At 50.0% G+C, this 109,897-nt stretch overlaps 5 protein-coding genes across 8 annotated transcripts; 3 read left to right on the forward strand and 2 right to left on the reverse strand.

The window, feature by feature from the left end:
• Positions 1 to 23,470: 23,470 nt before the first annotated feature.
• Mfsd11 (major facilitator superfamily domain containing 11) lies at positions 23,471 to 44,881 on the reverse strand. The gene is made up of 13 exons (XM_047545599.1): positions 44,503 to 44,881; positions 43,978 to 44,033; positions 41,635 to 41,742; positions 41,022 to 41,101; positions 40,802 to 40,898; positions 39,410 to 39,468; positions 38,766 to 38,910; positions 35,272 to 35,312; positions 31,454 to 31,519; positions 30,099 to 30,224; positions 27,299 to 27,473; positions 26,298 to 26,433; positions 23,471 to 25,874 (listed from the first exon to the last, which is right to left on the reverse strand). Exons 1-13 carry the CDS (start codon positions 44,596 to 44,598, stop codon positions 25,710 to 25,712), a joined length of 1,350 nt encoding a protein of 449 aa, XP_047401555.1. The 5' UTR covers positions 44,599 to 44,881; the 3' UTR covers positions 23,471 to 25,709.
• A 196-nt stretch (positions 44,882 to 45,077) lies between these two features.
• On the forward strand, positions 45,078 to 49,091 carry Srsf2 (serine and arginine rich splicing factor 2). Its single transcript, XM_047545605.1, has 3 exons — positions 45,078 to 46,042; positions 46,183 to 46,493; positions 47,402 to 49,091. The coding sequence occupies exons 1-2, from the start codon at positions 45,681 to 45,683 to the stop codon at positions 46,484 to 46,486; spliced, it is 666 nt and encodes a 221-aa protein (XP_047401561.1). The 5' UTR covers positions 45,078 to 45,680; the 3' UTR covers positions 46,487 to 46,493; positions 47,402 to 49,091.
• On the reverse strand, positions 48,677 to 52,587 carry Mettl23 (methyltransferase like 23). 3 transcript variants are annotated; one of them, XM_047545601.1, is made up of 6 exons: positions 52,225 to 52,586; positions 50,027 to 50,131; positions 49,800 to 49,873; positions 49,355 to 49,592; positions 49,200 to 49,284; positions 48,677 to 49,061 (listed from the first exon to the last, which is right to left on the reverse strand). In XM_047545601.1, exons 3-6 carry the CDS (start codon positions 49,845 to 49,847, stop codon positions 48,896 to 48,898), a joined length of 537 nt encoding a protein of 178 aa, XP_047401557.1. In that variant the 5' UTR covers positions 49,848 to 49,873; positions 50,027 to 50,131; positions 52,225 to 52,586; the 3' UTR covers positions 48,677 to 48,895. The 3 variants fall into 3 exon arrangements, with proteins under 3 accessions (XP_047401557.1, XP_047401560.1, XP_047401559.1); XM_047545604.1 differs by lacking the exon at positions 52,225 to 52,586 and having other exon boundaries at positions 49,798 to 49,873; positions 50,027 to 50,080; XM_047545603.1 differs by lacking the exon at positions 49,800 to 49,873 and having other exon boundaries at positions 48,678 to 49,061; positions 52,225 to 52,587.
• Positions 52,588 to 52,701: 114 nt separating this feature from the next.
• Positions 52,702 to 62,259, forward strand: Jmjd6 (jumonji domain containing 6, arginine demethylase and lysine hydroxylase). 2 transcript variants are annotated; one of them, XR_007107761.1, is made up of 7 exons: positions 52,702 to 53,076; positions 53,375 to 53,763; positions 54,222 to 54,508; positions 55,529 to 55,664; positions 56,146 to 56,239; positions 56,941 to 57,079; positions 57,789 to 57,916. XR_007107761.1 is itself a non-coding variant. In XM_047545600.1 (7 exons), exons 1-7 carry the CDS (start codon positions 52,948 to 52,950, stop codon positions 59,349 to 59,351), a joined length of 1,245 nt encoding a protein of 414 aa, XP_047401556.1. In that variant the 5' UTR covers positions 52,708 to 52,947; the 3' UTR covers positions 59,352 to 62,259. The 2 variants fall into 2 exon arrangements, 1 of the variants encoding a protein (XP_047401556.1); XM_047545600.1 differs by lacking the exon at positions 56,146 to 56,239 and adding an exon at positions 59,315 to 62,259 and having other exon boundaries at positions 52,708 to 53,076.
• A 1,618-nt stretch (positions 62,260 to 63,877) lies between these two features.
• Positions 63,878 to 90,970, forward strand: Mxra7 (matrix remodeling associated 7). Its single transcript, XM_047546854.1, has 4 exons — positions 63,878 to 64,193; positions 79,283 to 79,346; positions 83,054 to 83,147; positions 89,601 to 90,970. Exons 1-4 carry the CDS (start codon positions 63,924 to 63,926, stop codon positions 89,713 to 89,715), a joined length of 543 nt encoding a protein of 180 aa, XP_047402810.1. The 5' UTR covers positions 63,878 to 63,923; the 3' UTR covers positions 89,716 to 90,970.
• Positions 90,971 to 109,897: the final 18,927 nt, after the last annotated feature.

Here is a 109,897-nt window from a genome sequence, read left to right on the forward strand (position 1 = left end):
ACTCTAGCCAGAGCAATTAGGCAGACTATAGACATTAAAGGGATACGAATAGGAAAAGAGGAACTTAAGTTGTCACTATTTGCAGATGACATGATTCTATATTTAGAGGATCCAAAAACCTCCTCCAGAAAACTTCTAGACCTCATCAATGAATTCAGCAAAATAGCAGGCTATAAAATAAACACGCATATATCTAAAGCATTTTTATACGTAAGCGATGAAACAGCTGAAAGGGAAATGAGGAAAACAACCCAATTTGCAATAGCCTCAAAAAAAATAAAATACTTGGGAATCAATCTAACCAAAGAGGTAAAAGATCTCTACAATGAAAACTACAAAACATTGAAGAAAGAAATTAAGGAAGACCTTAGAAGATGGAAAGATCTCCCATATTCTTGGATAGGCAGAATTAATATTGTCAAAATGGCCATACTACCAAAAGTGCTATACAGATTCAATGCAATTCCAATTAAAATCCCAATGACGTACCTTACAGAAATAGAGCAAGCAATCATGAAATTCATCTGGAAGAATAAGAAACCCAGAATAGCTAAAGCAATCCTTAGCAGGAAGAATGAAACAGGGGGTATCGCAATACCAGAACTTCAACTATACTACAAAGCAATAGTAACAAAAACGGCATGGTGTTGGCACCAAAATAGAAAGGTAGATCAATGGTACAGAATAGAGGACATGGACACAAACCCAAATAAATACAATTTTCTCATACTAGACAAAGGTGCCAAAAATATGCAATGGAAAAAAGATAGCCTCTTCAACAAATGGTGCTGGGAAAACTGGAAATCCATATGCAACAGAATGAAAATAAACCCCTGTCTCTCACCCTGCACAAAAATCAACTCACCATGGATCAAGGACCTTGAAATCGGACCAGAGACCCTGCATCTTATAGAAGAAAAAGTAGGCCCCAATCTTCACCTTGTTGGCTTAGGATCAGACTTCCTTAACAGGACTCCCATCGCACAAGAAATAAAAACAAGAATCAATAACTGGGATAGATTCAAACTAAATAGCTTTCTCTCAGCAAAGGAAACTATCAGCAATGCGAAGAGAGAGCCTACAGAGTGGGAGAATATCTTTGCCACTCATACTTCAGATAGAGCACTAATTTCCAGAATATATAAAGAACTCAAAAAACTCTACACCAAGAATACAAATAACCCAATCAACAAATGGGCTAAGGATATGAACAGACACTTCACAGAAGAAAATCTACAAGCAATCAACAAACATATGAAAAAATGTTCAACATCTCTGTAATAAGAGAAATGCAAATCAAAACTACACTAAGATTCCATCTCACCCCCAGTAGAATGGCGATTATCAAGAATACAAGCAACAATAGGTGTTGGAGAGGATGTGGGGGAAAAGGTACACTCATACATTTCTGGTGGGGCTGCAAATTAGTGCAGCCATTCTGGAAAGCAGTGTGGAGATTCCTCAGAAAACTTGGAATGGACCTACCATTTGACCCAGCTATCCCACTCCTTGGCCTATACCCAAAGGACTTAAAATCTGCATACTACAGAGATACATCCGCATCAATGTTCATAGCTGCTCAATTCACCATAGCCGGTCTGTGGAACCAACCTAGATGCCCTTCAATTGATGAATGGATAAAGAAACTGTGGTATATATATACAATGGAATATTACTCAGCTATAAAGAATAATAAAATTATGGCATTTGCAGGCAAATGGATGAAATTGGAGAATATCATGTTAAGTGAGATAAGCCAATCTCAAAAATCCAAAAGACAAATGATCTCCCTGATAAGCAGATGATGACACATAATGGGGGTGGGAGGAGGGCAAGAATGGAGGAAGGAGGGACTGAATAGAGGGAAAAGAGGGGTGGGAGGGGTGGGAGGGGTGGGGGGGAAGGAAAAAGTAATGGAATGAATCAAACATCATTAAATGTATGATTTATATGTAATATATGTAAATGTATGATTATGCAAATGGTATGCTGTTACTCCATGTACAAACAGAAACAACATGTATCCCATTTGTTTACAATAAAAATAAATTTAAAAAAAACAAAAAACAAAACAAAACAAAAAAAACACCCCCAGAAACCGAGGGGCCCCATGATAGCCCCAGAACTGCCATGGCCTGGCACAGACATGCCACACCTAAAGCAGAGCCAGCTGGAGAGCGAATCTCCCAGGACGTACCTCCCAAGGAACACGGGCCTCTTCTCTGAGAAGAAAAAAAAAAAAATGAGGCTCTGGCTTCTCTGTGGGAGGAACTTAGTAAAGCCTCCTCCTGCTGACCTCCCCATGAAGGACTTCCGGAAGGCAGCAATTCAAAGTCCTGAACCCGACTGGTTTCCCTCCCCCACTCCCACCCATGGAGGGTGCCCCCGGGGGGCCCCTCCAAAGAGAGGCCCCAGCACATCTGTAACCAGATGCTTCCAAGATTATTTGGAATCCTGGAAGCTGGTAAATAATTCAGGAGAAATGCTTCCCCCATTTTAATTAATCCACATAGAGTTTCAGCAGCAGAAATGCAGACCGGTTGCAGCTGGGCCGCAGCAGGGACAGGCGCCTCATTAGCCCTAACCCCGTGGCCAACGGAGATTTCACAGGAAGAAACTGCACCACCCTGGAAGGAGGAGGCCAGGCGAGCAGTCCCGGGGCTGAGAAGGTGTTCAAACCCCGTTCCGGCCTCAGCTTACCCTCAAAGCAGGGCGTGAAGATAAGGAAAGTCCTGCTCCACTTGGCGGTGGAGGCCAGCCCAGCTGGGCACTTGGGACAGGCCCACTTGCTCACGGGCACCGACCCTGGACAGGGAGAACAGAAACGGCCACCTCCACTCCAGGGTTCCTCTGCTGCTGCTGCTGCTCGGTCCTGTTCCACCTTCCCACCATCCCGTGATGCCCCCTGTGAGGCAGCGAGGCACACCAAGACCCAGAGAAGCAGGGCCTGGCTGGGAGTCCCCCCACGGCCCAGGCAGAATGGAGACCCCCACCCAGGGCTGTTCCATGTACTCTAAATGGGGAGCTGTCCTGAGGCAGAAGATGAGGAGAGGCGGCCCCTTTGCACAAAGTACGGTGGAAAAACAGGACATTGAGACCAGAGAGCACACGGGTGGTCAGGGGTGCCCTCAGCAAGGCAGGTGCAGGTGCAGGTGGCGCAGAGGGGAGGCGGAGCCCAGGGGTGGGAGCTGAGGAGCAGGGGTTGCTTTTCTGAGCAGTCTGGGCACTAAGGAAGATGGACAGATGGAGCTCAAGGGGCAGACACCTTGGAGGGAAATAGTCTTTGGTTTGTTTTAGGGGCTTATAAGGTGAGAGAGGTGCTGGAGGAGGAGACTGCAGAGGCAGGGGAGAGATGCCAAGGGCGGTCAGTCAGCCCACCTTCTAGAGAGCCCGGGGAGGGAGGGCCGCTGGGAAACAGGTGGGCTGCACCTGACCCCGCACGCGGCTCCCGAACGGGTCTGTCCACACTGCAGAACCTACGAACGAGATCTTATTTGGAAAACAGTTGTTTGCACATGTAATTAAATTAAGGGTCTTGAGATAAAATCAGTCAAGATTACCCAGTTTGGGTGAAATCCAATGAAAAGTGTCCTTCGAGAAAGGCAGCGGCAGATCTGGGAGGGAGGAGAGGGTCACGTGAAGAGAGGCGGAGATTGGTGTGATGTGGCCAGGGACAAGGAGCCACCGGCAGCTGGAAGAAACAAGGGGAGACCCTCCTCTAGAGCGCCTGGAAGGAAAGTGGCTCTCCGGTCTTTTTTGAAAAACATATTTTTAGTTGTAGATGGACACAATACATTTATTTTATTTATGTTTGTGTGGTGCTGAGGATCAAGCCGGTGCCTCACGCGCGAGGGCAAGCGCTCCACCCCTGAGCTGCTCCCCAGCCGTTCTCCTCCAGCCTCTTGATTTTGGATGCCTGCCTTTCAGAGCAGGGAGAGAATAAATGTCTGCCGGTGTAGGGCCACCAGTTCATGGTCAGTTACAGCAGCCCAGAAAACGAAAAGGCCTCCTAAATTCAGGCTCCTGAGAGGCCAGGACTCTGTCAACAGATGGACCATCAAATAGCCAGGAAGAAGGGACCCGGGCCAGCCCGACCAGGGGCAGAGAGGAAGGGCCAGCAGGGCCACTGCCAGCCGGAGCAGGGAAGCTAAGAGGCGGGCGCAGGCAGGGCGAGGCAGCTCTGCAGCAGGACACTCAGGGAATGTGTGAAACCAAGGGGCAGCGGGGTGGACACATGGGTGGACACACAGCAGGGCACAGCCAGGGCGAGCTAATCCACTGTTTCAAGACTTGCCTGGGCTGGGCTTGCGACCCGGTGGCAGTTAACACATTCACAGCTTGTGTGACTGTTTGACTTTCTAGAGGAATTTCTGAAAATCAGGGGGGTTTTCTCACATATGGTAACAAGTGCCAGCAGTAACCATAGGATGTATTGGAGTCCTTGATCCTGGAACCGACTCAGACCAGCGTCCCTCAACCCTCCTCAAAGGAGCTCCATCCCCTGCCCTGCCTAAGCGTCACCTCTAGACCTGAACTGTTCCCTCTCCTTGCCCTGGTTGCCGCTGGGAGAAAACGGGGGCCAGAGTGGCAGAGGTAAAACAGGACACCCTCCTGGTGTGTCCCGAGGGTGGCAACTCCAGTTTTCTAAAGACCCACTTCCTCCTCCTTTCACCCCAGCCTGATACCCAGGCTCGCACCCAGGGGTACAAGATGCAGGGGTCCAGCCTCTCCTGGAGTCTGCCTCCCTTGGAGAAGAGGCCCCGATGGGCAGCCCTGGCAGGAGCTCTGACCAGCCCCTGCCCCCACCACACCTGCATTTGCAGCTACAGAAGAAAGGTCAAAGGTCCCGCACACCCCAGCATCACCTTGCCTGACTGGAGGGTGGAGGTGCTGAAGACTGCTGTAAAGTCATGCTGAGTGAGGCCAGCGGGGGGGCCCCCAGGACGAGAAAATGACCACACAGCAGCGGGGGCAGAGCTCCTCCTGCAGTCTGCCTGCCAGGAGTCCAGCTGTGGGCAGACACCGCAGCCCAGGCTGTTCCCCACAGTGCTCCAGTCCTGACCCCACGATGGGACCCCAGGCCAAACCTACTGCTGAAGAGAAAGATCGGGAGCACGTCCCCCTAGGTGGTCGCGGGTCAGCATGCTTCCCCTCCCAGGAGGGGAGAGGAAGAGACGTCTCTGCTCAGTGAGATTATGAAGGCTCTCTTCTATACACAGGGGTCCCCCATCTCATTTGCACCCTATTGAAGGACTATTCAAGCACCTCCTAAATGAGGGACACGAAAACACTGTCACATAGTCATTTCTCCTGTGTCACAGATGAAACTGAGACCCAGAATAAACTGCTCATCCCCAAATGACATTTAAGAAGTGGTGGCTTGTAACTTGAACCTGGATTTGTCTGTCCTCCTCCACCACCACAGTGGCCCAGAGAGATCATCATGTCCGCCAGACTGAGCCCTGACCGTGCTCCCGGACAAGAGGCCCTTCCCTGCGGGCCCTCAGCCAGGACACCTGCTCCCAATGGCAGCAGGTGCCCCAGGAGTGGCGTGTTTGGGCAGGGTTCAGAGTGGAAGGGTTTCTGCTCAAGAGGCAGCTGCAGAGTAAGTGTAAGATGATCCTGAGGGTAAGAGGCCCGGCATCCTCAGCCTCTCCCCTGTGCACAGCCCTCCTCTTGGGCTCCAGTGACCCTGCACCTCAAGAACCTGCCCTTTCTGCCTGCATGAAACCAAAGGCCAAGACCACACAGCTAGATTTAGAGAGAGAGAACATACCCAAGGGGAGAGTTCATCTTAGAGTTTGGATGAGAACTGAGGTCAATTCCCCTCATGTATCCCACCTCTTGCCAACCAAAGGGTCGATATCTGGTTTTGTTAAGGGAGTGAGTGGCTCAGGTGACCACCTCTCAATGTGGCCAAGAAGAAGGACGCTTCCTGGCACCTGTGTCTTCCCACTGTGGGAAACCAGATGGCCAGCAAGGCCACGTGCTCACCCGCTGGGCACCCCAGAGGCTTCCCGCTCCTCAGCAATGCAGCCCCACCTGCTGAGGCTGACCAAGTAATTCTTTCTTGCTGGCCTCTAGTTTTCTGCTCAAAAGAGGCAGCTGGGAACAGAAGGGACCTGGGCCACTCAGAGCTCAGCTCAGGTCTCAGAGGGCCAGAGAATATCAGGGTCCTCTGGGACAGTCCCCACTCTTTTTCCTCTCCAGCCAGGGCCCTGGCCTGTCCATCTATCTGCCAGTCTGGAACTGAGCAGTTATGGCCAGCTGAGAAGTTACTACCAGGTAAGTGCTGTCCTCAGGACACCACAGCAAAGTGAGGCCAGGTTGGAGGAAATTCCACCCGCCCGCAGGGTCTCCTCTCAGCTCTGACTGCAGCAAGAGCAGCCCTACCCCAGGACGGTGAGAAGAGGCGGAGGCGGAGCCTGCTGGGAGGGGAGTCAGGGAGGGGTGAATCCTGGACAGGAAGTCCACACCACCCAAGGGAAAACCAAAGTCCCAGGACATAAATCATTCAGAAGTCTACAATTGTTCAACAAAGGAAAAACTACGAGACTGCTACCTATACCTTTGCCAAAACTATAAGGCTGTGGAGAGAGTTTTCATTTTGTAGAGCTGCCAGGATGAACTACCATGGAGTATGTTGCTGAGAACGACAGATTTATTGTCTGCAGGTTCTGGAGGCCACACATCCAAACTCGAGGTGCCAGAAGAGTCGGTTCCTTCCGAGGCTCTGAGGGAGGCTCCACCTGTTCCGTGCCTCCCTCCCGGGCGCTGGTGGCATCTGCCATTCTGGGCACTCCTCCCTCCGTGTGTGGCTCCTCACTCACGTGCATCTCACTCGTCTCCACCTCACCTTTCCTCCGTGTGTCTCAGATCTCTTTCCGCCCATAAAGACACAGGTCCTTTGGATTCAGCCCCTACCCTAATCCCAGAGGATCTCATCTTGAGATCTTCAGCTCAATGACATCTGCAAGAACTCTTTCCAAGGGAGGGCTCCTTGCAGGTACCCAGGGTTAGGACTTAGGTACTCCTTTCTAGAGGACACAAGTCAACCCACTGCAGAAGGCAACCAAGGCACCCTGGGAAGGGAACACAGAAACATGGAAGTCCCAGCAGGGGCAGCTTAAGTTGGACAGCAGCTGCATCTTCAAGTGACTGGTGAGCCCAATGGGCAGATCTACCCCCAGATGCAGGTGGGGATGTGGTGAACCTCCACATGCAGGGCAGAAGTCATGGAGGGGGAAACACCACGAGGTCTGCTAGAATCCAGCTCTGATAGCACAGGCCCCAGGGCCAGGGAATAAAACCCCTCCTCACGCTCAAAAGCTCTCCAGCCTCTTATGCAGCCGCATTCAGTGGCTCTCAGGCGAAGTCTGTGTCTACGTACACCTCTCCGACTTACCACCTAGGAATTCTAGTCCTGTTAGAGCTGGGGCCTTCTAGGGGAACTGAGGCAGCAAGAAGACCCTCCCTTCAAGTCCTGATTCTTGCTTCAAGTCAGAAAAATTTCACAATGTCACTCAGAGTAACAGGCATGAGTTTACTGAAGGGATAGGAAGGGCAAGGGGACACTCTCAGGGAGAGAGTGGGTCCTCTCAGAGAGGAGGGGGACAGCATGCCTCTCCTGCACTCTGGTTTTATTGAGGATCCCAGAGAAGTTTCCAGAGAGTCCCACCTGGGTCCACCTCTTGACTTTTGACTGACAGCAGAATGACATCAGACTTTCAAGTCCCCACTGCATGACAACTCCAGGTCACCTTGACCCATGCCAACCGGTTCTAATTGGATTCTTGGTCACAAATTCCTACAGATTTTATGGTCAGGAGGAATTATCCTCATCTCCCAGGATTTCAGGGTCTGGTCTGTGAAAAGGGTCACAACGTCGCCCCCTTCAGGGTAACTTGGGTTCCTCTTACCGACATCAATTCGGGTCTGCATTTCTGCTGCAGGTAACAGGTAGTTTGCTAAGGAAGGTGACGCATACTGTCTTAGGCCAGGCGGGGCTGCAGGCAAATTTCTTCTTGGAAAAGAAAGCATTTGGGTTCCGCACGGTGGGCCCCTTTAACAATCATCCCCTTAACCTCATGTTCCCACCACTCACATCTGTCTCTCTGCCCTATCAGTCTAGAGGGGAAAGATCTTGCTTCCAAATGAATTTATATTTGTTTTGACCATTATTTTCCAGGCTTCCTGTTTTGCATTTTCTGCTTGGGTCAAGGGCAACAAGAGACAGATGAATCAGCTTGCTAGAGCTTACATGTGTTATGCCCTTAGGCAAAACTATTTAACAAGAGCAATATCTGGACAGGTTCTCCGTTTCCCACTCATCGAGTTCTCAGCACCTCGCAAAAAGAAAGTGGAGCATAAGGACAGTCCGGAAGTTCAGAGAGTTATATGGGGGCATCAGAATTCAGGCCACTGAACAAGCCACAGCACCCCAACGCCACCCGGGAGGATCGAGAATGGGGACCACTGGAAAGGGCCAAGCAGAAGCCTCCCCTGAGTGGAGGCTGAGATGAACTTTAACTCACATTTTAATTTACTGTGCTGATTCCATTCCTCTTCCACACAAGGCCTGGTGGGGGGTTAGCCACGCAAAAAGGAGACTCCAGGCAACAACCTCCAAACCTGCAAAAACCGATCACAGGAGCAGGTTGCCCTCTGCAGGGCATGGCGGGACGTGCGCCCGGGTCTCCGCCGCCCCTGGGTTATTTTGCATTTTTGTTTTTGTTTTTATGCCAAGCTCCAAAATCAGCAAGGCCATTTCTACACACTCCATGGCTATGAGAGACCCTTCCACCTGAGACTTGTTCATTTCATGAGCAAAGCTGGAGTCAAGAACTAGAAGGACACGGCTGAATTTTTTACCCAGGCATCTGGAATTAATCTGAGCCACCTGCTAAGGGTTGATGGCGTCTGGTTGACCAGGAACATGGAAACAAACTGTAGTGGACTGGAGATGGGAAGATTCCTCACCTGCATTGGAGAGATTTTATTGACTAGAAATAATAGAAGCCACCATGTCCAAACCCTCACTTTCCTGAGATTATATTTTAGAGAGTATGACATACCTAGGGCGCAGGGCTGGGACCAGAATCCGAGTTTCTCAGTCGCAGGGCTTCCCCCTCCACACTTGAGGGCAGGCAACAACATCAGGAAGAAAACCCTGGGGAGAGAAAGGCTGCCGCGGAACTGTGCCTGGCCCTGAATGTCACAAGACGTGGCTCAGACCCTCAAGCCCAGCTCTGTGCTCTCCTACTAGGAAAGTTGAGAGGGGCTGGGATGTGGCTCATCGCTGCTTAGCATGCTTAAGGCCCTGGGTTCAATCCCCAGCACCAAAAAAAAAAAGTTAAAAACCTGAGTTTTAATAGTCTAATAGTGAGTGCATGTCATCTGTCAAAATGCATACAATGTGGGGCTGGGGACATAGCTCAGTCAGTAGAGTGCTTGCCTTGCAAGCACAAGGCCCTGGGTTCAATCCTCAGCACCACAAAAAAAAAAAAAAAAAAAAAAAAAAAAAAAGCATACAATGTACAACACTAAGTGCAAACTCCCAGGTAAACTGTGGACTTTGGTTGGTGATGCACGAAGGTAGGTTCAGTTATAACCTATGTATTGCCCATTGCCCTGGCGGGGATGTTGATAATGGGGCAGAGGGGGTACGGTAACTTTCTATTTCCCGCTCAAACTTGGAGTGAACCTAAAACATCTAAAACTGACGTCTACTAAAAATTTAATGAATTTATCAAAATGAGATTTTGGATATCTCAACTCTCATGGTAAATGGGGGAACCCCAAGCTATGCTGTATGACCGGTCCCAAAAGCCAGCTCCCAAGAGGAAAAGTTCAGGTTAGGCTTTGAGAGAGACCCTGGCTCAGGCGCTTGTGACAAGGTGCCACAGAGGAAGGCCCAAGTGCAGTTGGGGCCCGCGGCACACCCTGCAGATTGCTGTCACCTGATCAGAGCTGCTGACCCATTAGAGGCTCCCTCAGGAATTCAGGCCCGTCAGCTTTAGGGGGCCACCGTGCTGCAGGGTGCAAAGGACAGGCTGCTCATCAGTCAGGGTAGCTCTGCCTGACATAGGCAGGGTCTTTCAAAAACTGAGATGTCCAGCTAGCTAAGGAAAAACCGTGGAGAGCCACTGTAGGAGTCTTGCAGCTGCTGTAACACATTACCACAAACCACTGGTTTAAAACAAAGCACACTTACTCTCTTACAGCTTTGGAGTTCCCGGGTCCAGAATGAGAGTTGGGTGCAGTTCCATGGTGGAGTGCTCACTGAGCATGCATGAGGTTCTGGGTTCCAAAGTCCAACATGGGTCTTGCTACAGGCCACGTTCCTCTGCAGGCTCTGGGAAGGCCTGTTTCCTGATGCCTTCTCCAGCTCCTAGAGGCTGCCTGCATTTCTTGGCTTGTGGTGACTTCCTGCATCTTTGAAGTCAACACCCTGTCTCTGTCTCTCTCTCTCTCTCTCACCTCTGCTTCTGACTTCCCATCTCCTTCTCTGACTCTAACGCTCCCTCCTCCCTCTTAAAGACCTGGATCACATTGCCCCCTCCACCGTAACCCAGGATAATCTCCCCACCTCAGGATCCTAAACTTAAGCACCACAACAGAATCACTTCGGCTACATACGGGAACTTTCACAGGCACTGAGAAGCAGTACATGGACCTCTTTGGGTGCCCATTATTCCACTGCATCTGTGTAAATACTAAATTATTTGGGGACACTTTTACTCAAAGAGATACATTTGATCTTTTGAAGGACTGCAGTCCCTCACCAATGCCAAAGTCCCTCTGAAGTCTTCAGACTCAGCGAATCCTTACCACCTCCCAGGATGGTGGTTCTCAAGGGGATGGGGGTGGTTTTGCTCCCCAGGAGACAGGACAATCTCGGGAGGCATTCCGGTTGTGTTCACTTGGGAGGGTGCTCCTGGCATCTCGTGGGCAGAGGTCAGGGATACTGCTCAGTGTCCTGCGGTATCTCATGTATGTCATGTACTCATGACAGACTCCTCTACCCCTCACCCAACCACAGAGAATGACCTGGCTCCAAATGGACGTTTCGCAAGGCCCAACTGAGAATCACTGCTCTGGAATCCTAGAGAGGGACTTGTGAAAGAGTCATGATCTAGGCCACAGAAGAGGAAAACAGCAAGTCCCATTCGGAGGACTAAAGAGAATGACCTAGATCCCTCAGTAGCCTGCACACCACAGATGTCCAGCGACACATGGAATCTCTGCAACGCCCACTTCCGCTCCTTAGGCAGCTACAGATCCCTGGGCGGTGCCCTGCTCCAGCCCCTTGCTTTCTCCCCAACCACTCCCTGCTGGTTTATTTGCCTGGTGCAAACACTTGGAGGTTCTTTATTGCCTGGCAGTATTTTTAATCTCATTTTTCTTTGCACCCTGCAGCTCTCCTGAGGCCATTTTTCTTCTCTTCACTCCGGGCGACGCAGGTAGAGGGCACAGAGACCTTTCCGAGGGCAGAGGTGTTAATACTGGCAGGCCCGACTGGGTTTAAATTGGCTTTACCGTGCAGTTTCCAAGATCACAGGCAGATGGTTGTGAGAAATCTGCACAGAAAAGCGTGAGCTGGGAGATGGGCAGGTGAGGTTGTGCTAACCAATGCAGGACGGGCAGGCTCCGCAGCTACTTAGCATCTCAGCTGTTGCAAGAATTTCAGGTGCACCTGAGGAGTTTAAAAACGGATCCTTCCTCAGCACTTCCAAGGTCATCCTGACCTACTCTCCTCCCTAGATAATATTCACCCTAAGCTCTACGGGACCAGGACACCGTGCCCCAACATGGGACATATACCCACAGACTGCTAAGCCAAGCTCCTCCCTGGGTGTCAGTAACTAGATCCTCTTGAACCGAATCCAAGGGAGGAAAAATACCATATTCTAAATTCAACCTCTAAAATCCTAGTTTTTTTTTTTTTTTTAAACGGAAGTTTGAATAAAAAACAAAAGTAGACTAGACTAGAATTCTACCTAGTCAATCCAAGGACGTAGTGAGCTCGACAAAGTCTCCTGTCTGGAGCTGGTCCCCTCCTCCTTGAGCTCCCATCCTGAGCCATAATGTGAAGGCGCTCATCTGTCTCCCAACATCTGTGCTACCTTGTTGGGAGGCCTGAGGAAGAAGGTGCTGGAAAGGACTCTGAAAAGTCAGGTTAGGTAAAGTCAAGTCTTACTCTACAGGATAAGGTGGCAGAAGTATCTTCACTCAAAAGCACAGGCACAGAAATGGCCTCAGGGTTTGGGTAGCCCTGGGGTACCTATGTCCTCACTGGGGTTTTGCTGATTGACTCTTTTTTTTTTTAGATCTACCTGAGCGTAGAGTGTATTTTGATATTTACATACATGGAGTATAACTTATTCTAATTAGGGTCCCAGTCCTGTGGTTGTTCATGATGTGGAGCTTCACTGGTGGTGTGTTCACACACGAACATAGGAAAGTGGAAAGTAGTGTCCATTCCTTCTGCGGTCTTCCCCTTTCCCCTCCGGCTCCCTTCCCTTCCTGCCCCTTTGACCAACCCAATGAACTTCTCTTCTCCATCCCCACCCCAACCCCATGTGTTAGCACCCACATGTCAGAGAGAACATTTGGCCTTTGGCTCTTTGAGATTGACTCATTTCACTTAGCACGTGTTCTACCGCAGGATACATCCAGGTCCGGGTCTTTTTTATTTGTAATTCTCCTGAGTGTGGAGCAGTATCTCCTTGTGGTTTTAATTTACACTAACCTACTGACTAGGGAGGGATCTTGAACATCTTTTTATGTGTCTCTTAGCCATTCACATATCATCTTTGGTGAAAGCAAGATTTTTACCGATTTTAAAATTGGGTTATCTTATTATCAGTTAGTTAGAAGAGTTCTCTATATATTCTGGATATAAAAGTTTCCCTTTTCATCAGGCATATAATCTGCAATATTTTCTCCCAATCTGTGGCTTGCCTTTACATGTTTGAATATTGGCTCTTGAAAGACAAAAGTGTTTAATTTTGATGAGATCCAATTCATCCATTTTAAAAAAAGCATCATGCCTTTTGTGTCATACTTAGAATTCTACCCAGTCAGGGTGATGAAGATTTTCTTCCACTTCCTCACATAGTAGTTTTATGGTTTCAACTTTTACTGTGATGTCTATGATCTACTTTGCTTTAGTGTTTACGTATGGTGTGAGGTAAGGGTCTAGCTTTATTCTTTTGCAGGCAAATATTCAATTTCTTGTAAAGATATCTTCTCCTCATTGAATTATCTTGGAATGTTTGTCAGAAATCAACTGACCAGGGGTTGGAGATGTTTGCTTGCCTAGCATGTGTACTTACATGTATTATTATTTTGTTTTGATTTGTTGTGGATGTAATATTAATTTCATTTTCAAATTGCTCTATGGTTGATATCTGTATATTGTTTTTGTATCCTTCCACCTTGCTAAACTTTTTAGCTCTAGGAGTTATTGGGTGGATTCCTGGGAGTAGTATCATGAGATTGTGTCGTCTGTGAGGATCATCCTATTTCTTCTACAATCTAGGTGCTGCTAGAAGTGAGCATAACCTTGCCTTTATCCTAATCTTCAGGAAAGAGTGCTTTGTCTTTTTCTTCCAGGTGTGAGGGTAGCTGTGGGCTTTTCCGTGGTGCACCAAGTAAGTGGAAGAAGTTCTCTAGTCCCACTCTGTTGAGAGCTATTCATTTCCTGTTAACTTTTTTCATGCATGTGTTTTGGATTTTGTCAAGGGCTTTTTTTGTATCGGATGAGACAGTCATGGAGTTCATTATTCATTTTATTGATATGGTATATCATTGTAGCATAATAAAGATACACATACATATTTGGTCAAATATATATTTATATATAAACTTATATATTTATATATTTGTCCAATATAAAGATTATATATATGTATATATACACACACTCATATATATAAGTATATATGTATATATATGTATGTATGTATGTATATAGTATATATGTGTATATAGTATATAGTGTGTGTATATATATATATATGTATATATATACACACATACATATAGTCTTTGTCCCAAGTTCTTGGCACAAAGTTCCTAAAACCCCAGGCATTTCCTGAATAATAGGAGTGTCTTGTGTTATTCATAGTGACCACAGCTGAGTTCAATTGGCCTGAATTAGGATGCTCAACTTACAATTTTCTGTTTTTGCAATGGTACGAAAGCCATATGCACCCAATATAAAACATACTTTCAATTTTGAATTTTGCTCTTTTCCAGGCCAATGACACAAGGTGCAATCTTATCTTGGGATGCTGGGCAGAAGCAGCAAGGCGTGACCTGGCTCAGCCACATGGCCTCAGGGTAAACAACCAATCACTACAGTGTTCTGCGTCCCGGGAGGTTTGGTAAGTTCCATGTTTTAAGTGCTTTTCAGCGTACAATATTTTCAACTTAAAACAGGCTTATCAGGATGTACCCCCCACTGTAAGTCCAGGAGCATCTCTACATACTAATGAGGTGACTTGGGTTGCTTCCAGAGGGGGGTTGGTTGCCTGGGAAACCAACTACACAGGATCCTATGTTGGAGCTTCACCGAATTTTCCTCTGGTTGGGATGCAGGCTGGGACTGAGTTCTGTTACCAGTGGCCAATGATTCCACCAGCCACACCGAGAGGGGGTGTCCGGATGTTGAACGCCTCTGTGTACTAGCAGGGCCTGTACCCAGACAGGGCACAGAAGCTGACGTCCCAACCCCAGCCCCATCTTGTCCCAGGCTTGGTTCCCCTCTGGCTGTTCCTGAGTCGTATCCTTTATTAACACAAAACCACGTTAGCGAATGTAGCACTTTGCTGAGTTCTGTGAGTTGTTCTAGCAAATTATCAAACATGACTTTCTTGTGGCTGTATCTGAAGTGGGGTGTCTTACGGGACTGAGCCTTTAACTTGTGGGGTCTGTGCTAGGGCTGCACAGTTTGCATCAGAATTGAATTGGATTGTAGGACATTCCTGGGGCAAATCCCAACTTAGTCATAGTGTATAATCCTTTTTATGTATTCGTTTTATCTGAATTAGGTTTAGTGATATTTTGTCCTCTATGTTTATGAAGGATACTCATCTGTGGTTTTCTTGTCCCGTCTGGCTTTGGAATCAGGGTCACACTAGTCTCATGGTAGTGTTGGAAAGTGCACTGCTCCCCCGCCATTTTCTGAAAATATGTGTGAAGGGTATTAGTCCCTCTCTAAGTACATGATAAAATTCACCATGGAGCCATCTGGGCCTAGAGTTTTCTCTGTGGGTATATATTTAGTGACTATTAAGTTTCTTCACTGATCGTAAGCTACTCAGAGTTCCTATTTCCTCTTGAGTCACTTTCAGTATCTTTCTAAGATTTCCTCCATTTCACCTGAATGATCTAACTCTCCTCCTTTGGAGGTGAATTTTCATTAATATTGATGCATTTAACCTATTAGGTCCCATTGTCCCAGATGCGGGACACACACAGAAACTTAAAATGAGCAACAAATACACCGTTTATAACTTTTGGAATGAATATTATGTTTAGGGTTCTATTCTTTTGAGAAAAGTAATATGACTAGAGCATTTGAAAGAACTATAATTATATTTCCATATACATATGAACAATCTATAAAGGCTATATGAGCTCTAGATTATTTCCAGCCTATTTTAAGGTACCTGTGTTAATTTTGTCCAAGTATTCTGAGAACTGAAACCATGGGACTTACTGGGTTAATTTTGGAAGTTGCAGCATTTACGGTCAACCTAAAATAACGGAGATAGGCTCTTCAGAGAGAAGAAGTTATTTGGGAATACAGGACAGGAGACGGCCATCCTGGAACACGCTCGCCGTGATGAACTGCAGGGGCCGTGGGCGTACCCAGAGGTAAAGCAAGTCAAGTGATCTTGAAAGTGAAAGGAGGAAGGTCACATAAATGGTCGTGAATCAATAATTCCTGGCTACAAGGGTCAGTGACAGGAGAGGCAGCTGTCCAGGATGAAGCAGGCCGCTGCTGGGCAGGCCTCCTCCCAGGAGCGCTCTTGGTGGGGGCTCCATCGTAGGCCTGTGTGCGAGCCCCCCACGCCCCGGTCTCAGCTACCCGCCACCATCTGGTGAGGGTCTGGCATGACTGACTCCACTTGGATTCTGACAGCGTTCACATTACTTATTCTGACTTGTCCCTAAATTTAAACCCACAACTCTCCCTGGTCCCTTGGCCCATCGTGCGTTTGAGATGTTCAGAAGGATGTGGTTTTGTTTATTCGTTTGTATCTGGGGAATTTTTTTTGGTGGTGGGGCTCGAACCCAGGGTTTCGTGCCTGCTAAGGACACACTCTGCCCTGGGCTTCATGCCCGGGTAAGTACTGGGGTTAGGAGGATGAACACAGGGAATCCTGAGTATACCTTCTGCACGGAAACACAGAAACCCGTGGGGTCATTCACAGCGGCCCATCAGTTCCGGAGCAGCAGGAGACCATCAAGGCAGCCACACACAGCCGTCATTGTTCTGCAGCCAGAAAAACAATCGCACACCACCAAGGGACTTTGCCAAACGGATTAGTATGTATGTCATTTTCTTTCTTTAAAAAAGAAACAACAGTCCATGCGAGCTGGCTGTGCCCCACAGATGAGTGACCCGGTCCCCACAGAGAGCAGGGCCCAGAGAGGGGGAGGGGGTCCCACAGGTGACCATCGGGGCAGTTCTTCCTTCTCTGTCCACACTAAGTGTTTTCTTATGGCACATGGAAACCATCTCTTGGACTTTCTGTGTCCATTCAGGATAGCTCTTCAGTACTTTAGCTCCAAGAAAACCCCTATAGCCAAATATTTAGTGAAATAAGAAAACACAAAACTTGAGGCTTCAAAAGTGGAAGGGCCGGAAGAAGCCATGGGTACAAGATGGCGCATCCGATTGGATGAGGAAACACACTGCAATTCTCTTTCCCAGCAGAAGATTCTGGTGACCTTAGGGCTTTGGGCAGGGTCAGGGGTGGGGTTAAGGTGGAACCCCAGGTGCAGTTCTTCACACAGAGGGGTGGCTCTGTGTTATGGAGACTTTGGTTCCTTCCGCATCCACACCTTGACTCTAGGACTGCTGGATCTTACACAGGGAGATCTGATGAGCTTCCAGTTTGGTGCCTACATGGAGGTGCTGGGAAGGTGGTGTGCCTGGAGAGGGCATAGAAGCCCCGCAAACCTACCCGGTACCTGGCCTTACTCGTCTCTTCCATTTTACTGTCCCTGAGTTGTATCCTGAGAGACTGGTAATAGTATGTAAATTGCATTCCTGAGTTCTGTGAATTTTCTAGCATATGATCAAAAATGAGCCAGGGGCCTGGGAAGTCCTCTCACTTTATAGCTGGAGGGTCAGAAGTATGGATGGCCCCAACTGATGATGGGTTATCTCATGGGAGTGAATCCTTGCTTACCCTGTGGGGCTGTGCTAACTCTGGGCAGTTAATGTTGAACTGAATTGAATTATTGGATTCCCTGCTGGTGCTAAAGAATTGGTTGACACAAGGAGGTAAAAACAGCAACGTTTATTTGGTGTTGGGAATGTTTGGGATAAAAATGTCTTTGTATGCGTCAATGTAGAGAGCATGCATAAACTGGTGAGTTGATCTAGTTGTGAGGACAATTAAAAATGGCGGGTGAAAAAGGAGCAGCAGGGCAGGACAACAGGCCTTACTGCCCCTGTAGCGACTTCCTTCAAGTCGGGGGCTTCTCTGGTCAGAGAAGGCCTCAGGGAGGTGAGGCTGAACGGTGAGGAGGAGCGGGGTAGAAGGAAGGAGAAAGGCAGGCCATTCCGGGGAAGTTAGGTGAGAAAAGGCAGAGACACTGGGTAAGCAGGACGGAGTCACAGAGCAAAACCAGGGACTCCATAGAGAGGAGTGTGTTCTGGAGACTAGCCTGGCTTTGCACCCCAAGGGCTGGGTTTCAAATGAAGCAGACATGGTTCTGCAGTATTAAGGTCCTATCCAATCAGGTCTTAGAAGCTGTCGAATGTCAGAGTAAGTGTGATGGGCTGACAGATCTGGCTCCAGGAGAATGTTATAGGCCAGACTCTAAGGGAAATGACTAAACAGACTCCATTTTGCTCTGAGACTCCATGTTATATAGGAAATGAGCTTCTCTCATGGGAACACCTTGCCTCTGTACCCATCATCAGATACTTAGTGTGACATGTTTAACAATACAGTATAACAATTCCTATGTAAAGAAAAATTGCTCTCTTTTGATTCCTATTGCTCCTAAACAATGTACCATGTGAACAGTGATTGTGTGGATGTTAGTAAACATTCTTTAGTTTGTACCTAGGTGAGGGTCATTTTGACCCACTTCCCCCTCTGTTGATGATCTCATAATGTTAGTTTGCAATTTTGAATCATAGCAACAGACACTTATGATTGATGTGATTTTTGGTATAAGAACCCCTACAACCCTATGGTCAGGGCTGTTCTCCCAACAGCCATTTTTTGGGGCATGTGTGAGACAGTCAGCCGGCTGGCTTAATAAAGACACTCAAATTTGGACTTCTCAGTGGTGATCGCTCTGTTCTTAAGTTGTACCCTGTAACATAAGTAGGAAGTTTGGGCTTGATCTGGTGGGAACAACCAACAATTCTGAACAGAGAAATTTAAGGAAAATGACAACATCTCTCATCTTCCATCTACAGTCAACCAACATGAAAGAGCATGGGTTCATCAGAGAGGAGTTTTAAAAATCCCTCCCTCCCTGTATTAGTTTACTTTTGCTACTATAACAATTTGCCAAATTAATGTTTTAAAATAACACAAATTTATTATCTTATGCTTCTGGGGGTCAAGTTCGAAATGAGACTTACTGGGCTGAAACCCAGGTGTCAGCAGGGTTGGTTCCTGCTGGAGGCTCCAGGGAGACCGTTCCCTTTCCTGTCCCCGCTTTAGAGGCCGCCATCTTCCTTGGCCTGTGGTCCCTTCTTCCATCTTCAAAGCCCGCCACAGCGGCTCAGTCCCACGCACATGGTGCTTCTCTGACCCTGGCCCTCCCACCTCCCTCTTTAACATACTTCAGAGCACTTGGATTACACTGGGCCCAGTCAGATAACCCATGATAAATCTCCCATGGGCTGATAAGCAAGCTTGATTCCATCTGCACCTTGATCCCCTTCCGACTCTCACCACATAACTAACATATTTCCAGGCTCTGCTGATTAGGATATGACTCATCTGGGGAGGTTCTTATTCTGCCTGCCTTGGCGGTGACAGTCCTGGCATCCCACAGTGACAGCCACCTGTGGCACATGGCAGGAGCACAGCTAATTGTGTAGGCCCTGGAACAGACCATCTGGGTTTAATTCAGTCCCCTGACTTACCAGCTTTGCCACCTTCGGTATGAGAGTTGGTCTCTTGGCTTCTTGGTTTCATCATTATAAAATGAGTGTGATAATGGTACCTAGCTTATACTATTTGCAAAGTACTGGCACATAACTAAACACTCAAAGTCCTTAGCAAAGTCTGTAGGCAAAGAAAATTATCCTTGCCAAGTAGGCCTCGGAGGGCACGGTCGCGCTGTGAATGTGCGCCAGCTCGTCTGGCCTATTTAAATATTTAACATGAACATACAGATACATGTCCCGCATTGGGCCATTCACGTCCCCTAGCATCAGGGGTATGCTGACCCAGAAAGGCACGAAAAGATGCTTGTTTAGGAAAGGAAATGAACGGTAAACCAGCACGCGGCACCTCAGTCTGCAAAATAATGGGATGGGCCAGAATGTTTCCGAAGTCAAAGGGTTGGCTGGTGCCAAGGTGATGGCTGTCCGTTATGCCAGCTCTGGCTGCACACCGCGCCCTGCAGAATCCAGCAGGCATGGCGCGTCTAACCGGCGGGAGCAAAGCCAGCCCTGGCACCCCAGGGCTCCCTCCCCAGCACCACCGTCTGCAGACTACTTGCCCACGTGCCAACTGGAAACGTTGGCTGTGCTCCTCTTTCGTGGAATCGTTCATCTGGTGGCCAGCAGCCCCGCCCCAGGAGAGGCGGTTCTCCTCCGTCTACATGAGTCAAGACTCACTCTCCAGTTCTCCTGAGGATCATCCCAGAGGCTCCCTTTCGAAACATGACATTGAAGAACCAAACCGGTAAACAAGGAAGTTCAACAGGCTCAGGATGCAATCAGAAAGGAGGGGAGGATCGGGGCCACCTGACCACGATTTAAGGAGGGAAAAAGAGAAGGTCTGTGACCTGGAGTGAAAAAGAAACACGCCAGGAGCCTCCTCGGCGGCGACCTCCCTCCGCGGCGGCCTCCCTCCGTGGCAGCCAGCGCTTCCTCTAAGTCATCCCTTGGCTCTCTCAGAATTAGGGCAGAACTACTTGTGACCAGACCAGGAGACCTTCCTGACTTGACAGTGGCTCGGAAAACCAGCCATCCCGACCAGGCGCGCAGCAGAGGTGCTCCAAGCACATTCCTGCTGCTGTCCAGAGCCACTGGAACCTTCTAGTCTGTTGGCCTCAGAAGACACTAGTCAACTTCCTAGAACTAAGATGGGGATGGAGCTCAGGGTAGAGAACCTACCCTGGGTTCCCAGCACCTGAAAAATAAACAAACATAAATAGATGCACGCGTGTGTGTGTGTGTGTGTGTGTGTGTGTGTGTGAGAGAGAGAGAGAGAGAGAGAGAGAGAGGAGAGAGAGATGATTAATAAAAATTTCTATGGAAGTTTCCATATTTCTTAAGAGAGATGAGAGTTTTAGTGTTGTCTATTTTACAAGCTGGAAACCAAACCAGAAGAATACAAACAAGTCACAGTGGTTATGTGACATTTTAATGAGACGTTAACTTTTGAAGTTTAATTTTCTCATTAGTATCCACCCTCATTTCACTTTTGGATAAGCAGCAAAGGCCCACAGTAGGACTTTTAATCCCACCATGTGGGCAGAATGATCTGATTTGCCCACGGCTTCCGTTTCCTTGGAGGACCAAAACTAACACAACTGAACACTTAGTCTTATTACAAATAATTTTTCTCAGTTACACAGTAATTATCTCAATTTGAGAAAATAAAGGATACACATGTTCTATTGAAAATCACTCAAATCCTTGACATTTGTTCCAAGGAGTCCCTAGAAAGTTTCAGATTTTGCAGTCCCCCAAAATGGAGTCTTATCTAGTTAAGTCAATGTGCAGATCCTAAGGACTGTAGCCCCGAAAATGAGCAGGGCTAGTGCACTTCCGCCCTGCCCCCGAGGAAGTCCTGCAGGGCAGTCAGGAAGGCACACACCAGCCCTGTGTGGAAGCCTCCTACCCGTGCCATGCCCACTTCATCACTGTGCAAAGGACTGCTCCCCTTCCCAGACTGGCCCTTGGATGGTCTCTGACCATGCCCGGTCACAGTGTGGCTTCCGCCATAGAGACCTGCTTTCCTTCTGGGAGTCTGGAATTTTGGCAGAAGCCAGACAGACTTGCTATGTGATCAGACCCCAGTGAAAACTCAGAGCTGGTAGGAAAACTATGCACACTGCTGTTTTCATGGCTGGAGGACCAGGGGGCCGGCGTGCCCCCAGAATGGACAGCACAAGGAAGCCTGCACGAGGTCCTGTTCCTCATGACCTGGCCGTGTATCCTGCCACGTCACTGTAATAAACCTCCGTCATGATTACAACTACATGCCAAGGGCTTTTCAGGGATGTCCTTGGTCCCTTGAGACAGCACTCATGTAGCTTTCCAAAATATTTAAATGGATATAAAATTTACCATTGCAACCACTTTTAGGTGCACAGTTCGGTGGCATGACGTATATTCACCTTGTGCCACCACCACAGACGTCTACCCATCTCCGCACAAAACTGAAACACTGCTCGTTCAGCCCGGCCTCCCGACTCCTCCGCTCCCCGCCCCACGGTTCTGCTTTGTGAATTTGGCTAGCAGGTGCCTCACCTAAGCGGAGTGCTCCTTTTGAGGCTTGTTTCACTTCATAATACCCCCGCGGCCTGTCCTGGGGCACGTGGCAGAAGTGGTGTGGATCTAGAACGTCTCCCAAAAGCTGATGTATTGAAGCCTTGATTCACCAGGGCGGCAATGTCCAGGGTGGGCTTTGGGGGACATGATGGGATCAAGAAGACAGTCACCTCATCAGTGGATTAACCCACTGGACAGTTTAATGACTTGAATGGACTACCGGGAAGTGGGGAAGACAGGCAGGTGGAGCAGGGCTGAGGAAGTCGTCGCTGAGGGGTGCCTTTGGGGACTGCATCTTGTCCCCGGCCCCTTCCTCAGTTTCCCAGCTGCCAAGAGCCGAGTCACTTTCCTCTGCTGAGCCCTCCGCCAGGAGGATTCTGCCATGGAGCCAGTCAACCACGGATTGGAATCACCAAAACCACAAGCCAAAAGACACCTTTCCTCCTCTAGGTGGCTTGTGTCAGGCATTTTGGTCACAGTAACAGCTGACCAGCACAGGAGTATCATCTGACTGCACGCACACACCGTGCTGAGCCCGCCCCTCCTCAGCAGGTGGGCTCTGCCGCTGTTTCCATGTTCCAGCTTCTGTGAACCATGCAGCCGTCAACAGCCGTGTGCAATGAGTGCTTCCAATTCTTTTGGGTACCAAACTAACTCCAGAAGTGGAGTTGCTGGATATAATCTCATTTTTTGATTATTTTAAATTATATTTTAATTTTTTATTTTTTGATAATGACTTTTTGAGGCTGTGGATAAATCACAGCGTTTCTCCATTCATTTGCTGATGGACAGACCGTTTCTACTTTTGGGCTCTTGTGAATAATGCTATGAACATGGGTATAAAAACATCTCTTCAAATCTATTTCTTCTGAGTAAATACCAGAAGTGGAACTGCTGGATGGTATGGTTAATTCCATTTTCAGGTTTGCTTTATTTTTCTGAGGAACTGCCATGCCGTTTCCCATAGCACCACACCATCATACATTTCTACCAACAGTGCAAAAGGCTCCACTGTTAATTTTCCAGGTTTTTGTTTGTTTCTTTACCATTAGCTACTCCAATGGCTGTGGGGAGTGTTGATTGGAACTTGTTTTTGAGAACTTATAAACTCCCTACAGATTTAGTATGGGTAGGTCAACAAATAGGTCAGCAAAGAAAACCTACGCATGAAAAGCCAGAGTCCATTTTTAAAGGTTTTCAAGTTTCTGGGTGTGGAAACCCAGGAGGGCGGCAGGGGATGAGGGGGCATCTTCAAACTCAGAGAGAAAAACATCTGTGGTTCCACAGCGGTTGCGGAGCTGGGGCATAACTCGGTGGTGAGCGCGAGCCTAGCATGCAGGAGGCTCTGGGCCCCTCTCCAACAGCAAAATGTAAATAATTAAGTAAGTAAGTAAAAGTCGCTCCATGTCTAAGCTGAATTTCAACGTGTAGGAGAGGTAGCCGCAGAAATAGCAGCACACCCACCCATGACAGCACAGTCCACCATGCAAGGCCAAGCTAAGGTAAGGCGTGAAGAGCATTATAAGACAAACACTAAAAAAAATCAATTCTTTATTTCATTATCACATTTCATTTTTAAGTAACTTAATTAATGCTGAGAACAAGCCCCCAAAACAAACAAACAACAAAATCTGAACACAGAACTCGAAGTGAGCAGGGCAGCACACGGCAGGGAGCTGCTGGGAGTGGGCGCCCATCTCGCCACCTGGGCAGCCGCCTCAGGGACCTGAGGAACAGTGAGCCCGACTCCCCTGGGTTACGATGTACCACCGACAGGCTGCTCGACCTCCTTCTGCCAGCAGTTTTAAGATCCACTATGAGCCAAGAGGGCAAGAACCTGGGAGAAGAGGGGCTTGGGAATGCCTCAGTGTGACCAACAGCCTGGCCCACCGAGTCTCTCCCCGGGCACGGGCTTGGGCTGGCCACGCCAGAGGAATGCAGAAGCCACGGGCAGTTGTCTTCCAGACTGAGCTACAGAGAGCGTGACTTCCGTCTCCCACTCTGGCTCCTCTTGTCCTCTCTAGTAAAGGTGACTACCACGCTGGGAACTACCTTACAGACAGCTCCACATAAGGGACAGAGAGGGCCTCAGCTGACAGCCACAGGAAACCAGGAGACCCGAGTCCAGCAGGCAGTGAGGAACCAGCTCCTGCTGGCATGCCCAGGTGAGCCGAGGGGTCCTCCCCACGGGGCCAGGAAACATCCAGACCTCCAAGGCCAGGGCACCCGAGGACCCCAGGAGCTCAGCCCCACAGACTCATGAACTATGAGATAACAGGTGTGTGTCACTGTACGCACCTAAGTGTTGGGGTCATTTATTATACTGCATCAGCAAAACTGAAATAAATAATAATGAGCTTAGAAAGAAAACAGATCATTTGTGTTACGTGTAAAGAGCATTCACAAACCGTTTTTACATGGGGTCAACTAAGCCAATCGAGGTTAGCTCCACTGCAAGAAAACCAGGACCTCACAGCCTGGAACCAGAGAGCTTAGCTCGCCACACAGGGGATTTCGCTCTGGAGTTACCTAAATGCAGGGTTTTCTGACTCCCTGCTGTTGTCACCAAACACCCGAAATTTCTTCAGATTTTCAGGCCAACGATAAAATTTCTTAATTTCTGGCAGGTTTAAAAAAAAATAATGGAAAACAAGGTATTGTATGTCCTCTGGGCTGACTTACATCTCTTCATTTGTACAGGTGTCACATTTAAAGTGAGCTCTCCCACCTGCATGAAGTGTCCAGAGTGCAGACAGAAGCACATTGGTGGCTCCCACACAGAGAAGGGGAGAGCCTGCTGACAGGTGGGGAGCTCCTCTTGGGGGTGAGGAAAGTATCCTCCATAATGGTAATGGTTATCAAATATACTTTTTTAAAAAGCACATTAAATTTCACATTTTAAAATGATGAATTTTATGGTTTCTGAATTACATCTCAATTATAAAAATTTTAAATGAGTTCTTATGGAGGAAAGTTAACATTTCCACTTAACCGTTTCCCCAGTCACATTCCACTCCCAGACGTGTGACTGAATGGCATCTGCTGGAAGATTACACTTAAGTGACGACACCCTGCCCACAGCTCAGACCGCGCTAGTTTTTTTTTTTCCTTGCATTGTATCTTTCAGGAAAATTACTATCAAAAGTCCTCGCCTAGTGAATGTGTTTACTTTTCTAAACACATTTTTGTTTGCTGTGATGTTACATTCTTGTTTTAAGACTCAAGATAATTTTTCTTCATTTTATAATACTTAATTGGCCACAGCTTGGTACGAACTGAGGTAAGAAAACCTACCTAATAAAACATTCAAGGAGGAAAAAACCTTTTCAAAGTTAGACTAAATGTCAGCACGTCGCTATCTGCATGTCATTCCAGATGCACGTGTGGAGAGGCGTATGCTTCTGTTACTATGTAGTAAGACACCCCCGACACCCAGCAAGAACCCTGCTATGACACACGGCCTGGAACTCTCAATCAAGGCAGAAGCTGTCAATGAGAGTAGGAAGAAAAAAACATCCACACTCTGTAACGTGACTGTAAGGAACTTGAGATAAATTGAAAACAGTACCTTTGAACAGTTATAATTGATAGATTTCCCTTATTCCACTGGTTTTAAATAACTAATATCTGTAAACTTTAACACCAGCTCTGGCTGGTTAAGTCTTAACTCTGTGATTCTCCATACTCGACGACATCCACCGGACTGTGAAGACAACAGACTTCTTCACTGTGCTCCGGGGCAGCAGCTGTGCGGGCCCTCACTGGTACCTTGTTAGATACTTCGGTAGTCGGAGCCCCGGGCCACAATGGCAGCAGCATCCCATTCCACAGTGAAGAATGAAATAGTTCCAAAAAACCCAAATACCACCATGACCAGGAGCTGCCAGTGAAGGAGAAGGTAGTTGCTGTAGAAAAATGCCACAGCTGCGCAGATGGACTACAAAAAACAAAGACAAATCTCAAAAGGCACGCAGCGCACAGAAGAGCCTCCCAATCAGCACCACCACTTCAGACCCAAGGGCATGTGACAGGCAGGTTTTGCTCTTCTTTCTGCAGTTACTAACTGACCCTCGTGCCCCCGAGAGTGGGCATTATCAAGGAAGCCAGTGCTGTGCAGAGTGAGAAGGACCCTGTCTGAGAGAGGGGTTTGGACTCCAGGGACCAGAACCTCCAACCAGGGCAGTAAATGGGAACATGAGCTCTGAGTCGGTGGAGGAATGGCGCTGCTCACTGCTTCCCACTTCCACTGGGACCCTTTCAAAAGACGTCCCAGTTTTGGCTTAAAAACCCCAACCTAGTAACCACAGAAAACCAGGGGAAGCATGAAAGCAAAGGGCCACGGGCACTCTGAAGAGGTTACCTGAACAAACTTAAAGACGGCAAAGGCCGGCGCACTGTCTTCAGAATAGAGAAAGCCTAAGATGCTAAGCAGCTGGGTGTTGAAGCAGCTGTCCCCAAGACCCAACAGAAAACTGCAGAGAATGGCGACTTCTTTGCTGGGAAAATAATAATAATAATAATAATAATTTTGTATAAGTAGTACCAATATTGCTAAATGACTTAAAATCTAGAAGCAACCCACCCACAAAAGCATTTACTCTTCAAGTTTTACCACAGATACAAGAATAAAAGTACTAGAATTTATAAGGTCTTTTTCTCTCTCTCTTATTTTTTTTGCAGTACTAGGGATGGAACCCAGGGCTTCGCACACACTAGGCAAGCCTCTACGGTGAGCCACACACCAGTTCATGTATTAGGATTTTAATGTAAGAAGTCATGCTCAAACTTGCATTCCGTCACATTCTAGTAAACTTGGACCTACTATTGATTTGGAAAGCAAATACTTTTTTAGGCTAGGCTCCCTTTGGATTTCGGGATCTAGACATAAACATCTGCATTTATAATGAATTTAAGAGTTGAATGCAGGGACTGGACATTAGTTCAGTGGTACGGCACTTGCCTAGCACACACCAGGCCCTACAAGGAGAGGAAAGAAGAGTTGAATGCAGTCCACCTCGAAACCTTCATGAACCACCCTGAAGGACTCAGCAGCCCACCCAGCTCACAGACTTCCTAACTTTGGAATATTTCACTGCTCAAGATGCAGAAAAATAAAATTCAAATCAGATATTTCTATGCTCCTTCACAGATCAAGGAGATTTAGTGGGGGTAAAGGTTAAAAGCAACCATTGCAAAAATAACTTGCGATTCTGTATGGATTCCTGTTCAATCTCATTCTGGCCATGACAGATGACCTCACAAGGTAACAGGCTCTGAAGAGGGTGAAGCGTCTGATTCAAATGTCTGTCCCTCCCTTCCCTCCCGCTGCCCTCGAATCACTGAGCAGTGTTGGCCACGTACCTGGACCTGATGTAAGCACTGCTGTTTGTTCCCTCCACAGGGGCGATGGGAGCATCTCCAGGCATGTTAAGAAATATTAAATAAAAAGCCACAAAGTGCACCAGGGTGCCCAGCAGCACAACTGGGTTTCTACCAAAACGATTATTCTTGCTCAGCAGGCCAAAGAGGCTTCCACCTATAAAATACAGTGCTGAAATGTTACTGACGTTACCAACACAACACCTAACTAGCTAAGTTTTAATCCAGGAGCCACGGAATACGCATCCTCAAGCGTCCAGTGTCCTCCCCCAAACCCAACCCCTCAGCACTTAGCAGACAATGAGGACAATGGGCCACCAGCTGTTATAACAAGAGGAGTGGCAAAGTCACTCGTATTTCCACCCAGCGCTTCTTTTCTATGAACTGCTATGCCCGAAAAACCACCCCCGCTGAACAACAGCTCACAACACAGACAAAGAAAAAGGGCCCAAGTTGTGAACTTCCACCATGTTGTTTCAGCACAGCTGAAGAGCCACCATGGCACCGAGAGGCAGTCCTGTGAAGCTCCAGGACCACAAGTGGGCTCCAGAGGGGCGAGGGAGGAGGAGAAAGGTCCAGCATCGGGCAGCATGGGTGTCTCCATGGTGAGAAGGAAGAAGACAAGGGCACGCTGCCTGAGCATCCTTACATGACTTCTACCCTAGAAATCTACACCCTTTGTGAATCCAAAGGGAAGATGAAGGGTGGGGTCCGCGACTCTGGGAGAGCACACGTCTGCATGGGAGGCCCTGGGCTCCATCGCCAGTTCCAGGAGGAAAACAGGTGCAGGTTACCAGTTAAATACTTCCAATGTTTTACAGCACCGCAGACAACTAGCTCTATATTTCAAAACAGCTGGCAGAGAGGATTCTGAATGTTCCTAATACAAAGAATCGGTAAGTATTGGAGGTGGTATGTGTCAGCTGCCCTGACCTGAACACTACACGTTGTAAACATGAACCGAAATGTTCAATACCCAGTACCAAACAAACAAACAAACACCCAGCACTGATGCCTCAGAATTATCAGTGGACTAGACTGGAAAGTCCAGAAACAGCATCAATCACACACAAAACTCCCGCCTGTCACAAAGTGCATGTCAGATCACTGGACTAGCCAGGGCTCTTAGTACACGGCACTGCAGCCATCTGGAAAAAAAACAGGCACCCAAGAACAAACCCCAAATAAACTGGAGACCTAAATATAAAAACTAAAGGGACGGCCGGACCTGGTGTGTCCCTAGAAGGGCCGCCGTGAGACAAGCCCAGCACAGAATGCAGAGCCTGTGACCATGAGGAAGCATCCAATGCACACAGAATGAAGACCACGGCATTCTCAAAAAGGGGAATGCCTTCAACATATCCACACTGCGAGACCAACTGGAGTGTTCCAGATGAGCAGGAGAGACACAGAGCCAAGCGCAGCACCTGACCCTGGGCTGAGACTCACAGGTGGAAGGGAAATGCTCTTGACAAGGGCCCAAGGCAGACCATGTTGTCTCCTCAGGCTCCACTGGCCTTCCTGGCTTTCTTCCCTGAACCACTCTCTTCTGCACTTCCCTTGGATTTCAGGAACAGGCCTGGTTGATGAGCATCTTCATGAGGAGACGAAAGCAGCTGACAGCCTCTCAGAACGGATCACCCCACAATGAGGTTGCCCCCCAAGTGGGAGCAATGACCTCACAAGCAAGTCAAAGCTGCCCGCTAGCAGGCATGATCTTCTTAGGATGTGAACCCAACCAACCCCTCAAGCGCTGGCTGATGACATTCCCAGAGCCTCACAGACCCAGGCCTGAGATAACCATCAACCAGACCACGCCTGACTCCAGGACCTACTTTGCCAGCTATGCACCGACCAGCCCTTGCCTTGTCCCTCTGCTCTGTAAAACCACAAAGTTCCTCTAAGTCCCGTGAGGACAGATCTTGGGTCACTGTACCCATGTATCCACTCCTCCTGGTGTGGCCATGCCTACTAAAAGCTCTCTTCCTGCCCCTCACCACAGCTCTCTCTTTGACTGGGATCATGGGACACGTGGCAAGGCCCTCACCCAAGGACTCCGGTAACATTCTCAAGGATATTAGTCTAGATTATCCTATCAAAGAGAAATTCTGCCAAGACAGCTGCACTGTGGGGATGTGAGGAACACCCTCTATTCAGGAAACACACCGAGTACTGGGGCAAATTGCTGTGGTGCCTAACACCCTCAGGGGGCTCAGAAATAAAATCGCACATAAGAAAGGTGAGAGAGGGCTGGGCTGTGACTCAGTGGTGGAGCACTTGCCTAGCACACACGAGGCACTTGACTTGTTAATTTTGTCCTTCAATAAGAATTTGATGCTCATTCTGGGTATTTACCATAAGAACAGGATCGAATTGCTGGACACAACTGGTGTTACAGAAAACTAGAAGGTCAGGGATTCTGAGACACTCTTGAGTATTTCAAGAGGAAAAATTGGGAGAGACCATGTTTGCTTATTTATGATTTCCATCTGTGAATTATTTGACAAATGTTTTGTAATTTACTTACCTTAGAATAGTGTTAATAGAAAAACAATACATACCTGTTTGGATAAAAGTAAAGAGAAATTTAAGGACAGAGAGGTGGAGTACGTTTCTATTTTTAATGACACTTGTTTTTGTTTTTGTTTTTTTTTTTTTGAGGTGCTGGGGATCGAACCCAGGGCCTTGTGCTTACAAGGCAAGTACTCTACCGACTGACCTATCTCCCCAGCCCTACACTTGGTATTTTTAATGCAAAGACTTTAAAAAAAAAAACACCAACCTAAAATTTCCCCAATACCGATGAAAATTCCAGAAAGTCCAATGAGGCTTTTCTCTTCTGTTCCAAACCTATTTACAGCACCAATGCAGGTCCCATAAACCCCGGAGAAGAAAGTCAATTCCAGACCTTTAGGGAAAGAAATCAAGATTTAATTTTACATTCACATTCTCCTTTTCTAGTTTTTATGTCTAATACTACTGTAAATTCATTGAGACTGCAATGTTACTCCCCAAGGGAGCACACCACCATGCTATTTAACTGATGAAAGAATATCAGCCACATGCTGTGGATGGAAAGCCCCAAGCATGAGGAGACAGGCCTTTGGGAGGTGGCTGGGGCAGGAGGGCAGAACCCACATAATGGGTGAGTGCCCTTATGTGGAGACAACAGTGACTGCTTCCTGTCCACTTTCTGTCAGCCACATGAGCACCCAGGAAGAAGACAGCCCTGCAGAAACCAGGAAAAGCCCCACCACCAGAATGTGACCATGCGGGCACCCTCGTCTGACTTCCCAGCTTCCAGAACTGTGAGAAGTAAACCACCTAGTCTGTGAGTAACCTCAGGAAGATCTTGAGTAAAATCAGTAAGATCTTGAGTAAGATCAGTAAGATCTTGGCTCAAATAAAATAAAACCTGAAGAAGGGTTGGGGAAGTAGCTCAGTGATGAAGTACCTGCCTAGCGCATGTGAGTCTCTAGGTTCTGTCCCCAGTGGGGAATGAAGCATTAACTAGCACTCCACACTTTCTAGAAGGAGACATTTCCTCACTGTCCTGAAGACCTACAAGTGATCCACCGGGACCACACCACATCACCACCTGCTTCTACTTCATTACAAGAGATCCTGATGCACATAAACCAGAGGTGTCCTCTTGGCTGCTTCCTGCCGTGCTCCCCACTGCCTTAGAGTAGCTGATGCTGATGAGCCCTGAGTCCTGGCTTCCCTGCCCTTGGGCAGCATTCTCCTGCACAGAATTTGGGCTGGCCTTGTGATTCGCTGTCAGCAAAAGAATGTACTGGAGGTGATGCTGGGGACCTATAGGAAGGTTTGCTGGTTTTCCCTGTTGTACTTTTGGGACTTTTGGCCACTGATAAGTCTGGCTCTCTTGCTTTATCACAGGTCATGCAGAGGGACAGGCCCTGAGACCATGTGGAGAGAGGCCAACACAGTCTCCCACTGACCCTGGCAAGGCACCAGACATGCAAATGAAACGGGTCTTGGAAGTTCTAGCCCCAGCTGTCCTCTGAAAGCAGCCACAGGAGACCCCAGACCACTGATGAGAGAGCGAGCAGCAGCAGCAAGGATCGTTTTCAGTCCTACGGGCATCAGGCAAACAAAGCACCTCGAGGCGGTTACCTGTGTAAGCAGTGGTGATGCTGAGGAGGATCATCTCCTTGGTGACACACAACCTGAGAGACTTCTCTGAAAAGAAAAACATTTCGGGGTACTTAATAGTTTTCCATCAATAAACAAGAGCTGTACCACATCCCTCATCAATAACTGCAGCAAATAAGTACTCTAGGACACAAGTTAAATTGCTTAAGTATGAACTAAATGGGCTCCAAAAATAAAATGTTTATTCCGAACAATTTATATAAATTCTGGAGTCACATTTTCCTCGACAGATTTCCAGCTCTTGTAACAGAAACAACAAAGAACCTCAACAGACAAGATTGAGGGCAGAAAGGGCAGCTGTTTAAGGAAGTCAGCAACTGGTCCAGCATGGACCTTCCTCGGGCGGGGACTGTGTGTATGGAGGGGTGCGTGCTGACTGGCCACTTCCCAGGGCCCCCGGGCTACGGCTCCCGTTCGAGTGCTCCCCTCACTCAGGGCTCGCCCTTTCTGGCTGGCCCAGCTGAGCTCTGCGCCTGGGTCCACCGCGAGAGCAGTATATGAGATCAGGGGTCCTAAGGCAGGAAAAGCCCAGTTTAAGAAACGCAGCCTCCAAAACCCCAGGCTTTACTGTTTTGAACCTGCTCAACTTGAGAACCACTAATCTAGGATACTAAACTCAGAGTGGACCCAGATTTAGCTCTTTTTCAAGTGCTAACCACCCAACTTACAAAAATCGCACTGTGCTGATCCCTGTGTGCAAGAGTAAGAGAAAACGCAATCAGCCATACTGTATGCACTGAGTATATGTGAAGAGATCCTAAATACACAATGAAAGGATGCTGAAGGAATTTAAGAAGTTTCAATCAAGAATTTTCAAGTATTCCAAGAGAAAATACATAACCACTACAAGGTTTGAAACATTTTTGGGGGGAGGGATGTGTCACTGGGGATGGAACCCAGGGCCTCATGCATGCTAAGCAATTAAGTCTACTTACTGAGTTACATCCCCAGGCCTTTTTTTTTTTTTTTTTTTTTTTTTTTTTTTTTGCGGTACTGGGGATCAAACTCAGGGCCTTGTGCTTGTGAGGCAGGCACTCTACCAGCTGAGCTATCTCCCCAGCCCCCAACCAGGCCATTTTTTAAAATTTTAGTTTGAGAAAGGGTCTCACTAAGTTGCTGAGGCTGACCTGGAACTTGCCATCTCCTACCTTAGCTTGCTGAGTAGCTGAGATGCCAGGCCCGCACCACCGTGCCCAGCATTAAAACAACATTTTTGATTAAAAAAACAAACAAAACACTAGCAACTCATATTCACTTTAGTATAACCAGAAGATTTAGCTAACAAGAAATTCCAAAATATTATGTAGTGTGATACTGTAATAGTGGGTCATACATCACTGCATATTTGTCCAGACCCATAGAACATACACCAAAATTAGCCCTAATGTAAGCCACAGTCTTTGAGTGATAATATGCCAGTGTCGATTTATTGATTATTACAAATGTACCACTCTGGTGGGAGCCAATAATAATGGGGGAAGCTACGCATGTGTGTGGGGCAGGGCTTGAAAACTAGACTTTTTATTCAGTTTTGCTATGAAACTAAACCTACCCCCCAAAACACACATACAAATAATCTATTTGCAAAAATCGATGAACTGATCCTAAATTTTATATGGAAAGTCAAGGGAAACACAAAAGCCAAATCAATCTTGAAAAAGAACCAACCTGCAGGACTCCCACTCTCCACATGCACAGCAAACAACACAGCAGGGCGCTGGCACAGGGACAGAGGCACGCATCCAGAACAAGTCCTTATGTCCACACTCCACTCTCATCAGAGGCAGCAGTGGATTCAATGGGGAAAGAACAACCAGAAGCCCACAAAGGAATGACACTGGACTCCACCTCACCCGGTTCACAAAGAACTCAAAATGGAGGACAGACTGAAATGTAAAAAACTACAAAACTCTTAGAAGAAAACTTAGGAGTAAACTTTCACCATAATCAAAATCTGGCAAAACTTCTTAGGACACCAAAAGCACATACAACAAAAGAAAAAAGATAAGACTTTACAGATTAAATTTTTAAAAACATTTTTTTTAGTTGTAGATGGCCATAATACCTTAATTTCATTCATTTATTTTTATGTGGTGCTGAGGATCAAACCCAGTCCTCACACGTGCTAGGCAAGTGCTCTATCCGTTAGCCACAACTCCAGCCCCTAAATTTTCACATCACTTTACACCTGTTACCATGGCTATTATCAAAATATAGTAAGTACTGAAAGGGTGTAGAGAAAAGGAAACCCTTGCATACTGTTGGTGGGAAGGTAAATTAGTACAGTCGTTATGGAAAATAGCATGGAGGTTCCTTGAGAAGTTAAAAACAGAGCCACAATAGGATCCAGCAATCTCACTTCTTGGTTTAGACCCAAAGCAGACGAAATCAGCATCTTGAAGAAACATCTGCATCCACATTCACTGCAGCATCACTCACAACAGCAGCACACAGAAACAACCAAGTAGAAAATGTGACATGCACACACCAGAACACAGGCAGTCTTAAAAAAGAAGGACAACCTGCCACATGGGACGACCCAGTCAAACTGCCAAATATTACACTAAGGGAAATGAGACAGATGCAGAAAGACAAACACCACATGATCCCACTTATAGGTGGGATCTTAAAAAGTTGAACTCATAAAAGCAGAGAAAAGAGTGGAGGTTGTCCACGGCTAACTGGTGAGAAAAACAAAGAGCTGCTGATTAAGAGTCTGAAGGTTGGATGCAGTGGCCATGCCTGTAAACCCAGGAGCCAGGGAGGCTGAGCCAGGAGTTCAAAGCCAACCTCAGCAACTTAGCAAGACACTGAGCAACTCAGTGAGACCCTGTCTCTAAATAAAACACAAAAAAGGGCTGGGGATGTGGCTCAGTGGTTGAGTGTCCCCGGGTTCAATCCCTGATTAAAAAAAAAAAACCAGCTCTACTGATACACTCCACATGCAAGGCTGACTCCCCTGCCCACAGGCCCTTTCCAAATACAGGCTACACTTGGTCAAATGTGCTTTGTGTCATCTGAGCCGAGCCACAGCTGATTAGATCAAGAATCTGCAATATAACCCTAGGCAACCAACGAACAAATCGTAAATACTTAAGGGCCACAGGGCCTATGTCACGAGACCCCACCGGCTGCTCCCTGTGGAGAGGAACTGGTGCTCTGAGATTCTCCCCCTGGGGAGACAAAGCAGCTGAGAGAGTCAGGGGCAGAACTGGAGTCAGACGCCACGCTTGCCTGCTTCTGAAGGAACCACAGGCATCACTATGAGAATCACTGGCTCTGCCTGGCAGGCAGTGCGGCCCAAATCCCAGTTCAGCACTGGTTGATCTTGAGCAAATTATTAATTTCTCTAAGTCTCAGTTTTCTTTTCTCTAAAATGTAGAAAACGATTTGCTGCATGTTACAGAACACTTGAAATTACAGAAAGCAAACCATGTGGAGTTCCTCAGTCTGCAGCCCGGATGAGCCCCCAGGGAGGGGAGGAGCGTGGCTGTTCCGTCTCCCCTCCCTGGGAGCTGCCAGAGGACTCCCCACAGCTGGGAGAACCCAAGGGCTCCGCTGCCTCCACACACACCTGCTCCGGTGGGCAGTCCTATCACCACCCGCACACCTGCCACCTTAGACCTTTATGAAAAGACTGATGTATGTTGAAGCTGCATACCTGGAAAAATGAAAACACTGGGGGATCATCAATCCAAAGTTACCAGGGAAAAGGGGAAAGGCAAACGCTGAAGGTGCTCCTGAACAGTTCCTGAATTTCAGACACAGAAAATACTTACTAAATGCATCTACTGCCTTTGTCATATTGTTCTGGGCAGACCTGAGAAAATAAAATAAAGTAAGGTTTTTACTTTAAAAATTAAAAAGAGAACAAAAATATTATCCAGATACTAAATTCAGGTGCTAAGTGGGAATCCCACTTTCATCTCAGTTTATAAAAGCTCTGTCCTTTACATGGCCTGGCAAATATGTCCAGTATTCCTTGATGTGCTGAGCCTCAGGGACCCCTTCAAGTCCCAGGTCCCGGATGCGTACACTGTGTTAAAGTGCCACCCAGCACCTGTGTTTTGAACAATGGAAGACAGCTCTTCCATAATACATTCATTACACACATCCATGCACCTCCCTTTCAGAAATGGTACTTTGGGCAGGGCAGAAATACACCCCATCTTGCTATTTTCAGAACATAAAAATAATCTATGAATACTCAATTTCCCACTACCCCTATTATGAAAAAACTAAGTCTTTCAGTGTCAAAATTCCTCAAAACCAATAATGTCCTCCATGTGAAATGGCTGGGATACAGAATAAATCTTTTGGTATCAGAGTACTAGCTTTGCTTTTAATAGTCCTGTGATGTTAGAAAAGTGACTTCATTTCTCTAAGTTTTACTTCCTCATTAGCAAAATAAGGTCTCTGCCACTTGTGGGAGTTAAATGAGATAATGTAATTGAGGTAAAACTAAGAATAAGATTAGGGTGACAATGTTTTCACAAAGATTACCCTACCAGTCGAGTCTACTTCTCCTAAATCTTTAAATATAGTATGTTCTAACCAAGAGGAGAACTCTTTTTCTCACTAGCAAATTCACATCTTTCCTGGAAGCAATTCTATTTAGATTCCGTTAACTGGCAGTGCCCTCAGACCAAAATCTTGCACTTCAGCCCTCAAAATAAGTTAAGAACTGACTTATAGGCTACAGATTATTAAAATACAATCAATTCAACTGCAAATCACTTAGGATTCAATGAGATAGTAAATAAAATCATTTTTACTTTAATTTTTTAAAAGCTTTTATTTCATACTGGGAAATGAACCCAGAGGTGCTTTACCACTGAGCTACATCCACAACCCTTCTGCAACTCTTGATCCCAACCCATAACGCTACACCCCTCCTCTGATTTACATTTCTCCTACTTAAGATACCAGATGGCTAAGGTATGGGGCTCCTTTTTGGAGTCATAAAAATGTTCTAGCTGGGCATGGTGGCGCACACCTGTAATCCCAGCAACTTGGGAGGCTGAGGCAGGAGGATCACAAGTCAGCAACTTAGCAAGGCCCTGTCTCAGAATAAAAAATAAAAATGGGCTGGGGATGTAACTCAGTGGTTAAGTGCCCCTGGGTTCAATCCCTGGTACAAAAAAAAAACAACAACAGCTGTTCTAAAACTGGCTGTGCTGAAGGCTACACAATGGTAGGAATGTACTAAGGAGTGAACTGTACACTCCAAATAGGTGAGTTATATGGCCTGTGCTATGTCTCATTAAAGCTATTAAGTTAAAGTTTATTTCTGTGTCTCCCACCTCACCGGAAAGTAAGCTCCAAGAACGCACAAACTTCTATTTTGTTCAACGCAGTACCTTTAAACAATGCCTGGATGGCGGAGGCACTCAAATACAGGGGGAAGGAAGGAAGGGAAGGAGGCGGAGTGGAGGACAGAGGCAGGCCCCAATGAAGAGATTCCTAGAGATCACCCACCTAACAAGTCCTCTGAGAGGCAAATGAAGCATGTGAAATAAAGGATGGACTGAGCAGTTCTTTGGCATCTCCACATCATTTCTGAAAGGCCTGTAAATGGGATCCTTCGATATCAGTGCCTACTTACACCCTCCATGGCTGCTAACCCCACGACTGACAGGCAAACTCCTTACCTAGCCTGACGTATTCTACCTGTGCAGGCTGTTTCCACACCCTCCTTCCAGCATCTGGAGCCTACCTGCCCCGTCCACAGCCTGGTACTCACTCCTCACTAGGGGAGGCTCAGGAAGTCCCCCAGCCCTCCAGCTCCCCCCCCCCACTGTCTTCCTAACACTCACAGTGACATTTTCTTGCGTGGGTACTCTCCATCGCCCCTTTAAAGTTAAGTCCCATAAGAACAGAACTGGAGTCTTGTCCACTGCTGTCTCCCCAGGTTTCCAAGGAAGCTGGCACACAGGCAGTGCTACTGGGACAAAGAAGCGCCAATTGACAATTGACAGAAGCGCCAATTTGGGAGACAATTTAAAAAGAGAGAAAGCTAAGTAGGCTGAGCAGTGCTCCTAAGAACTGGACCTTATCACAGGTACATAATCCCCTTCTCCAGTACCTATTATTGGTTTATTGCTCAGTGAGAGGACAGTGTGCTGAGAAAGTGTTTGCTTCACAGTGCAAACATCGGTGTGCTCTCGGAACCAGGCCAACCAACTCATTAGGTCACATCAACCTGGGGGACCCCACTGCACACGCAGCCGGCCACCACCGACTGAAACGCTGTGAGGAGGTACATGACTGTGCGCGTGTGCATGCACACAATACACGCATATACATATGCTCTTGCGTAGCCAAATCAAAGCATCACCTCTCCTTTGCTTTAAATAAACTTACTACAAATTTTGAACATTAATGATGTGGAGAATTTGGGGCCTTTTTGGATTAAAAAGACAACATAGAATGCTCAATGTGTCTCCCACCCCACCAGAAAGTAACCTCCAAGAACGCACTAACTTCTGTTTTGTTCAATGCAGTATCCTTTAAACGATGCCTGGATAGCTGTAAGACAACTTTCCCACTTTATCACTTCACAAAGCAAAATAAGGGTAGCAGAGATTAATTTCTCATTTCCCCTTCTCAAACCTAGATGCTACCACAGACAAATTGCCTGTGGTGTTTTAAATAGCATCACCATTAAAAGGTGTTCAGGGAATGTAGAGAACCACTGCAACGTGCTTACTTCCCATCTGGGCTACTGTTGGGAAAGTGCCTACAGTCAGTATGAGAGTCAGGTATTGTAGGCCAAGAGCCGGGGGTGACAATCCAGTGGTGGTGACCCTCCTCTCACCCATGTCTCAGGAATCAGAAAGCTCCGGAGTTGGACCACATAAACAGGAACTGAGGGCAAAGACTGTGTTTGCTATTTCACTTTCTAAGCTCTCATCCTGGCACACGAAAACACATGGGAGGGCTGCATACTAGAGCAAGGAACAGGCCTAGACATGGAAGGGTTACTGCTACTGTGCAGGGTAACTCAGGGTCAGTGGCACAGCTGGGGGCAGACGTAAATCCCCTGTACAACCTTTCACTGCCTCCCTTCCCTGGATGACCGGTGCCTTCGCCATCCCTCACATCCCTTTATCTTCTTCCTTTCTTTCCTTGAAAACGCTCCTCTCCTGTTGGCCTGTGGTAAACTTTAGGAGCATCAGATAAAGGTCATAAGAAAGCAGGATGGTAGTCTCTAAGCTAGACAGAGTTATTTAAAATTTACTTGAACAAAAAACGAATGTTTCCAACATCTTACTCATTGATTTCCATGTCTTGGTCATCAGAAGATTCATCTTCTCCAAGGACATTTTCAGAATCTGGTTTCCGAATGAGAAAGAATAGAACTGTCCCCACAAGGCTGATCACTGTCAGAGCAATAAACACTGTTCTTCGGTCACTCTCTAGAGAGTAAAAAGGAGAAAGGGGAATAGCATTAACCAGACAATTCTAGAATTTACTATTATGTCTAGGGTTGTTTCTAACCAGTAAAATGTTTTCTCATTAAATTCTGACTTTAATGCATCATTAGAAACTTAGGATGAAATGATAAATAGGCTACTTCCACCATAGAATTACTAACAAGCCCAAAGAAAACAGCACAAGAATTTGTGTTCTTTAAATCAAGGAAGTGTACAGAAGAAACAACTGAGCTCTCAAATCCCCCGAAAACTGACCTGTGCACCTGTCCACAGTAATAACCTCCTTGGAGCATAGTCATAAAGTATGATCTTCACTAATGACAGAATTGTAGGAAAAAGCTTACTTAAAACAAGCATCTGAGGACCTGAGATATCAAAATTCATTACAACATGTCTGAAAAAAGCAGTGACAGGTAATTTCTGAGGAACTGCTATTACGCTTTTGACTATATCTGAATAAAATGATGTGAATAAGACAAACCTGATATTTGAGTTTTCCCTTGCCAGGCAAAATATATGTAGAGATTTCCAAAGAACAAGCTGGTGGAAGAAAAGGGAGGAAAGGATGCTGGGGAATTATTATAATACTTATGGGTTTTAAAAACAACTATTCCCATTATTTGCTGAGAGAGAGAGAGAGAGAGAGAGACATAATTTTTAAATTTATCTACCTGTCCTAGGTCATTTAACAGTATCAACTCTGACTTTCTGAAAAATTGAACTGACCCAGACGGAATTGACTCCATTCACATGACAGTAACCTGATTCAGAGTTGCCCTCCGCAGGTCTTGACTCACTTTGAAACACGTGACTTATGGAAATGATTTCTTGGAAACAAGCTTATGCTACTTTTAAAATCCTCGAGAATCTACGAAAACAAACCTATGATCTAGTTATCTGCTCTAATCAGATTCCTTATTGAGAACACCTTTCTAAGGAAGGAATCTTTCTCATTTACGTGCCTGTTTCTTTTTATTTATTTTTTGGTATCGGGGATTGAACCCGAGGCACTTACCCACTGAGCCACATCCCCAACCCTTCTTTTCATTTTTTAAATTTTGAGACAGGGTCTTGCTAAGTTGCTGAGTCTGGATTTGAACTTGCAATTCTCCTGCCTCAATCTCCCAAATTGCTGGGGTCACAGGCATGTGCCACCAGACCCAGCAGAAATGCCTGTTTCTTAATCTATCGCTCCTTTTTTTGGGTGAGGCCAGGGATTTGAACCCAGGGCCTTGTGCTTACGAGGCAAGCACTCTATCAACTGAGCTATATCCCAACCACTCTATCGCTCCTTAAAACTAAACATTTCATTAGTTAAGCCTTGTCAAGGCTATAATTCTGGGCGAGATCCATGGATGTGAAATTCTCAAGGCAGATTCCTGAGATCCACTGGTCATGACAGAATGACTGTTTTGCTTTTTTTCCTTAGAAAATATGTACTATGTATTGGTGTAATTAGCCTCACTTCTGAATTTTAGTGTATTTGTTTATATGTATCAGGCTGTGTAGCTCAGTGGGAAGGGTATGGCTGCTGGAGTCCAGATAACAATGATTTAAATTGGATGAATTACTATTAGTCTGTTTTCTCACCTGTAGAATAGAGCTAATACCTTCTCACGGGTTACGTGAGATCAAGCAAAATAAGCAAAGAATCCAATAGTTTCTAAGAGATACTAAATACACAGAAGTTAACATTACCTTCTATTTACAAATCTTAAGTTCCAATGAGGTAATCCATGCATTTAAAATAATTCTATGAGATTCTGAATCTGTATCATATTCAGCCAGAAACTTAAGTCACACAACATGAAAGATTTGAATTTTGGTCTGAAAAGAAAGCAAAGGAATGACTGAATTCCAAAAGCATTATTACCTAAATTGTAGGAGTGCCCAGAAAATTCCACTGTTTCTCCCGATAGTGTGCTCATCTGAATTTATTGTCAGGCAGTTTCCTTGTGCTGTCCAAAGTACTAAAATTAAACAATAAGTTTATCAAGGAAATGAAATCATCTGTCTTTACCTATTAAAAGTATGATGCCCATAGACAGGCCCCAGAAAAGAAAACAAAGCGAGATAAAAATCAAAATGCTCACCAGCAGCTGCAATTCCAATGAAAACAGATGCAGTGTAGAAGGACCAGGGGAAAGGCTGGATAAAAACGGCAATGTACATGCTAAAATGTAACAGGTCAACGCATTACGGTCACACCACACCTGAAACAGTGCCCAGCATGCCTTCTAGGAACCAGTTCTGAGGTGCTCTTCTTTTAAAATCCAACCCATACAGGACAACGTGGTCTTTAAATGTGATCTACTCAAAATTTTAAAATCAGGCATTTTACAAGCTTGCAACGGCTCCTGCACATGACAAACTGCAACTCTAGAGCCCAGGAGCAAGTCATTACTTCATCTGAATTTTTGTTAGTCAATCTGATAGAAAGTTAGGCTATTTCACAGAAAGTTCTTTTCAACCCTTACAGAGATTTTTGGATACTATATAATAATAGTAAAACAAAATCTGATACTATATCTCCCATCAATTAGAATATGGTATCCTGAGCAAGAAGTAGAGAGCCAAATCCCTAAAATACCAAATACATCCTATTCAGTCCAAGTCTGTAAGTGCATCTTAAAAAGTTTACTATGTGTTGGAAAGGTGCTGGAAGCATTCTAAGCAAACAAGTGAAAAAAAGACTGCACTACTCACCTGTAAAATAAACCACTGGCAAACATAGAGAGCTGAGGTCCTACAATGGCAACCACTGATGGCGTAATCAGATTTGAAGCAGAGAACACTCCATAAATAATTGCCATGCTGTATATAACACACAAAAGGGAATTAAAGACGAAATTCCTAGACACCGTCTCAAGTTCTTTTTTTAAATAGTATCAGACTTTGAATCCAGGGCCCCACTCATGCTAGGTAAGCATTCTACCAACGAGCTATATCTCCAGCCTCCACACCACTTTTTTTTTTTTTTTTTTTTAAACAGTACTGGGATTGAATTCAGAACACTCTACCTCTGAGCTACATCTTTAGCACCCCACCACACACAATTTTGGAATAGAGTCTCACTAAATTGCCCAGGCTAGGCCTTGAATTTGTGATCCTCCTGCCTCAGCCTCCTCAGCCACTGGGATTACTGCATGTATCATCATGTCTAGTTTCAAAAATTCACTTTAAAATTTCTATTTAGAGTTTGTAGATTTTGTAAAAAAATATTCATATTTGCTAGTCAGGATTTATGATAACCGCATTTTTTTTTTCTTCTTTGCGGTGCTGGGGATTGAACCCAGGGCCTTGTGCTTGCAAGACAGGCACTCTACCAACTGAGCTATCTCCCCAGCCCTGATAACTGCATTATTAAACTGAATGCTATATTAAAGTTTTCACTTTTACACAACACTGAAGTCCCATCAGATGCTTTCAATCAATTTTCAACACACTAAGTTACAGGAACTGCTAACATACAGCAGGTACTGTGTCAAGTACTTTACAGTTATTTATTTTGCTTTTAATCCTAACCGCTCTTACAAAAAAAGTATTGTTCTCGTTTTACAGAAAAGAAAACTGAAATACAGTGGAGTGAAATAAGTTGCTAGTTCAGCAGGGTGGCTGGTGAATGAAGAGCCAGGCTCCCAACCCTGACAATCTGATTCTAGGGCTAGGTCAACCAGTCTACTCCTCAAGGTTAGCCTACAACTCTTGGCAACTGCACATTTCTTTGCTATAAATTCCAAGCACAGAGTTATAACTTGCTTAATTTGGAATGTATTTAACGCAAAATAATGATCTCACTTGCACCTTTTTTCAGATTCTATGGACCCAGGCCTACTACAATATCTATATCTTGTAAAAAGTGCGATTAAGACCATTTCCAGGGTCCTGACTTTGTTTACTAGCCAGTATTTGTAAAATTATACTGCTTTTTGACTTTTAAGAATCAATACCAAATGTGTTCTTTCATTTGTTTTTTAGAACACACATGAAGACACAGAATTACAAGAAAAGTTGTGATATTACTATGAGTCATACAGAAAAATGGATGCCAACATTCGTTATTCTCACATATGGTTTAGCATAGATAACAACCAAATAAGAAGAGTTTGGGAACAGGGAGGTGCCACAATCCCATACCTAACCATAGAAAAATTGTGAAACTTATTTTAGCCACTCTATAATGTATATATACTTAAAAACAATATGTTGTACCAATACACATATACATTTTTTGTCAATTGAAAATGTTTTGCCAGGAGCAATGGCACACATTTAGAATCCCAACTATTCAGGAGGCTGAGGCAGGTCAGTCTCAACAGCTTACCAAGACCTTATCTCAAAAAATAAAAAGGGGGCTGGGGATATAGCTCAGTTGGTAGAGTGCACAATGCCCTGGGTTCAACTGCCAGCACCACAAAAAATAAATAAATAAATAGGGCTGAAAATGGCTCCAAGGTAAAGTATCCATGGGTTCAATCTCTATTACTCCAAAAAAGGGAAACCTTTGTATATATGCACATATGTACTAAACTCCCCAGCTTTGACCATAAGATATGAGTGATCTGTGAAGGTCTTTACATTTTCTCCATCTGTAAAATCAGAACTGAACACCTTAAGCTAAAATCTGAAAGTGCCTAATGAAACACAGTGGCTATGAAACTGCAAAAACGGGAAGATCCAATGATTCAAAAATCACATGAAACATCTGTTTAGGATTGGTAAAAAGTAATGGACAGTACTTTATTAAATGTCACATGCTACATCAAGTGACTGACATCTACCACCTAAGCGAAGAAATAGCTCCCAGAAATAACTCTCCTAAGATAACTAAATAAGCAATCAAGCTGTGAAGCAGGATTTCAAAACAGGTGTATCTAATTCCACAGGAACCCTAACTAGTTCCCTCTAATTGCATTATGTTCATCCCAATAAACTTGATGTCCAGAAGAGCAATCATCACTGATCCAATCACAGTATTTTATTCCTGGTGATTCTGATGGAATTTACACAATTACCATTACATACAGAGCCAAGCATACAGTTCGATACCTGGTATATCCACTGCCGTGAAAATCCGTGCTATTTAAGCTCCTGATGACAGTTTGCTGCGTAGAAGATAAAACTAATCAGGGAAAATGTTTTGCAATCCCTCTCCCCCTTGGAAAGCACTCAGAAGAAAAACCGTCAAAAATCACAACGAAAGCCCACAATGAAAGGAGAAAAAGAACAGCAGAACTGGAGACAGCAAACTACCTAAAGGAACCGGAGGCGACCAGCTGCGCCCATGCTTTGGATTCCACTACCTCAACCATCTCAGGATTAAGGGAGAGTTCAATGCAGGCAAGAAATAAAATAACGAGGGTCGACACCCAAACCGTAAGTCAAACTGGAGAAACAAACGGGAACGTCTAACGCCCCATGAAGGAGAAATGAAACCAAACCTAACCACAGAAAACCCGGGAGGTCAGGTCGGAAAAGCCACGGGACCCCGAGCGCGCGGCTGGACGCGCGCGGCGCTTGCCCCTCGGGACGCGGGGACCGGCCCTCCAAGCAGGGCGGCAGGCTCCGACTCACCGCCACGTTGCCGCATGTTTGAAAGGCGGTGAAAATAAACATAAAAGCGACTCCTAGGATGACGATGTTGAAGAGCTTTTTCGACTCCGGGGACATCTTGGCTCCGCCCTGCCAGAGCTCGGCAGCGGCCCAGGGCAGTCAGCGCTCCCGGGGCGCAGCGGCGACGACCCTGGGGATGAGAGGCGGCGGTGCAGCGCCGGCAGCGCCAGGAGCCGGGCGGCCGAGCTGGCGGCTTGCAGTCGAGGGTCGGGACCCGGCACAGGCTGACGCTCTGCCCCGCGGCGCGGCCGCGCATTCCCGAGACGCGGCCGGAGCAGGGAGAGCGCGACCCCAGGAGCCCACTGCCAAGGCCGCTGCAGGAGCGGACGAGCAAGGGCGAGTGGCAGCCCCGGCCCCGCCCCCCCGCCGCCTGACTCCCTGCGGGTCACGAGGCCCGTCAGCTGACCGCGCCGCGGCGCCCGCTGGGAAGGAGAGTCCCGGAGGCCGGGCCGCGCACGCGTACCGTGAGGGTCCCGGCCCGGGGACAGCGACCCAGGAAAGGGTCCTCCGAGGGGGTCTGAGGCGGCGGGGGACACAGCGGTGCGGGCAGGACTACCGCTTTTACACAGGCGGTGCTGAGGGCGCGCCAGAGAGCTACGTGGAGCTCCAATACTGGCATGAGAATCAGGCGGGGCCCAGACAGGGACCGCCTCCCCTTTCTCCGGCCCGAGCGTTCAGGGCCTCTCTCGCCGGCGGAGAACATTTCGCGGGCTTTCCAACCGCCCCCAAGTTCCACTCCCCCTCCCGCCCGCGGTGACTGCGCGCTTTTCGGCCCGCCCGCCAAGCTCTGCGCAGGCGCGCCGGGCAGGGGTGGGGCGCGCGACGGCGACGTTACGGGGCGGGGCGAGGCGAACCAATCAGAGGATTCATTTCCGGGTGGCGCGGGCGCCATTTTGTGAGGAGGGATATAAACGGGCGCTGGGGCCGGCTGCCTGCCCAGTTGCTGCTTAGGTGCGCCTAACTGCGGACCTGGCACGGTGGTCTGTCCCGCTTCCCGGCCTCTCCACGCGGAAAGCAGCTGCTAGGGCGCGGCGTCGTCCCCGGACTTGAGAAGACCGCCGCCTGCTCCCAGCGCGCGGGCCCGCCCAGGCCGTTAAGTCTCGGCGCCAGTTCGCGGGGCCCCGGGCCGCCTCGGAGCCATGAGCTACGGCCGCCCGCCTCCCGATGTGGAGGGCATGACCTCCCTCAAGGTGGATAACCTGACCTACCGCACCTCGCCGGACACGCTGAGGCGCGTCTTCGAGAAGTACGGGCGCGTGGGCGACGTGTACATCCCGCGGGATCGCTACACCAAGGAGTCCCGCGGCTTCGCCTTCGTGCGCTTCCACGACAAGCGCGACGCCGAGGACGCCATGGACGCCATGGACGGCGCCGTGCTGGACGGGCGTGAGCTGCGAGTGCAGATGGCGCGCTACGGCCGCCCGCCCGACTCGCATCACAGCCGCCGCGGCCCGCCGCCCCGCAGGTACGGGGGCGGCGGCTACGGCCGGCGGAGCCGCAGGTGAGCGCGGCGGGCGGGGCGGGCGGGCGGGAAATGGCGGCGGCGGCGTAATGGCGGCGGGGCGGGGCGCGGGCGGCCGGCCGGCCGACCGGGGCGCGGGGCTCGGAGGCCGCTCACCGCCGCCCTCACTCCGCCCGCAGCCCTCGCCGCCGCCGCCGATCACGCTCCCGGAGTCGCAGCCGTTCCCGCTCCCGCAGCCGCTCGCGCTACAGCCGCTCCAAGTCGCGCTCCCGCACGCGCTCCCGCTCGCGCTCCACCTCCAAGTCCCGCTCGGCGCGGAGGTCCAAGTCCAAGTCGTCGTCGGTGTCCCGCTCCCGCTCCCGCTCGCGATCGCGCTCCCGCTCCCGGAGCCCGCCGCCCGTGTCCAAGAGGGAGTCCAAGTCCCGCTCGCGGTCCAAGAGCCCGCCCAAGTCTCCGGAGGAGGAGGGCGCCGTGTCCTCGTGAGCGCATGGTAATGTCGGCGCCGCCGCCCGCCCGGCTGCGGAGGGCTGCGCGGGGCGTGTCGAGGGGTCGCAGAGCATGAGTGTGGCGCTTACTGAGTGGCTGTTCGTAAGCTGTGTGAGACCTATTGATGACAATGACTATTTCTTGCTGTTTTTATCCAACGTCTGCATTTTCCCCCTTTAAAGCTGCGGTCTCCTGTTTGATAAAAGAATATTGGCCAGTATTGCAGATTTTAACTGATTTGGCTGATCCTCCAGGGACCAGTTTCTGTGGGCGTGTATTGGAGCAGGTTTGTCTTTAAACGTTAAAGATGCACTATCCTCTTAGAGACAAACGATCAGTTCAACTATTGTTGTACTGACTGGGACTTCGTATTCTAATGGATGTGGCAAACGAATTGCAATTAAGAAGCAATGAACTTTTTGGAACCCCAAAAGAAAGTTTATGCAGGTATTGCACTGGGTGGGGAAAGGATAGTGTGTCTTTAACTCTCAAATTGTTTGGTCCTGTTTTTTAAAAGGAAAGGGCCCTGAGTAGCTCGAAAGACGTTATTCTCAACTGCCAAATGTTTTATTTGAAAACAAATTTCCTTAAAATATACAATAATTTCCCAATTTCAAGTTTTTGTTTGGATACAGCCCTTTTTTTTATTTTTCCTTTTTCCCCCCCTTACCTTTTTCCACCTTGGTTATTTGGCCAAAAATTCATAAATTCAAACTCATAAATGCTGGTGGTAGCCTTTGAAAAAATCCTAATTGGGCCTTAAAATCTGATAGTGGCTGGGTGGAACCTTACTGTAACCTCCTTGTTTCACCAGAGCCTTTAGTAAGTACATGCCTGAAACTGAAACCATGTGGACTTTTATATCTTCGTGGTATTGGAAGGTAAACTGAATCTTTTTCTTTTCAAACCTAGATGTATCCGCAAGCAGCATAACAGAGGACTTGGGGGAAAAGGACTACATACTCGGTCCATCGGTCCATCGAAGAGTCCTTGGAACAAGCAACTGGCTGTTGAAAAGGTTATTTTGTAACATTTGTCTAACTTTTTACTTGTTTTAAACTTTGCCTCAGGTGGCAAACTTCATTTTATGTGCCATTTTGTTGCTGTTATTCAAATTTCTTGTAATTTAGTGAGGTGAACGACTTCAGATTTCATTATTGGATTGGATATTTGAGGTAAAATTTCATTTTGTTTATATAGTGCTGACTTTTTTTGTTTGAAATTAAACAGATTGGTAACCTAATTTGTGGCCTCCTGACTTTTAAGGAAACGTGTGCAGCCATTACACACAGCCTAAAGCTGTCAAGAGATTGACTCAACATTGCCTTCATTCCTTAAAATTAAAAACCTACAAAAGTTGGTGTAAATTTGTTTATATGTTATTTACCTTCAGACCTAAATGGTAATCTGAACCCAAATTTGTATAAAGACTTCAGGTGAAAAGACTTGATTTTTTTTTTTTTTTAAAGGATTGTTTACCAAACACAATTCTAATCTCTTCTCTTATGTATTTTTGTGCACTAGGCGCAGTTGTGTAGCAGTTGAGTAATGCTGGTTAGCTGTTAAGGTGGCGTGTTGCAGTGCAGAGTGCTTGGCTGTTTCCTGTTTTCTCCTGATTGCTCCTGTGTAAAGATGCCTTGTCGTGCAGAAACAAATGGCTGTCCAGTTTATTAAAATGCCTGACAACTGCACTTCCAGTCACCCGGGCCTTGCATATAAATAACGGAGCATACAGTGAGCACATCTAGCTGATGATAAATACACCTTTATTCCCCTGCCCCTCTCCCCAAAATGGTAAATCTGATCATCCTCATGTATGAACTTAAAATATGGAAAATGTTAAGGAAGCAAATGGTTTGTAACTTTGTAAGTACTTAAAACATGGTGTATCTTTTTGCTTATGAATATTCTGTACTATAACCATTGTTTCTGTAGTTTAATTAAAATGTTTTCTTGGTGTTAGCTTTTCTCAGAATATGTCTTGGTCTTTTTTCACCCATTTATCTGAAAGACCTATGCAATTATGTCATTGGCTGTATAGTATTAAAGTGGAATGTTTAGCACCTGCCTTTCCCACACACAAAGATGTTGGAAATGTCAGTTGAACACCTAAAACCAGTGTTTAAGGTAGCTCTTTGAGATTGAGTACCCCATTCCCTTCCTAATTTATGCCATGTTAATGAATAAGAACCAGACCTTCATCTTGCATAGGTGTTTTTTAATTCTTTTCATGATTATGTTGCCTGTAAGTTGTCTAGGTGACACATCACAATCTTAAAGGCCAACAGATTTGACCATCTTCAAGCCCACTGCATTTTTCTCAAGACGCTGAATGAAGTAGCCTGATGCTAGTTGCCAGGTTGCTAATCAAATTGACATGGTCCCAGAACAACTTGTAGGCTTAACTCAGAGACTGTCCTTTGCAAAGGAGATGACCAGCATTTCAACAGTATGTCTTCCTGGAAGTGCAGATTCTGCTATACCATCTTTGTCTGCATCAAAAGACTCCAGAGGAATATGGACACATTTCATATCCCACTTGTAGAGCAAAGCTTCAAGTGACCAGTCAGCACTAGAAGAAATAAATTGTTTTTAAAGTTTATGCCTTTTGTTTTGCTTGAGATAGTTAAATTTCATCCATAAACGGGGTATATTAAATAGGTAACGACTTTTCATTAACTGAAATAGCAAACTAGGGTAATTCACTCACCTCCTAACCTGGTATGTGGACCACATTTGAACCTTGGGGTTCCTCTGCATCAGAAAGTATACCGTACTTAAGATATCTTCAAAGTCTGGAAAGGAAGCATTTTAAGTGGACTCTAATACAATGCAGTTTCTGACCAAATTTACTACTATGTTTACCTTCTGGTTCAAAGAATACATCAGATGCAAGGATGATATCTTGCGGTGGGAGGGCCAGAAGATCCTGAGAGATGTGACCCCATGTCAGTCCTATAACATGCACCCATGGCAGATTATTCATTTGGCAGCTCTGGTGACAGATTTCTAGACAATGAGGTAGCTCTGAGCTGTCTGACAGTATTACTTCAGCACCACATTTTGCAGCCAAAATTCCTGGAAGGCTCACTCCAGCTCCAATCTAAAAAAATTACAGATGGCAAAGAATTTGGGTTTCTACCCTGCATTCTTTAAAGATGGACATGCCTGTTAACATGTCTAGGAAGCTTAGGCCATAGATTTGTTATGGCAAAAGTTAATTCCCTTGTGATGCCTCTACTGTGTCGAGTAAAAAGTTATACTCCCACTTCAATATTAAGGGAAATTACTTCTGAATAATATCTTACACAGTTTCATTGGAATGTACAGGGAAGTAGTTTAGGGATGCTTCCAACATGGTTTTTAGTCCTTTATTGGTACAATCTACAAAATAGGAAGACAACAGGTGACTTAGATACATAACTCTGGCTGGCACTACCTTAATAAGTACCATCCAATTTTATGTTTAACAAGGGTTAATAAGTATGTAGACTTTAAATCAACCCTGCATTTTAAAAACTTCAGGGGACCTTGTACCTCTAAGACAGCCTTGCCCGGCAGACGTCTTCTGTGAAACCACAGGTACTGGGCCAGAACTACAGCACAGGGCCAAACGTACATTCCATATTGGAGATGGAGGACCTGAAAAGAATATTTTGGTATGCCAATAAAAACACCCACTGGAAGCTGGAATATGTAAATAGTAATTACTGTCGCACTGGCGTCCATTACAAAAATGACGGTTCAATAGTGCCCAACTCTGAGCGGGGGGGTATTATGAAATTTTACCATAGGATAAACACTTCAGACACTCTTGATTCCTTCCACAAGCATTTCAGCAGTGCCCTTAGACTGAGCATACAGCTCTTGTTGAATGTATACATCCTACTGGTGGGAGACAGCCAAGTAAGCAAATTAGATATTTTTGTTAGTGCTAAATGCTACAAACAGCAAAACAGTAATGTGAGAGCAATAGCGGGGTGAAGGCAGGTGAGACCACAAAGTGGCTACTGTAGATAGGGAGACAGGATGACTCAGGCAAAGGCCCTGAAGCAGGCAAGGCTTCTGCCTGGACAGCCCTGGCAGGACAGGCAGGGGAACTGGAGGCATTGTGCAGTGCAAGTTAGAGATAAGACAGAGACCTGACTGGTGGTCTTGGCCTCAAGTTGAGAATTTATTCAAAATGCAGCAAGATACTGGAATTTTTGGCACAACATAAACATCTAGCAATCAAGTAATATGGCCCTAGAAAGACATCCTAGAAAAGGTTAAAAATGAGGCTGAATCCAGGATTGAAAGGGAACATACAAACCCTTTGGAAAGGACCAGAATCGTGACAGCATGGTATTTAAGCAAGGTAACAACTCATGCCTCAAGAATGAGTCTCCCTCAGTTCAGAAACTAGATTTGTAACTTACCAAGTGTGTGACACAAGTTATTTAACCTATCAGGGCTTCAGTTTTCTCAACTGCAAAATATCATCTCAATTGGCTGATTAGAAGATTCAAAGAAAGGCACAAAGCACCCAATGTTGCAATAAAACTGCAAAATTCCTACTATCCAAAGAGTAAAGGGTGCCCCCTGGTGGGGTGGTAGAAAAAGGCTAAAGACCTAAAATCACGGAGACAAAACCTTCATCACTTGATCCACTCAAAACGTTAGTGGCTAAAATATGCTAGGCACTAAATGTCGGGGTCCAGCATGAATACGGGCCTGACCTGTGAATTTTACCCAGGAGGACAATAAAGACTCAGTGAAGGACTTCTGAGCAGAAGATTGAGTTGTGCGAGTTTGGGTTCAAAATTTAGGAAGTTTTAAAAAGTGAATCCGTTTGGATACAATCAGAAACTTGTTCAACTCCAGTCTTCTCAAGCTGTTTTTTTTTTTTTTTTTAATATTTATTTATTTTGGTTTTTTAAAATTTATTTTTATTGTACACAAATGGGATACATACTGTTTGTCCATGAAGTAAAGGCATACCATTTGTGTAGGCATACTTTTACATAGGATAATAGTGATTCATTGTTATTTTTTCCTTCCCCCCCGAACTGTTCCTTCTTCTGACATAGGATTAATGACACCTACCTCATAGGCTGCCATTAACATCAAATGAAACTATAAACGTGAAAATGCTTTTAAAAAATTATTCAGTGTTGTGGCGACCATGAGCTCAAAGGTCAGTCAACCCAAAAACTTTATTTGGACAATGAGGGCTGGAATCCCTGTTCCCAGAATTTAAGAGTGAAAAATCTACGATAGGGGTGCAGCTCAGTGGCAGAGCGCTTGTCTAGCATGTTTGAGGCCCTGGGTTCCATTGTCAGCACTAAGAATGTCTTAAAAAGTTGAGACGCCTTTTAGCCAGGGTGGTGGCACACGCCTATAATCCCAGCAGAGGCTGATGCTGCAGGATCAAGTTTGAGGTCAGTCTCAGCAACTCAGTGTCTTAAAATAAAACGGGTTGGGGACGTAGCTCCGAGGCAGAGCGCTCCTGGGTTCAATCCTAAGCACCGCAACAGAAGAAACAAAAGGAAAAAACAAAGAAAAGGGAAACCTTCCAGCAAGATTAAGATTAACATTAGGAGTCGAGAGCCACTCTCCGGGCAGGAAACCTTGGTGTGGAGAAGCCCCCTTGCTCTCACGGTCCCCACAGGCCTGACTGCCGCCTGTTAACCTGCTCCTGCTCGGGAGCCAACCCAGGGCCGCGGAGCCCCGCCGCGGCGCCTCGCTGCACGCACCTGCGGGACGCGGACCTCCAGGACGGTCCCCTGGGTTCCCGGGCCCGGCTCCTCCGAGAAGCGGAAGCGCTGGGCCCGGGCCACATGCCCTGGGAGACCACGCGCGCCCCGAGGGGAGTCGGCCGGCCGCGGGCGCGCGGGGCACGACGGGGGGCGCGGGGCCGCCAGACCGTCGGGGGCCGCTGCCCCGGCGCCAGGTGCCACGCGGTCCTCCGTCACCCCTCCCGGACGCTTCCACCCGGAGGCAAGAAGGGGAAGGCCGGTCTCGGGCGGCCACGCAGCATCCGGACGCACACAGAAGACCAGGAACCCACAGGGTAAAACACACAAGAGAGGAACTTGGGCGGGGTCCCGCCCGGAAGCCGGTGGTGGGGAGGCCACGCACGGCCGGAAGTGGCGCGCTCGCCGGAAGCGGGGCGGTGCTGCGGCCGATGAGACCTTCCCAACATGGCGCTCGCCCGGCGCGTGTGAGGGCGTACCCGGGAGGCGCCGAGGCCAATGGCGAACCGCGACGGGCGGCGGGGCGGGGAGGACGGCGGCCGCACGCCCAACCCGCGGCTCGGGAGGTGGCTGGGGAGTGAATTTTCTGGAAGGCGACTTTAAAGGCGCCGGGCCGGAGTGACGGGTGTCTGGGTGCCGCCGCCCGGACCGGGGAGGGGCGCATTAGTGGCAGGAAGCGAGGTGCGCCGAGGTCGTCGCGGAACCAGCTGGTGACCCCGCAGGATGAACCACAAGAGCAAGAAGCGCATCCGCGAGGCCAAGCGCAGTGCGCGGCCGGAGCTCAAGGACTCGCTGGACTGGACGCGGCACAACTACTACGAGAGCTTCTCGCTGAGCCCGGCGGCCGTGGCGGTGAGCGGGGCCGGGGTCACGGGCCGGGCGTGGGCCTGCGGGAGCGGGGCGGGCCCTCCTGCGGCTGCGGCGCCCGGCAGAGCCGGCTGTCCGAGCGCACTGGTGCGAGCCGCGAAGCCCCCGCCTGACGCGGTGGCTCAGGGTCCGAGGTGCGCACACGCACGTGGCCTCCGCCCCCGGGCGGAGCCTGAGTGTCGTAGGTTGCTGGTGTCTGTCATTGCTCATGGGTCCTGGGGGACATCCTGTTCTGCCGCCAGACTCGTTTTCTAACTGGACAGGCCTTTTCTGATTCCCTCAGGATAACGTGGAAAGGGCAGACGCTTTACAGCTGTCGGTGGAAGAATTTGTTGAGCGATACGAAAGACCTTACAAGCCGGTGGTTCTGCTGAATGCCCAGGAGGGCTGGTCTGCGCAGGAGAAATGGACTCTGGAGCGCCTGAAAAGGAAATACCGGAACCAAAAGTTCAAGTGTGGCGAGGATAATGATGGCTACTCCGTGAAGATGAAGATGAAGTACTACATTGAGTACATGGAGAGCACCCGGGATGACAGCCCTCTTTACATCTTTGACAGCAGCTATGGTGAACACCCCAAAAGAAGAAAACTTTTGGAAGACTATAAGGTGCCCAAGTTTTTCACTGATGACCTTTTCCAGTACGCAGGGGAGAAGCGCAGGCCGCCTTACAGGTAAAGTACTCCTCCGCTAAGTGGTTCAAATCTCATCTACAACAGCATTTGGTAGCAGAGTTCAGTGTGCTGACCTTCTCAAAAAGTGAGTGGTTCTCCCTTGGCTGAACATTAAGTCATTTAGGGCCCTAGTAGGAGGAGATTGAGTTAACTAGTCTGGGGTCTACTGGATTGTCATTCCTGAAACCCCCCAGGAGATTTAAATGTGCAATTAAAATTGAGCCACTGATGTCTCAGAGAAGTTTTAATAATTAAGGTCCAGCAATAAACTACATCAGTAATTTTTTCTTTTTTCTGTTAAATATCAGTTCTCACACAGTTCACTTAATATTTCTGTGTACCACAATGTGTACAGTCTGAAATGAAGGAAGTGTCATATATATAATGTAATAAAAACTTTTTTGTCTTGTATGCATAATTAAATCATCCTTCCTATCTTGGATGTTTCTATCCTGTAGGTGGTTTGTGATGGGGCCACCACGTTCTGGAACTGGGATTCACATTGACCCTCTGGGAACTAGTGCCTGGAATGCCTTGGTTCAGGGCCACAAGCGCTGGTGTCTGTTCCCAACGAGTACTCCCCGAGAACTCATCAAGGTGACCCGAGAAGAAGGAGGGAACCAGCAAGATGAAGCAATTACTTGGTTTAATGTTATTTATCCCCGAACACAGCTTTCAACCTGGCCCCCTGAATTCAAACCTCTGGAAATCTTACAAAAACCAGGAGAGACTGTCTTTGTACCAGGTATAGATGAGCTGGAAGAAAATATATTCTTTGGTTTGGATGGGGTAGGGCAGGGGTTTGCAATGCCAGGTCTCAAACCTAAAGCAAGCTCTATCCCTGAACTCCATCCCCAGCCCTTTTTATTTATTTATTTATTTTTTTTATTTTGAGACAGGGTCTCCCTAAGTTGCCCAGGCTAGCCTGGAACTTGCAGTCTCCTGCCTTGGCCTCCCGAATCACTGGGATTACACTTGTGCATTACCATACTGGCCCAAGTGCATTTTTTGATTGCAGTAATTTTGTCTACTCATTTTGGAGTAGAACTATATATAGAATGAGTCCATAACGTTCTTTTGCACCTGCCAGATTCAAGAACTGATCTACTGTGATGATAGTATGTAACTGAATCTCAAGTACAGGGGGAGTTCTTATCCGTTTCTCATGTAACTGTATCCCTAGTGGTTACCCAGTATCTTTGTGTAGGGTAGCAGTTTGTGCTTGTATCTGTAAACTGGGTTTAGTTTTGTAGTTGTTGTTTTATATTAGTGCCAGGGATCTAACCCAGGGCTAGTAAATAGGGTTTTTGATACCGTGTAGCACTGTCTGGGTTGAGTTAGGAAATCCTACACCAAACAACCACACTTTTATAGTTGAAGCTTACAGAAGTAAGAGTATTTAAGGTGGGTGTCCTCCTCCTAGAAATTGAAGAACTTTCTGCCTTTATAGTTCAGGCTACAGCTTTGAATTTCCAGGGGTCAATGAACTCTTCCCATAAATGGCCAGAGAGGGAATATCTTAGACCCTGGAAGCCACACAGTCTGTCTCAGTTGCTCAACTCTGCCCTTGATAGGAAGCAACTATAGGTAGTTCATAACAGACAGGCATGGCTGTGCTCCAGTAAAACTTTATTTACACAAGCAGGCCACTTACCCTGGGTCAGGTGCCCTCATGGATGGGAAGGCCCGATTTCTGGAGTAGGTGTCACAGGATAATTGTGTATAAGACCAACCCCTGTTGAACTGTTTATTTGTTGGATTTCAGGAGGCTGGTGGCATGTTGTCCTCAATCTTGACACCACCATTGCTATCACTCAGAATTTTGCCAGCAGCACCAACTTCCCTGTTGTGTGGCACAAGACGGTAAGAGGGAGGCCAAAGTTATCAAGGAAATGGTATAGGTGAGAGACTTTTTGATTCTTACTTTGCTTCGTTTCAATTCGTACCCCAGAGGTAAAATGAAAAGAGTTCACTGCTGCAGTACTATGTGCTGATTTTAGAGAGACCTGGGAAAAGCTGGGGCTGCTGATCTGACAGGTAGTAGAGAGAGGGTCCAAGGTCAGGGCTGGTGCTCAGGACGTTTGCCAGCCTCCAGGTGGCAGGGAGAGGCTCTGCATGTTCCACCAAAGCCACTCAGTCAAAACGTGGTCACGATTGAGATTGTTTCTTGTTTTGCTTTGTTTTCTTTTTGTGTTTTGTTTGTTTGTTTTTCAAGGCTAGCACTAGCAAAAGAAGCCCTTTTGTTTAGGTTTTATTTTGGTTATTTCTTTTTCTTATCCAGAAGCATTATTTCCATTTGATATTCCCATTTGAACTTACTACCTTCAGTTCTTATGAGTGAGGTGACTGCCCTGGAGACTTAGCTCCTCTGTTTATCCACAGAACAGATACAGCACGGGCAGCGGCAGTGCAAGCCACCCCCAGCCACCCCGTGCCACTGTGTCCCAACCCTGACCTGGAGGGACCAGCTCTCGGGGTAAGAGAGGGATTCTGGCTCGTTCAGTGCTCCTCCCTGCTGAGAGGGCCAGCAAGGGTGGTGGCTTCTGTCCCCCGGATGCTCGGCACCTGAGGCCCACTTCCTCTGCCTGCAGGCTGCAGAGTGCTGTGGCATTGTCACTCAAGGGCCTTATGTACAGCAGGTCTTTTGTGGCGGGCTGCTGCTCTGGATGCCCGTTCGGCTCATCTTTCAAGTGCGGGGGGCGGTCTCGTTTGACACCTTATTTCTTACAGACCTAATTGTTTCTGCTCTGACAAGTAGTGTCTAACAAACCCAACTCAGTAGTGCTGTGCTGTGGAAAGGAAAGGTTTAAAAAAAAAATAGCTTAGAAAGTTGCAGGGGAAAAATAAAACTAGGGAAAGGAGCTCTTTCTCCCAAGGGAGAACCAAGGCAAGCCCAGGGAGTGCTACCCCCACCATGGTGGTCCAGCTGCCTCATCATGCAGGTGGTGATGGATTGTGAGGTGCTAGAGTGTCATTCTCTTTTAGAAAAATGTGGGTAGTCTATGAGGGTTTGTAGCCAGCCTGGGGCTGTGCTTCCTTGCAATTGTACAGGAACCATTCTGTCAATCCTTGGGCATTTCTAGGTATTTCTAAGTGATGCAGGACTCCACTTTGAGTTATTGTGTGTGGGTGTCATCGCCTGTGACAGTACTGAGAACAGTGTCTCTTGCCTCTCAGGATCTTGAAGCAGGAGCACCCTGAGCTGGCAGTCCTGGCAGATGCGGTTGACCTCCAGGAGTCCACAGGCATCGCCTCTGACAGCTCCAGCGACTCTTCTAGCTCCTCTAGCTCCAGCTCCTCTGACTCGGACTCAGAGGTGAGGCCCAGCATGCCTGCACTGGGCCCTTGGGCTCGGGGCACCCTACGGACTGTGAGGAGAGGCTGTGGACAGTTTTCTCCTTCTTCCGTGCACCAGCAGGGCCACCGTTCCTGCCTAGCGTAGGACTCTGCCCATGCTACAGCTTTACATGTGCACGAACAATTTGGTGTCTGGGGAATTTGTGAATAGAGAGCCCAGAATCACCCACCAGGCCAACAGTGCCAGAATTCAAACTCACATCATTCAGACCTCAAAGCCACGTGATGGTAGATTGTAAGCCTGGAAACTCAGTAGATCCAAAGGCCTGCTTTAAGCTAAGATTGATACTGGGTTAGGGGGTATCGCCTTAACAGATGAAATTTGTCTCTTAATGTCATTTTACCTGTGTATGTTCACACATCAAGCTCTTTGTTAGAGGAGTGAAATTCTATAATGCAACTTCAGAACGCCAGCTTGATTTCAAACCCCTAAACCTTTTGTGAGAGGCCAGTGGGGCGGGGGACCCTTGGCACCTTAGTGAATCTGTGATTCATAGGAGCCAGATGCATCCACAGAGGTTGATGCTAGACTGTGGCAGAGCCACCTTCGATGGTGGCTTTGCTTCTTGGAGAAAGGGGACAGGATCTGTGCTTTCTTGAGGTTCAAGGTTTGTTGGCAAAGTAGGATGCACCCAGCTGAATCTTTGCTCTTCTTTTCCTGTGTGCAGTGTGAGTCTGGGTCTGAAGGCGATGGGACCATGCACCGCAGGAAGAAGAGGAGGACGTGCAGCATGGTGGGAAATGGGGACACCACCTCGCAGGACGACTGCGTGAGCAAAGAGCGCAGCTCTTCCAGGTGACCACACGGCCGTTGTGTGCAGGGACGTGCTCACAGCGAGGGGCAGGGCCCAGGGAGGGCAGCCTGTTGGGATCCTGCAGACCAGGAGAGGGCTGACGCATGCCAGAGGATGAGGACGCTCTTGGAACAGGAATCCGCTCACTCAGCGTTTGCGGCAGTAGCTTTTTCTCTGCTACCTATGCAAATTAAGGAAGCTTGTTTTATCATATGAAAGGCAAGAGTGTGAATGGTTTCAAGGAGACCTTTACACTATTAATAAAGATGAGTCCATTTTATATCTGACATTCTTCCTTTGGGCCCCTGTGGCTCCTCTCTTTGTAGTTAGTCTGGGTGGAAGTCGGTTACTCGCTGGGGTGTGTCCTGACGGGGAGTTAGCAGCTAGAGCGGTGAACGGGGAGATGCTTCTGAAGACCCTGAAGCAGAGCCTCTTGCCTTTTCTCCCAGTTTGCCATTGCTGCTTTGAGTGCTCAAGCCAAGTGGATAGCAGCAAATTGCTCAGGTTTTTTACATCTTAATCACATTTCCAAGTTTCTATTTTCTTTTAAACAAGATTGGATCTAGAACTTCAGAATCAGAAAGAATATATTTGCCAACACCTGCCCTTATGCCCTTTGCCCACAGCAAAGGGTGTTCACTTTGCACGTGTCTAAGGTCTTTAAACCTGAATTCCTGTTTCAACACGCTGCTCAGGGTGTTAAGCGGTGAGGTTGTGGAAAGGTGATAAAATGCTGACATTGTAGGATTCTAGGTCCCATGTCCTTAACTGCTGCAGGTGACAGTCATGTTACCTTTTATCTCTGATTGGCTGAGCATTTTCTTTGATGCTTTATGAATTTAGGACCCACGTTCCTTTCTGTTGTCCTTTTTGTGTTTTCTGATCTGACTGTAATTCCCTAGGGAAGTCAGTGTCATACTGGAGTTGAGTTGATCAGGCCTGAATTGTGCATTCCTTAGCCCTGCTTTCCTTTTTATGGCCATACTTAAGATTTCTTCTTTTGCCTTTTAAAGCTGTTTCTATTATTACATACTTACATCTGTGCTTGATAGGTGCCTTTGTAATTTGTTGGAAAGGTGTTTAGAGGCTGGGTACCGTCCTGCACGCCTGTAATGCCAGCAACTCGGGAGGCTGAGGCAGGAAGATCACAAATTTAAGTCCAGCTTGGGCAACTTTGCAAGACCCTGTCTCAAAATAAAAAATAAAAATGACAGAGGATGTAGCTCAGTGGTAGAGCACCAGTCACCAGAACCACGAGAGCAGAAAAAGACTTTTGGAGAAAGCCCTGCCATTGCTTCAGCACGAGTCCCTGGGGGTTCTGTTGTCAACATTGCCATCAGTTTTGTGCCCAGCTGTGCTCTCTGCATGCTCATTACAGGCAGTTGTGCTTCCCTTGGCAGGATTAGGGACACTTGTGGAGGCCGGGCTCATCCCTGAGCAGATAAAGAGACGCTCCTTGAGGTGGCTCCCGTGTGTGCTGCTGGCTGCCACCCAGCTCAGTTCTCACATCTGCTCCTACCTTCTCCTTTGTCTTCTTTGAATTTGGACCTTCCTTCTCTGGTCTGAGCTCCTATCTTCAGCCGAATGCTGGTTTTACTGCTTCCCAAGACTAGATTGTCAAGAAGTTTGAAAGCTCTGCCAGCTCAGTGAGACACTGGCGCTGCTGTGCTGTTGGCAAGAAGTCCTGAGTTGTCTTGATCAGAACCACACGGTCACCACAAGGCCAGAGGGGTGTGACTCACTCTGTCTTACTGTGTCTGTCACCTCACTGCTGTTGGTAAGGAACAGCCAACTGCACAAGCAGACACTGAGCGCGGCGAGTGGACATTGATCTGTGTGTGCATCTGTTGAGTGAGCTTGCGCTGCCTTCCTGGATGTCACCACTGGTCCAGAGGCCTCCAGGGGCAGCCACCAGCCGCCTGCCCAGCACTACCGCTGCCCACTGCTCAGTCGTGCCGTGGGATTCCTCACTTTTCTCCACAGAGAGGCTGTGACATTTCAGGGGTTTTTGTATGGTGTATTTGGGGGGAGGGGGAACACATTGGTGTCTTTTGTTTGTACAGAGTGGGAAAAGTGTTAATTGTGCTTTTGCCTCAGAACTTGAATTATAAACAGGCCGGGTTCTAACGGATGGGTTCCATTCTTCCCCCAGTGTGATCCGTGAGCTAGGAGCTCACTCTGTAAGGGACTTCACGTCCCTTACATCCCCTTCATTTGACCGGCAGACATCAAGCGGGCAACTTGTGTTACATTCAGGAAAGAAATTTGGAAATGGTGCTTCTAGTCTTTGGGATCTGTGGATACTTCTGAATAGCTCTGGTGGAGTATTTGGGATCGACCAGCAGGTTCCCTCTCTTACCCTCTAGATTCACCTGCTTGCCTTAATCTGTCCCTGAAGTCAAGTGAATTTAAATCAGAATAGCAGGGGTTTTCAAGGCCTTACCCGGCTACAGTCGGGGGCAGCACACTGCCTTGCTGGAGTATGGCTAGAGGCGCCCACGACAGATATGTGGGAACGGTGTGGTGCTGCCTCTCAGGATCCCCCAAACAGGAATGACCAGAGGACCCAGACAGTATGTTCTTAGCAGGTGGACTGTCATTCCTGCCTCTGTGTCCTGTGGCTTTACCCTAGGAGGCTGGTCCTCTGCTTTCTCCTAGTACCAGGATTCTGCATCTTGAAATGCCAACCCAAGTTCATCCTGGGTTGGTGGGACAACCTCTCCCTTCGCCGGAGGTAACGCCGTGACTGCAGGTGCCTCCTTGCTTCCCCTCCAGCTGCCGTTCCCACTGCTCCCGCGTGGGCAGGGTTGGCCCTGCATGGGTGATCCCTCTGCAGTAATATCTGAATGGTGTCCTCCTCCCTTTTTTTAAAGTCTTTTCTTGTCATCTTTTTTTTTTTTTTTTTCTTGTCATTTTTCAAAAGCTTTTTCTTTTCCCCAGCGTTGCTACTGGGCTTTCTGCTCACCCTGTACCAAATACTCCCCTCTAAACTTCAGTTTAAAACAAAAAACACCCAGAGGGGGCCCTTTGCCACTGGGGGCATGGAGGGACATGTTGTCAGTGGCCTGGGAGATGACGCAGGAATTGGAAAGGGAAAGATTATCTACCCACTTAGTTGCCTGGATACTAAAGGCGACTCCTGGTTGCTAAACATCACCGGGAATGAAGGACCTAGTCACAGTCACCTCTGTGTTGCTGTTCGATTCCTGCCAGCCCATAAATAGCTGCAGAGTATGTTTGATTTGTCTGTCCAGGGACTCAACATCCTCTTCCCCCCACTTAGTGTCCATGGGGGCCAGCCAGGCACTCCTTTAAGGAAGCACAGCTGGTGGGAGAACCATGTGGAGTGGTGACCAGGACTAGTGACCACTGATGGGGAGGAGCCGGGTGGGAGTAGCTTGAGTGGGGGCCCAGGACACCCTGAGGGCCCTGGGTCTTCAGAGTGGGAGAATCCAGTACTGCACAGGTCCCCGGAGTGGTCCTGAAGGGAGAGCCGCGAAGCAGGAGCGCTGCCCACTTCTTCAGTAATTCAAGTGCTCAGCCAAAGACCTAGTGCTGGGACAAGCCCAGGCCCCTGACCTTAGTGGGCAGTGACTGTGGGTTCACAGGGTGGCTGGTCAGGGCAGGGAGACCGAGCGGGGGTCTCATTCACACAACCAGAAAAGCAAGCATCGGCCTTCACGAGGGTCCTGGATTAGTGCGATGCCAGAACTGAAGTCGGCCAGCAGCTTCTCCGTGGAGCAGCGAAAGGTTCTTAAACAAAGGGTCAGTGGGAGAAGGTGCGGTCCAAGTGCTTTACAAACAGACCCAGCCTTGAACCAAGGACTTTGGACCAGAGTGTGGGATGGAACAGGACCTTGCACTGTGGGGAAAAGCAATGTGTAGGAAGTGACTCGTGTGGTGTGGCTGTGGGTTCTTCAGGCCGTGTGCAGCATTCCCAGAGGTGGTGTTGATGTGTGACGTCTGACCCCTCCCACCCGCCCCTCCCTGTCTTCAGTCAAGATGTTACGTTGATGTTATATTATTTTCAACAAAACTAGATGGAATGGGCCCCTAGGTGGTGGCTCTCAACTTTGTCTCCTTGTTAGTTCAAATCCTTGAATCCTAATCCCTACAAATCTCCCTGGTGGAGAACCAGCCCTGGCCTGCTGGTGACAGGACACCACAGAAGAACTGGGCTGCTTCCTGAGCCCTGGGTTTCAGAACACTGAGCTACCCTGGTTCTGCATCCCTCTCACTGTGGGGCCGCCATGAAATGCCTGTGGGTCTGCCATTAGATTGGTATTTTTAACTTTCACTTGGATGAAATTTGTTCCTCATTTTAAATAAAGCAACTGAATTTGGAGTTGTGTTTTTTGCATTGTTTTATCCTTGTTTCCTTTCACTCTTATTCCTAAGTGAGTAGAATGTAGTCTGTCAACAGAACAAGATCTCTTAAAAATACACTTTAAAACAATGGTAAAAGGTGACTAAAGTAAGGCCCGGACACTTTTACTACAAGGCCCACCCTAGGGACAAACCGACTCTGCATTGTAGTTCCTATCCCATTAACCAGAACAAACAGGAAATGCATGTCCCCAAAATATATGGACCATAGGAGTAAGCTCTCCCAGTTGCTGGGGATCCTGTAATATCTGGAGTACATGAGGAAGCCTAGACTGTCCCTGTGTCTTCTGTATTTAAAAAAAAAAAAAAACAAAACAAAAAAAACACCCTAAGCCCAACAAGGGGACCACACCTTCCAGTGACTTGGAAGGCTAAGGCAGGAGGATTGCAATCTTGAGGCCAGCCTGGGCAAAAATGAAAAAGGGCCAGAGTGCCCCTGGGTTCAATGCCCGGGTACTGCCAAAAACAGCACTCTTCCTCAGAGCTGGAGGTATAGTCTGGCACAGCTCTTGCCTGGCATGTGTGAGGCCCTGGGTTTGATCACCATAAATAAATAAATAATAAAAAGCATTCTAGCATATTGGTTGATATCCAAGTATTAAATGCATCCTAAGCAAGGATCTTATTATGTTGCCCAGGTTGGTCTTGAACTCCTGACTCCTGGGTTGCTGGAACTGCAGACAGGTGCCAGGGTGCCTACCTGGAACCCTGCTTTTTGACCTGAGACCATTATTGGTATGGTACCTGACAAACTGCCTGGCCTGTGATTATCTGAAATAACTAAAGCATGGCGTAGGGAGTGGAGGGAAATATGTTTTTGGTTACAACTTATTTCTAGCCTATCTTGAAAGGATTTGGAGGGGGAATAAAAGAAAACAGTAGCCTTCCTTCCGGTCATTCCACCCTCCGCCTGCATACCATCAGGAAATACACAAAGAAGGAAACCAGGGGGTAATAGTGTTGACCCAGGAGCTGAATTCCAGTCTTTGGGGGTAGCCATCTCACTGGGAGGCATGTGTCAGCTGCAGACTTCCGCCTGGAAGGAGGCATTCACTGGCCTAGATCTGAGATGTCCTCTGTGAAAACGCATTAAGTCAATGCCCAGGAATAAAAGCCGCTGTTGACACGCCTGTAAACGTGGCCAGGGCTGAGGAGCCCAGCTTCCCGCTTGGTTTTCCTTGTTTTAGGAGGCAGTCGGGAACGTCATTTCCATAAGCCTCCTAGGCTTCCTTGTCTCCCAGCTTTCCCCAGCTAGCACCAAGGTTCCCAGATTGCTCTCGATGAACTTTTGTACAGGACCGAAATGATGCCATGATGCTGGAGATGACAATCAAAGGGCACCTGAGAAAGGAGCGTCTCACACCGGTTTGCAAACAGCGGAGCCGGGATAATTAAATTGCGCCCCAAAGCGTCGGGCCTGCCCAGGTCCTGGGTGGAGGGGTGTCTGCCTTCCTGCGCCTCCCAAGGGTGCGGGCTCCAGCCCCCGGTATCCCAGTCGCCCCCTAGGGGCCCTGGGTGGGGGCGGGGCGCGGGCGGGGGCTCCGCCCCGGGGCGGGGCGGGCGGCGGGGCGCGGCGGGCTCGCTCGGGGTCCCAGCGGGCCGGCACTCGGCGGCGGGGGCGCGATGGAGGCGCCGGCCGAGCTGCTGGCCGCGCTGCCCGCGCTGGCCACCGCGCTGGCGCTGCTGCTCGCCTGGCTGCTGGTGCGGCGCGGGGCGGCCGCGAGCCCGGGTCCCGCCGGCGCGGCTCCGGTGCCGGCAAGTCCCTGCGCCCCTGAGCCGGCGACCGCTCCCGGGGGACCAGGACAGCCCGAGGGCCCGGGGGAGCCCGCGGGGCTCGGGGAGCCCGTAGCAGCGCCGGCCGAGGCGGAGGAGCAGGCGGCGGAGGCGAGGCAGGTACGCACCGGGCGCGCCCGCGGGCGCCCTCCCCACCCCGGGGACCCAGGACCCTCGGTGGCTTGGGTCGGCCCTGTCGACCCTCAGAGCCAGGGAAGCGGGGCCGCGAGGCGCCAGGCCGGTCGCCCCCAGGAAGGGCAGAGCGGGCGGCCGGCAGGAAACCAGGGTCCTGGCGTGCCAAGTCCGCGGCTCTCCATCCTCCCCTGGAAGTAACGCGGGTGACGGGCCGACTGGAGTTTGTTTGCTCGTTTCTTCCCGTCCTCCGCCCCTGCTGCCGGGAACCGCCCCAGCCCCGGTCGAGGCTCCGCGCCGCGGCGCTCCCAGGCCTCCCACCGTGCTTGGAATTTCGCTGCACGGGTCCTCTCCCCGCTGCGCCCACCGGTGCCCACATCCACTTGCACGTGGCTTATTTCAAGGCCCGCAGTAGAAGTTGTCTTGATGTTGACAATTTAGTACTTTCGGAGGGTGAGGAGAAGAGCTACCTCTTTTTAGGCCCACTTGAAATCCAGATTCCAGAATCACTGTGGCGTTTTGTGAGGCCCATGGGACTGGACTCATCGTTGCAATCGTTTTTATTGTCATTTTCAGACTGCACGTTGACTCTGGCACGTCCCCTACCCCACCCCACAGGGTGCAGACAAGTCAGGCCTGTGTGGAGTGAAAGCTGCCAGAGGACCCTCCTGGGGGTCCCCAAACCGGCCCAGCATCTGGGCCACAGGCCCTGGCTAGTGTTGGCCACCAGCTCTCCCTGACCACCCTGTCTTGCCCCAGGATAACTTTCATCTTCCTACCCAGCAAGCCCTTGCTCTCTCAGATGCACCTCTTCAGGTTAGAAACCTACTTGCCCTGTCACCAGGATTTCACTGGGTGGCTGGCACAGGCCCCCACCACTGGTGTCCTGTGTGTGTGTGTGTATGTGTGTGTGTGTGTGTGTTTCCCGGTACTGGGCATTGAACCCGGAGGTGCTCTATCACTGAGCTGTGTAGCCCAGGTCTTTTTATTTTTTATTTTGAGACAGGGTCTCACTATATGGTCATGGTTGCTCAAACTTGGAATTCTCAGCCTCAGATGGGCTTGGGCCACCGGGCGAGCACCCCCAAGTCTAACTGTAACACTTTCCTCTTATTCCTGAGCTCCTTGCTTTGGAGGAGAGGAGACAGCCAGGGCGAAGGCTGCTCTAGTGCGTTGTCAGCAGGTCTGCGATGCCCACTCACTCTGTCCTTTGCTGGATACAGGGGTTTACACTGGAGAGAAGCAAAGGAGAGAGGAGGAGGCAGAGACAAGGCATTTCCCTCTAGTGCTGCAGACCCCCTCTGAGCAGGCGCTTTGCTTGACAAGTGGATGACTAATTGTGTCATTAGAATGGCTTCTCACCAGCCCTGGGGAAGGTGGAGTATGTCTAAGCTAAGCAGAGGCCATGCTGTTCTTGCAGGGGGAGCTTGCATACCTTACCCGGTTAATGGCAGGTGGGGCTTAGACATGCCTACGTGTTATATTTGTTCCCATGTTTGGGACTCCTGCCTTACTCCTGGTCTCATGGGACTATTCTCAGGACATCATTGGCTCTCCATCAGCCCTATTTGTGAATTGATCCTTTATCACCCAGCAGTAGGTTCCAGACTGAATGCCAAAATGTCCTTGGATGGTGCTCAGTCATTTCTGGATCCTCTGGGGTATGGTACTTCTTAACTTTCCACAGAGCGTTTGAGCTGTCAGCACATATGACATGTGTGGGTTCAATGATGTTGAAGTCGGGGTCCTCAGCTGGATGTGGTTGTGCAGGCCTGTGATCCCAGGCTGAGGCAGGAGGATCACAAGTTCAAGGGAAGCCTCAGCAACTTAGTGAGACCTTGTCTCAAATAAATAAAAAGAGGAGGGGTTGTAGCTTTGTGGTAGAAGGCCCTTGGCTTAGGCTCCAGTGCCATTAAAAAAAAAAAAGAAAGAAAGAAAGAGGGCTGGCGATATAGCTCAGAGGGTAGAGTGCTTGCCTCACAAGCTCACTGCCCTGGGTTCAATACCCAGCACCCCCCCCAAAAAAAAAGAGAGAGAGAGAGGGAAGGAAAGAAAGATAATTTGCCCCTTTCTGGGTGATGCACGCTCTCTGAGGTCCACAGACCCTCCTCAGCATATAGTATGAGGAGTTCATGTCCCCACAGACCCGATCCCAGTTGTCTTGAGGAAACCCACTCCGTGGGAGAACTCCCTAAGTCATTTTCCTCATTGGGAGGTCTGGCCCTCCCCTCTGGACTCAGGGCCCCAGCCCTTTCTGAGCTGGTCAGCTCCCCTCACCTCCAGCGCGAGGTCCTGGATCAGGGCTGGCACACACCTTTGTGTCCTCCCCACCCTTCCCAGGAGTGGGAAGAACTCAAGCGGCTACTTAGAAAGTGTCTCAAAATTGACTTGGGCACTTCCAAAGGTTTCCCATTCTGATGATCAGGAGCTTAGCAGATAGTTGGGAAGAAGGTCTCTGGGGGAAGTTACACGGGGGCAGGGGACGCGGGCAGCCTCCCTCAGGCTCCCTAAGTGAACCCAGAGAGAAGGGCTGGAGGAGCAGGGCACCCTACCTACTGCTGGCTCAGAAGCCACTGCCCAGGAAGGGAGAGGCAAGCTAAGCCCCGGCTCTCCCTCCTCCTTTCCCTCCCTCCCTCCCTCTTCATCTTCCATTAACCGCTTCCCTTCTAATCCAATCCTCTTCTTTCCCAGGAGGCCTGGGCAGCCTGGGGCAGCTGCTGCCTCTGACTCACAAAGCTGATTACTGAGAAGGCTCTGGAGCTCTGTGAAGCAGCCATCAGCTGCTGCAGCAGATCACTCAGGCAGCATCCCACGTGGCCGGGTACCCTCCATGGCCAAGGACCAAGTGGCGGGAAGGGGCCATTTATGGGCTGAGGCCCTGAGAGTGAGCTGAAGAAATGGAGATGAGATCAGCGCAGCCCAGGCCAGCAGCAGGGAGGTCCTCTCCTGTCCCCTCCCTTCCCTTCCCTTGCCCTCTGCAGAGCAGCCAGGGCAAGGAGTCCCAGGAGAGGGTGGAATCACATTATTAGAACCTCTTTGAATTTCTCTTACGGAGATAGTGTGTAGTGGGCAGTGCAGGACAATGACAAGAACATGACCCTATCAAGGACAAGAGCTGGTCTCTCCTAAGGCCAGAGAGTAGCAGGGTTTTGATGCTTCCATGTAGGTTGGGGTTTTAGAATTACCAGGAGGGCCTCCTACCTAAAGGAAGTAGGGATTCCAGCAGGGCTGTCTCTGTGTCCTAGGGTTCCCCAGCAGCGTCATGCACAGAGGGTCAAGCACCGATCCAGGGGCAGTAGCACTAAATGCTTTGTCTGTGCGAGAGCTCAGACATCTTGGCACTTGGGTTCTAGCTGTCCTCAAAAACAGAGTAGAAGCCAGGCATGGCATGTGTCTCTACTCCCAGCCACCTGGGAGGCTAAGGCAGGAGAGCCACTTGAGCCCAGGAGGTTGAGGCCAGCCTGGGCAAAACAGGGAGACTTTATCTCAAAAATAAATAAATAAAAAAAAAATAGGGGGCTTTTTCTTTCTTTCTTCTTTTTTTTTTTTTTTTTTTTTTTTTTTTTTTTTTTTTTTTGCGGTCCTGGGGATCAAAGCCTGGGCAGTGCATGTTAAGCAAACGCTGCACACTCAAGCCCCAGAGCAGGAACTTTGTATAAAGCAGCTTGCTTCTGTGCGGAAAGGGCAGGGAAAACTACAGGAGACTAAGAGCCGTGTGACCAGCGAGCTGGACAACGTGGTCCTGGAATGGATGCTGAACTGGGTGGGGGTGGGGAGCTAGGAAGGACACGTGGGAGGTGATGGAGACTTCTCTGCGTGCATGCTGCTGAGGAGGGAACCCAGGGCTTTGCTCTACCCCTGAGCTACACCCCCAGCCCCAAGACTTTTTGTTTTAAATGAACAATGTGTTAGATCATTTCATTGTGTCAATGCTGAATTTCTTGATTGTGATACCAGCATACAGTCTTGTAGAAAAATGTTCTTGTCCTTAGGACAAGAACCTGGGAGGCTAAGGCAGGAATCCTGAAATATTGAGGGACAACGGTCATGATTCAAATAGTTACATAAAGCCTGGGTTATATGGAGAAAGAGAGAGGAAAGATGGCGGAATTGGTGCATCAAGGTGAAGGGTATATGGGTGTTCATTACTGTATAGTTCTTTCAACTTTTCCGAAGGTTTGGAATTTTTCAAAATACAAATATGATATTGGAAAAACAAAACCCAATGGGGGGTTCCCAGGAAGGGCTCTGCTTTTCAGACACTGCAGTAGTGGTGGCCTGGTGGCTGCAGGGCCTCCAGCTGTCTGTCCTGGTCCTGTGGCTCTGCCTGATTTCCTCCTCTAAAGTTAGGTCCAGTGTCTCTTTTCCTAGCGGGGCTTTGACCACAAGGGTACCCTCCTGAAGCTGCATAGATTCTGTCCCTCCCAGAGTGGGCAGGGCAGGCCTCTTCCCCACCATCCACCCTGGCCTCCATGAGGCCAGTGTGATCTCACCTTGTTCTTTCCAACACACGGAATAGGGGCCAAGTAGCTATTTGGTAATTTGTTCCTGTCACTTTGGGGTCTTGTCTTCAGTCAACCTGGGCTGACGTAACACAGTACCATAGTCTGTCGCCGCACACAACAGCCATCTCTTTTTCACATCTCTGAAGGCTGGAAAATCCAAGATCCAGGTGTCAGCAGATTGGATCTTTGTCAAGGCATCTTACCTTGCAGGTATCACCCTCTTACTGTATCCTCACTGGCAGAGAGAAGGGGAAGACCTGGTGCCTCTCCCTGTTCCGAGGGGGGCCCCAATCCCCACCCCAGGGGCCCACTCATGACCTGTCTAATCTAATCACTTCCCAAAGTCCTCCCCCACACGCAAGAGGGGGTATGGCTTCAATGTACAAATTGGGAGGGGGGGCAGGTGCACAAACACGTATTCCTTAATAGGTCTAGTAATTGACTGAGGGAACGGGACTGGAAATAATCCAGCATTCATTAGTTAGGACATTCGATTCATTAGAAAAGTAATGTTTAATAAGTAAAGAAAATAAGATGTAACTGTGCCCGTGTACGTCAACTGAACAGACGGACAGGGGGCTGGAAACAGGGCTGCACATTTGGTAGCTAAAAAGGGTGTTTTTGTAAAGTTGTTTAAACTCATCATTTAATTGTTTTCCATATAAGAAAGAAGCCTGGGTGCTTTCCTGATAGCTCAACTTAGTTCTTTCAGAGAGAAGAATCTTGATGGCACACAGAAACCTCAGCTGGCAGAACTTTCTAGGGCTGGGGCTGGGGCTCAGTGGTGGAGCGCTCGTCTCACCTGTGTGAGGCACTGGGTTCCATCCTCAGCACCACCTATAAATGAATGAATAAAATAAAGTTCACCAACAACCAAAAACAACTATTTTTTAAAAATAAAAAAGAATTTTCTACCTCGTGAGAAATAGTAAAATTTTAAAGACTGTGTCTCAGGAAGGAAGCTGCCTTGCCGTGGAGGGTTAGAAATCCATCGCTGCTCAAGCCACGCTCAGAGACTTCTGAGACCCCAGCGGGGAGGATGAGACCACTGGGCCCTCAATGGGTGGGTTTCTGGGAAACTCCGGATCCCAGTGGTCAGAGCTTTATGAACCACCTGAGTCTGGGCGCACTGGGCTTGACACTCTCAAGGTCACACAGTGGACCATGAGGTGTAGACAAGGCTCAGGAGCCTCCTGGTATAGGCTGCTGGCTCTGAGCTATTTGCCAGCCTTCTCTCTCTCTCTCTCTCTCTCTCTCTCTCTCTCTCTCTCTCTCTCTCTCTCTCTCTCTGTGTGGCAGGGGAAGGGATCCTGGGGAGCGAACCTAGGGGTGCTCCACCACTGAGCCACACCCCCAGCTTTTTTTATTTCTTATTTTGAGACAGGGGCTCTCTCAGTTTCTGAGGCTGGCCTGGACTTACCATCCTCCTGCCTCAGCCTCCCATGTTGCTGGTATGGCAGGTGTGTGCCAGGGCACCTGGCTCCTCCTGGGCAGATTCTTAGTTGCCAAGGACCCAGAATTCGAGCTAAATCTCAAGACAAGAAAATACCCCAACCCAATGGTATCTATGGACAACCCCCAGCTCACCCCACTCTAGGTCAGACCACCCTTCTGAAGATTGAGACTCGGTGTCCTCTGGTTGCAGGCTCCACAAGCTATTTTAGCAACTGGCCACGAGTATCAGCATGTTCAAGGTTGGACACGGCCAAAACTGTTCAACCTGATTTTCCCCAACAAAATCCTCTCCTTCCCCAACCCCCTCGGGTCTGCCTCTGTGGATCCTTTAGTTCTTTCCCAGCCTCCACCTTCCCTCCACCCAAATGTGAAGACTGGCGCTCAACCTGGTAATCTCTGATAGGGCGGCTGGAGTGCAGACTGCTGCCCAAGGGCGCTTTTCTTGCTTCTTTTGTTGGGTAGGAAGCTTTCGATGTCCTCTAAATCCTCTTTGTAGGAGCGCTGCCAAAAACTGCAGATATGATGGGATTGAGTCTGGCAGGCCCTGATCATCCGAGCGGAGTTTGCTTGGGGCTGGTGGGTGTGCCTGTACTGGGAATCCAGGATGGATTCTGGTCTGGACTTCTGAATCCCCGGGGGTGAGAGGAACAGCCCATCCACGGCTCTTCGTCTTCTCTCCCTCCATTTCTGGCTCCCCACCCTCCCTGCTCCGTGAGTGGGTGCCTGGCACAGCGCTTCCCTTGCTCCTTGCCCCAGCTGGAAAAGCTCATGCGGGGACTGTCATCTGAAGGTCTGGCCCAGGAGCTGGCCGTTCATGGTGCCTTCCAGAACACACCGGTCACACCGCCTTCCTGATCCATAGGTGATTTCACCCCAAAGTCTCCAGCCCAGTCTCCTGGGGAGGGCCTCCTCCCCTGCCTTTCCACGTGTCTAATGAGCAGCTTCCTCTTTTCCATCTTGTGCCTCCCTTCCCACCCAGATCCCTCCTCTCATCCTGGCTTCCACTGTGGCTCTGTCCACTGCTCAGGTTAGGAGCCCTGGGTGTCCTGTCTTTTACCTCCCACCTGAGCACAGCTGTCCTCGCTGGATGCTGCTCTGGACCGAGGCTCCCCTGGGCTGTCTGATGCCCTCCTCCGAAGCTCCCTGCTGCCTGGCCACCTCTGCCCCACCCCAGAAACAACATCCCAGCTCCCTGCTTAAGGCCCTGCTTAGCTTCCCCTGCACACAGATTCTCACTCCCCTCTGCTGCCCCTCTCGCCTCTGCTGCCCAGGCATCTGCAGCCCGCCTCCTAGCGCTGAGCTTCCCAGGTCAGTGCCCACGTCCAGACCCTCGGGTGTCTACTGGCTCTGGCCCGGGTCTTCACACGAGTCCTCCTCACCTGGCACATCTCCATGTCCTTGGTGACGCAGGCAGACGGATGGTCACCCGCCTCCTCTTCCCTCGCTCTCCAGTGCAGTATCCTACTTGGCTTTCTTGGTAGCACTTAATCCAGGGTGAGGTCATCTTTATTTTGGTGCATATTGTCGGCTGCTGGGCAATGTCCGCTCCTGAGCACGAGCCTCACCCGCCAGTCACCACTGCATCCCAGGTACCCAGCACACAGAGGCACCTAGGAAGTTCTTGTTGAAGGAATAAGCATCACAAACCACAAAAAGAAACACAAGAAGCCATGGCTCCTTGTCTCCGCCCTGGGTGGCAGGAAGGAACCCTTCCTGCCCTCAGTCTAGCTGGACTCAGAGCCTGCCTGTGGTGCCTGCCCCAAAGAGGTGGCCTGAGTGTGTCAGGAACTCAGTGCTGCTGGAGTTCAGAGACTGGATGGTTCATCAAGGTATCAGCCACGTGAGATCAGTGGTTTTCTAACATTTTCTAAAGTGTCAAATGCCCTTTTCCTTCCTTAATCTTATAGAGAAGCTCCTTACGGAGAGCTAAAGGCCCTCCAGGTCATATCCTGTGACCTTGCTCCCCACCCCTAGGACCCTCAGGGCCCTCAGGTGTACTGCAAAGGACCCATCATGGCCCCAAGCCAAGGTCCAAAAAAGCAGCCTAAGCCTCGGCCCACTGGCCAGTCCCATGGCGCCCCCCATGGTGGAAGATGAGAATGCATCTCGGTAAGCCCCTGAAGGCCGACCTCCAAAAACCTGGTAGCAGAAGAAACTGGACACAGAATGTCGAAAGCCAGGGATCATGGAATTGAACACAGCAGTCAGTACAGGCAGGTGGCATGAGGCCGAAGAGCAGAAATTAAAAGGGAGACCCAGAACCTGCCGGGCAAGGGGGAGACTTGAGAAGTCAGCATGGAAAAGGGGAGTCAGGCTGGAATCAGCCTCCCCAACCACCGGGCAGTGCCAGAGATGCAGAGCCAGGCAGGGTTGAGAGGGGGCCAGTCTGGAGCACTTGTTAGTTCTGAAGGGAAGCTCTCTGTCCCCGGGAGGTGCCCATCCACCACAGAGAAGGGTTTGGAGAGTGAAGGCTGCCTGTCCTCCCCCTGGAGCTGTCATTTGGGGTGGGGTGGCTTTCCTGGAGCGTTTGGGGAGAGAATGGCAAGGACTCTGCCCCAGCTGCCCCTGCTCTTCACTGCAGAGCTGGCGCCAGCTCAGCTTCACGGTCCTGCAGAGGGTGCTCCCCCGATGAAGAGGACCAGCACCTGAAGGCGTAATGGGTTCCTTCTGGAAGGAGGGGAGTCGGGCCACCCTGGAGGCCACCATCCCATTGCCCCCCTTCCCATCCGCCTTGCCCATTCTCGGGGAGGGAAAGACACCCCTTCTAGAGTGGGGGCAGCCTCCCACTGCCGGGCCCACTGGGGCTTCGGTCCTTGGATCCTTCGGATCAGCCAGTCCCTTTGGTGCAGTCACAGGAGGCTGCTCTGGGGCTGCCCCAACAGATCCCATCTGCGGGACCCCAGCGCCATCTCCCCTGGCAGCACACAGACACACACCGTCTCAGTCTCATCTCTCTGTCTCTCCCACCCCATGTCCCTCCCTCCCTCTCTGCACTTCCGGGCTTCATGAGATCAGCCCAGGCAGCCATAAATGGCTACACGCTGCTGCACAGGAGTCTGGCGAGAAGCCTCCCAACGGGGCCCCAGAAGCCTGCCTGTCCCCTGTGCTGCCGTCTCGGCCCTTGGCCCCTGGGGAGTTTGTCTGGGGCTCCTGGCCACAGAGAGGCCATGGGAAGAACTTCTCTTTGCTTTGCCTCTCCTGCCTTCACTAGAGGAAAAAGCTGAATTGGAAAATTATTCCAGAACATAACAAGTTAAAACTTGCTCTCTGTTCACTAATACAATGCTGAGACTCTGGTCAATGCTGTGATTGGTGTCAGGTCAGCCAGGTCAGCTCTGGGGACCAGCCAGGTTGGTGTCAGCTGTCTGTCTTAATGGGGGCCACCAAGTCACAATTTTAGTGAAATTGATTTACTTTCACTAGAAGCATGGTGTGTTCATTTGCCAGGGCTCCTGCAGCAAAATACTCCAGACAGGTACTTGACAGGAGTGTCATTTCTCATAGCTCTGCAGCGTGGAAGTCCAAGTTCGAGGTGGGCCGCTGATTCCTCCTGAGGCCTCTGCTTGGCTTCCAGATGGCTCCTTCCTCTCCTGTTCACCCCCTCTCTCTCCCCCGTTTTCTCACATGGTCTTTTGTCTGCACATTCCTTGTATCTCTGCGTCCAGATTCCCTCCTATAAAGACAGCATCCTGGACCAGGGACCCCTAGGGGCCTTATTCCATCACCTTGTTACAGGTCTTGTTTCTGAATGCATCCTTCAGTGTCTCAGGGGGTTGTCAGGGCCTGGCACATACTAAAATCGGCAGATACTCAAGTCCCTTATCTCAAATGGCATAGTGTGGTGGTTTCTGCCACGTTCTGCATGGATGACAAAGGGTTAACTTCCAGAGGACAACGTTGGCTATAAATCAATCGATTACCCATAAACTTACCTAATCACAAAACAGCCAATATGCTTTTCAAATGGGAGGGGGTGTGATGGGTCTGGCCATACCAGATCTGGCCTCTAACAAGAAGGAGTAGTCCAACTCTATTTTATAGTCACACAGGTAAAGGGGCCAGATGGGAGGGGCTTCCTCTGTGATGGACAGGAGGGGGTGGAGTCAGGGCAGCCATTTGCTCACGGAAGCTATCATAGAACCAGACAGGGAACGGCTCCCACACAGTGCCACATACTCCCCCGGCGATCTGGGACAGTCCTCCATGGCTGCCAGTTCCTAGGAGTCAGGCCTCAGTGTCCCATGGCTCAGCCCGTCTGATTCTGCTAGGTAAGGAAGGCTCCCCACAGACCAGTGTCCACATGTGTCCTGCACACCTCCTCCCTCTGCTTTAAGTCGTCTGTAGATTACTCGTTTATTTTCTTGGTACCAGAGATTGAACCCAGAGGTGCTTGACCACTGAGCCACAACCCCAGCCCTTTTATTTTTTATTTTGAGACAGGGTCTTGCCAAGTTGCTTGGGGCCATGTTAATTTGCTGAAGCTGGCTTTGAACTTGGCCATCCTCCTGCCTCAGTCTTCCAGATTGCTGCGATTACATGCATGTGCCATCACACCCAGCGCAGAGATTGCTTTTTTAAAAGTTGTTTTTATTTTAGCAATTAACAAATTCATTTTCTTGCAGTACTGGGGATTGAATCCAGGGTTGTTCCACCACTGAGCTACATCCCCGCTGTTTAAAAAAATTTTTTTATTGTGAAACAGGGTCTAACTAAGTTGCCAAGGCTGGCCTTGAACTTGTGATCCTCCTGCCTCAGCCTCTGGAGTGGCTGGGATTACAGGCATGAGCCTCTGTACCTGGCTCTGGATGATTTATAATCCCTAATGCAATGTAAATGTTGTATAAATAGTTGTTACACTTATTATTTAGTGAATAACAACAAGGAGGAAAAGTCCGTATGTGTCCAATACAAGCACAATTTTTCCCCAAATATTTTTGATCCACAGTTGGGCAAATTGGTGGATGGGGCCCTGCAGCTGTCGAGGCCTGCTGTGCTGTGGGGCTGCGGTGCTTGGGATGAGGCTTCGACGTTCGCATGGGGGTGAGGTGGGACACGGTTCAACCCGCGAGACACGGGCACCATGCAGCAGCCTTAGGGCGCTGAGGAGAAATCAACTGTTGGGAGCTGGCAGACAGGCCCACCTGTGACCCCAGGTACTCAGAAGTGGGAGTCCAGGGGTTTAAAGCCAGTCTGGGCAACATAGCAAGACCCCATCTCAAAAATAAAAAATAAGAATAAAAACCAGTGGCCTCCTGAGAGATTCCCAGTTAGCACCTGAACAGCTGCTCCCTCCTGTTTCCTCGAAGGCCCCAGAGTGAACTGCTCTGCTGGGATCCTGCTGCCTCCAGGAGACTCCTGTGCCTCAGGCCGGGAGGCCGGGACTGTTCCTGCTGCAGCGTCCCGCCCTGATCATCAGGCATGGAGCTGAAGGCTGGGCAGCCTCAGGTCTCAGCCCCAGCTTGGGAGCCTCTTCCGAGTTCTTCCGGCCCTCCTCTTGCCCTACCCGTGCACGGCACCCAATGCCGCTCTCCTCTGCTTCTCCAGTTGTAAAGCTCTCGAGGGCTCCTGGCTTCCTGAAGAGAGAAACCGGAACCCTTTCCTGTGCCACCTTAGATCTCCAGTACTGTCCCCCATTTCTGACCATTTCATGCCACACACCTTCCCTGCAGTCCTGCCAGGCTCATGGAGTAGCTGGGACAGGCCTGGTGCGCTGGGCATGATGCCTGTGCCTGGGCCAGAATGTCCTTCCCACGGCAGCTGCCAGCAGCCCTGTCTCGGGCCCTGCGCAGAGTGCCGCCCTCGGAGACCATACTTGACCCATCAAGCCCCTTTCTTCAGGCCCCAGTGTTGCCCGATGCCTCTCAGAGCTCTGAAAACAGTCTGTGAGGCTGAACGTGCCCTGGGGCTTCTGTAAGGAAGGAGAGTTGCCCTCCTCAGGAAGTGCTCTTTGGGCGTTCCTCAGATGGTACCGTCCAGCCCTCTGTCCCCTTCACGTCACACACAGCTCACAGCTCCGAACAGCACTGGCCCCAGGCTACCGTGCCCTCTTCCTGAGGGGTCTCCATGCTGTCCCAACTGCACTGCTTCTGAACCTCCACTTCTTTTCTGCAGCTGTCAGTCTTCTATTTTTCTGTGTGGACCTATTTTTTTTATGAAGTAAGGGCCAAATGCAATAAAGAGGGGTGTTTTGCTTTGTAAAAAGAATAACGGGGGACTGGGGATGTAGCCCAGTGGTAGCGCACATGCTTAGCATGCCTGGGGCCCGGGATTCCATCCCCAGCACCGCACACACACACACACACACACACACACACACACGCAGGAATCTATTATCGCCTCTGTGTTCTCTAAAAGCCCACAGGCTACCCAGGTAAATGCCAGGCGCCCTCCTGTGGGGCTCCAGGGTGCACCATTTGCTGACCATTCGTCGCTGCAGGGCCCTTGATTGTGGTGGAGCTGATTACCCTGCAGGCAGCAGCCCGGGCCCTCCGGGGTCACCAGTCCCTCAGCCCTGGGCCTGCTCGCCCTGGGCTGCAGCCATGTTTTCACATGCCTTTCCCACGGGACCAGAGCGCCCTAAGGACAGGGCTGTGCTCATCCTTTACTGTTTTTCTGTTCATCTCTGTGTCCCTGGCACATAATGGGAGAATTGGCCTCCTCTTTACTCCCCATCTGGGGCTTAATTCTGGGGCCCTCTCCCGACTAGGGTGATGTCCGCCTGTCATTAAAGAAGGCGTCCAGGGAAAAGAGGGCGGCTGCCTTTCTCTTGCTCACCCAGCACTTCACAGCGCTCGGCCTGTGACCAGCCGCTTCTCCAACTGTCCTGGTGCCCAGCGGGCGTCCTGCAGTGAAACTCTTGACACTACCTACGCGGAGTTAGGGCAGACCCTGCAGGGGGGGACTCAGACTGTGAGACCGCCCCGCTTCAAGATGCCAGTCGCAAGGTTACAAGTAGTGGGGTCCCCGGGTGACCCACACTTCCTCCAACTTGGCTATAAATTGGGGCATCCCAAGACCCTCCTTGGATTGGGTCATTTGCTAAGACAGCGCACAGCCTCTGGGAAACACCTGGTGTTTATGGGTTTATTTTAAAGGGTACAGTAACAAATAGCCAGGAGGCACTGAGGGCGAGGTCCCCAAGGGGGCTGAGCACAGCAGCTCTGTCCCTGTGGAGTGAGGGTGTGCCTTCCTCCCACTGTGGACATGCCCGAGCCCAGAGCTCTCTGGAGGTTGGGGACTATGCCCTCCTCACTGGCCCAGCCCATGGCTAGCTCGCCTCGTCTAAGGATGGGCGCCGGCCGAGGGCTCCGCGTGCTTCTCGGTGGCTCGGTCTTCCTGGAGACCAGCCCCATCCAGGGGCCACCAGGAGCTGACTTGGGAGGGCAGAAGGTTCTCCTCTGTCCACGGGGCTCCAGGGGGTGTAGGCTTTGCATCGGGAGCTGAGGTCAAAGACCAAACATCAGGACAAGGCTCCTTCTGTCTCCGAGAAGATGGGTACGAGTTTTGGAGTGCTGTGGCAGGAACGGGGCAGAGACCAAATCTTATTACGTTACCGTCATACTCCTGCCCCGCTCTGATGGAAAAGATACATACATTTTAAAAAACAGCCCCAGTCTCGCTGTTCAAAGACCCCATTAGCCTTGTTAAAATACATGGAGTAACTCATGCATGTGATTAGAAAATTCAAATCATTCTGAAATGTAAAGGTTGGAAGGGAAGCTGCCCTCCCCAGCTCCGCTCCCTGCGGTGGCTGCTGTTTCCAGCGGCTTCCCCTCTGCACTTAGGAGCAGGAGCACCCTGACACACGCCCAGAGGGCTGCTGGCCCCGGTCCCTGGCGCCCTATTCTTGTGGCATGCCGTTAACGCAGGGCCTGCGTGCTCTGTAAGACATGGAACCGTTGTGTTTGGGGACCAGGTTCACCAAACTCATCCATTCAGCTAGAAGGCGTTGAACTCAATGGGTGGACTCTTGCGGTCTCCAGCTGTGGCTTGTTCTGCCTGGCACAGCGTCACTGGATAGAAGTGCAGTCGGGGGGACTGACTCTTAGAAGTGAGGTGCTGCATGGGGAGGGGGTTCCTATTCCTGGCCCCTGGAGAGGCCTGTCTGCCCATCCCCAGTTGCAAAGACACTCACTTTGCAAACTTCGGGAGGCGTTTGGACAGCCTGGACACGACCGTCCTTAACTGTGCCCTGGGCGCGTCCTGGCTCCACTTAGGTCACCCTGGGGCCCTGTGCACGCTGCTGAGTGGGAGGAGCCAGCACCCCCAGGCGGGCGCTCTCTCGCCAGGCCTGGCCTGACCTTCACGCTGGGCAGCTCGCTTCTGTCTCTCCTCTCAGACCAGCACTGTTTCCACACTCACCTGCAGGGCTCCCAGGTCCCTCCCGCCCCCCAGCCCCTGGCATGTCCCTCTCATCCTCCAGCATTCCTGCAGGTTGAAGTCACCCTTCCTTCCACAGAGGCCATCCGGGTACATGCCTCCTGCCTTCTGTGTGTGGGAGAGACCTGAGCTGAGGAGGTGGAGCTCCAGTTGGGAAAGTGGACATGGAGATGGTCAGGGATGGAAAATGGCCTAGAGGGAGGGCCTGAGATTCCCCTGCATCCATGCTGAGGCCCTGGCCCTGACAGCCTGGCCAGCTTTGCTCCTGTGCCTCTGGTTTGCTCACTACAGTGAGGGATGGAAGTCCCAGATCCCCTCAGCAAAATGGCCTCCAAATGACCAGACAAGCACTGCCTGGGGAAGGTCAAGGTCAAGGTCAAGGGCACGAGATGCACAGGTTAAAGGAGCACTGTTCCTGGGCTCAGAGTCCCTCTTCACCTTGACCCACCAAGTGTTTGCTCTGTCACAGTCTCCACCTGCCAGAGGACCCTGGCTGCAGGACAGGTGCTACTGCTAGACCTGGTCACACTGGACCTTAGAGCCCCTCCCCCATCTTCTGTCCACTCACTGCCCGCCTATTTCCCACGGTGGTCCTCTGACCCCGTCCACCCATTCACACATCTCTTGATGTGGGCCAGGGCTCAGCTTGCTCCTGTAGAGTATTTACATGAAAGTCCCCAAGAGCTGACCACTGCCCGCTCTCTGCCCGTGGCGCTGACCCCTGCCTTTGTCTTGCAGGAAGAGGAGCAAGACTCGGACAGTGAGAAGGACCCGCCCCCAGCAGGGCCTGAGGACGAGGACGGTGAGTGGGACTCCCTCTGCTGCAGTCTCTGCCCCCCTGGAGGGAGCAGTTAGGTCCGAGCCTTGCTGGGGGTACCAGAGCCAGAGGTGTGAGGGGAGGGGTTGCCTGGAATGGTGGCCTGGCCAAGCCCTGCTCACCCGCCACCTCCCTGGCCTTTTCCGTCTATAAAAGGAACCTTTCTAGTTACAGGAGGCCCTGTTGCAAGGACTCTGGATTCACTGGCTTCTCTGTCCTGCCCTGCCTCCTGCTAGGTTTTTGTTATAGCCCTGGGGATTGAACCCAGGGGGCTGTACCACTGAGCCACTCCCCAGCCCTTTTTATTATTTGAGACAATTTGATAAATTGCTTAGAGCATTGCTAAGTTGCTGAGGCTGGCCCCTAACTTTCAATCCTCCTACCTCAGCCTCCAGAACCCCTGGGATTACAGGTGTGCGCCACCGTACCCGGCTAACTCTGGGTTGCTTTTTTGTTTTGTTGTTTTGTTTTGTTTTTGTGGTCCTGGGGATGGAACCCAGGACCTCACATGGCCCGCCAAGCCTCTACCACTGAGCCGCACCCCTCCCCTCTTGAGAGCAGGCTCAGCCTTTCCCCTTTCTCTCCAAATGTCTCTGACCCATTTTATCAAGACAGAAGCCACTCGCAGGCCACTTTTCTCTAGAAGGCAGGCACAGGAGGGGACACCTGGCCCCTGGCTGGAGCTCACTGACCCCACAGCCATGCCATTCCAGGAGGCTCAGAAAGGGAAGAGGAAGTGACTGAGAACAGAGGAAACTGACCCTGAGGTTCCAACGTGCCATGGACAGACAGGCAGAACCGAGCCTGAGGCCCCTGCTGATCCGTCCCATGGCATTTTTCTAAAAGAGGCTGGCACACAGAAGGAAGGCCAGCCCTGTAACGCCTGCACAGAGGCAGCAGCAGCACCAGAGGCTTGTGACTCTGTAACTTTTCTGTGTTTGGAATATTTTATGATTTCTAAACCGCAAAACTAGCTGTGCCTTTACGCTGGCTACTGGTGAGAGCCTTGGAAAGAGGGGGTTCAGGAATGCCATAGCTGAGGTGCGGGGCGTAGTGAGCAACTGGCAGTGGGGGGACCTCTGCCCGGGCCAGGGAGGGCCTCTGTCGGGGTCACTGGTTCTCCTGCATCATCTCCAATTAAGGACTCACTGCAACCGTGGCTCTCCACGTGGTGCCAGGCTCCTCTTAGTGACTTGGGGACATAGGCCCCTGAGTGCGGACAGCTGGAGGCCTGGCAGACCACCCACTCTTCCCGAGGTGGCTCTCGTTCCTCACACAAACCCCACCATGGGTCTGTCCCCGAGCCCTCTCTCCTTATCTGAGCTGCTGTCCCTGGACAGCCCCTGCCCCCAGGGCTTCCTGCCATCTCTAATGAAGCAGAGGGAGGGAAGGTGGACGGACCCAGCTGTCAGAAGGAAGCACGAGTGGACCCCCAGCCTCTCTGCAGCCAGCAGCTCAGCCTCTCAGGCTAATTGATTAGTGTCGGCAAAGTGACTTTCCTAAGCAACCCAGGAATTCAGGTAGCCTGGAAGAGGAAGCCACCCCCTCCCCGGGCCTTTCACGTTGAACCCACTGGTCTTGCGGAATCAGGTGCATCTGTGTATGGCTTGGTCCCTTCTTGTGATCAAGTTAGTGCCTTTCAAGCCAGTGGTTCTGCCTGGCTAAGAAAATGGAGCTCATCAGACCTGCCCCACAGCTCCCCAGAGGAGCGCCGGCTGGTGGCTGCCTCGTGTTTCATTTTTCTAAAACAGCGACACAGGACCCTATGTGAGAGTCGCCCTGTTTGCTTCAGCTGCCTCTTCTGGGCTCACACTGAGGGTCGGTGGCAAGTTGCACCTGTGGCTGCAGCTGCTGTCACAAGGGCTGCAGGACATTCGGGCTTTGGGGGATAACCAGGGACTCAGGCCCCTTCTCCTTCAGGATGATCACAGCTGCTCTAAGCAGTGGCTCAGGGTGGCTCCCAGGTCCCTGGCTCATCTGTCCAAACTCTGGACTCAAGAAGCTCCTGATTCCAGGGACCAGGGCAGGATAGGGCTTGGACGCCCTGCACGTTCCATGGGCAAGCAAAGCCCGAGAGAGCCAGCTGATGGGCCAAGGAAGGCCTGCCCTCTCTGCTCGGTCCGCAGGGCTCCCCTGACAGCTGGCCCCAGCCCACACCACCTCCCTGCCTCTCCCACCACGTCCTCCCACCCCCTCGCTCCTGCCTTCAGATCCTCCAGGCAGACTCAGCCTGCTGGGGCCGTCCCACCACACACCCCAGCTCCTCTCCCAGCCTCCTATTTTTAGCCCTCCCCATGGTCGATTTCCAGTTCAAGCAGCCCTCCCCACCTCCGCTGTCCTCTGCAGAGCATTTGGGACCAACTGCAAATTGTGTCTTTTTTTTTTTTCTCGCTAAGTTGCTGAGGCTGGCTTTGAACTCGCAACCCTCCTGCCTCAGCCTCCCAAGCGCTGTATCCCTGGCACCTACAGTTGTGCTCCCTGAGTATTCGTGGACTGAGTGAAGAGCAGAGTAATCCTGTACACATGTAGCGGCTGCTCCCCAAGGAAAGCTCCAGCCCGGCAGCTGGCTGGGGAGGGTCCCACAGGAGCCCCCTGCTCTCTCCTCCTGTGCCAGCGTTTGATGCATAGGCCCTGGACCTGCCTGCATCCAGAACGTTCTTCCTCTCTCCTCAGAAGGAGCCCTAATCCAAGAGCCTTCTCCCCATGAGCCCACATCAACCTATCTGATGACATTGACTGCCACCACTCAAAGAGACAACGGTGACCTGGCTTGTCTTGCTGGGACAGATGAGGAGCCTCCTGATGTTGGAGGGACACACTTCTAGAATAGCAGCTGGGAAAGGAAGGGTCTGCGGCTGTCCCCACCCAGCCGTCCATGTGTTAATGGAGCTAGGCCTGAGGCCTGGGGGGACACATAGCTTCTCTCCACTCGCTTGCACTCGCTCACCCTCGAAGTCTCTGACCCCTGTTCACTCCAGGTCACATGTCCTTAATCCAGCCCCCTGGGCTCTCCTCAGGCCTGGATGGCTGCCCATCTTTTTAGGCAGCTGTGGTGGCTGCTCTCAGGAACGGGCATACCCACTGTGCCCTTCCAGACATGCCTGCTTCCAGCCGCTGTGACCGACCCTGCGTCACCACCACTGTGACCAGTTGTGTTTCCAGATTTCTAATAACTGTGGGGGAGGGATGGGAGAATGTGCTCGGCTGACCTGATGCTCCCAAGCCCAGCGCGGCAGGTCCCTGGGGCCGAGGGGGGCTGCCTGGCAGCAGTGGCTGGGCTGGGAGGTGAGGTGGGGGAAGAGCCTTGCCGATGGTGGCTTGCGGGAACTGTTGGCCAGAGAGGGGCAGACACAGCTGGGAGGAGATGCCACCCAGGGGCTGGAGCCACAGGTGAGGAGGGCAGTTTGTCTTTGACTCTTCTGTCTTCATGTGTCCCCACTTCCAGGGCAAGATGTCAGGATTCCATGGAGGCCTGAGATGGGCTTAGGTGTGGGTGCTGGGGCCAGAGGACAGTGTTGCAGAGTGTCCACCCTGAGACTGGGCTGGATGGGGCTTGTGGTCTGTCCCTCTGCAACAGGGCTTCTCTGACCGAGGTGTTGCTTTTCACACTAATAAAGGAAAAGAAACACTGGGTTTTGGGGCTCCCCTCACCCTTTGCCACGGCTCTCACCCACTCCCCCTCATCCCCACAGGAGAGACGTTCTCCTTTAAGTACAGCCCTGGGCAGCTGAGAGGAAACCAATATAAGAAGATGATGACCAAAGAAGAGCTGGAGGAGGAGCAGAGGTAGGCATGGGCCCCGCATGCACGTGGACTTGCCCTGGGGTGGCTCCCGTGGGAGCTGAGGGGCGTGGCCTCCTCCAGCCACGCCCTCCCTGGCCACGCCCCCGAGGAGCCCCTCCCCGCTCCGTCTGGGGTTCTTTCCTGGCCTGGTAGTTTTCAGCCTGGGTGGGAAGGTGGGGACTGGAGCCAGTTGGCTGCTTGCATTGTCCCCCACACATTAAAGAACAAATGAGACGCCAGGGAAGCGTCCAGAGCAGGCCCGGCTGCTCCCTCACCTAGAGTCCAGGACAAAACCAGTTCATCACCGGGACGCGATTTGGGCGGCAGCCGCGCCTCCCTGCTCTGCCCCGCTGAGGCGAGGCAGCGGGGCCGCGTTTCTGGATTGGGCTGCCTGCACCCCCACCAGCCGGACACCCTGCCACGCGCTGTGCTTCCCTCAACATTCCCCTGCACTGCATCCTGCCAGGGTGGCGGAGGAGCGCGGGAAGCACCGGGACAGGGCGTTGGCCGCGGGAGGGAGCGGGCTTCACAGCTGGCCGGCCTCCACTGGCACACCACGCGCACGCCGCAGCCTGGGGGCTGGACAGGCTCAGGCCCTCTTGCATCCGCACTCTGGCTGCTCCTGGGCCCCGGCATCCCCCAGCCTCAGATCTGCCCTCCCACGAGTCCGTCCTCCCTCCAGGGCTGGCTTCAGCGGGAAGGCCCCCCCGCTGGGAGCAGAGGGCCTGGCAGGGTAGGCCCAGGTGGGAGGGAGAGCCGCCGCGGAGCCCCCCACTCCTCCTTGGGCACTGAGGACGCTGCCTCTTGACCCGGTTGCTGCCTTTATATTTCAGGATTGAGCTGACCTCTGACCTCACTTCCCTGTAGCAAGTTCCCTAGGTCCTGAGCCACAAACATTCTTGCAAATCCTTTTGGTAAGGAGAATGACTTCCTAGACTAGGTGCCTCCCTATACTACTGATGTGTCCCCAACAACACTGACTGGTCTGAGCCCCCTCCCCGCTGCCTCGTAACTGAAATGCCTTCCTGTCCCCCGAGTTCTCCTCTTGTCCTGCCGAGCAACTGCAGGCACAGAAGGCCTCTTTCCCAGGGCTAATTAAGTCCCTGGAGGACCAGGGGCCAGCTGGTTGGGGGTCCCAGTGCCCCACCCCAGGCTGAGATCTTGGTGGCTGTGGGATGCGGTGTCATGCTTCTGGCTGACCCTGTGGCTGGTTGGACATGCACAGGTTTGTCTGTGCTCCTCAAGGCCGGGGCTGCAGACCACAGCCAGGGCCACAGGGGGCCACTGCCAGTTGACATAAGCCCAGTGGACTCAGCTGTGTCCACACCTTTTCTGTGGCCTGCGGCTGTTTTGGAACTCTCCTCCACAGAGGTGAGAAATCAGTGGCCTACGACCCCTGAAGGAGCGTGTGGCCCAGGAGGAGAGGGCTCTGTGGATGCAATAGAGACAAAGCCACAGCTGTATCCTGTCTGCTGAGGTCGATGCACGATGGGGACATTGACCAGTGAGTGGGCACAGGCCTCAGGCAGGGCCAGGCTGCCACGGCCACCGTGTTCAGAGCTGGGGCCTCATCTCTGGGAGACTCATCTCTGAATTATTTTCAAAGAGAGCAGACTCCCCATTTCCCAACAGGGCCTTCCCGCTGGGTCTGTGGGGACAGACCTCCAGACCCACATTCCGGTCTCAACTGTTCTGTGGGTTGGACACTGTGCCAACGAGCGACTCTTGGGCTGCGGGAGGGTTCCTGGCTCCTCCTCTGCACACTGCAGCCGTCATGTCACTTAGGGCTAGGGCTGAGAAGGGCTGGCAGAGGAGTTCAGGTCCATTCCCTTACCGCCCCGCCCAGCATGCTCCCTGCAGCTGAGTGCCTGAGACATCTGCTTGTTCCCTCCTGCCCCTGCATGTGGTTCCAGTGTGGAGCTGCCCGGGCCCCCTCGGGGCCTCACGGCTTCAGCTCCTCACGTGGTGATGCTTGGGGTTGCAGAGGCTGGTCAGCTTGGCTCAGTCTTCTCATCTTCAGCACGATACCTTCCAAGGGGGTGAGGGGGTCTGGTGGCCACTAGGCAGTCCTGGGGCCAGCTGAGTCCAGGGAACTGCCCTGGAATTGTCCTAGGAAATAGAACACTCATGCTGTCGTCACACTGCTGAAACCAAAGCTGGCGAGCAGGATGCTCTTCTCGCCTGCCAAATTCTTCCTACCAGACTCTCTGCCTTCTTCTGATTATGTTCCGGGCACTCAGGGTGCCCAGTAGAGGGGCCAGCTGGTTAACAGGTGAATGCTGCAGGTCCCTGAGTTCAGTTGCACCAGCTCGGCTGCCATGTCTCACCTGGAGCCCAAATCTGTAGTGGGTCCTGGCGTTCCCCAGAAGGCCTGCTCCCAGGATTGCAGGACCTGGCAAAGAGGAAGGGGAGGGGAGCAGGCCGCCCCAGGAGAGTTCCCCCCAGCTTGCTTGGGCATCCGCGCCCTTGAAACTGCTCACAGATAGACTCCCTTCACCCAAGGGCCAGCGAGTGGAGAGGTTTATAAATCCAGAGTGGCTGTTGCTTAACACCCTGCTGTCCTTTCTGGGCTGCTCGTCTTCAGTCCCCTCTGGGTGGGAGGTACACATGCTCTCCTGGCTTTGGCTCTGCCTCTGGGGGTGTTCCTTGGTTCCCGCTGCAGCTTCCCTGGGAGGTGCCACCTTCAGCTCAGAGTGCGACTGGGAAGGCTGGCTTGCAGGCTGGTGACAGCTCCCCAGGGCAAGAGCCCCCCCCTGCCTCCCCCCCCCCCCCCCCCCCGCCCCCAGAGCTAGTAAAGCGCAAGTCTTGGCTGGCTTCATGACTTGGCAGGAAAGAGACAATACACCGTTGGTGCCTCCCCGGTTTTTCCCATCTGCTGGTCCCAGAGGAGAGGTGGAACCCAGCTCGGAGCCAGGGTGGACAGATAGGCCCAAGACCCCATGCGCCTGCATTTGAAAGTCTGCAGGACTGTCCTGACTCTTCTGGAAATGGACGTGACTCTAGAGGAGGGGTTTTGTGTGACATAATGGGAATGGGGGGAGGTGGTGGAGCAACCACACCTGGGACTGTGGTTCTTGTGCCTGGCGCATCTGGGAGACCAGAGGACAGACCTGAATTCAAGAGCCAATTTCAAGCTCTCACTTGTGCATCTCGCTGGAGCTGCACAGACTCTGGTCACCAGGAGAGGGCACCAAAGACACAAAATCAGATCCCTCGTGGGTGCTCTGCAAACTCATTTCCAAGTGGCCCCGCTGGGGAAGCACTCCGCACGGCAAAACGCAGCCAGTGGACATCACAAGTGACCTAGGTGATAGGAACATGCTCAGCTTAACCATAGAAAGGTCAGCAAGCTACTTTCCAGGCCTTGCAGAGGCTGAATGTGGCCCTGCCAGCTCTGGCCACCTTGCAGAGACTATCTTGCTGCAACTGATGAGACACAAACTGCCAGGCGTTTGAGCAACCAGCGTCTAACATGCCCTCTGCAATTCCAAACATTCTCCTTCCTCGTCCGCCTGTTCCCCTTTCCTGTCCCCTGGTACTTGTAAGATGGAAAGAGTAAAATGCATTATCTTTTCTCCCTATTTCTCTTTACAGAACTGAAGAATAATGAAGTTGTCCTTAGCCTCCTCCTGAAGGCTTTTCTTTTGGCATCTTAAAACCTTGAGAGATAAAAATGAAAACCCCCACAAAGAAGCCCATGTAGGCTCCTAGGGTCACTTGCCTACAATTCTACTGAGATATTTAGACCCCCCCAACCAGGAACCCCTTTGGCAAATAGCAGGATCCTTTGGAATTCCTTGGGTTCTGCCCTGTTTGGAGAAGTTCATCTCGATGGTGGTCACTTTGCTGAGCTAAAGGGTTTAAGATATTGAGCTCATGCCTTAGATTTGGTTTCTTTCTTGCCGCCCAAGTTTACTCTCTATATACCCTTTACACTTGAGATACCACCAATTTCAACAGCTCCAACATTTCTAAAGCAGAGTACAATTTATCCCAGCCCTCCTCCTTTTGCCCGTGTTGAAGCCAAACCCCAAAAGACTTTGAATAATGACAGAGAGATGTGGCCCAGCTCACCTGTGTTCCCTGGCCCACCGTGCCCTTTCCCTCGGGGCCCACGTCCCTCCTGCTCTCAGACTGACTTAGTTGCTGGGGGAAAGAGACGCCATGTGGCTCACCGGGCCGCAGAGAGCCAGGCACTGGCTTCCCACTGCCCTGCTCTTTCAGCTGGAGGAGGCCTGGGTCCAGCCCTCTGGTCACTAAGAGGCCTTTTCACTGATGTTGGTACCAGCTCAGCAGAATCTCCACTAGTGCTTTGGCAGAAGCAATAATAACCGTGTTAGTGTAAAATAGATTTCTGGACTATGCCTTTTCTTAGAAGTTTTCAGATAGAACTTCTCCAGAAAATCAGATCAGTCCCAAGTTAGTTTCTTAGAATTTTATATTTGACAATATTTATACTATGCCAAGTGAATTTGCAGTCCTTGGATTTGTTGGCTAAGACATTTTACGGAAACACTTTCCATGTGATGGGAGGCCAGGAACGTCCAGCCCCTGCTCCGGGTATGCACTGCTGGTGGCCCCCCCTGGCCTGCTACCTTAGGTGCAGGACAGTGACAGAGCTACAGCCCCAGTCGGTGCCTTCGGCACAGAGCCACTGACTGAGCAAGATGCCTCACATGTTGCTAACGGGCAGCAGCAGTGTCCCTGTCCAAGCCAGGGCCTTACTGATACACAGTAGCGACACCTCCACGCAGGTGTTCCTAGGTAGCACCCGAAGTCCACCCGACAGCCTGGTTCTCTGTACTCAGCCCTCGACCAGCCCAATAAACTTTGAGGATATGATCTTGGTTACTGTGTGTTTTTTCAGTTTGCTTTGTTTAAAAATCATAATCTACATAATTTCTTTGGAACTGGTTAAACTCTTATTTTGAAGACTTTTACCCTGTTAAAAACGCAACAGTCACAGCCACCAAAGCCACGTGAGGTTGACGCGTGTCAGTTGGGGGGAGATGTCCACACATACATCTGACTGATGTGTCCAGGCTGCTCTGCGCCTCCCTCCCTGTCAGTCCCTGGCACCTCCTTCTTTGTGCAGAGGGTGCTGGACTCCATATCATAGGCCCCTTCTTCCCAGAACTGACTATAGACGTAACTTTTCCAGACAAAAGAGGCTGGGAATTGGGACCTTGGTCGTCTGGCTTCTAAATGCCACTGTAGACAGAAAACCAACTGCTGGCTCAGTGGAAGAGGCGGGGCCGAGGAGGGCGGGGTTATGGCAGAAGGAGTACTGTGTAAAGCGTAAGGCCAGGTGTAGAGACCACCCTGCAGGCAGCGTGGGGGATGCTGGTGGCCCGGAGTCTTGCTGAAGCCTGCGTTCTGGTGGACCCAGATGTACTGTCCCAGATGGGACTGTAGCAAAGCCACTCCCAGGTGGGGCTGGGAAGTCCAAGCCTGCACTATGGTTTACGTCCTCTTAAGGTGCCAGGCCATTGGTGTGGCAGGCAGGAACAGCAGAAGCAAGAAACTGGAACAGACAGAACCAGGCTGCAGTGGCCAGCCATGCTGACAAGCAAGGGCACCAGAACTGAACAAGAGCCATGCCCCTCCCGGGCTCCTGCCGAGTCTCACCCGCCTCATGTTTGCCGTGGGAGTTGCCCTGAGCTGGTCAGAGCCTCAGGTAGATAACAGCATGGCCTGCAACCACAGAACCCACATTGGGCAAACACTGAGGCTAATCTTCACCTGCGTCCTTTCCTGGGAAGAGGGGCAGGGCCGCTGCAGGCCATAGGGCATCTTTGTGCAAAGTAGAAAAGGGAGGTCATAAAAAAAAAAAAAAAAAAAAAAGAACGAGAAGAAAAGGCAGCTCTCCCCCTGGGCAGGGAAATCTGAGGGACGGATGCCAGCTGCCCTTGCCCCTGCCACACCCTCTCGCCTGCACATCTGCATGTGCCCCCTTCCCAGCCAGCCGTTCTTCCTTCACTGTCACCCTCACCCCTCTGAACCCAGGCTCTTCCTCCTTGCCTCACTGTGAGCTGCGCGGCCACCAATAAACTGAAGACCCCAGGAAGGGCTGGGGCCGTAGCTCAGAGGCAGAACGTCTGCCTAGCAGGTGTGCGGCACTGGGCTCGATCCTTAGTGCCCATAAAAATGTGCAAGTAAAGGCATGCTGTCCCCACAATCACACACACACACACAGACGACAGGGAAGTTGAGGACGGTGAACCTAAATGGCATTTGGGGCCCCGGACTCTGCAGCAAGCCTGAGACAGAACGCCCAGGTGAGCAGGCCAGAGCGAGGCAGCGCCCACATTGTCAGAGGGGTTCGTTTTATTTTTGTTTCTGAAGAAGCAAAGGCAGCAGCACATGGGGAGGACAGCCCACCCCACCCACGCGCCCAGCGGCCTGTCTCCCCTGGGTTGGAAGCATCTTTTTCCTCTTGTTCTTTCTTCTCGACAGAGTTCAGAAGGAGCAGCTGGCTGCCATCTTCAAGCTCATGAAGGACAACAAGGAGACGTTTGGCGAGATGTCCGACGGTGACCTGCAGGAGCAGCTCCGTCTCTACGACATGTAGCCTGCGCTGGCCCGTCTGCAGGCCGAGACGGCGTGTGCCCAGCGTCCCGGCCTCTCCCCGACCCACGGCCCAGGCACAGGCTACTTCCAGGCTTCCGCAGGCTTCACGTCATCTCGCCAACGCAGATGTGTAGTGCTGCAGGTTGGCTCCTTGCCGTCTGTGTGTCATTTTAGAGGAATCCACCTTGTTTTCTTCCAAGGAGGAAACCCCTGGCCCCCATGGCTTCTGCTTGCTGGTGAGGTTCCTGCTGTCACTTGGGCAGTCCTCCCAGACAGTCCAACCTCCCATGCAGACTCAGGCCAGTGGTCCAGGAGCGCTGACCCCAAGGCTCCAACCCGACCCCCAGCACATGGTGTGGAGAGAATTCAGAGGTGCTGTGGGGAAGGTCGTAGCAGTTCCTGCTGCTGGTGTGTCTAGTCTAACAACACTACAGCCTCATTGTACCTTAGAAGGATTTCTGGAAGTTTCTATCATGGTAGTCAGGCAGCAGGGGCAACTAATTCAAAGACTCAGCTTTCACCCTGGGATCCTGGATGAGACGGTGGTGTTGGACTTAATACCCTCTAAGGGTTTCTCTCACTGAAGCAGAGTCATCTTACTTTAAATATACTTAGTTAAGATGCGAGAACCTATGATACAGCGAGAACTATACAAGACACTGCAGATAGAAGAAATAAAGTATGCAACGTGGGGCTGCAGATGTGGCTCCGTGGTGGAGCACGTGCCCAGCACGAGTGAGGCCCTGGGTCAAAGCCCCAGCACTGCAAAAACAAAAAAAGGCAACATGACTCCCCCCTTCCAGGAAGTGACGGCTTTAGAGAAGACAGGCCTCTGTGCAGAGCAAGAGAACCTCATCAGGCAGCAGCTGGAAAAACGCCAAGTGATCCTGGGACGCCAGAGGGGGGCGCTCTCCCCGGAGAAGTGAACTAGATGGAGTAGCGGTGGCTGCTTAGCACCCAGAGGTCCTGCTTCTCGCCGCTCTGGAGCCAAGTGAGTTTGGAGGGCATGACAAGGAGCCGGCCTAAAGCTCTCAGAGTTTTTATTTGCTAAAATAAAACTGAACTAGCACACTAAGTTAAAGAAGCTGTGGCGTTTTTACACACCCAACTCAGTAGCCCGGGGAGGAGGGTTAACTTTCCTTTTCTCGCACGCTGGGCATTCTTCAGGAACCTTCTCCCGCTTGTACTTCCCTTTGCTTCTATGTGGATGGTATGTGCTCCGTGCCTCCTGTGATGTCCAAACACTGATGCTCCTTTTCAGTCATCTTCATGTTGTCATTAATGCTTTTTTCCTTTTAAAAACGTATTCTTACCTGCTTCTGTGAGTGCTTTCTACGATTTGGGAATCGTCTGCTCCCTCCCTCTGGTTCCCTTCCATGAATGCAGTTCCCAGCAGGGGGAGGCTCTTTCCTAAGGCTGTGCTGCAGAACCCAAATGCTGTTGCTCTGCTGCCCTGTCTTCCTTTCCTCTTCTCATTCTTGGGCCTTTCTTTCTTTTTTATTTATTTTAGTTGTAGATGGACAAAATATCTTTATTTTACTCATTTACATTTTTCTATGCAGTGCTGAGGATGGAACCCGGGCCTCACATGTGCGAGGGAAGCGCTCCACCACTGAGCCACAGCCCAGCCCCTCTTGGGCCCTTCTTCTTTGATTAGACCAAGCAGGAATGACTCTTGCACACGTGAGTCAAGTCCTCTTGGCTCGGGGAAAGTAAGCAGAAGGAACTTTCTTATACTTGTAGCACCTAAGATTCTCAATGGCAAAGAAGAGAAAACTCCAGCTCAGCTGGTTAAATGAGAGAAGTCCCCAGGAAGAGCAGCTGCGGCCAGGATGGTCAGGTCCTGCTGCAGTTCTCCTGGCTCCAGTTCCTCCCCTTGAGGGTTCCTGTTGCATACTGGCTTTCCTCATGGTGGCAACGTGGCTGCAGGAGGGCGGGTATCCCGTCCTGAAGCAGGAAAAGGGCCACCTAAGGAGATAAGATGCCCTTCCCCTCCTGCCTTCAAGTCCCACCTGATCAGAATATGTCATGTGCTCATGATTCCACCTATCATGGGGGAGGAGATGGGACCACTGTGGTTGGCTCAGACCCCTGGAGCTTGGGGCTGGGGGCAGCATCCTCCAAACACAGGACCATCCAAAGGGTGAGGGGTACCTGGACCTCATCAGGGCTCTGTGCTGAAGGAAGAGGGGATGGATGCTGGGGACAGGCCAGCATCAATAGCTGTGGTGTCAGGGTTCCTGGAAGGTCGGGAGGGACCCAGTGGGCACCTGAAACCAAAGTCTGAAATGCCCAGTGTGCTTCCCCTCCCAGGGCATGGGTGAGTACTCAGGCTCCACACCAGGCCTTCAGTGAGGCTGGCTGGGCCTGTTGGGTGGCTCCATGCCATTTCCAGATACATGGTTCCTGTTTACATCTTCCACCACCTCATCTGAGATGTGCTCATCAGCCACCTGTGAGGCTGAGGCTCGGTTCTGGGAAGGATGCTCTTCCCTCTAAGAAAATCAGTGGCCAGAAAAGTCCAAAAACAAAGCCTGTTTCAAACTGGCATGCATATGTCCCATGGATCCCAGTACAGCTAGGACTCAGAAGAATCAAGGTGCTATCTGAAGAATGTACTGGCAGCCTCAGAATCCACACTTCAAAGTTCTGTGGCAAGAATGAAACAAAACTTTCACATCCCACCCTGTAAACTGAAACTGAGGAAAACCACTATTTGTTCACAAGGGTCAGGAAGAAAACTAAACAGCATTAGGGACCACTAGTCAGCGTGAGGTAGGGGAGAAAGAAACACAGGGCGGGAGGGCAGGAAGACACCAGTCAGCAGGATGTCACAGCCACCTGGGCCCAGAGCCACCGCAGCCAAGAAGCCAACCCAACCAAACTCTCTCCAGGGCTGTGGGTCTGGGGTTGAGAGGACGTTAAGGTGGTTAAGGTGCGCAGAGCCTCCACCCAGCATGGAAACCAGCCTCTCCCTGCTCTGGACTTGTCCCAGGCTGGAGGGCACACATGCCCAAAGGACCTGCTTGTCCTTAGAGGATGACAAAGCCTGAGGTCACATTCTGGGCAGCTCTCTGGGCCTGGAAGGAAGAGCATGTGACAAAACCTCAACAGTAAGCACGACCTCATCCTTCTGATGGCAACAGGGTTGTCTGTGGAGTCAGGCACTGCTGAAGAGCAGCAGCGAGGGCCTCGGGCTCTGTCTGGCCAGACAGAGAGACAGCCTGTCATCCTGCCTGGGATCATGTCTAGTCTCCGCTTCTCGCTGCAGGGGAAGTGGTAAAGAAGTTGTTTCCTTTCTCCTCTCCTTATAGCACCGAGGGAGGGGCAGGGTTCCAGAAGTCCTTAGCCCCATCAATCACATGACCAATTATAGAGAACTCGAGGTCCGTCAGGCCAAGCATGTCTTTCTGGGTCTAGTGCTAGGCCCCACAAGAATAATGGCCAAGCCTGGAAAATTCCATTGTCTCAGATATGTTTTATTTTGTTCTTGGTTTATAATTATCATTGTATCATCCTTAAAGAAAGGGGGACAGTAAAACACCATGTCCTGAATACCCTTTTTCCATCCCCCCAAGGCCTAGCCAAGTTAAGGGGACAGTGAGAGCAGGCCTGGGCCAGGATGTCCAGACACGGGTCATCTCCAAGAACGCTGGCTTTCCTCACGCACACGGGGACCCAGGGCGAATCCGGCACCGGGACACTCGCTCTTTGGGATGCTGCTCAGATAAGCAAACCAAGCTGCTGCTGCTTCCTCAGCTTCACATAAAACCCCTCCCTCAGCCCACCAGGGCCACCTGAGGGCACTGTGGAAAGGCTACCTGTCACTCCTTCAGCTGGCCTCCACCAGGGGAGGAAGCCCTGCCGGGTGAGGCACCCTGGGGGACGGAGGTGCTGTCCGTTGGTCTGTCACCACTGGACATTCCCCACAGTGTTTCTCAATAAAGTCTTAAGCCTCACACATTGTCTAGGAGTGCTTCATGTGGCCTCTCAGCAACCTGTCCCACTGCTGGGCACAGTGGATGTGACAGTCACTTCTTTTTTCTTTTCTATCTTTCCCTCTCGGTTTCTGCCGGACACTCCTCCACCGCCACACCATCTCCACCACCGCCACACCATCTCCACCACCATCTACACCACACCACCTCTTCCTTCCTTGAGTAACCAGTTTTTATGGGTTCGGGTTTATGCTTTGGGGGGCATTTCTTTTTGCTAAGGTAAAAAGCCTACGTAGGATTCCTCTCCCATACATCACTCCTTGGAAAACACTGCCGTCTTCTTCATTCTTTGAAATGCCAGAGCCCAGCGTGCTCAGTCATCCTCCTCTGATGGACATCTTGTGTTCCGTTTTTTGCTAACTCATAAAATACTGTGGTAGAACTTCGTCGTCTGGCATCTGTGGAAGTATGTTTTCAGAGTGGACTCCAACTAAAGGGCAAGTCCTTCCTAAGACGTTTCATTTTATCTCTTGTTAGTAACTGCAACCTTCTAGTTTCTGCTTCTGTGACCACGCTTGCTCCGCAGCTGTGGCAGGAACCAGAGCTGCCTGAAGAAAGGGGGAGAAAGTCTTGAAAAAGTCTGTACTGTATAAAAGATACTGAGAACAAAGAGGCGAAGGTCAGCTGGGGGGAATCCGCGGAGCCCGCACTGGTGCTGAATAACTCTGCTGGTCTCCAAGTGCCGCCTGTCTCTTTCCAGTGCCCTACTTTCCCGTATTTTCTGTAACACTACAAGGAGTTTGCTAGGTCAGAGGTAAATCCGTAGGAGAGCGACGATTTCTGCACCTTCCTTAACAGGGTTCCGCGTCACGCTTGGATCTTTGCCAGTCTGGTGATGGACCAGACCTGAGAGTTCGGTGGTTTTAATTTGCATTCTTCCTACTATGAAATGGCCTGGAACCCCATTCTAATGTTTAGGGGCTTTTTGCCCGCCCCCCATAAGCTCTGTTCGTGTCCCGCTTTCTAGGGACTACCACTCAATTTTAGTTTTTCCCAAAAACGCACTTTCGGATCATCTGGGCGGTTCCTCGGGGCCCAGCACCATGATCCTGCAGGGGGAAGTGGTGGTCTTACTAGAATAGAGTCCAGAGAACCTGGTCAATTCCAGGAAAGGCCTACAAATTCACGGCCTTACTAAAGCCAAAACGCTAGCTCAAGACAACAAAACGGCGGCCTTACTAGGGTCACGCTTTAACTCATCGCCACTGTCGGTCACAGCGGGACCTATCCCTCAGCGGCGCCTCAGTGGTTCCAGCACCTGCCAATCTGCCGCGAAGGCGAAGGCCTAGATTACCATTGGACACTGCATCCTTCCATCACCCTCTCCAGCCCGCCTCCCACCGTGGGTGGAAAGTCCCGTATGGGTCGCGCCCAAGACCCACCCCCTCTTTCTCTGTGATTGACAGTGGCCGCCGTCCAATGAGCAGCGGTCCGGCCCATCCCACGCCCGGAGCTTAGGCCGCAGAGCCTGCGGGCCGCGCGGCGCGGTCACGCGTCACTCTTGACCCGCAGGTGCGCGCCGGTGCCTGCGAGCGCGCGGGACAGTCTGTCGCGCTGCCTGAGCGCCGCGGGCGTCCCCAGGCGCCGTGCGGGACACCGGACACCGCCCCGCAGCGGAACCGGCGCGCACGCAGCCCTGGCGCCTGACATCCCGCGTTGCTCCGCAGGGGCGGCGAAGCCGCAGGCCTGGCGCTCACCCGGGGTCTCGCGTGGTGCCAACCCTGGAGAGGGTGCGGGGCCGCCCCTGCCCTGGTCTCGCCCTCGCACCCTCTGCGGGGTCCCTGAGCCGGCGTTCGGCAGGCAACTCTGAATAAGTGACACCAAGTCGGACTCACCACCCGGCTCGTGCCCCAGATCTGGCCCACTGCAGGCGCCGGTCCCAGGGCAGGCCACCAACTAGGGCGCCCTGGGAGTGCAGTCCCTCGGGCCAGAGCCACTGCGCTATGTTACATTGCCCGTCTGCAATCAGGGTTCTAGAAAATCTCATTTTCCTCATTCCTTTAAGTACTTTCCTTTAATGACTTTCTGTGAAGCTAATGGGACTTTAGCTCCTTCAGTGATTTACCGCATTCACCTGGTGTCTAGTTCTCTTGTGCTCGCTTCACTTTCAGAGCCAAAGCAGCTGCAAGGGGAGCGAAATTAAGAAAATTGTTCCAAGAAGAAAAGATTTAATGAGAAGCATGGAAGAAAGAGGGCAACGCTCGTTGGATTCGGGTTTGAATATTAAGCGGTGCGAGTCGGCCCTTTTATACTTTCAGACACTAATCGAGCCTGTCTTCATGCGGAGCTCTGTGCCAGATGATGTTATGCAGAACCGACTAGACTTGGCCCGTTTTCAAGGCCAGAGGAAGGTTCACTAACTTTTTGGAGTTTGCGCTAATTACAGAGAGCGCTGTACCGTGTGCCTTGCAGGTGTTCTTCCCTTAATTTTCACAACTGCTCTGTGAGGGAGGCAACGTTCTCCAGAAGAAAGGATAAAAAAAATAAACAAATAAAAAATATATGTATGACAACCTGATGTTTTTAAATGAACAAAGGATCTAAATAGACATTTCTCTAAAGATGATATACAAATGACCTATATGCACATAAAAAGGTGCTCAACATTTAAATCAAATACTAATCAGAATTACAACAATGAGCCACATGCTTCACACCGATAGATGAATATTATAAAAAAGACAAAAAGTATTGGTGAATGTGGGGAAATTAGAACTCTTCACTTGCTCTTGATGGGGCTGGAAAGTGGTACAGCTGATTTGGGAAGCAGTGAGAGGGGCTTCAAAGTTAAACAGAGTTACCAAGTGACACAGCAGTCCCAAACTTAGGTGCTTAATAGAAAGGACAACATGTCCACACAAACTAATACACAGACATTCATAGCACCGTTATTCACAATAGCCCCAAAGCGGAAACCACTTCGGTGTCTATCAGGTACTGTACAGATAAACACAATCTGATATAACCACACAACAAAATATCATTCAACAATTAAAAGGAATGAAGCCACAATATGGGATGCAACATGGTTGAAGCACCTTGAGAGCATGCTGCGGTGAGAAGACACAAAGATCACAAATTACAGCCAGGCACGGTGGTGCACAGCTGTAATCCCAGCGGCATGGGAGGCTGAGGCAGGAGGATCTCGGGTTCAGAGTCAGCCTCAGCAACAGCAAGGCCCCAAGCAACTCAGTGAGACCCTGTCTCTAAATAAAATACAAAATAGGGCTGGGGTTGTGGCTCAGTGGTCGAGTGCCCCTGAGTTCAATCCCTGGTCCCAAAATCACATATTGTGGATTCCACTTACTGTACATTAATTGTCTAGAATAAGCAAATCTGGAGAAAGCAAGCATGTGGGTGGTTGAGGTGGAGTCGCTAGTGGGCACGGGTCTCTCCGTGGGGAGTGACGGAAGTGTTCTAAAACTAGCACTGGTTGCACAATTCTGACTATATGAGAAGCCACTGAATTGTACCCTTCAGATACATGAATTATACGGTGTGTGAATAAATGTGTGTATGCTGTGCACACGCACACACACACACACACACACACACACACACGTTTAAAGTGGTATTCCAGTCAGAATGGCAACATGAGCACATACTACAGTCTCTCCTTTTGGTCTTTTGAGAGAATGTTTTTTTTAATCTGTAACCATGAGAGAAAAGAAGAAATGCTTTGGGTGTGTAGTGACAACAGCTGGTGTTTATCCTGTGCTGTGCCTGGCTCTGATACAAACTTCGTGTCCTGTATAGTTGAATCCTTAGAAGAAACGTGGCGTGTGGGGGTCAGGGACCCGCAGGAAGCCAGCTCTCTGAAGGTCAACACCTGCGGGAGGAAGAGGAGGGAGAGGACCCACCCAGCAGGACTTGAGCTGCCTTGCTGCCCTTGGGTCTCCGCAGAGGCCTCAGCTAATCCCGTGGGGGCTTTGAAGTAGCTTTCAGCACTCTGCTCTCCCCAGGGGCAGCCCCTCCCGCAGAGGCTGGCAGTGGAAAACTGTTAGATAGCAGCACTCCAGGAGCCGAGGGTAAAGATCTGGGACCACACCAAATGATCACATCCACCATCATTATGATCTGGATTCTACAGAGGCGTGGAAAGGCTGTGGGACCAGTCCCTACGCTGAAGAGGAACAAGAATCGGAAGGCGCCAGCTCCCCTCAGGCTGGCTGCAGGCAAGGGGCTCCAAGCCTCAGACTATACTGCCTCTGCCTGAGGAGTCCCTGAGAATCTGGGTGAAGGAGGGGACCCCAGTCCTGGTAGTCTGAAAAAAACATGAAAATTTGCAGAAGACATGAAAATTTGCAGAAGCAAAACGTGAAAATGTATTCAACTTCTGTCAGTGATCAGAAAAACACAAATGAAAGGAATAATCTCTTTTTTTTTTTCCTTTAAAACCATCAGAGTGAGCTGGGGTTGTAACTCGGTGGTAGAGTGCTTGCTTAGCACATGTGAGGCACTGGGTTTCATCCTCAGCACCACAAAACAATAAAATAAAGGTATTGTATCCATCTACAGCCTGGCGTGGTGGCACATGCCTATAATCCCAGTGTCTTGGGAGGCTGAGGCAGGAGGATCTCGAGTTCAAAACCAGTCTCAGCAACTTAGCAAGGCCCTAAGCAACTCTGTGAGATGCTGTCTCTAAATAAAAAAACAAAGTAGGACTGGGGATGTGGCTCAGTGGTCAAGTACCCTTGAGTTCAATACCTGGTTACTCCCCCCCAAAAAAAAATAAAACAAAGGTATAAAAGATCAGAGAGGCAAAATTTTAAAGGTTAATAATGTCACACTTTGGCAAAGGCATGGGGAAAATTATATTCTTTTACCCTGCTATTGGGAATATATACTTTGGCCTAGCAATTTGGTATAATTTAAGTTTAAACAAGATATAGTGTGATGCAGTAATACTACTTCCTGACATCTGCCTTAGAGAAATATGGAGGAGTCTGTGAAAGTATTCTTGTTACTTCTGTCTTTGTTAAAGAGTCCCAGCTGAAAACCTGCGTTTGGTTTAAGTGAAGTTTCACCTCTCCTACGTAAGGAAGAAAGGGAGCAGGTCCCCGAGGGCTCAAAGCAGATGCCAGACACCAGGAGGCGCCAGGAAGGCCTCAGCAGTGGTCTTTCCTAAATCCTTGACTGGTGGGAGAAAAGGGGTGGAATTAGGAGTCTGAAATAATGAAATTTTGTGGTGTTGGGGGTGGAACTCAAGGGTACTGAGCTCCCCCCAAAACCCTTTTATGATTTTATTTTGAGACATGGACTCCTCAGTTGCCCATGCTGGCCTCAGACTTGTGATCCTTCTGTGTCAGCCTCCCAAGTAGCTGGGATGACAGGAGTGTGCTGCCACACCTGGTAAAACAAGGAGATTTAATTTTTGGTTTTGGGGGCATAATTTTAATCGCTTGATTCCATGGTTTGTGACTCATTTTACTTAGCTGATTTAAATTGTGGGGTTTATAAATTATCACATGTGATTTGGTGATCATGGCGGGATCTTAGGCCATAAACTCTTTGTTTGTTTTAGTTTGGGGTACAGGTAGTACTAAGGTCGCCGAAGCTCTCGGAACCACACCTGTAACCTGAATGTACACGCCCTGATTACAGATGAATGGACGAGGAGTATAAATTGGGCATTTGGTTTGGCCTTAGCTCAAGTGGTTAATTTCTCACGCTGGGCTTCCCATCTGTCTAAGGTTGGGCACTTTCTAAATATTTCCTTGTGGGTTTTTAATTTACTTACTGTTTAATGTGAACAAATTACAGGGTTTAGAAATAGATTGTTAGGGACTGCCTTAAAACTTTTATATGGAAAATTTCAAAGACAAAAAAACAGAGAGAATCTTGTCATAAAACCCCACATGCTCGCCACTTGGCTTCAACAGCAGCTGGGTTTGCTGCCTCCTTTCATCTCCCCAGCTTCTCACGGGACTTCTGAAAGCCACATGCAAGACATCATGTCGTCTTGCCTGTAAACACATCGTTATGTATCTGTAACTAATAAGAGCATTTAAAAAGCAATCAGCATACCATCGCCACCCTTAATAAAAGTAGCAGTTCATTAACATGGTCTCCTTTCTGAGTATCTCAGTGCGTTTGTTCCAATCGGAACCCAAACAAGAACCGCACCCTGCAGTTGGTGAGTTGGTGGCCTGTCTTTAAGTCAGTGTCTCCCCCTCCCCCCCCCGCAGTGACATTGAATCTAGAATAGTCCACTCTGAATTTGGCTGATGGGGTCCTCAGGTGCAGCCTTCCCTGCTCTTCCACAACCTGTATTTTCTGTACATTTAGCACTCAAGGCTGAATCCATCCAATGCACAGTTTTGAGGACCCGGTTCTTCACAGGTGTGGAGGGCAAGCTGTGCCCTACTCCGAGTTACTCTATACCCAGTGGGCAGTCAGGCTGCGCCTCACCGAGGTACCCCATTTTGTAAAGCCGTAGTTCGCCGTGTGCTACTCTATTTTGAGTTTAAGTGCTGAGGTGGAGTAACGCTATGCCTTGTTTGTACAAGTAAACAACCATCATCTGCCTGGCACAACCAGAAGGCACAAACTGATAAGTAAATTAATCATGCTAATAAAAATGACCACCTGTGAACGTATCAGTTTAATCAGATGCACCTGGATACATGGGTGTGTCAAACCCCTATGGAAAAAAACCAGGCCATGAGCTCTTCGAACACACCAGGCCTCCAAATGAAGCAGCCCCCTCACCCGAGGCCTGTGAAAAGAGGAGCACCCAAGACTGGACACGGCAGCACAATGACCCCACCTCCAGGTCACTCACCACGAGCCTTGCCCAAGGAAATTACCACCGTGACAAACCTCTGATTTCCAGTCCCAGTGGACTTTCTCCTGCCCGTGATGACCAGGCACAGCCCACTCCAAGAGGACATCCGGAGCTGACGCTCTGAAACTGCCGTCCATCCAACCTTAGCCTAGAATCAGTCCCTGTGCTTTGATAGCTCTGCGTCCTGCGTCAGTGCTGAAGGAGCTCTTGGGCTGGTTCTCAGTCTCAGCTGACCACCCACAGTGGCTTTTTGCATCCAGATCTGCTCTGTGCTTCTGCTCCCGGTTCAGCCTCCTAGATCCCTGGACTGCCTGAGCTCTTCGCAGCCTTTGTGTAACCTAGATCCAGCTACCTCTCTACCTCTCTACCTATCATCTATCTATCTACTTCTCTATCTATCTATCTGTGTAAAGTGTGATTTGAGTGTTGTAGATATTAGAAATTAAGATTAGAGTAAAAGAACCTGTTTGCCCAGTTTGTATCTACCAGGGGACCGACCAGTATTGGGAGAACTGCCACCAATAAAAGTGATGTAGGCTGTGAATTTATTGTCATTCAATAAATTCTGAAATTTTGGAAAGACACAAATGTGTTTGGTCTGTGTTAATGGCATGCCCATTCACAACAGTAGGACTATATGGGTGTCCCTAATGCAGTGACCCATTGGCCTAGGGAGTCTGCGATGTCAGCCAGTTCCCTACTTAGACTACAGTTGCATCTCCTCTTCAGCATCCATGACAGCCATGGTCTCAGGGTTGGTAGAAGGATGGCTAGCTCTTATTCCCCCTGCTTTTAACTGGAATTCTGTGAAGAACTTTCCCTTATCAGTTAGGTGGTCTTGCAAAGCTATCTGTAAAGGAACAGAATGGGATTTTATGTTGGCTCCTGTGGTCTTCTTTTCTCCCCTGGTAATTTTTTGAATGTGGAAATAGCTGGGCATGGTGGCGCTCTCCTGTAATCCCAGCAGCTGGGGAGGCCGAGTATGGAAGATTGTGAGTTCAAAGCCAGCCTTAGCAACAGCAAGGCACTAAGCAACTCAGTGAGATCCTGTATCTAAATAAGATAAAACAGGGCTGGAGATGTGGCTCAGGGGTTGAGTGCCTCTGAGTTCAATCCATGACACCCCCTGAGAAACATGGAAATAATGTTGGACGTTATTTAGACAGAAAAGTTGCAAGAACAGTACAAAGGACTCCCATGCAGCCTCCACCCATACCCGATACTTAGCATTCCACGTTGATTTAACTGTTTTCTCCCCCGTTTGTACATTTAAATGTGAGCATCCAAGAGAGTGCCTGAGATGACTCAAACGTGCTCCTGAGGCTCAGGGTTGGAAGCCTCGTCCTCCACGCTTGGGTGTGGGGGAGTGGGCAGGGCCTTTCAGAAGAGATTAGGGCAGGAGGACTCTGCCCTCACTGGATTAGGGTCACCATCAAGGACTGGGTTAGTCCTTACTGGAGTTAAGCTGGGCGCCTTCCTTCTCACGCACATGCATGCTCTCTCACCACGCTCCCGTGCAGTAAGAAGCCCTACTAGATGGGGTCCCTCCATCCTGAACTTTCTAACCTCCAGACTTTGAGTCAAGTAACCGTCTCTTGTTTATAATTCTGTTACGGCAGCACTTCGCAACCTGAGCCCTTTGCCTGGAAGTGCAGTGATCTGTGTGCCTAAGAATGGGACTTACCCCACAGTGAGCAACATTAGGAGACAGACACGCAGAAGTCTGTTATTTCCTCCACGGTGGCTGCTTTGCCAGTTGTTCTTTATTGAAAACAATCTGCTCCAGGAACCAATTCCGGCTGAAGCCTTGCACCCAGCTCTCCTCAACCCCACTCAATCTGGGATGACCCAGGAGGTTTGTCTTTCATGACCTTGACAATTTTGAAGGGTACAGACCAGCTGTTTATTGATTCCGTGACTCTTAACAGGCTTAGTCTTCGAAGGCTTCCTGTTTTCCGGGTAACACTATCCCACACTTGGGGGTACACTTCCTGTTCTCATGGCCTCTTCTCCAAAGAGCCCTGGTTTCCTCCAGTGGGGAATGGAGTTCAGAAGTGGAGCCTGGATTTGGATGGCGATGCCGTTGGCTGGATGAGAGGCGGGCTCAGGGACAGGGACCAGCGAGCGCCCAGGACAGACTCTACCTCTGTGCCTGAGGCTCCTTGCTCTGGGGGAAGAGCTGTCAGGTTTGTCTTTGAGGATCAATTTTTCCGATGCTCGGAGACACAAAGGTAAATCGGGGGGACTTGTGGATCTTGTCCATTTGAATGACAGAATCCCTGATTTTTTTTCCTACCCATTTTTTTTTTAAAGTAACAGACTTTAATTTCTCTTATGGATCAGGAGGCTTACTCACTTTTTCTTACCTAGTATTCTTGGTTCACCGCAGTCTCTGCTAGTGCAAGCACAGACCTGGGGAGTCAGCCGGCCGTCCAACAAGTGCCAGAGACGTGTCTAACACGAGACGGCTGGTAAAACAATCGGATTATAATTAAGCAATAAATACTCAGTGCCACGGAGGACTCGCTCTGTCCAGGCAGTCCGGTGTGCCTGCCCAGTTCTGTGGCATCCGCTGGCAGGTTCTTTCTGCTCCGCATGGTGCCAGGCAGAGGGCTCCTGACTCTTGGGAGATGGCTGCTCTCACTTTCACTGATCCTCCCTCCTGTTTTGTGAATTCACTAACAGAACAAACTTACTCAGTGGTAGGCAGACTCGGGTCCTGTATTCCCACCGTGCATAATGCGAGGGTCACAGCTCCCAGGGGGACAGGATGTTTGCTCCTAAAGGTCCAGAAGAGGTATGCCCTGCTTCATGGTGCCAAGGAATCTGCACATTTTGGCTTCTCAGTCTTCGAGATGGGGCCGCAGAGCTGTCTGAGAAGAGGGCCTCAGAACAGAACTTCCGCGTCGGAGAGGAAGACTGGGGACATCAAAGGACAGGGGTCCAGGGCTCTTTGGAGAAAAGGCCATGAGAACAGGAAGTGTACCCCCGAGTGTGGGATAGTGTTACCCAGAGAGACCAGACAAGAGTCCAAGTGCCTCACTGAGAAGCCTCGGCTCACTGGGGCACCTGTGTGAAGCAGAGTCCTGTTCTCGAATCTCTCCTTCCAGTCATTCCACACCTGCTCCCTCAGTCCCTTGACAATGTCCTGGGCAGAGTCATCACTTCAGGCCGTTAAAACAGACCTGTCCTGCTCCAAACTCCACTTGCTTATCTAATTCAGACTTCTTCCCAGCTCAAGCTGAGCCCTCAGCCTGCTGCTGAGAGAAGGGGTGGGCGAGATCTTGCTCTGGGATACCCACTGCGCCCCGCTTTCCAAGGCCAGCTAGCTCCTAGGGCCCCGTGTGGAGAACAGGATGTGAGGGAGGGCGGGGCAGGGAGGGTTAAAGTCCTTTAATGGAGCTGGCTGTGGGTCCAAGGCAGAGGTAGGTCTGTGGCTGCAGCATCTCACGAGGAGGTGGTCTCTGCCCTAGACAGGGGTTGTCCCTGGTCTGCCCTGGCCTGCCATAGCCCACCTCCCAACCTCCAGAGGGAGGACCTCAGAGTTTGGTTCAGAAGCCAATGGATGGCCTGAGGGTCCCTCCCTTCCTGTAACCTTTGTGCTTCTTCCTAAGGAAACTGAGGAAACACCCAGGCTTTTGCCTCTTGCCAGGGTCACAGGAGACTGGCACAGGGTGCCCCATTGTGCTCCTCAAAGCACATGCGTTAGCAGGCACGCCGCCTTCAGTCCATGGCTGTCAGTTTCACCCCCACTTACAATTCCAGGTCACAGAAGCTCTGTGCAGTCGGTTGGCTTCTTTTCATAGACCTGTCAAACAGCTACGTAGAGAAAGACACAGGGACAAAAGACCCAGATGGAAAAGCTGAAGGGAAGAAACCCTTCTGGTCCGATTTGGGTGGAAGCGATTCCTTTGCAACTGGTGCTCGGAGTTGGTGCACCTTGTTTACTTGCGGAGAACGGCGATCCTCCCGTCGGACCGTCCTTGCAAGCCTCACCGCCTCCCCCAGCGGCACTGACCAAGGCAGCAGTGCGGAAGGCAACCGCCCGTCCTAATTACAGTCTGCGGCTTTGAGGTAGAACAACACAATCTCATAAAAGCACATGAATCACAACATCTCCCTGAAGATCCGTGAGAAGGCTGGCACGTCCAGGACACAGGAAAGAGGGGCATCGAAACACGTTTTCAGAAAGAATTAGATCTTTTAACAAAACCATGGAGGAAACAGAGTACCAGGCTTCCACAGTGTTACCCCGGTTACTTTTCTCTTGAGTTCTGTATGGTGATCCAGAGGCAGTCTCAAGTGTCCAGCAAGCAGAACTGGAAGGAAGGACTCACTCAGGTGTGCGCAAATGCCCTCTTCCCTGTCCCCTCCTGGCACCTGATGGGAGCTCTTTAATTGACGCGAGAAGGGGAGGAAAGTCTGCCTTGCCCCTCTGGTAAGACAGAAGCATCCACAGCATCTAAAGAGCCCAGATTGCTCTCTCTTTTTCTTCCTGTGGTGCTGCAGATGGAACCAGGACCTTGTGTGTGCTAGGCAAGGGCTCCAGGCCTTACCTCACTGTCCAGAATAGCACTCCCAGGCACTGACCAGTGTTGACCCAGCACCTGCCCTTATACTTGGTGCTTGCTCAGAATATTTATTTATTTATTTATTTATTATTTTGCAAGGGAGGGTAGTGGGGCAAGGAGGATGAGGAGATAGCAATCAATGGAAACAAGATTACAATTAGGTAGGAAGAGCAAATTCTAAGCCAGATGCGGCAGCACACGCCTGTAATCCCAGCCACTTGGGAGGCTGAGGCAGGAGGTTTGCATGTTCAAAGCCAGCCTCAGCAACTAAGTGAGGTCCTAAACAACTCAGCAAGACCCTGTCTCAAAATTTAAAAAAAAGTTTTTTAAAAAGGACTGGGAATGTGGCACAGTGGTTAAGTGCTCCTGAGTGCAATCTCTGGTACCAAAAAAATCATAATTTCTGATGTTAGACTACATAGTACTGGGTCCACGGTTAACAGTGATGCACTGTATATTTCAAAATAGCTAGAAGAGGGGATTCTGGATAGTCTCAACACAAAGAAATGGTAACGTTTGAGGTAATCGAAAGGTTACTCTGATTTGATCATTGCATAAAATACACCATATCCAGGTACCACCACTGAACCCCACCCATAAAAATGTACAGTCGTTGCACATCCATTACAAAATCACTTTTTAAAAGAAAAATTAAAAGTAAAGCTTTACTTCAAAATCAAGAAAAACAGGAGTGCAGAGGAACAGACAAGGGGCCAGGTCTGGGGAACATGGCCTCACGTGGTTCACAAGCCCACAAGTCTAATGCCTGTGAGACCACAGCATGCCCAGCGGAGCCCTCCAAGTCCACAGAGCAGAGCCCTGAGTTCACGTCCCGGGCCGTGTGGCAGAAGCACAGTCGCCCAGTCAAGGCCTGTGTGATTCTGGCCCTTCCCTCCTTCTCTGCTTGCTCTGTTGGGAGTTGAGCACAATGGAAGCATCACCCAAATGGTGGCAAGCACAGGTGACTGTCCTCCTCCCTTGGCTTGGCTAGCAGTGCCGTCCTGCGTCCGTTACCCTTCCCCAGCGAGTGGCACACCTCGGGAGCAGGTCTGTAAGAGCCGAACCTCCGCCTGTGGAGAGGGGGGTCCTGTCTCTGCAGCCCTCGGAGGTTGCGTCTGACGCTCCCAGCATTCTGGGTTAATGTTTGTTCGGTAATAACATTTCCTTTCTCTTCCACCTTTGTGGAGAGGTTTCCTGGGCTGGGAGAGACTTGGATTTTCAATTCACTTTCTCCAACCCTTGCCACCCTCCTCCACCCTCCTTGTCCGCCCCACTCCAGACACCGTGGCTTTGTATTAATCTTAAAAAGCAGGAAACTCATTCTTAACTCGGGCCCCGATCTCTCGCGTTCCTTTGACTTAGCCAGGTTCCTGCTCATGTGTGTCTCAAGGTTTGCTTCCTGGTCACCTTCCCTGACCACAGCTCTTCCCCTGCATGTCCTTTCTCTTCACGGCACAAACCGTTCTGTGATTCTCCTGTCTATTCTAGAAGCCAGTCTCCATAGGGAAGGACTGGTCAGTGTGGTTCCTCTCTGTGTCCACAGCATCCAAGGGGCCTGGTTCTGGGGACAGAGAGTTACAGTAAGTCTCTTGCCAACGCAGAACACCTCTCCACAAAGGCACCTCTGGCACCATAATGGTTAACAATCAGGGGTTGGCTGCTATTTCCAGCCCTTCTCTCTGGGTTCTGGTGGGAACTGCGCTGGGTGTGACCGGGGCGGTTTTCCTGCTTGCATGACACTCTCTGTAATGGATATGAAGAATAAGAAATTCTCAAGATAATGAGACCTGAGAAAAAGAGGTAAAATGAAGGCCCTGCACTGCCAGCCTCCAGCTCCCAGGACAGATGTCTCCCAGGCGCCAGCTGCAGACGGGGAGGAGGCGTCTTATCACCCTGGACGGAGACAGTCTCTGGGAGGCCTTCCTCTCCTCCCAGGTAGGTCCTATTTAGACCCTGTCCACAGACTTGACCCAAAAGGCCCACCTCCCTGAGGGTCCAAGCAAACTGCCAGATGTCCATAGACCACTCTGCAAAATGACCTGTGTAAACTCAGGCCCTGTCTTTGTTCGGGGGCTCGTTTTCCACCAGGAGAGTGGGTCCACGGACACCATTTCATCCCCTGAATAAAGAGCTGAGATGACGCGTGAGGTGCGTGTCCTGCCTGGTCTTTTTGTGCCAACACTGCCTCCTGCATGCTGAGGCCCACATGATTCCATGGCCGTGCTGGCCACACTGAGTGGACACTCTTGGCTCTTGAGCTGTAGCTGCCCCTTCTGTGGAGGTCTAGAGACCCCGGGTGTTTTCTGTTGTATACCCTCGGGCTGGTCCATGGTAGGAACCCACATGGCCAGCACCACTCTCAATAAATGTCCAATGAATCGATTCACAAGCAAAGGCTTTGATTTCCACGGTTCTTTTAGACAGAACTTGTTATCCTGATGCTGGCTGTGTGCACACCCTCCTTCCTGTTGGGTCAATTCCTCCACCAAAGGAGGGTCTAGGAGAGGGTGGAATGACCTCCCTGTTCCAGAAGCAGGTAAGCTACCATCTCAGAAGGTGAACTCGGATTCTTTGAGTCTTTAGAACAAGAAGTTACAACAAGTTGTAACCAGAGACCAAGGAAATGTCAAGTAAGTCTGCTAGGGACTTCCTGACCTTTCCAGCCGCCTTTAGGAACTGCCGCAGCAGCACAAAGGGCTCGCCACAGGCTGCCACACCTAAACTCGGTCTTCCAAGACAACTGCACCTGCTGACCATGTCCACCCAGGAGGGAGAACATTCTGTATGGGCAAACACCAGCTGGCTGACTTAATATCGAATCGTCGCCTGGGGCAGCCTTGGTCATCTACTCCCTCTTTAAACAACACAGAGGCAGGATGGATTCAAACACTTTTTACCAGAGGGCATTACTTCGGCCTTTGAGTTACTGTGAGAAACTTCTAGGATCCACACATGCCAACTGAGCCTGTTACAAGCATAAAAATAAATACCCAGTTTTGGAACTGGAGGCATTCTAGCTAGGAAAAAAGATGGGAAATGCCCAAAGAGGTTAGAGCAGCATCGCCTTGATACTCGGGTGGTAAGTCCCTTTCCCGGCACCCCTCACTCCAAAGGCCCCGTATCACCAGCATCTGACACACAACAGACGTCTGTGTTAGTGGGACTCAGTGTTGAACGTCAGCCCAGTGTGATCTAGAACCTTCAACACGGATCTGTGGCTAATGCTGTCCAGGTCCCAGGGCAAAGTCTCCTCCATGCCCCCTGCCCTGAGTCTAGAAGTTCAAAGGTGAAGGTCTGGGTGCTCGAGACCTGCAGGATCTCCAGAGGCCGGCACCACTGAACTTCTCAATTCTTCCTCTGAGACCAGAAGCACAGCTGACCCACACAGCAAAACCCTTCTTCCATTCGTGGGCTCTGGGCGCGGCGTGTGTACCAGGCCTGGCTCTGGAGGTATGTTCCCACATCGCCTGGGTTCTAAGGAATATTTGGCTACAGAAAACAAGTAGTCCCCCTCTTAAAGTTGGATAAATTAGATCTGGATGACACACAAAACGTATGGTATCTTTGTTTTGGCCACTAGATGGGCAGCAAACGCTGAAATTGTGAACAGTCTCATTTTTATAAAAACACTTTCATCAGATTTAATTACATTTTCAAAATAGTTTTAGATCTCTGCTTTATTTGAGAAGTTTTGACTGAGAATGTGAGGGACACCTTTTAAGGGTTCAGACATGATATCTGACCCCTCTTTTGTACTCTTGCCCCCACAAAAGTTAAGGCAGAGGGGCTGGGGCTGAGGCTCAGGAGCAGAGCGCTCACCTAGCACACGTGAGGCCCTGGTTTCGATCCTCGGAACCACATAAAAATAAACAAAATAAAGCCATGCTGTCCATCTACAACCATAAAAAATCATAAAAATAAAAAGTTAAATGTGGAATACCTTGTTAGCCCTGTGAGAGGTTCACAGATCCTAGCAAAACTCCACTCTTCTGGTAAAAATCATGTAAATTCCGATGATCCTAAGAGCATACAGCAAATGGAGAAACATCTATTGGAGAAAATGCACTGAATCTCAGAGAGACTATATCTGTGACATCTGAGCCATGACCCACTCCTACCCCCCTCTCCAGGCTGGTGTGGCCAAGATAGTCTCCCTGCTGCCTCCAGGTCCAGGGGAGGGAAGAGTTTCACCTGAGAAAGGAAAGCCACTGTTTCTCTTATCCCTCCCAGGTCTGCATTACAAAAACTCTACTCCGTACAGGCATGGCCAAGAGGACTAGGGCGTCCTTCCCCAACCAGAGCTCACCTTATAGGGTGGAAATTCTACACCAGCTTCAGCAGGTAGAAATTCCAGCAAACACGTCAGCAACTGCACCCTCTGCGCAAACTGGAAACTAGACTTCACAGAATTCATTCAGAATCAAATAATCAAGTGCCCAAGTAAACAGCAGTTACAATAGCGAGCCCGGAACAAAGTAGGGTGCAGTATCTAGAGTTGCTGCTACTTACTATCTTACCTGTCTAGCTGGGCCTGGTGGCACACACCTGTAATATGGCAATTTGGGAGGCTGAGGCAGGCAGATCCCAAGTGTGAGGCCAGCCTCAGCGATTTAGTCAAAAACTAAAAAAGGGCTGGGGGCATGGCTTAGTGAGGGAGCATCACTGAGTTCAATCCCCAGCACCCGAACAACAACAATAATAAGTTAAAATTTCTGGTTTTCAACAAAGAAATGACAAGACCTGCAGAGAATCAGGAAGTGTAGCCACACACAGGGAAAGAGCCCGGCCAGAAACTGCCGTCGAGGGGCCCCGGGTGTCGGACACATT

Source organism: Sciurus carolinensis, chromosome 3 (assembly GCF_902686445.1).
Source record: "Sciurus carolinensis chromosome 3, mSciCar1.2, whole genome shotgun sequence".
NCBI lineage: Eukaryota > Metazoa > Chordata > Mammalia > Rodentia > Sciuridae > Sciurus > Sciurus carolinensis.

Excerpts from the sequence above, each read along its gene's own strand:
- Mfsd11 (XM_047545599.1), bottom strand. The coding sequence starts at position 44,598 with ATGTCCCCGGAGTCGAAAAAGCTCTTCAACATCGTCATCCTAGGAGTC. Across the intron at positions 41,102-41,634 it reads GCCAGTGGTTTATTTTACAG|CATGTACATTGCCGTTTTTA; the intron begins GTGAGTAGTGCA and ends GTTACATTTTAG. Across the intron at positions 30,225-31,453 it reads CATCACCACTGCTTACACAG|GTCTGGAATTGACTTTCTTC; the intron begins GTAACCGCCTCG and ends CTTTCCCTAAAG.
- Srsf2 (XM_047545605.1), top strand. The coding sequence starts at position 45,681 with ATGAGCTACGGCCGCCCGCCTCCCGATGTGGAGGGCATGACCTCCCTC. Across the intron at positions 46,043-46,182 it reads TACGGCCGGCGGAGCCGCAG|CCCTCGCCGCCGCCGCCGAT; the intron begins GTGAGCGCGGCG and ends CTCCGCCCGCAG.
- Jmjd6 (XM_047545600.1), top strand. The coding sequence starts at position 52,948 with ATGAACCACAAGAGCAAGAAGCGCATCCGCGAGGCCAAGCGCAGTGCG. Across the intron at positions 53,077-53,374 it reads TGAGCCCGGCGGCCGTGGCG|GATAACGTGGAAAGGGCAGA; the intron begins GTGAGCGGGGCC and ends TGATTCCCTCAG. Across the intron at positions 54,509-55,528 it reads AGAGACTGTCTTTGTACCAG|GAGGCTGGTGGCATGTTGTC; the intron begins GTATAGATGAGC and ends GTTGGATTTCAG.
- Mxra7 (XM_047546854.1), top strand. The coding sequence starts at position 63,924 with ATGGAGGCGCCGGCCGAGCTGCTGGCCGCGCTGCCCGCGCTGGCCACC. Across the intron at positions 64,194-79,282 it reads AGGCGGCGGAGGCGAGGCAG|GAAGAGGAGCAAGACTCGGA; the intron begins GTACGCACCGGG and ends TTTGTCTTGCAG. Across the intron at positions 83,148-89,600 it reads GAGCTGGAGGAGGAGCAGAG|AGTTCAGAAGGAGCAGCTGG; the intron begins GTAGGCATGGGC and ends TCTTCTCGACAG.
- Mettl23 (XM_047545603.1), bottom strand. The coding sequence starts at position 50,110 with ATGTACGTTTGGCCCTGTGCTGTAGTTCTGGCCCAGTACCTGTGGTTT. Across the intron at positions 49,593-50,026 it reads CGGGCAAGGCTGTCTTAGAG|ATTGGAGCTGGAGTGAGCCT; the intron begins GTACAAGGTCCC and ends TAATTTTTTTAG. Across the intron at positions 49,062-49,199 it reads TCCACATACCAGGTTAGGAG|TGCTGACTGGTCACTTGAAG; the intron begins GTGAGTGAATTA and ends TATTTCTTCTAG.